Below are 121,896 nucleotides of genomic sequence, written 5' to 3' on the forward strand. Positions count from 1 at the left end.
CCAGAGCCAGACCTCCAAGAGGCTGTCTCTCCTTGAGACCATGGTGGCTCAGCCTACACGGTTTTCCTTTTGCTCTTCCTCCAAATGCCTGGCCAACCAGAAGAAAAGAGCAGCAGGCAGTTGCTGTCGAAGTGCTACCTTCTGACCTGCTTAACTGTTCAGGATCAGTCAAGTCCATATCGCCAGCCAGCTGGGCTTCTCTACATAAACCGGTCTAAAGTTGTAACAAAGGGACACCCGTTAATTCAAAATGCTCAATGCCTGCCATAGCAATGCTTTTCTGAGGAAAGCGGCGCCTTCTTATTTGCTCGTTCTTCTGAGTTTTAAGCAAAGAAAGAAAGAAAAACCATTATCTTTTCCCCCTGGGCCTTAAACCTACAAGGATAAATTTGGGTGTGAATAATGCAGTGAATACACACTCACTCACTCACACACACACACACACACACCAGCTAGAAAGTTAGAGGGCCCTTGAAGCGCAGCCCCCCTTCCGCCACCCCTGCATCTTTCATGTCTGGGTAGCGAAAGGAAAACACAGGGCTTAAACTGCGCACGATGCACCTTCTTGCCTCACTACAGAAGAGTCTGCGAATCCCTGAAAAATACACAGCCCAGGGCGGAAGGGAATTAAAAAGAGAGAGAGGTCGCCAATAAATGTTATGAGTATCTTTAACTTGCTAATGCCTAACTTTCCAAATGGCGGCTGCGGTTGCCAAATTGGCAGCAATCAGATTTACGAGTGCAGAGGGGGAAAAAAAGATGTCTTTGGACTGATGAAAGACAAGCGTTTTCTTCTAAATGTGAGTGCCTCGAGCCAAACAGTATGGCTCTCTGAAGCCCTGCATAAGGATTCCTGCTTTCAGAGGGCTTGTTTACACATAAAATATACAGTTATTGTGACAGAAAGGTGAGTCCAGGACTGGGGTGTGCGTGGGGATGTCTTGGGGGAGGGTGGTGTCACAGCCTGTGAAAACAGGGTGCTGGAGACGAGCAAGCAGAAGAGCATGAGGAAGAGGCCTCCCACAGCCTCGTGTGCAGGTGGGAAGCGGGGTAAGCACGCGTGTGGGGCTGGTTCCTCCCCTGAGTTCCCAAAGCCCCTTCATGAAGATAAACAGTGAAAGGGGGAGACAGCTCCAGCAGGCCTGTGAACCAGAGAAGACCACCGGCCCCAGAAGGAGAATCCATTAGTTACTCAGAGAGGTCCCTCTGGCCCATCCAATTCACTTAATATCCTTGCCAGCTTGATCCCAGCCTGTATTGGGCTTGCGGGGGACAGGCCTGGAAGGAGAGCATTTGCCCTGATTGGAGTGAGCCAGCGAAGGTGGCTGATGGGAGAGGGTTTTCCATGACCCAACAAAGCGCTGGTTTAGCTCTGGGTGTCTTTTGAGGATGCTGGCTACTGGGGGGCAACCTAAGTTGATCATGGAGCAGGTTCTTCATGCAGGATTATCTCACAAGCTTTCAAAGGAGAATACATAAGTTCTGGTGATATTTTGGCCATTTTTAACATCTCAGTACATATCAGAATTTTATATCTGATGCTAAGAAAGTTAGATAGATACTGTAGATAGATGATAGATAGATAGATAGATAGATAGATAGATAGATAGATAGATAGATAGATAGATATAGACATGTTTGTGGGAGAAGACCTCACATGATGGACCCTACTTCCTGGAAAATTGCTGGACCTGGGCTAGAGAGATGGTGCTGAGCTGGCCACTTCCACACCAGCTGTTGTGAAGGCTAGAATGCCACTCATGGCTGAAAACACATCAGCAAAGGATTGCTGTTAGACATTTCCTGGGGGTTTATTGACTGCTGCAAGAAACCACTTTCCTCAAGCTAATTGTGCTCGCTCCCATGGAGATGACAACCAGTGCCTTGCAAACAGATTGCATTTTGATGTCCATGCCCTCCCCTTTCAACCTTGCTGGTGTTTTAATCGGAATGACCTAAGTATGAAATGAGGTTTCTTTGTGGGTGGCTCTCATTTCTCATGACACGTCCGATCAACAAGATGATATTCTGGATCTCACCCCACTCCCCAGTCACAAAAAGAAATTAGAAGAAGGAGGACGACTGTCCCTCAGGAGCTGGCTGGTTGGCTGGCTTCCGTATAAAAGTAAGGGAAAGAATAAGAGTATCCCAATTCCTGCCCCAAAGGACAGCTGTTCCTGTCTACACCATCATGTTCTTCATTGTCCTCCTGCACATGAAAACTTACCCTTCCATTCACTCCTGGTAATACCTCATTGGTTTCAAAACCTTGTGTCAGAATCACCAAAGAACAACCTTGCCCACGGGACTTCTACATGACCCCTGCCAAGCACCTGGGACTTCCTAAATCTCCATGGAGGAGAAAGAAGTCAGTTGGCTGGCAAAGATTCCCTCTGTGAAACATCTTGATTCTCACTTAACTAGTTCAGTCAGGATCCCAGTTGCCAAAGAGTTGCCTTTGTGCCCAACTAGTGCCCTGATCTTTCTCTTCCATGCTGTTATGCAACAAACATTTCCTTCCATGGACATTGCCCAGGAGACTTTCCTCATGTTGTGCCCTCTTTGTTTTCTAAAACACTTCTTAAAATCAAACAAGGCAAGGAAACTGCAGTTGAGGTTTTGGGAAATTGCCAAAATTACAGTTTTGTATTAGATCTGTCTCTGTCAGAAATGTAAGAGCATTCTCAAACAGGTTTGATACAGTTCAGCCCTAAAGTCTACTTTTTCCCCATTGGATCTTAACTCAAACTGTGTTGGTAATTTAGCAGATGTCAGCAGTCAACGTTTCACAAACCTGAGGAAGCTCTGAGCCTTGGGCAGTGCCAGTTTTACCAACTTGGTAGTTGAGATGGTTGCCTCAGGCAGGAAATATTACTTGTCATGAAAAGGTAGCAAAATTATTGGTTAATTAATTGGTTATTATGGAATTGTTATTGTGAGAGACAGAAAAAAGGCACACGTGGAATTTTCTGTCTCACGTGCCAAAATAACTTAACTAAATCTGGTAACATAATTTGAGGAGGTGCCATTTGCTCCCCTCATTCATCAGCAAAATGTCTTGGGCCAGCCCTACTTTTCTCCAGGATGGACTGTTGCCAGCTGATGCTCAAGTCCCCTCCTTCGTCTTCCAAATTTGCTGCCAATATCAAACTACTTCAACAGCTCCAGAAGGTGCAAAACTCAGCACATCTCACAGTTCTAAAATAGAAAGAATTAAACAAATGCTCCCAAATAACAGATGTTCTGAAATGTAATTAACAGCTAATCAGTTCTGGATTTTCCTTGCATTAAGACTTAAAATAGTCACAAGAATCCATGCAGCATTCACAGGCAACTATTTCCTGGCTAAGTAGAGATCATGAAGCCATCAGTTGAGGAAGAGAAATGGAGGCAGTGCTGAGCAACATTGGCTGTCCCTAACGAAGAGGAGAAGAAAAAGAGGAGAGAGTTGATCCTGTTCTCTACTTCCACACTTGTTAAGTTAACCCAACTTGTGTCTGCTTTCATGGCAAAATGTTACATGTTCAAACTGTGATGATTCAGTTCTGCATGGGAAGATGCCTCCCATTTATTTAATTTATTTCTTAGTCATGATTCAGGAACAGAATCTTTCTGAGACCAATGGCAGAGTAACCTTGCACTGAAAAAGAGCAAGCAAGAGTAGATTCATAGGCAGTTTCTCTCTACCCTTTGATAGAGTAGCAAGTTTTATTCTCATTGTCATGAGTCTAGTGTGAGATAATCATACCATTAATTGCCTGGAGCCATGTGAATCTGTAATAGCAATAACAAAATAGAGATCTGTCCCATCCTAAAATCTAACAGATTTCTCATAGCTTAGGTTTGCAGGAACCTAGAGCCATGTTGCTTGAGTTGGATGGCCACATAAATGTTCCAAACAAACAAACAAGCAAACAATCTGGACTCATTTCATTAGAACAAATGAAGGTTTTCAGAAGCCCTTCCAGCTATCAAGTTTCCAAGAACTCTTCATCAGACAAGATGGTTACAAATGAAAGTGGATGGGATTAATTTGAAGTCCACACCAGGTTCCGGACAAAAACGGAATAATGGGAAAATTTAAAGACATACCCATTGGGTGCTTTCTCTTCAGAAGCGTGTTAGGTTCTGCCAAGGGTTTGCCAAACCTTTCTGGGAAAAAGAAACAAGGAAATTATGGCTAGCCTCCCAAAGTTGGAAATTTGGATTGTAGCTGATAATCAAAACTGGTTCCCTCTGATTTGGATTGATGGCTAGTCCACTGAAGTAATATACGGCCCCAATGGCTCCCAACTCCCTTTAGCTGAAAAAATAGGAATGTGACCCAGAGATAAAGCATGCAGGGCTCCCCAGATCTTGGCAGAGCCTGTGTTCACAGAGGCACAGAAGAAGGTGGGTTTGAGAGTAGACGGGAAACTGGCAAAACCAGATGTCAGCTGGTATCAGGTGGTGGTGGTGGCTTCCAGACAGAGAGGTGGCTGGCTAGCTCATCCAACCACACAGGGCAAGTTCCCAGGAAGCCTCGTATTAGCTGCACGCTTCTGTCAATTCCATGTCCTGCTCAGCACATGTTTTGATCATCCTAAAATGCAATGCCACAGCCATCAGTGGCAGCAGAATGCATTCCCCTCCCGGGAGGAAACTTTCTGAGCCTCTTTCCCACAGATCTCACTCACATACCCTGCGCATTGGCAGCATGTTGAAACAAATGCTCCCAGCCAACAGCCACTCTCGCTTTGATTTTAATCCCAGACCAGCTTGTTGGCATGATGGGGGGAGACCCAGAGGCTCCCTTGTTGCCCAAATTGATACTTACCTTCTACCTTTGCTTCTTTTTCTCTCTTTCTGCTTCTCTCAACACGAGCTGCATGTCACACATCAGAAAAGTGTGAGCCAAGAAAAAACAGAAAGACCTAAAGAGTGATTTCTCTCCCCTTTCTCTGCTGTAGAGCTGCAGGATGGAAGAGGAGATCTCTTGACGCAACTGGACAGAAAGCACTTTATCTTTAGCCAAGTGTTGCTACAGGCCTGTTTCCCTGGCCCTGGAGGAGAAACAGATTGAACGGTTCTTTCCCGGGGCCAGCACTTGCTATATCTGGATGGACGCGGTGTGCAGAGCAGAATCTGCTTCTCCATCCCAGGGATAGCAAATATCAACCAGGCCACTGGAGTGAGACATTCAAGGGCAGAGCTAATGAGAATCGGGGAACTGGAAGGGACATTGGAGAACATCTAGCCCACCTCCATGCTGGATGCAGGTCTGCACCAACAGTGTCCCTGAAGGATGGCTGTCTCTCGCTGCTTAAAGCATACCTGCCTCCCACAGGAAACCAAGGCCATGTCTCGGTGAAGCAGATTTCGACTACATTGGAAGAAACGGCTGAACACCAAGAGCTGCTCAATATGACCTGCCAACGGGATGACTATCTCTCTTGCCCTCTCCTCCCAACCCCCTCAGCCCAACCCAGTCCATCTGGCTGGGAAAATGTTTCTCCAACACATTCATGCACTGCCCTAAAAATGCACTCCATCTTGCCAGTAAACTCCCATGGAGGAAACATCTGAAACATCTCAATCAGGGTGTCCTCCACATAGCAGATCTCAACTCCCCAAAGTCTCAGCAATGGCTAGGGAATCTGAGGTGCTGAAAGGCACCCATGCAGAGGTCACCCAGATGAGGAAAGCTGATCTACACGCAGGAGCAGGCACTCATGTTCCTTTGCCATTGTTAGCAAGTGAGTTGACATGCCATTTGATAGCTGAGTTTTTCACAGCCTTGACTGTGGGAAGGAGCCCAACAACCAGGGGAGAAAATCCATTTTGGTGCCCCCCCATAGCTAAGCAATCACTCCCGTCTCCTCCTCCAGAATAACTGTGCTTCTCATGGTGTGCATTTGTGGTCTCCCATCAGGCCCTCAGGTTGGGATGCATCTTTCCTTTGCTAATAGAGATAATAACAAAGTTCCTTGCTTCCCTCCACTTCTCTTCTTCTTTTTCAGGATTTCTTATGAACAGGGAATGTGCTTCTCCACCTCCAGATGAGCAGAACATAATGTGCCTTCTCACAACTTTTGAGGCAGTCCAGACAAGAAGCACCCACCGTGAGTGCCAATGCTACCTTTATTGTAAGGCTACGGTAACAGAATCTTGCAAGCCTGAAAGTACCTCTCCCCTCCCTTACGTTTACCCTCCCGAAAACTAGGGAGGGTCCCTTCTGAAACACTTTTTCCAACCCCACCCCTCTTTCGGATTTCGCGTAACAGACTGTTGTCTAGTCTGCAGCTCTTCCTCCTGTCTCCCAGGGTCATTCCCACAGACCATTACACAACATACAGCACATGCTAAGACTCTTATTTGGGGAAAGTACTGACCTCCTGTCCAGACAAACCCTTATTGCTGAAAATATGGTTTTACTCAAAAGAAAAGTATTCCTGAATTTAAGATTAAAGTTACACAGACAATTCTGTTACGGAATTCCCCAAAAAATGCATTCTTGGAGGGGGGGCATACCAACCTTAGATATTTTTAAGGTGCAGGCACTATTAGTCTAACCTACATCATATATTTCTGATCAAATAACCGTATGTGACTCAGTCTCCAGAAGTTCTACCTGCCATTGGAAAACAACCCATTCATCAAATAGGAGACTGCAATGAGGAAAGAGACCTTGATTAATGGCGGGGGGGGGGGCTCTTTCTTCCCACTTCTGTTTCTGGTTCTACTGCCTCCGACCTCATGCCCACGGTGGAAATCCATGCCGTTCCAAGCGAAAGGCATTCCTGCTGATCAGAGTGAGGTGGGGCAGGTGGATCTCAGCCTTAAGGGCCCCTTCTCGTCAGCAATCAGAAACCTAAAAGGCTTTTAACTCTTCTGCACAATTCTCCCCTCAGTTTCCCACCTCCTCCCACGGAGGCACAGAAAGACACCAATTAAAGGAGATTCCGGCATTCATCTTCAGAGCTGGCATGTTTAGCGTCTGACACATCTTTGGTATTTGACACATATCCTGTTTGCTCTTGTCTGTTGTTCGAAAGAAAAAAAACCACAGAGACATGCACGCTTGCATCTAGAGATGACTCCGCAAGACCTGTCCATCTTGCCACCATGCATAATAGGTTGTGGGTTTTTTTTTAATGAGGACACGCACAATGAAACATGGATTCCCACCCACCTTTTGCCCACCACCCATTTCTTTATGCTATTCAGAGCAATCCTTGAAGGCTTTTTCTCCTCTTGTATTTTTTTCTCCTCTTGCTTGTCCTTGCGGGTCCCTTTCAAGTCATGTTTCAATTAAAATCTTCAATCCAAAAGATCCTTCTTAGATCAGAGCAAAAGCTGATGGAGTCCCTCCCTCCCCCCATTTCTTTTCTGATATTCAGAAATGTCATGTTTTGTCATTCCACATATTCAATGCTGCTCAGTAACTATTACATTTTGCAAAAATTACACCGTAAAGATCTAAACCAGGCAGCCTTGTTTCCCCTCTGAGGATGCTCCACCATCTATCATCGCTTTTGTTCTTGGGTTGTACAGCAAACAGGACTGGGGAGGAGGGAGGAGGGAGGATGTCTGCTTTGGAAAAATCCAGAAGGATAAATTATTTCAGTTTGCTGAAATGTTTGCTTGGTGTGATACAGTTGTGAGGCTCTTGACCTCAGAATTTAATGTGGGAATCAGTTCCTGCTGTGCAAAAAGGAAGGTGAGAAGGTGATCTGTGGGTCCAAAGGGAGCACCTGTAATGCAGTGGCTGTGGAGATGAGACTCCAGCTGCTGTTTTTCCAATCCTCCTCTGAAATCACCTGGCCCAGTCATGTCTTAAGGCCAAGTTCAAGGGACCCTAAGGCCAGGTTCACTCAACACACTTAACCGGGTCAGTTAAAGACAGAGGTGATCCATTTGCTCAACAAGCTAAGCTGGCTTGGTGTTAATCTTGGTTAGTTTCTTCCTGGCTAAGCCTATTGTGGAAACTCTGTCACTTTGGTTGAATGATGGCTTGATGTATGGTGCAAATGCAGAAAAAAAAATTAATAACCAGGTTAAACACAGCTAAAATGGACTTTTACTTCTTAATCTACCCCCCTTTTTTAATTCTACCTGTAGGTCACTTGGAGTTTATTTTTTAAAGGAAGTTTTGGGGGGATGCAAAGCACCTGGACGAGAAAAATCTGGAAAGGGAGAGTTGTGCATCTCATCCTCCAAATGTAGCCTACAAGCTGCATCTTACTTTCAGGACCATGGGCATGTGCCCTTGCATAGCCCAAAGTCCTCTGAATACCAAGAATGGGATTTGCTTTCGTGTCTAACATTTGACAAAGGAGCCCTGAAAAGGGGGAGGGAGGGGGGGAGGCAAGCTGGCCTGCAACCCACCCCCACAGAAGCCTGCTCAGTTGGACTCTTCCCTCTCCACCGGAAAAAGATGGACATTTGCTGTTGGTTTGTTCCGAAATACAGCTGTTTGCATTTCTACCCAGGATTGTTTCTCTTTATCATTTCCTTTTGGAGGATTTTTAGCTTGAAAGATGGGGTAGAATTAAGGTGATCAATAAGCCAGGGAGGGGGTAGGCCAAAAAGAGCAAGCGCAGGTGTGCAAGGAGACAAGGCCTTTCATGGCTGGAGAAGCTCCCTCGCTTCTGCCCATGAGCTGCAGCAGCCAAATCCACTGACGGTGCAGCAGATGAATTCCACAAGTTTTTGACACGCTTCCACATGCTTGAGCTCAACAAAACTAAACATCAAACACAACCACTGTGCATTCCATCAGGCTCTGCATCCCAATGGAATGCAGCCACTCCCCAACTGAGAATGGAGATAAGATTTGTCCAGGCCTTATTTGCACGCTCAAACACAAAATGTTGATATAGGCAGTCAGAGGGGCCCTAGCTGTTAATTAGGCTTATCGCTGCAAATGACTAGAATCCAGCTACAAAACTGGATCGTAGAGAAATAATTTCAATCAACTTAGGAACCTCCTGGATTCAACAGCTCTGCATATTCCCATTTCCCTTCCTCAGAAAATCTCAACAGCCCCCTCCTGTCCATAACTCCAGCAAGCCTCTTCTTCTTTCCTGTCTCCCCCACCAGCCTAAAAGGGGACAACTTCAGGATCTTGCTATCCTGCCCGAAGAGTCACTGCAGTCTCACTCTTAGGATCCAGCTTTGGCTTCCAGGGGCAACCCCTCCTTATCTGAGGTGCACAAGGCCAGGGCCTGGCCTGCTCTCCATGCAGAAAAGAGAGAAAAGCCCGCCTGAAATTCCCTCTCTTGCTTCGTTCTTAAATTTCCAGAAAAGCCTGGCTTTGCTCTCACTCTAGGCTGCGCAATCTGTGGCTTCTGGTCTGGTCTCCAAAGCCCCCTGCAAGCCACCCCTTCAGTAGGCTGCTTCCTGATTGGCAAGCTACTTGGAAGGGGGTGAGAGGGGAAGAAAGGGAGCTGCCTGCACAGGATTCTGTCTGCAGCCCAACACTAGTCCCCACCCTGCAACCTTCCCCCCTTAAGAGCAGCACCACTCCCGGCCTCGTGACTGGGGCACCATCAAGCAAAGGGCAGCACAAATTATGCTGACGTCCTTTTCTGGCAACTCCAGGGTGGAGGGATGCCTGTTCACCTGGTGGTGAGGATGTGCCCTGAGATGGGCCAGAGGGGTCATCCCAGGCTCTCATCTGTGAGCCCTCCTGAAGGCAACAGGGAAGTACTTCAATATGGAAACAGATCTGCAGACCTCCTGCTGGGGAGAGATGTGGCTCCTGGTGGGGGCAGATCCCTTGAGTATTTTCTCTGCTGTTTTCTCCCTTCTGGATCCCCTGAGACTGCATCAAGAGAGCCTCTGGCTTTAGAAACTGGGGAGGGTTTTCTGACTCCTGAGCAACCCTGGGCCTTCAAAGCCCTCTGGCTCTGATGCTTCCCAATCCATCTGCTGGGGAGGTTTCACGAGCAAAAGCAGTGGATGTGGAGCTGGCCTGCTGGGAATTGCTCCGGCGCTTGCCCAGAGTCCATAAAAGCTTTCGGTACTGCCCAGCGCTCTGTAAATCACACCTGTTTACTGTTCTGCAATCCTCATCTTCCAGCCACACCTGCCCATTTTCTCCTGGCCCTTAGCAATTGGCAGGCGGGCTGGAACTGCTCTGCTGATTTACCGACAAGGAGCTCCTCGCTACAGCCTCTAATCTCTGCTCTGAAGGAGCACCTTGCCAGAATTATTGCAAGGCTGGGGTGTCACTGGCAGATAAGAGATCAAAACGCCGATTACACCTAACCAAGCCTGGCCCAGGTGATCCCAGAGGTGGATGTTGGCCTCCAGCTTAGGGCTTTTTCCAGGAACAGGGCAGCAATTACAGCCATGCCAGGGAAGGGGTGAAGGATCAACAGGCCGTCCTTGCACCCAGCTCTTCTCTGATGGAGTTGGAGAGCTTCCTCGCAGCCAAGGGGTGGGATGCCTGCCTGCCTCACACGCTGCTATTTATAGCTTCCGCCTTGATTTTTCGATGATTACCTTTCAAATTTTAAATATGAGATCTGCTTTGTGGAAATAACATGGTGCAAACTAATTATAGGCTTTGTGGTTTTCAACGAAGCGCAGGCCTCCTCCTTCTCCTCCTCCTCCTCTCAACCTGATCATTTGGGGGAGAAGGTTCCAGGATTTCAGGGAGAGAGCGGGTGTTTATGGTCCCAGAGACCTAAAAAAGTGGGACCCCAGAGGCCGATGGGACGGACTTAATGGGCCTCCTTCTCTTGAATGGCGGGGCGGGGGAAGAGAGGGGGAGCCACACTCAGGAAGCAGGAGAAGCTTCTCTCTGGACGGGGCCTAGAGGATCTCCTGGGGCTCAGCAGCCGCACGTCAGAATGGGCTTGACACACTTTCTGCAAGCCTTCCAGAGAAAATGGTCACAAAGCCTTTCCAGAGGCTGCCCATCTTTCACAATGAATCCTAATCAGAATGCAGATGAGCCCAGCCAATTTCCTCTTACCCACCTCTCCATTCTCAGCATAGAAATGTTATCCTAGGCCAGTGTTTCTCAACCGGGGCAACCCGAAGAAGTGTGGACTTAAATTCCCAGAATTGAAGTCCACACTTCTTCGGGTTGCCCAGGTTGAGAAGCACTGGCCTAGATAGTCCAGGGGTTACCCAAAGACCATTTTAGCTGCACATGCAAAAATATCCCAGAAAAGTTTGTGACTTGGGGGAGAAACCACCGAATGAAATCAGACACCTTGGATTTGCTTTGACAGTCGCAGTCCTGCCTCAGACCCGATTACAAAGCCATCTCATCCATCAATTTATCTCCCTGGCAAATACTTAATGGCTGCCTTTGGACCGTGCTGTCTGGGCTGTCATAACACAGGAAAGCTGGAAATGAATTCTGAGGCAGTTTAATTAGCAGCGTTGTTTCCTATTGTTGTTTGTGTCTCATATTATTTAGAGGGAGGTATGTGGTTTCCTCCTCCCTCCTTCCTTGCCACGCTAACATTTGTTTCGTGGGAGAATGGCATTCTCTTTAAGCCTGTGCAAAAGAACAGAAAGAGAGCAGAGTGATTAGCGAGCAAATCTAGCCTTCTGATCAGAGATTAGATATCGAATTGCCATTACCCGCAAACAAATGAATGAATGAATCAAAGGCCACCAGCTTTATTTCTTGCTGGATGGAAGCCGGTAACTGGGAATAATTCAGGAGCCCCTTAAAAAGTGCGCTGTTTCAAGCTGGGGTAGACAGTCCACAAGCTTTATGCTGAGCTCCCAAACTTCCAGATTTGGAGGTGCCACAAAGGTGGGCCCAGTAACTATTTCAAGAAACAGCTCCAGCTGGTCCAAATGTTTTCTTGTGCTTTGTTGCTTGCTTCCACCCAAGATTTTGGGAAGACAATGAGGAGATCCTCCAGTATCTGCTTGGGTAGAAGGAGGGGTGAAGTGTGAACAGAATCGTTGAATAAGGGAAGGGTCCATGAGGTCATTGAATCCAACTCTCCATTCAGTGCTGGAATCCCAACTGAAACATTCCCGCTTGAACACACCCAAGGAGGGGGAGTCCATCAACATGGTGCATCACTGGTTCCACTTTGAACTACTGTTAGCCAAGGTGTGGGTTTTTTCCCCCCTAAAGTTCTGTTGGAATCAACTTTCTTGTGACTTGCACAGAGAACAGAATGGCTTTCTTCCCAGATATTTCATATCCCTTTCTCAGCCTTCTCTTGTCAAGACCAAGTCCTTGTCCTAAGTCTTGCCAAGTCCTTAAAAGTACCGCCCAGAACTGGATTCACTACGTGAAGAGGTCTGTTCAACACATGATAAAGTAAAACTCTGGTTCTGTTAAAAACCTTTGTACACTTCCCAACTTTCAGCATGGCTCCTGCCTTACCCCCTTCCCGCCTCCCCAGGCCTATGACAATGAGCCAAGATACCAGGCATTGGTTGTCCTCTGACCCAAGGAAGGTCAGCATGAACAGCGAAATTATATGGCCCAGTCAGCCACCTGCATGCTTGATACACGGTCTGCAGGAACAGCCTGAGCAGGGCTGAGTTTCAAACTTCCCATGTTTGATCACAGGTGGAAAAGGAGCGGGGATGTGTCCAACCTCATGAAGCCCATGTGGCACGAAGAGCTTTCCTACCCCCAGTCCCAGCAAGTTACATCCCCTCTACAGGCAGAAATCCCATCGCCAGTTATGGGATGCCTACTGGCCTTTGGTTTGCTGAGTAGGCACGATGGAGCAGCAGAAGCAGCAAATCCAGTTCTAATCTCCCTTGAGTTAAGAACTCACTTGCTGGGTTGGGTGAAGCCAAGCCATCCCCCAGCCGCTGAGGCTCAAGAGCCATGTTCTGCTTTACTGGTCTGTGGCATAATTAATTCATTCTGTATTATGTTTTGCTTTTTGTTCACCACCCAGAGTCCCATTGTTATGTGGGCAGCTATATAAATTTGTTAAATAAATAAATGAATGAACGAACGAACGAACAAATGAAAACTGTTCTGGAAGGCAGGCAGGGGAATTTGATACAGGCAGCAGCACTACGATGCAGGCTGGGCATGCGTGCGCGCATGTTGTGTGTATAGGAACAGGTGAAGGGAAGCATTGCTCATGCATTGGTATCCCACCCTGGGTGTTGCGTGTGAGCATCCAACCGAAAGAAATAGCAGCAACGCTGGAATGATGGATGGGGAAGGAGAGATAGATGCACTCTCCTTCAGAGTCCTGCTGATGGACAAGAGGCCGTCATTAACTTCTGCCTTCAGCTGCTCCTCCTCAGGTGCTTGAGACCAGAAAGTGCCATTGATTACAGGCCTGCCCAATTAAACCTGCTTCTAAGTGGCTCATTATTAGCAAACCCACCCACCCACCCAAAAGGCTTTAAATGGATTACTGGCTGGAAGCTCCTTCTGACAGTTTCCTGTTTATTCCTATTTAGAATATCCTGCAAAAGGGCAGGATGGGAGGCTGGTGGCAAGGATGTATCAACATCCAAGAGAAAAGAAGGAAGGAATGTCTTCTGGCTTGCCCCTGCCATGTTTGGCAGCACAGTAACAGGCCTGAAGCTAAATACCTGGCCAACTTGGAGGACACATCAAGAAGACCCTGTTCTTCAGCCGTGAATTGAGGGTAGAATTCCCACTGGCTGGTAAGAGTTCAGCCTCTCCCCCTATTTCATCTATGGCTGCAGATCCTGGGCTGTGGGGTGGGCATCTGTTCTGCGCATGGGTGTCACACCTCAGCCAGCCAGGCCAGAGTATCTGAGGAGGGGTGGCCAGGAGGACAGATATCAACATCCCACGTCAAGGTTGCAGAAAGTTGTTCTTTGCAACTGCTGAGGAGACAATGGAGTCACGCATGGGAGTGGCAGGTGCCCCCCAGATGGCTCCTTCTTTAAGGATCTCCTCTTGTGGGCAAGGGCAGCAATTCAGTTCAGACCTGCACATTGAAAAGATGCCTAAAATGACATAAATCTTAAGCCATTGTTTTCTTGGCAAAATGTGGCTGCTCTTAATAAGAGTTGGATTAGGAACATCTCTCTCCATCTCTTTTAAGAGAGAGAAGTTGTTCCTTTATCGGCGTGAATGAACATTCGTCATATCTGAGGGAAGACGTAAAGTGACAAGAAAAGTCCTGGCTGTCAGTCAAGTCACGTCGTGCTAACAGGAGGCGCATGCACGACCTGCAGTCGCCTGCCTTTGCTGCCTCTTGCTTGTCTGAAACTGTCACCCGCGCAGCGTCAGCCCCGGCCAAGGAGCAGGAGGCCCTTCCGCATTTGAAGGACGTAGCTGAGAGATTGCAGGGAGACATTTCGTTATGTAGAAATAAAATATGAATTTTAATGTGAGCCATTAACATGAACTCTTTTAGGAATAACTACAGGACTTTTATGATGAACGTATTAGAGCTCTGTTCTGCCATCACCACCTGCCACTCTTCATAAATCAGCTCCAACAAGTTAATTCTTCATAAAAGAGGATGAATCTGATTCTCAAGGATGGATGGAGGAACGGGAATGAAGTATTATATCAAAGCCCCCAGCCCAGGCAGTCATGACAAATACACATCCAGGGTGTACCAGCTGAAGGTGTGGGAGCTGAGAAAAGGGGGCTCAGCTTTTGTACTTGGAGGGCATCAACCTCTCTGGACACCAGGAGGGGGCCCTTGAGTTGCTCTCGATTTTCCGGCAGGCTGGACGCTGAGCCACAACAGAACCTGGGATTGTAGGGACATTGAGAAGCCAGATTCTTTGTCCTTCCATGCAACATTGACTATTCTGGTGCAGTTCTCCATTGCCTGTGGGTTCTATTACTGGATTCCCAAGAAATAGGTTGAGACCTCTGTAGATCAAACCAGGAAAACTTTCTTCCACTGAGCTCCTCTGCTTCCCTCCTCAGCTGTTCAGGACCATCGTTCAGAGGTTTTCACTGCCAGAATATAGTAACTACACAAGCACTCCCACACAGCGTGTGACGTCGTGGCTCCCTCACCTACCTTGGGGGCCACTTAAGAGGTACAACATATTTATGCATCCCTCTTCCAGCATTCCTTTCTTCTTATGCTGTGTCTTGAAGATTACGGGATTGAGGGTGGACCCGCCCCACTGGTGATATTGCTGCATCGCTGTGGGCATCTCGTCAGGAAAATGCAAAGGAGGGAGGGAGGGAGGGAGGGAGGGAGACATACACCAGCAGTGACGTCCAAGAGGCGGGGTTGGCCCAGGCCCTCTGTCCAAGAGACCCGGAAGCCAGGCCCGCAACCAGGGTCTGTGTCACCCGGGGCAAACATGGATTCTGCACCCATTTTGGTGTCCCCCCAGCTCAGCGCCTGGGGCACATGCCCCACTTGCCCCCCCCACCCCCGTTGCAGCCCTGCCAGAAGCAATGATGCAGTGGCCAGAGTTGCCGGCCTCTCTGTGCAGCCAGCAAAGAGGGGAAGGCTCAGATGACTCCTGAGAGAGAACATGGCCCAGAAGGAAAGGATCGGGCAGCCCTAATCGCTTCCTTCCTGCCGCCGAGATAATGCTGCTTTCGTTGCTAATTCCATGTCATATGGAGGGGCCTTCTAAAATGAAGAAAGTGCCCCTTGAGAAGAGAGGTCTGCCAACTTGCCCCGCTGCCAGGCATAGGCAGGTCTTCCTCTACCAAGGCTGTCCCTGATGCCCTCTGCTTGGGTCGGAGGGCAGGCACGGGCAACAGACGCACCCTCCCTCCCATGCACTGCCTCGCCCTCCGCCCAAGTGGCTCCTGGCTCCACGCCGCATGCCTTTCTCCAGTGCTGCCTCTTCTCTCTCCCACACCTCTCATCTGCCATTCCTATGTGCAAATGTTTCACAAGGCGGCACAATGCACAGCTCCTGAGCCTCTTCACTAGCAGACATGTCTGGTCAGATAAGTTTCAGCCGGGGTTTTGGTCACGCTGTGGATGGAGGACGGCCGCAGCCAGGCAGCTGGGACTGCGCTGATGAGCTTGTCAGCCCGGAGAGAGGCGCCGCCGGTATCAGCAGCTTTGATCACCTGGGCTTGCTGTGCGGCCCCTCCCGAAGCTGTCAGGATGCCTCCCCCAGGGGCCTCGGCGCCCTGCCTCTCAGCACGGCGGGTGTTGCTTGCCGAGATAACTGGAGCCAGCTCAGGTGGGCCTCTGCAGGAAAAAGGCAGGCTGGGGCCTGGGGAAACGAACAAATGACATTGGCGAAGGCAAAGGGAACGTTCTTCACTTGGAAAATCCAGTTCCCCAGATATGGGCTGGTTCTGAACTGATTTGGGAATAGTCCAGGTGAAAGTACTTGGCGATGTGGTGGATCGTAGCCAGCCGTGTGACAGGGCTGCAGTAATGGGATTGAGAGAAGACAGCGTCCAAATTATAGGAAGTCACTGTTCCTTTCTATCTGGAATGCTTTAATTTGGATTCCATACTGAGCAGGGGTGAGACAATGACCTCAAGGGTCCCATCCAACACTAGTGGTCCTCCGGGTGCCATGGGAACCTACCCAGGCAGGGCCCATATGTCCTGGTATCCTTCCTGAGAGCCTTCTTCTCCACGGATTTGATTAACTCTTTAAAAGCTGCTGTGTGATGGTTGCCCTTATTCCAATAAAGCACAGACTCACTAGCCAGGGCTAAGGATTTCCGGTTTATTGAGAATAGAATGCATACACTGAGAAAGACGGGAATGAGCACATGGCGTGTGAGGTAGCCGGTAAATACCCGCGGTGTGGACCTGATCCTTCCCCACCCCCCATTGTCCCAAAGTCCTGATCCGGAGTCTCGATGGGCGATCAGGGGGGATTAGCGCTGATTGCCTCTGTCCTCTTCCTGTGTCTGGAGCAGGTGTGTCCCCCGTGGTAATGCAGAGATGTCAGGGAGATAGGGTGATGGCTTTTCAGGTCAGGACAAAGGTATGGTTCCTTTGTCCTTTATTTGTATTTGTCTTTCAGTGTTATGAGATGATCACTGATTCCTTCCTCCTTCCTCCCCTTCCCCGGGAAGGCATGTTCCCCATTGTGATGTATGTATGCATCGCAACGGGGGACATGACATGCTGTCCATGACATACTAGAGCAGTGTTTCTCAACCTCCACAACATGACAATGTGTGAACTTCAACTCCCAGAATTCCCCAGCCAGCAATGCTGGCTCAGCAAGTTGCTGTGGTTGAGAAACACTGTACTAGAGGAACAGCAGGATCTGGCTGGTGATTTCTTGGAGACAAAAGGGTTCAGGTCCAGTTTGGGTGACCAGGTGTCTGTGGTATCTTCCTCACTTTCTGGGTGGGAGTCTATCCCTTCCATCCCCTTTTCTGATTTAGGTGCTTGTGAACAAATGCTGCGGAAGCACCATGATGCTCCTCTCTGCTTCCAACTTTGCTGGGTTGAATAAAAAGGCCCAAGGGTTTGGATTCCCTGGAATGTGAGCAGAATTCTTCTCAAAATCTGGATTGTTACTCCATGGGGTTTCCACTGAATGTCATTGAAGCCAGCTTTAGACTGGGAGATTTGGGGCAGTTACAAATGTTGCCTGGCCAGTCAGGCCTAGACTGGGCTAAGTTTTCATACACGGAACCAAGTAATCACCCTTTTGAGTGCTGACCCACATGGGGGGAGAAGAAGCCATTCACAACACACACCCCTGTAAAATGCTCGCCCAACTACAAACCTGGCCTTTTGGAGCCCAGCCCTTGTCTTCTTCAGTCTCCACCTGCCAACATCCCTGAAACACTGTCTAAGAACCCCATGGTAACTTCATCCAGGCCTCCTGTGGCTGCCAGGATGGCCACCGGGCACCAGTGTTCCCAGTTAGTTCCTGGGCAGAGTTCCCCACCAGTGCTGTTTACTTCTATGGCTTCCTTCTGGGTCCAGCCAGCTTTTGTCTTCTTGGATCCCCGGGATGAGGCTTTTGTGCAGCTGGCATGCTGCAGAACAGCTTGAAGTGTTTTGTTGCAGCCACAGCCAGGAGCCAAGCTGTGCTGCTTTTACCGGGGCTGATTTTATTGACGGCCCTGACTTTTTCACAGCAGCACTTTGGGAGCACGGGGTCATGGTGCGCCTGTCCACGTGCCTCCAGAAAGGGCTTTGTATTGTCAAGTGCGCCTCTCCTTCCCAGCCTCTGGAGGAACAGATTTTATTACAGATTTGGCTGTTGCTTTTACTCTGAGGATAAAAATATATTGCACAAGATACTTCACCGCAACCCCTTTTGAAGGGTTGGATTTTCTCTTAACTGAGCTTCTTGAGCAAAGGGGAAATAAAGGTACATCTTTATGTAGTTCCCTTCCTTCGGTGTGACAGTCAGTAAACCAGAAATGCTCAAGCAATGCCGCTGAGACCGCTGGCTTGTATCTTTCGGCCATCCTGGCGCAGCAAAAGAACTTCCTTGCTCTCAACAGGAAGGCTTTTCCGCACACTCTGGATTCAGAGCATGTCGTCTCCTTGGAATGCTCCATTTGGCTACAGGACAGGCGCTATTCCAGAAAGCCAGAACACATGCAGCCTTCGGTGGACAGAGACTTTGCTGGCAACTGGACAAAGAGGTGCACAAGGGATCCATGTTGAAAATATGCAAGGAGTGAAAACCCCAGGGGCTGCCCTGCTGGATCCAACCGTCTCCATTCGCATTCTTCTTTCCAGTACTGACCTTTTAGCTGGAAAGTTAATCAGGCTGGGCCTGAATAATTCTTGAATTGGAGACCTCAGGGAATCCCAGGTTTGTAGGCTAGACTGGGAAATTAAAAAAAAAAACTTCCCAAAGAAATCCATGGCAAGCCACTTCTGTGATGAACATGTCCCTAAAGTGACCAGGAGCAAAGCTTCCCTCAAACCTTCTGAGATGCTTCACCTTGGATGCCCACCACAGAGCCCAGGTTCCATGGATGATGAAAAATGAGGACATTCATCTTTGCATCTATGATCTTCAGAGCACTGAAAATGGTTGTTGTGATTCACAGCACCTCTCCAGCACTGGGGAGAATTTTTTCTCTCTCTCTCTGTCTCTTTCTCTCACGTACGTCTCTTTCTGTAGTTGATGCCATCATTCCTCAGTTTGATAAATGTTCCATATGAACAGAAACAAAATGCAACGGTGCAGCACAACAAATGAAAGAGCTGCTGTGAATGAAAACAATATTGGTAACCGTGGGGAGGCAACACACAGCCTCCCATCATGGCAGGGGCCCCAAGAGAGAGGGGCCTGGAAGCCTGGCACTTTACTGTGAAGACAGGCGGCTGCTGCAGCAGCAGGTAACGGGGCATAGTTACAATTCCAAGAAGCCAGGCCAGTGGGTGATGCCAAGGGCTGTGAATGAAGGCAGATCTAGCCAACACAAGCTGAAGATGACATGCTGTCCCTACAAGCGTTTTCTTTTGACTTCAAGGTTGGGGAAAGGAAGCAACTGGGATGGGTTCCCATCATCAGGACTGTGTGGACTTTCAAAGGAGTGTTTGGATGTGATAAAGCTTTGAAGGGAAGCACTGAATTAAACAGGTGCTCCCCTTCGAAGCACCAGATTGGAACAGCTGCCCTGTTTCCATCTGGATACCAAAAGGGGCTTCCAAACATGCCAACTTCTAGGCTTTGATTCAACTCATTGAGATGGAATGGCTCAATTTTCCAACTTGAGCACTGCCTCCAATTGGATTGATGCAATGGCCTGGACTGCAGCCATGCCTTGAGGTGGAACTGAGCCACTTCGCACAGACCTAATCACCTTCTACGTTCAACTGTTTCTTTTTTCTTTTTTCCATCCTGTGCTGGGAGGAAGCCTTTTCTGAAATTTACCTTCTGGTTTGCTGCATGTATCATTCCAGCAATAAATCAAGTGTAATCTATGTGCAAAAGCTGTTCCCCTCAGGATGTCACAGGGGTCCTGGTTGGCTACAGAAGGGCTCAGAGGAGCACCACTGACCCTGTGATATCCTGAAAATGCCATGGGAAGCATACATAAGATTTCTTGGGGCTGTAAATAAGACCACAGCTCTTGTGTCTATTATATTCAGGAGACTTTTGCTCTGTGTGATTATCCAAAGCAGTTGTCGTGCCATTCTCAGCACGAAGACCATGCAATTGTGCATTAAGACTCACTCCAAGTAAGGCACTGCAGGGCAATTAAAGCACACCTCACATGGTGCAATAAAGACACAAAGGCAAGGGGCTTTTGTGTATCTGGGAGAGAAAATAATTGCCTCTCAGCCATCATGTCTGGGCTGTACCTGTCTCTGCAAGAATGTTGTTCCCACCAGTAGAGTTAAAGAAAAAGAGTCCTCCTATTCTGGAAGGATGGGAAACTGTCCAGAAAGTCAGGGCATGCAAGCAAGAAACTACCTGAACAATTATGGCTATTTGTCCCACAACAACAACAACAAAACGCCGAAGATTCATGGCCTGGATGGCAGGTGGTTTCTAAAGGACATACCAAGAAGGGATTAGAAACAAACAGAAGGAGACCCATGGATCAAGCAAAGGCCTTTTATTAAGTCCAGCATCCTCTCTCTGGGACCAAATAGATGCTCTCAATGGGGAAACCATAAATATAATAAAAGAAAAGCTAAAGAAATGAAAAGAGAGCATCATTCATTCACTCATCGGTGTTTTCCAATGTTTGCCACCCAGCAACTGCTGCCCCGAAACATGAAAATTTGATACATTCATAACTAATTATTCATTGGCTCTTCCTGCATAATTTCTGTTTTTGATTTGAACAGGGCTGGTCCAAAAATCTTCTGTGCCCTGAGGCACCTTGTTTTTTCTATAAAGAAGTCAAGCAGATAGAAAGTCAGCCTTTGCTTCAGCAATAGGGCATCGCCTCCAGGCCAGTCCACTAGCCTAGAGGGCACACGGCTGGGGTTCACACTGCCCTTCCATTGGCTTGCCATCTCTGGGTTGAGACCATTGTCCTAAAGGAGGAAGTTCATCCTACAGTTCTCTGATGAGCCTTGGGTTCCATTCCTTGGTGCATTCTTCAGCCGAACACATGAACTCAGAAAAAGCAATGGAGGAAGCCTGTGTCTCCTCAGTCTTCAAGAGCAGTCCAGCTCAGGCAGGGGAATTTGCTGATGGTGGGTCTTCAACTCACAAGGGAAGAATAACGGCAAATGAACAGCAACGGCAAATAAGGTCAGGCTATTGTCTGACTTTAAAGCTGTGTAGAAGTCCAAAGGGATGGACTTCCATCACCATCAAGTAATCGAAAACTGAAGATCCACCATGGATCCTTGCTGGGTTTCCTGAAGAATGAAGCAGAAACAGTGATCTTCCATCAAGATGTGTCTACAATCATTTTGTGCTGCCTCAGGGGGAACTCGAAAAAGCTCCAAGAGGTACCTCAGAGAGCAGAGCAGAGAGCTGGCAATGGTGCATTCATCTCGGGAAGGCATGAAGACAAACGGTGAGGTGCTGAGAGGTGCCGCACCTTAAATGGATAGCCTCTGCTCTGCTGTTTCTCTTGCTGCCACCTTCCCAGTTTGTCACCTCTGCAAAGGCAGCCAGAGGGAGAGAAGGAAGGAGTTCCCGATAGTCCTGCTGCTGCAAAGCCAGTGTCACATGTTCAGTTGCCACTACCATGCTTTCCCTGGTGGAAAGCTGCCTGCAACAATCTCCTTAATAGCTGTACAGAGATGAGGCATATCTAAACTGGCTTTCATCTCAAGTGAACCTAGATTTTTTTTTTCCATATCAAAACACTGAGGGGAAAAGGGCCAGACTAACCATTTTTAATTATGTGCTCTTTGCTTTTAACGTCATTATCTAAGGAAGCACGTTATGAATTTGTAATTGAATGGTTTTTTTCCATTTTCATCCAGTTTGGGAATTTTGAGAGGTGGAGAAAGCCAAGCTAGAGAATGAAAGATGAAAAGTGAAATTTTTTAAAACTGTCTCCAGCTCTGGGCAAGAAAGTCTGGATGCCCCATTGAGGACAGGATATAAAACCAGGAATTTCCCCCAGAGGTTACATGAGCCGTGTAGACCCTAAGCCTGTTGATAAGAATCAGGAACCCGAGAAAGCTTGGACCAGCCGGAACTCTCAGCCACGATACGTTTTATCCCCTTCCTTGCAGGTAGGACGCAGGAGAGGAGGATGGGGGCCCTGGAATGAGAAACGCAGAAGCTTGTGGAGTGGAGAGCTCAGCTTGCAAAAGCTTGGGAAATCTTCCAGCTGAGGAGGCCACCCTCCAAAACACCCCCACACTCACACCCCTAGCCGGCCAGCCCCTGCAGACCCAGGCCCATCTCTCCTCATTCTTTGCATGCCAAGCTTGTCCTGGTGCTTCCACCGACGGGCAGGTGGATTGTCTGGCAAGCTGATGATCAGTGGGGAGATGTAAGTAGAAGCGAAGAACAGGTCCTGGGAGGTGCTCTATTATATCTACAGCGAGAAATACCTCTCCGTAAACATGTTTCCCATCCATTATTAAGCACCTAGGTCTCATGAAATATTGAAGGCTCATGCATGCAAGGGAAGTAGAGACAGGTAGGTGCAGAACTCTGCCTGGTCTGCCCCAGCCCCCATATGACTGCAGCAGCAGCTTTGATGGCAATCAAACCGCTATCAGCTGTTAGAAGGACTTCCTTAGAATCAGGGAAGATTCAGACCGAGACCCCCAACAGCCCACTAGGCAGAAGCTGTTCCAGGGGCTGAGGTGGAACAAGGGAGGATTTGAAGCCCTTGGACTGGCCCTGCCCACAAAGGTTCAGCATTAGACAGGAGGGGAGATCCCCTGCTTCTTCTGGGGTTAAGCATAATTCATCTGACTCCTCCCCACTCTTTATGCTGAGTCCTGGCTCCTGGGCCCTTAGCCCTCTGATACCCCACCCCTACCGATTCTCCTGGGAAGGTTACAGAATTGGTATCAGAGCCTCTACAGCTCAGATGCTCTCCTGAAGAATGCACACTGGCATCTTCTAAAGTTGAGGGAGCGGCAGCAAAAGGTTGACGTTCTGCTAGACTGTCTTCCAGGCAGCCTCAAGAGGGTGCTCTTCACTCACTCTCGCCTGCCAGGTGGGGGTGGTCTTAGCAGCCCTGCAGCCCACTTTTGACCCTTCATACTTCTCCAGGCTCAACAGCCAGGAATGAATATCCCGCGGGAGAAAAGGGGAACAAATGAGAGCAAGCAAGGAATGGCTTACTCTTCAGTGGAAGGCGGTTGCTATTTCCCGCACCCTGCCATGCTGACTGTTGTCTTCCCCTCCCATTTGCACATAATTTTGAAACTGCTTCAAGGTATGTAGGGGCTCAGGACCTATGCATGCTCACCCTCCCATCACACCTGCAGTTTCCAAGCACGCCACCTTTCAAGCTCCAGCGTGCCATTGCAATAGAGAAGGTTTTAGATTTTCTGCCCTTGCCAAATGGAAACTTCCAATAAAGAACCACCTGTCTTGTGAAGGCACTGCAGGACTGAGCCCTTAAATAAATAAATAAATAAGCAAGCAAGCAAGCAAGCAAACACTATCAACAAGATAATGTATTGGAAGAGTTTTGAGCTCTAACAAAAGCTGTCCCGATGGCTCCTTAGACTTTAGTTTCTTCACCAGCCCGCATGGGCATCTGCAGGTGAGGGTGGGGGACAGGGGCGGCAAGTGGTATCACATGCATCACGCAAATGACAGGGATTCTCTAATCTGCACCAGTTAATTTGCATCTTTTAGGCAACGACATTGTGATGCATGTGACATCACCGTGTCTTATTCTGGATGTTGATGCCAGTCATTAACATTGAAAGAAACTTTTCATGGAATTTCTCTCAATTGGGATCAATGTTATTATTTGTTTGCCGGGTTTACGAGGGCCCAGGGAGATTTGCAGTTAAAAGAATAAAACAGTACAGTAACATTTGAAGGTAAAGCAAAATGAAACACAGAAACAGCAGTATCACATCAATAGAACAACTGAACCATAAAAGAACAATTAACACCAGCTAGTCAACATGCAGGAAATTGGCATGCAGACAAATGCAATTTAAAACAATATATAGATAAAATTTATAAGTAACGGGAGCCCTACCTGTCTGGGGAAAAAGGGAATAACAACTGGTGAGGCAAATACGATGGGGCGGGGGGAAAATCCCTTGGTCTGGCTTTCTCTCAGACCCTGACAAATAGTTTGCTTCCCAATAAACTTTGCTGGGGAAAATGAGGGTTGTGCCCCTACCCCTCTTGCTACCTTCCAGGAGAAGAAATACACAACCAGGCAGTACGGGACTTTCGCTCTTATCCAGCCTGTAGCATCTATGTAGAACCCAGAAGCAGAGAATGGCAGGAACTGAGGGTGCCTGGAATGAAGCCACCCCAAGGCATGCTGGGCCCCAGGAGTCCTGAGAGGCAACTGCAACTTTCTTGGGAGAGATTCAGCATCAAGAGGCATCATTACTCTGGGCCCATGGAGGGGAACCCACTTCCCTTTTTTATATATAATTATTAAATTTTAAAACAAAGAGATGAAATCTAACAGAAACTAATAAAGAAGGAGAAAGAGAACAGAAGTGCAGAAAAAAGAACAGAACAAAAATAGGAAAAGGAATAACTCCCGACTTCTTTTACAATAGATGTAGGTAAAACTTACATTAAACTCTTACTCTAAGGTTACAACCTAACATCCATTTTTTCTATTGTCAGCTAATATTATTACTCATCAAATCCGTATATCCTAATTTCATTCTTTTCTGTTTGGGGCAAAAAAGTCCAAAAGGGACTTTTCCAATTTGCCATACAAATAGTCAATGCCTTTTCTCTAATCAAAGCTGTCAATTTCACCATCTCAGCCAACTCCATCAACGTTACCGTCCACTCTTCCATTGTAGGTAATATTGAGTCTTTCCACCTTTGGGCATATAAAAGTCTCGCTACAGCGATCATATATAAGAACAAAGTTGTGTATGATTTTTCCAATTGTTTACCCATCAGTCCCCAAGGAAACGTGTCTGGTTTTGTTTGGATATCAGTCTTTAAAACCTTCTGAATTAATGTAGGTATTTGAGAGTGTAAAGAGATTTCCAAAGACGGATCAGCTCCAACCAACTATCGGAAGGGCAGAACGAGGGCCAGACTCTCTGTGAAATCAGCTGTGGAAATGAGGGTGCCCAGTTCAGGAAACAAAAGCAGGGCATTCAGGGGAAGCAGGTCAAGGAGGAAAAGTCTCCTGGGGCTCCTTCTGCCATGTGGAGGGTGAGGAAGAGAATTCCACTTTTCCCAGGAGACCCAGCCACACGCTGCTTTCCTAATTTTCACCAGGACCCCGGAAGAGGGAATGAACTCCCTCCCTGGCACTTGGGGTCCTGGGTCTGCTCTCCCACCCACCTGCAGCAGCTGGTTCCGTTTTAAAACCCAGGCCGTTGGTTGTGTTTCCCTAATTGACCCCATCTGCCTTTTGGGCCCCTCCAGCATCACTGCAGATGCCTTGCCAAACCAGAAGATCAGGGATGTTGAGGCAGCCTAACAAGGGAGCAGCAGGTGTTGCCAACCGAGAGTTGGAAAGGAAAGACGAATCTTCCTGCCCCGCAAGGGTTCCAGAGCAGTCTCCCCTCCTTTCTCTTGGCAGGCTGGGGCACAAAAGTATATCCATTTTTTTCTGTGTGGGAACTCCTGAGTCTGATGCCTTTTCAGAAGAAGGATTACACCTGTAAAGATGATGTGTGCCTTAACACCTCCGTTTCTGCACCTGAAAATCCACCAGATAGAAGCCAGTGGAATAAGAGCATCCTCCTTCCGGGCACAACTATTGTGGGGGAAATAGGAGGAGGAAGGAGTACTATGTATGTTTGGCACCTTGAATTATTTATAAAAATAATAAAGGTGGGATAAAAATAAAATAAAATAAAATAATGAAATTAAAAAATAGCCTTCCTCCCTGAAAAATGCCTCCTGCATCATCTCGGCTCCAACCACTCGCTCCATCTCTATTTCAGAGGCCCTGGAGGCCAAGAGGCTTGTCCACAAGGTGAGCAAGCGAGCGAGCAGATGAGCGGGGCAGCCGGGTCCCCCTCACTTGCCCTTGATCAAGGTCTGGGGGTGGGAGGGGACGTGCCCAGACCTCTCGAAAGCTGACCGGGAGGCAGAATGCAAGAAGGAAGGACTTTGGCCACAGCATCTCAGCTTCTGCACCTGCCTGTCCACTGTATCCATGACAACATTCACTTGCAAACGCCTGAAGAGCTGGCACCCCTCCAGGTGCCAAGCATCAGATGCAAATGTCCATCCCGAGGGGTCCCCCTGCTGTGGGCTCTCCATGGGCCCCTTGCTAGGCCCAATTAAAAGAAGCCTTGCTCTTCTGCACAGTGGGCTTTGTCCTTGCGATACATGGAGGTCTAGCCATGGATGTTACATCATTTGAGAGGTCCTTGCCTTCTCCCCTGACCCAAGGCTGCCTCTGTCCTGGACCCTGAGGGATATTTTACTGGCTCCTTGAAAAGGATATTCCATCCCCAAATACATTCTCCCCTCAAGTTGTGTGTTCACACAGTGCATTTATACTGGCTTACTGGCTTTATTTTATTTATTTATTTATTTATCACATTTTTATCACTGCCCATCTCCCCCACCCACAGAGTGGTGCTGCACAGCCTGCTAAGGTAGGGTTAGGACTTACAATCGATCCTGGGGGTGGTTAGCACCCTAAAGAGGCCCCCATATATCTATGAATTTAAATTAAGGACTTTTAACGTTGCCATCCTGAATTTTATATTTTATATTTATATTTAAGAGGTACTTATTTTATTGTATTTTAATCTGTATTTATTTTAGTTTTATTGTAAACCACCCAGATTCCCTCTTTTATAAATAAATAAAATGATTGAGATTAAAAGTAACCAGGCCTTGCACATTGGGCAAATCTAGCCACTAATGTGTAACTCACTAAACCTAACCTAGCTAAATGTGTAACTTCTATTGTAAACTGCCCAGTCACACTTTGAGTGAGATGGGAGGTGATGAAATTTGAAATATAAAAGCAAAACAAATAACCGTGTATTTGAGGAAGTTGTACAAATACAGCCGTAATGTCACAAGAGCAACAATGCACTCCCTCACCTAAATTCAGAAGGTGGAAGATCTGGAGTAACCCCTTAGGAGACGTCTGAGAAACTGTCATCCTTGCTTCTGGAGAGCCCTAACTGGCCCTGGTACAGATGGACATCCAAAATAGAAAGGAAACGCATGGATCCTGTCCAAATGTTTTCGGTTGACTTCCCCGGAAAGGCCATGAGCTGCACACAAGGCTCTGTGGCTGCCCATTACATTCTGCAGGTCTGTGACTAAGAAAATAAAAACACCACTCTAATGCCTATGTGGTTAAATATGTAGCTCACTATCTTCCTGCCTGATGGTTTAAAGCAGCTCTGTGTGTGTGTGTGTGTGTGTGTGTGTGTGTGTGTGTGTGTGTGTGTGTGTGTCTGTGAGAACCCTGCACACAGACAAGGCCATTTTCTTGTGTGCCCAGACTCCCCCTCTTCCGCATTTAAGCCAGAATTGGATCACTGGTTGGTCTATCTCAAATTCCGACCAAGGCTAAAAATGGAGTTAATTCATGGAGGAGGCGTCTGTGTTTTTGTGTTAGTCACAGTGGCTCCTGAAAGCAGACACACACACACACATACACACACCCAGCTGCCAGCTGCTGGGAAAAATCCAGAGGGATTGCGGTTGCCTCCACTTGCATCTCAAATGCTCCCCACAGGTCTTCGGTTGGCCACTAGAGAAGGAGGCGAGTGGGCTGTGTCGCTGGTTCAGCGGGACAACCTGGGGACGTGCGGATCTCATCAAGAGCTGAAATCAGATGTGAAATAGCCATTCCGAAAGGGACCCCTGGAACCCTCCTGGGGCTTTAGCCCAAGGAGGGCCCCTCCCAGAAAGAGAGCTGGAGGACAGAGAAGAGAAGCATAGATTGAGTTGTGTTTCTATCTGTTTTTTTGTGTACGTTGCATGTGTGTGCGTGCAAGTGTGTGTACAATCTACAATGCCATGCCAAGCTATGGTGCTAACTGTAATTTCACACAGTTCTCCAGACAGATATTGAAAGTGCATCTGAAAAAAAGAGAAAGAGAGAGAAGGTATATCAATGGAAGTTGTTTTCAGAGCCCTCTGACATGCTTCTTGCAGAGGATCTCGCAATCTTGGAGCGCCACCTTCAGCATCCAGCTGGGCTGAGAAAATCCGCTCCCCCCAAAGAGTCAGTCTATTCCCCCCAGAGTAGGAACTACATCCCCTAATTTTGCAATGCCAGGAAATGGCTAGTTTTACTCTCAATGCATATTTTGCCACAACGTGTGCATTAAATGCGTGAGAACGTTTTGTAGATTTTTTTTTAAAAAAAACAGCAGATCAATCTGGGGCAGACCGGAACAGGCTGATGCCAACCAACGTGAACCCAGAAAGCCGATCCCTGCAGTTCTCTGCGATCCTCCCATCCGTCATGAAAAGAGCAGAATTCTTTGGGGATGGCTTTTAAAGTTCCTTTTGTAAACTAACCTGAGCTTTGAGAAGTAGGGCAGCATAAAAATGGCGCTATGCATGAACAAATAAACTTCCAGGGAAGTGATAATATAGTTGATTCTGAGATACAATATATTCCGGCTGATTAGAGGGCCCTTTAGGATCACATTTTGGTGAATGTAACTGTGCCTGACTGTGTTTTTGAATGTTTTCCGTGAGACTTTGGTTAAGTGATTCCTTGTTCCCAGCAACGTAGCTGAACTTTTTCTATTAAAAGTTTGCTTGACCCTTGATTCTTCAGCCAGCTGAGGGTCAGCGGATTCCCACACCCCGCCTCGCTCTATACTACTCTCTGACTTGTCCTGCTGGAATCGGGTGAGCCATTTTCTCTCTATTTTGAGGTGAGAAGCACACAAAAACTGTAACGTAAAAATTGCGCCACTTTCCCACCTGCAAGGGCTTCTGGGACGTGTCTGACAGGAGCTACTTTTTAGAGACCAGGCGCGTCTTTCTTTTGAAACGGATGTGCTACCCTCCCAGGATGGCTCACAAACACTTTAAAATCACAGCTTGGGGGGAGGAGCGGGGAGGAGAGCCAAGGTTGCTCCAAGCTCCAGACCATGGTGGTTGTCTCATTTAAAAAATTAGTATCACGAGATGCCTTTCCTTGATGTTGCTGGAAACCTTGCTTGTTCTGTGCCTCAATACTGTTTTATTGGATAGCAAGTTCCTCCTTTCAGAGCCTTTTCCTCCCTACCAGCAAAGCTGCCATTGGCAGCCCTTGTGAATCAAAGTTACTTTTTCCCATGGAAGCTATGAGCACTGGACCATCCAGCAGACTGTGGGGGAAAGTGAAAAAGCAGTTACCTTTTATTTCTCCTCAGGAGAACGCAGAACAACAAAGCTACTGTTCCAGCAAAACCAAAGCCCTTGAGATCCGATGTAGATGTTTAATGGGACCATCCTCAATGCAGAAATGACCGTTCTGGCCAGCCCTGGCGTGCACAGATGCAGTTGAATGTTTGCACAGGGTCCCAAACATGTAATTAGGATGTTGGGGGGGCGGGGGGCTTGCCTCCACACATCCTCCTTTTACACCCAATGAAGAACAGTGTGCCTGGAGGTCCACCAGGGCTTCCATCCATCCAGGCCCTGGATGTGAGGACTGTCGGGGTGGGGGAAGGGGCATATTTATCATTTCTCACACGCAAAACTGTACCTTGGCAGTCGCCAAGCAACCTCTACGTCTGTGTGAATGAGGGATACTGGACAGTAGTCAAGGGCATAGAAATACAGCCTTACATGTGCAAACTGGCCCAAGTTCATATAGAACATGAGCCTCCTTGCTCTCCTGATCAATATTTCTCTTCCTTTGTGCCCCAGTGGCAGCCTCGTCCTCCAGAAAGAGGTGCCCTGTGTCTTGTTGGCTTTGGAACCTGCCTGCCTTTCCCTCCCTGGCGTTGCTTGACACTTGATTGTCACTTGGCACCGTTCACTCCACACGCAGCTTACACCATACACCAAAATGTCCTTCAGTAGAGCAGATAAAACACTACTCTGACACCTGGCAATTTATTCCCATCTCCTCCTGATCTGTCACTCAGAAGCGGCACAGAGGCATGAGGATGCCAAAGTGGGGGAGCCCATGTGCTAGGGCATGGCTGCACCAGAGCCTTGGCCCTCACCTGAGGGGACAACAGCCTTGCAAACAGACCCATGGATGTATTTACCACACTGTGAGCATTTCAAGGACCAGGAATTGGTCAGAAAGTTCCTGGACATCACAGCTGCCTTGCCTAGTTGTGTCTCTCCTGCTCCAAAAGGGCCTGGGAGTCAAATGGCACCCAGGGATGGAAAAATGAAAGGAGACATGGGAGCAGTGATGTTGAGTGGTCCAGGAACAGGATCTTCCCTACGGACAAAGGGGATTATGATGCTGCAGCAGCAGCTGGTCTTCCCAACATCTGCCAATCTTTCCCTTCTATTTCTTTCCCTGCAGAAGGGACAAAGGTGCAGGCAGAGGGCAGCCTGGGGCCCTTTGGGGGGATCCCCTGAAATAAGCCAGCAAACTCCTGAAAATGGAGGCTTCTGACTTTTGGTGGCAAAGGAAACAAAAACAAAAGAGGCATCATCATCATCATCATCATCATCATCATCACTTTAAATGGTGGACCTCTTCTATCAAAGAGTGGTATGTGTTATTGGATAGTTTCTTTCTTTCTTTCTTTCTTTCTTTCTTTCTTTCTTTCTTTCTTTCTTTCTTTCTTTCTTTCTTTCTTTCTTCTCCCTCACTTGTAGCAAATCCAGACTCCGTCTGCTTGGGAACAACTTCCAGTATTCCTTCGAGCATCAGTGTGAACTCCGTATTGCTCGTAATTTGAATCAATATTTTGTTTTTAAATGGTGTTAACGTCCAAATTTTTCAGATGATTAGTTCCATGAAATTGATGTAAGTCCAGTTTCAATGCATATTTTATTTAGCATAATGGAACATGTTGCTCTAAAATGTTCTGATTCATCGTTGCAAAGGAATTTAATTGGTCTCACTATCACAAGGATAATTGAGCCTGTCAGAGAAACACAAATACTGTGATAACAGTGAGACCAATGTGAGCATGCAAACACACACACACAAATTGCAATGTACTTTAAGTGCATCCCGTAATCCCCTTCCAAACCAAAACATGTAGCATCTCTCGGGAATAATTAGTGGTTGCTACAAGAGCATTATGTTGAGTGAGTTCACAAAATGTGATATTCCAATGTGCCCTTTGTGGGGCTTTCCCCCCTTACCCATAACCTTGGCATAAACATACCCTGGAAAGCACTTTTTCCTTCTGTGTCCCCATGAGGTCACCTCACCTGCTCCCAGCTCAGGAGTGAGACAGGCTTAAGCCTTCCTTAGCAGTCCAGGTGGGAAAGTAGGATTAAGCTGACAGCATCCTAGAGCAGCTGAAGGGAGTGTGCAAAATCTGCCACCCATTACGCTGGAGGCAAAATCGGATGGGACGGGCAGTAGCGGGCAGGAACAGGCTTGCGGTTTCTAGCCTTCTAGCAGAGTCACCTGTCTGTCCAGTCTCTTCATAGGTGGGACCCCGCCCCACTGCCGCTGACCCCCAAAACAGAGCGCAGACAAATTGGCATTTGTTACCAATAATTTTTTTTTTTAAAAAGGAAAAGAAGAAGAGAAATCTTAAATAAAAGTGCTCCTGATGACTTCTGTCTCTTAAAGAATTTATGGATTAGGACAGAATGGAGGTGTTAAAGAGGACAGATGAAGGAGACCAGAGTCCTGCAGCCAGGCCACCCCATTCCTGTGGTGGGGCCACCATTGGTGGAAGGTTTTCCTGTCAGCTGACGAGATGCCAAAGAGGGAGGGCAGCAGAGCTGCAGGACTTCACTTATCGCACATTGCAACCCATGATCAGGACGGCACCATTTGGCAGCAGACCGAAACAGAGACAGGCAGGCCTTAGCAAAGGGGCCTTTGAGCCCAACTCAGGAACGTGGGGAGAGAACTTCAACTCAGCAGTAGGGGAAGGCTCTGTATTTCTTGTGACAGGGAAAGGCCGTGTCCTGGGATGATTTGTTAAGATACTGCTTTGGGCCAAGAAACCCAACTTTTGGGTTTCTTGGGGTGACGAGGCTCCTTCCATCTTCCGTCACAGCCCACAGCCAGCCTCCCCCTGCACAATTATCCATGCAAGGACAAAGCACCGAGGGCATTTTTTAATCTCTTCCATTTTAATTGGTGAGAAAAAGCAATACCCATCATCAGGCCTCCAAGTCTTTGGAATTTAATTAGATATAATGACCAGATAAATTGAGGATTTTGAATAAGGACCTTCAGGGAATCTGTTGTGTGAACAAGATCAGTCTGTTCCATTTCCTTCACAAGCTTCTCTAAATAATTTCTAGAGCTGCATTTTGAACAGATGGACGGACGGACGGACGGACGGACGGAGGAGGAGGAGGAGGAGGAGGAATGCTCTAGTGCTTGGGAGAGATGGGAGAAGGATGCACAGCCCCCCCAGTCTAAAAGTCACCTCCAAGCTTGCCTGGACTTTCCACACAACCACGCAGGTGATGCCTTGTCAGGGCTGACAAGACCTTCTGGGGATGGGGCCATAATGCTGGGCCCATCAAGTGGGAGGACAACTTGCCCATCAGCAGCAGGAACCTTAGTCCTTGAGGGGCAGGAACGCTTCTGACAAGCCTGTTGCCTGGCATATGTGCAGGATAATTTTGTATTGTCATTTGGGCCACTTAAAGTGTCACCAAGATTTTGCTACTCTAAAAGCTTATCTGTCAGCCTGGCCAAGTTATTCCAGTGAAAGGGTATCATCACCCACAACAATGGAAAACAAAAGGTGTCTGAAATGTCCAGTTCTACAGTGGTGTGTTCTTCATCCGTTCTGGGCAGAGTCCACCGTTTCTCGAAGGACGGGTGCCTCACCAACGCGTGCCAGCAAGGAGGAGCCGCTCTGGCCTTCTGGCTGGCAAAAGGGTGCGATCCTTGTTGGAAGAAAAATAACCTTCATGTTTTGCTGATGGATACTTGGTCGAGGGATTTCACTCCCCTCTCTGGAAGAACTCCTTCAGCTCTGCTTATTGGAGCATGGAATGTGCACTTGAAATGCTTATCCTGCCACAGGTAAACCGCTAAGTCCTTGGGAGAAATTATTGACAAGGCAGAGGGAAAGTCAGGAAAAAGAGGGGCCATCATTGTCCTGCAGAGGGAGGCAGGCTTGCTCAACCTGCTTGGTCTAAAGCAGCATCCCCCAACCTGGATCCGCAGGATGAGAGCATTTGTTCTTCTAACCCAGGGTTGGCAGTCTGATGCCTTCAAGATGGCTGGGATGACTACCATGCCCTTGCCAATGGCATGTTGGCTGAGACTGAAGGGATCCAAGGTATCTGGGAGACACCTGTTGCTTGGCCTTCCTCTGCTGTAATGGATAGTAACCCACTAGGCATTGGCCAAAGGAGATTTTTTTCATCACTGGACTTGTTCGTTTGGACGGAGAAGAATCATTAAGAAGGGACCTCACCACCCCATAGGAAAAAAAAGATAAAACAGTGATCTGTAGGTTGGGTGGATGAAAGAAGTGGCAGATGTTGGGGGAAAGATTTACAGGATACTAACCCCCACTTTCCCTTAATTGTCGGAAGTCTTCAAAAAACCTGGTCTACTGAAGCAACAGGGTAAGGATTCATTCTGATCAGATTTCAGGGAAAGCATCACATCCTGAAATGCTTTCTTATTTATTTGTTCAGTTTATTTCCCCTGCCAATGCAAGTTTTAAAACTGGAACTTTGAGACTGGGTTATGGCACCCTCGTAAAAAGGTTTCCCTCCCTGTCCCCAGACTGCCACTTCCCCAGAGGGGAACTGATGGGGCTGCTCCCCACCGTCCCTTCTAGTCTCCCGCTGCCAGATGTGCTTTGCTGCCCCAGTTTAAGCACAGGCTTTTTTTCAGGAGGGGGAGGGATACTTGCCACCAAGGCGGCGGGTCATAGCCCCTGCCCCTTCCTTCCTTTCAAAGAAGGCCTGCGCAGCCTTGGGAGCCAACTCCGAAAGGCCGGGGGCTCGCTTCGCAACCTGCTGGCTTCTGAGGTGCTGCATTATTTCTTACTTAAAAGCATGAAGTCAGCAGCCAAAGGAGGGGATCTGCGGCTCCCTTTGACTTCAGAATGCAAAAGCAGAGAGGTGACGAAGCCGTGGCCTTCCTCAGGGAGCAAGTCGCCACGGCTGGAAACTTCATCTTTCCAACTCCCGCTATGCGCTGCTCTACCAGCCCTTTTCAAGAAGAGCAGCGTCACCCCCCACCAGAGCAGTTTGGGTGGAGCCTGGGACACCTTTTTCCTGAAGTGTACCCAAAGAAGCATGAGTCTGCTCTTCTGAAATAAATAGATTGGCGGTTAACAATACTTAGATGGCACTCTGTCCGAGAGGGAGATTTGCATACATCTTAAGTACCTGTCAGCCCATGACAAGACTGCCATGTCATGTTTCATTTACACAAGGAACCTGGTGGTGACTCAGGTCATAAACAAATAAGCAAAATTGTATCAGCAGGCATCAAATATTGGTTACAAGTTCTGGAATGAATAAAACAGCCCAGGCAGGATTGAGAGCCTGAGGGTACAACAATTAGGCCAAACTCAGACGAAGAACCATTCAAGTAGCATTTGTAACTCATAATCAATCGAAATCTATTTCCTTTCTTTCCAAAATACACAGCAGCTGCCTGGTCTCCCTGCTGGCCCCTGTAGTCCCTCTGTCTAAACGGATTTAGGTCTTTTGGATTCAGGAACAGGATTCCAGAAGCCAGGGGGAAGTTGTCCCTTTTGCTTCTAGCCCACCACTTTCTGGATCCACTACCACCCCCTGCTGCCCACGTGCACACAGCTACCACTACCCCGCTTAGCTCTTCAAATGGACCTCCTGGCTCACTGAGCTGCCCAGCTGACCTTCTTGTAGACATGCTTGGTCCATTGCCTCCATAATGTCTACCCTGTGGGACAGCGGGAGCCCATCCATCAGGCATCTCCATGTTCCACCAGCCCTAGTGAAGTCAGGAAGCTCAGCCTTTGGAGGAGTTCAGCTGACACGGACAGTGTCAGGCAAGAGTTAGGAGGCTGCAGTCTGCAGGTTTATAAGGCCACCTGGCATTCTATGGAGTCCTCGTGACATCTGGCTCCTGCTAGGCTTAACAGGCAGGACTCTTCTCTTTTCATGAAGCCTGGGATAAGACAGTAGTATCTTAATTCCCTCATTTCTGTGTTCTCTAAGGCTGTGTTTCTCAACCTTGTCAACTTTAAGATGTGTGGACTTCTACTCCCAGAATTCCCCATGCTGGCTGGGGAATTCTGGGAGTTGAAGTCCACACATCTTAACATTCACAAGGTTGAGAAACACCACTCTAAGGGATTGAATCAAGACGGTGCATGACTAACTTCCTCCTCCTCTTTTCAAAGCTGCCTTCTTGAAGAGAACACTGTGTAGAAGATCAAAAGCAGCCCATGGAAGTCTTCTGACCTTCTGCAGCGGCATTCTGGATGCTGGTCATGAGCGTTTTCTTGAATTGTGGAAATTCAACAGTGCAGCTTGGATTGCTGGCAAAGGATGTGCAGAACAAGAAATGCTTATAAGCCTACACTGCAGGCAACATGATGCAATGTGCAATGTCCCATCATGTCAAAATGCTAGGAACCTATCAGTGACCTGCCAACAAACCTGCTTGTCTCATGGGGTGCCAGGAGGCTTCTTCAAGAATGGAGACTTGGCAATGCCCTGGTGGGCTTTGCACCCTTGGTAACCTCTTGCCACTACAGATCTAGCACGGGGAACATGTTGATTCCAGCCTGCCAGTTGGGCTGTTCTAGTTGTCTTCATGCAGACTCAGTGCCCTGACAAAGAAGTCTCCTGCTGAAGCAGACAGTGTGTTGACCTAGCTTTGCATTGCAAAAAAGCAAGCACAGTTGTGTCCCAGGTCCAGGCAGAGAGGTTCTAAAGGCCAAGAGGAGCCCCCCAATGGTTAAGTGAGACCTTTACCAGGACACTGACTTCTACCCATGCAGTGGAGCCTTCCTTGGTTCACCTGCACACAAAGCCATAACTTAATGCTCTTTATCTGATTTGGGCTCAGCATGCTACATGAATTCACCCCTTGTGGTCTGTACTGTTGTGCAAACCCAGCATTGATTCAATAAACTCTGGTTATACCGTATCAGAGCTTAGCAGGAATGTGGCCTTATGTGGTGATCTAAGCAGGATGAGGTAGAGTGAGTGTATGAAAACCATCAGTGAGCAAAAGAAAGGACTGCGTGGGAGCTAAAGCTGATGCAATGCCACTCTCCGAAACCTATCTCCCCAAAAGGTCCTTTAGTCCCCCTCCCCATCTGTGGTTGAAGGTTTGGGATCCACCTGTCCTCCATCTGAGCAGATCCCATAAGGAATTCTAGTGGGGCCTTGACAGCTGGAAACAGACTGGTGGGGAGCAACAGAGCTTCCCTCCGCTTTGCTGGGGGCAACCTCTGCCCCGCACCCACTTGGGCAGGAACCAGCCCACGCCCCACAAACGCCTCCAGCCAGAGAAGCAAGGGTGCCCAGTTTGGGCTCTTTCACTCCCCAGTGGCCAGGCTGGCTGGGCAAGCCTGATCTCTCCATATCTGCTCCCTCTCTGGAACCATTTATGGGAACTGCAAACAGAGACATCTTTATTGCTAATTCATTAAAAACACATAAAGAAAAATCTAACAGCAGATTAGCTTATGAGGGCAGTTTTTACAAGTGCACTGCAATTAGAGTATATACAAAACAATTACTTTCTAGTAAAACTCTCCACTTAATCTCTCTCCTTGTTTGCCCTGGGTTGCTTCTTCAATCACTCTCTGGCTTTTTATTCCTTGGTGCAACACACAGGCGCGCCTCCACCACCGCGGCGGTGCACTTGCTGGGCCATTCCAATTCTTGCTTCGCGTGGCCACCTCAGCCCCGGGCTTGCCAAGGAGGCCCTGTCACTCGCATGCCAGAGGCCCCTATCACGCCATGGGGCCTCCCGTTGCACAGGGGGTTTTAGACTGGACAGGCTGGTTTCATGCGTTGCCCTGAAGGGTGATTTGGACATAAGCCACTGCTCCTGCTTTAAAGGGTGACGTTCAGGTATCGATCATGATTTAGAAGCTGCAACGTTTGAGTTAATGGACAACACTAAGCCATGGTTTGTAAAACCTGGGCTTACAATCTGTAATGGCTTGATCCCTGGTGATGCAAGACAGTAATAAAAAACCAAATAAATCCCATTATGGTTTGGCAAGTTGTGAGAACCAGGCTGGCAACCTGGCTCAGACATCACAAAGACCTATGGTTTGTTCAGCTGTTTCTTCTGGATAATCTACAACCAGGTATGTTCATACTAAGTCATACAGCCTGGTTTGCAAATCATGGTGGCCAGATTCAGGCAACGCACAGAATCCAAATCCAGTGCACCCCATTCTTATGGGGTTTAGCTCCACGTCTGAATCCAGTCTCTCTGCTAGGAGGCATCTCAGGTTTCCCTGCAGGGCATCAGGCCTGGGGAGGGCAGGCAAGTGGCTTCCCTCGAAGGTAAAAGTGGTCCTCCTTCCTTGGGATGCGCAAAGGCTGGCTGGGATAACTCATCCCCCAGGAGTAAAAGGCACGTTGGGTGAGCTCTGAGTGGATCTAGAACCTTTTCTTTTTAGTATTTAACAGAGGAAATTATCACCCGACCAAGCTGTGTTCCTGTGCTTGTGGTCTTTGTCAACTGAGAAGACCACTGGAAAGAAAGACATGGCTGCTGCCAGGAGCATCTCCAAGACAAGAATAGCTTCACGCCACTTCCAGCAATGTGATCTGGGCAGGAGAACCTGGATTAATTTAGGGGGGGTGAAAGTGACATACAAATTACAGGTAGTCCTCGACTTACAACCACAATTGGGACTGGAACTTCTATCGCTAAGTGATGCAGCCGTTAAGTGAGTTGAACCTGATTTTATGAACTTTTTTGCCATGGTCATTAAGTGAATCATGCAATCATTAAGTGAATCTGGCTTCCCACATTGACTTTGCTTGCCAGAAGCCCCCTGGGAAGGATGCAAATGATGATCACATGAACCCGGGACGTTGCAACAGTCATAAATACAAGCCGGTTGCCAAGTGCCTGAATTCTGATCATGTGACTGTGGGGACACGGTGACAGTGTGAGGACTGGTTGCAAGTCACTTTTTCTAGCACCATCATAACTTTGAATGGTCATTAATCAAATGGTTGTAAGTCGAGGACTACCTGTAAGAGGCTTCAGAGCCCCTTCTTAGGGGGTTGTTAAAGCAGAGACAGGGACTGAGACCAATCCATTTGCTTTCTCTGTGACCAGATGAAAACGATCTGTTGAAAGCAACCTTTCCCAGAAAATGAACAATCCGAGGCCACCAAGCAAAACTGTTACGCCAAGTGTTTGCTGTGTTCTGCAAACCCCTTCTCGCCCTCCGGGATCTGTTAAAATGTGATCCCATGTTTTCTTGGCAAACAACAATATCTTATATTTTGGCAGTTTCTTAGCCGTCCAATGGCCACTGGGGAATGGCAAAGGCTGGGACTGGGCCTATAGGTGGCTCTGAAAGGCCACCATGGGAGATGTGTGCAGGCAGAGATGCTTTGCGGTAGATGAAATTACTTTCCAGACCCCTCAGGTGCTTCAGCCACCCTCAGTCTTTGGGTCTTTCTCCTGAGCAGTTGGGATACCTGTAAGCAATGTTCTGGGTTGCAGCCCCCCATCATTTTTCGTTTCTAAGGATGCCAGTAGGCCTATGTGGGCTCCAGAGATATTCTTGCGAGGAAAGATGATGCTAGGACTTAGCACTTTGGTTACTCATGGCAGCAACCTGTTTATTTATCTTAATTAACAAACCAAGGGACAACATAAAGGGCAGGTGCTGAGGGAAGATCCCTGGGGTACCTCTCAAGATGGATGAATAGGCAAAAACAGAAGACGAGGAGGGCCAGGATTGTCATACCCTTGGGGGATATATGTTGGCCTTCCCGGAAAACTGTTCTGGACCCTGAATTTCCACAGGGTGTTGAACATCTGGAGAAGATGAAGGAGAAAAGGCTCCTCAGATAATCAGGAAATACCTGCCTACAAGAAAAGGCTAAAAGAGAGGGACTTTTTAGTTAGAAAAACGAATAAGGGGAAAGTACTTCTCTCTCCCACCCCCCTTTGGCAAAATTCTTGGGGGACATGGAAAATGTCTCAGTACAGCAGCCAATTAATCATGGAGGAAGCCATGGTGGCCAACACTTGGGATCTGGTCTTTTATAATAATGTGGGTCCTGTTCTACAAATTTCACATAAAATAGAGCATGTACTAAATATACAAATTCATGCAAACATGAATGAGTAAGCACACACATGCACACACACACTTCAACCTCTCCACCTTTTATCCTTTGTCGCTTTGTGATTATATAATTATTACCACTGGCCAAAAATTTTATTTATTTATTTATTTATTTTTAATATATTTATTAAAAAATTATTTTTTAAATAAATTAAAAAAGAATTTATTTTTATTTTTTTTAAAAAGCAATCTCTATACCTGCTGTTTTATTTTCCTCCAAAAACATCATGTTACAAAATCCTGTTGATGCAGCAGAGTAATTTGTAGTCCTGAATTTTTCTTGAACTTCCCAATCAGGAACCTACCGACATCACAAACCTGTATTTTGAGCATAGTGTATCTTAAGAATTATTTTCTTAATTATTTTCTTTTTTCTTTTTTAAAAATTATTTTCTTTTTTTTCTCAGTATTTTCATAACTTTCCAAAGAGGGAAGGAGAGAGAAAAAAAGTCCTATTCAATTAATCCAAGCCTTAATTAAACTTGATACCAAGCCAAGAATCTCAATATCAAGGTTTTGGATCTGTGATTTGTTTGTTCAATTTGCTTATTGTGCAGACCAGAAGGAAATGGGGCAGGAAGTGGTCTTAAAGGTGCAAAGAATCACATATACTTGAGCGACAGAGCAGAAGATGGAATGGTTCTTGTGCTGCCTTCAGAATGCCTGGCTGATGTTGGACCAATGGCTGAATGGTTCCATCCTGACTAGCAAGTGTGCACATCTCCTGAATCTTCAGCATGTTCTTATATTCATGAATAATGGTGGATTTAAGCATGTTAAATCCAAACGTGAAGGAAACAATGGATAGCCTGAGAACCAGATGCCCTTCTCGTAGAAGCCTATTCAGACTTGCACTAAAAAGCTCCCTTCTCCTTTCACATGAGGCAAACCACATGGTGAACTGCCGGATTTGTGGCTGATGGACTTGGGATCATTGGGGAAACTCCAGCAGTGTGAGTTTTATGACAGGCCTGGGAAGCCATGATGAGAACATTCATAAGAAGTGACAAGTATTTGGCACAAGGAGGCAGCGATAATGGACCTGGACAGATGACCGGATGGAGGATTTTGGCAGCCACACAAGCAATTTTGCTGCCCCACCTGCGCCCTAAATAAAGGAATCTGCACTGTTGGCTTTCTGAAAAGCTAGCAGAAATGGCCACTATCTTTTGATAGCAGAGAAGGTCCAGGGGCCAGAGAAATCCCCCAAACACCCAGCTCCTGGACCATTCTACTGATATACCAGAAGGACTCCTTTGGGGTTTCAGCGGCCTGGTGCCATGAAGCTCTGCAGAACCAGCAGATCGCTCCTCTCTCAGCCCCTCTAGCAGCTGTCCTACAGAGGCCCTGAACTGTCTGCTGAATAGATGTCTGGGCTGGCTGGGGGAGAGGGGAGGGTCCCAATCAAGTCCTTTTAATCTGGTGAAGGCTTTTGGCTGCATCAGGGCTGTGGAGGCCCATTTTCTTCTCAGTCACATTTGAGTAACTCTCTTGATCTACTGGGAGGGACTGGAACATTTCTGAAAAAAAGAAATACTGACCTGTTTCAGAGCTAATCTTTGGAAACTAAAAGACACAGGCGAAGTTAGTTCAGTGGTATCATCAAAGAGGAGACTTCCAAGCCAGAGATGATCTTGCACCCGCTAGAAATTTTGCACACGTCGGGCATTCAGCAAACCTTTGCAACACAACATTGGGACCATTTAAACGTGGGCTTTAGAAGCTGAGCATAAGAGCTACGGCCAAGAGGAAGCAAGGAGCTGAACCATTAGTTTCCATAGTTGATTCAAGAGGCTTTGAGCAGATCTTCTTCCCTCGCACTCTTTGGAAGAAACCGTCTCAAAAATTGGAGAATGCTTTCAGAAGCAGTTTGATCTGGGTTGCAAGGCTTCCATTCAGACAGATTTCAACAGTGCGCTGGGCAAAACCCACATATCTTTGGATGCACCCATCCAAAAGCCTAGGATCAAGTTCTCTTGATCCTAGGCTGCACGGCATATGCCCCCAGTATATACTAGTCTATATTATTCCTGCACAAGATTCCAGTATTTTGCATACTGCAGGAAACATTTTGGAGTGTTATAAAAATCAAAACCACTTTTTCTATTTCCCCCTCTTCAACTAGAGGCGTGTGTCCTCTGCTGCTCCTCTGCGTCCCATCCTTCACGTGCACCTCGTTTTTTCAGATGCCGCTCTGGAAAGGTTCTGCAGTTCCCCTTTTGGAAAATCCACTACTGGAGAAGTTGAGAAGCCCACAAAAAGTAGGTTTGCCCAAAGAACCTGTTGGAACTGACCTGGCCTTCTGAGGCAAAATAGTAAATGGAAAGGTTGCCATCTGCTGACAGCGAAAAATGTTTCATGTGAATCTTCAGTTACTTCTATGGTGGTGAGTTTGTTTAGGTTTTATTCAAAAGCTGGTGGATGGGAAGGTGTGACTGTTAGTTGAAATGCAGGCCCTCTCTTATTAACTGCCTCTGTATTACTTAAAACACTTTAGCTGTTCTCTCTCTCCCCATCCCGCCCAGATTTAAATTTTGGTCTAGGGTCTTTCTGTTACCATTTTGGACAAAGTACTGTAGTGCTTAGTTGTCACTGCAAAGTATGGGTTTTGCTTACTGCAATGACCAGCAAAGCACTCAGCCTTGTGGGGTATGCTTGGAGCCACACTCCCAGAATTCACAAGTGGAGCCAGGATAAAGGCAAAGCATGACTGCATTTACAGTCCCATGCACTTAAAATTCAATATTAATAATCTGGCAGCTACTCTGCTGCAGGAGATGAGTCCAGGCAGCTGCCAGGAGTCAGCACTGACTCGAAGGCACACACACATTCACACAAAGCTCCTCTCCAGGCTCAGGCCTGGCACAAAAGCTGCCGTTTGTCTCAAGAGGTGCTCTTCCTAGTGGCGGTGCCCCATTTCTCACCCCTCAAGAGAGCCTCTTCCAGCTACCTGAATAGCCACATGCGGGGCTTGGAGCCCCACAGGGCTGAGCAATGTTTGAAGTCTGCAGATACAAACATTCTGCTTTATGACTTCTTCAGACAAAGAAGTTGTCCACGGAGGCTAGCATCAGCTGGCGGGAACCCAACAGGGCAGCTATTAGAGTTGCTGTGGGTACAGACAGACCCCCCCAACCCCAACATGGCCTTTAACCTAAGACTACCAGGGAAAGTTCCATAGCATGAAGGGAGAAGGATTATTGCCTGCAAAGGCCTGTGAAGTCTGCAAGTGTGACTGCTTATCTGACATTCCCAGTAGCATGAAGCCTAGAGAAAAAACCATGCCTGTAGACTCTGGTTGCTGAGCTTGTCACCCTAATTTCATCTGCGGCTGGTGCTGTTTCAGCTTCATTTAAAAAATGGATGCATCTGGTGTAGCTAAAGGGCGAGAGATTGTGTTGTGGTTGGCAGAATGCCAGTGGAGAGCTGCAGGCCAGTGATAGAGATATCATCTGGGAGGATAGGTAAGAAAGGAGACAGAGGTCCTGACCCCTGGCACCTTGCACGCTCTTCTGAAGGAGCTGCACCTCAGAGATTGGGAAGGGTCAGCAAAGAGAGGGTGAAGCCCAAGTGTTCACCTGGCACTGGCTAAATCATCTGGCAGCCACAGCACCCATCAGAGCCAGAAGGGGTTTAGTTCTTCCTTGTGCTGGTGAAGGAAGCAAATATTAGGTGACCAGGAGTGGCAAAGGCCATTTCTTGCAAAGGGAAGAAACCCCTGCAGGGTGAATGTCCCACTTCTGAGAAGTGACAAACATGGACTATATTTTCCTTTGTTGTTCAAAATGCAAAGAACTGCTAACATTTTTAAAATTAGCTCCTGGGCCCATTGTTCACAGATATCCTTCATGTTACAGTATTTTGCTCCATTCTATATTAGTAAGTCAAATTTAAGTGTTCTTCTCCTTGAATTGTAATGTTTAGTTCCTTCTGGTTCCCTCTAGTGTCCAACCTTCAAAGTCCCATCCTATCATGTTTTTTTCCCAGAATTCAAAACAGCATTTTTCCCATGGGAAGGATTCTTATAATTAATTACAAAATCTTATTTCAAATCCATCTGGACCCTTAGTCCAATTGTAACTTTCCAAAACCAACGTTCTAATCACCATTTTGCTGTTTATTCCAAAAAAGACCAAAAAAAAATGTATTTAAAACTTCTTTTGCGAAGGATTGAAGGAAACTCACCCGGTGCTCTAAACTTGCTGTTGCAAAGGTTCCTAATAGCTAAAAAGCAGTTAAAAAGCAATTTCCAAAAGTGATTAAGAAATGAGCCTCAGTGAATTTTATGTCCATATAGGCTATATTACAGCTGTGAGCTTAGCTGGCATCCCGTGACGCCCAGCTGCTTGACTCACCAGCCCAGGGCTGCAACGGGGGGGGGGGCAAGCAGGGCATGTACCCCGGGCAGTGTGCTGGGGGGGCACCAAAATGAGTGCTGGGGGTGCCAAAATGGGCACGGAATCCATGTTTGCCCGGGTGATACAGACCCTGGTTGCGGGCCTGCACCAGCCGACCGCAAAAACTTCAGCGCCTGCAGTCTACTCATGAGAAGCAGCTGTCTGGAGTACAAGTGGGCAATCTCATTATCTCTCCTTTTTCTGGAGAGATTTTCCAGCCAGAATTCACCGTCTGGCCCCAATCTCACCGCAATGCCATCTCCACTCCTTCAGAGATGTCTACAGTAGATTGCCATGAATCTTCACCGGAAGTCCCACAAAAGGGAAAAAGAAGGGGAAAGCTTCGAGGCTGAAGAACAAAACATTAACCCTTCCGAAAAGACTGTGTTTTACACATTGCTGGATTCAGCAGTCAGGATATTTTAAAAGAATCCTGAATATGCCATTTCTATCAGAAAAAAACCTGTTGTGTGGAGCTGGGAGGGACCCAGCTGTGGACAGCTGTGGGGCTAGTGCTGAAACACACTCTAGCAGACAGATGGGAGGAGCCCCAGGAAGGGTTGTTCTGTCAAGAAAAAAACCACAGTTTTGCTTCTCTATTAGCCAGAATACAGTCATTTTCTTCAAATACTTAAAGAAACAAAAGGAAGCTTAAATCTAAATCTGCCAGAAAACTGGAAGAGTTGCAACAGAGGTCCTGGCAAGTGGAAGAGAGTTGGCTTCCCTCCCCCCCTCGGGGCAGCTGGCGAAGGTGATGCTCAAATGCACTGCATCCCTCCTGAGCGAAGGCCATCCCCATCCCCTCCCCTCTCCTGTGGGCGGTCATGGCTCCTGGCCAAGGACCTGTTGCCTGTTGCCAAGTGCGTGTTTTGCTGCAGAAGTGGCTGAAGATTCCTTTGAGCAAAGCCACACCACCCCAGTGACGTGATGTCTGGTCAGAGGACAGCCCTTTTCTCTGCACGGCTTTTGAACAGATCTTTCACCAGCTCTTCCACCATTTCTTTCCCTCTCTCAAGTACAAAAATTGACTTGCATAGGAATCCAGGCTTCTTGGTTCTGCCTGTACACTGTTGTTGTTGTTGTTGTTGTTGTTGTTCTTGTTTGGCCATAATGCTGTTTTCAGTCCGTGTGATCAGGAGAATATTTGTGATGTTGGTGTTAGCCAGCCTACTCATCCTCAGCTACCTCCTGCATGAGAAGCTCCTCAAGGTAAGGAGGACTGTACATGGTGGGCAGGGGGCACGCTGGGCACAGTGCATGCAACATCCCATCTTCCATCCTGATATTGTAGCTGGGAAGGGACTTTGGGTCATCTGCCTGTTGGAGAAGGCCAGTGTTAGACACCATCGGTGCTGAGATGGAAGAGAAATGTTGAGGCCTCTTGCCATTGTCAGTGATTTGTCTTCCAATTCTGAAATTCGGCTTTCTAAAGAGAGAGCTGTACGTAGGTCAGGGACAAAGCACCTACTCTGCAAATGGAACATCTCCTCTTTAGCCTCTGACAGCATCTTCCCTCTGAAACACGGCTGACAATACTGAGTTAGCGGGCCTAGCGGGAGGCAACTCCCCATGCCCCAAGATCCAGAGTGGACCATTTTGCCCCACCCTGTCCCTGGACTCTGGCAGCAGCGGCCAACTTTCCTTTAAGGTGTGTGGACCGGTTCAGTCACTGGCTTCTTTTGGGCTAATCATGAACATAGGCAAGTTTGGTTGTTCAGCATCTGCCCTGTTCTTAAGAACCAGAATTTAGAATGTGCTTTTTGTTGATTGAACTGCCTTTTCATCCATCATTTGCTCTAAAATGGCACAGCTGATTAATCCTAATCAACCTCAGAAGGGGCGGGGGGTGAAAGTTGCAGCCTGCCTGGAAATGCCTTAAACTGCTCCAGAAGTGCCATCCTCTGGTCTCAGCTCCAGGGGAGTGGGCTGGGCTGGGCTGGGCTGGGAGACATTAGGAGAGAGAAGAGGAGATTCCTGACCCACCGCAGCCTCTTTTTCTTACTGGCTGTTCTCACATGCTCCATCTTAGAGGCTTGGCACAATCAACAGGGTTTGTGACTCACTACTGATGACTTTCATCTTTGGTGTGTGATGGCATGATGGCAATTAGTTGTTGGCACACATTCCCGATTAATTAACTCAGAAAAGCTGCTTTCTTTGGAGGCTGCCAGTAACAACGACCGCATTTGATGCCCAATGTTTGTGTGACAAGCCAGTGCTATCAATCCCAAGGCTGGGAGGGTGCAAGCAGTCTGTGGGAGTGCTCCACCTGTGGAGAATCCCCGCCTAATTCGTCAGCGTTGCTGTCATGAGTGCCATTGAGCTGAAGACATCAGCGCAATGGCACACATGACAATAACGAGGAAACAGGGGAAGGGGCTCAAGATAAGCAGCCATCAACTCACAAAGACGAAAGAAGAAGATACAATGGCTAAGCGGATCACGAGGCACACCCAAGCTGTTAGCGCTAGCACAACGGAGATCGCCCAGCTGACAGCAATCACCGGATGAATAGGGAAACCGATGATGGGCGATCCCGGAGTGCCAGCGGGGCCTCGCAACCCCTCACCTACCGGCAAGACAGCATGTTGGACAAAGTAGGGGTGACGTAACCTCGAGTGAGGGGGCGCTGACCGGCGGGGGGTATTTAAACCCCGCACCGGTGCGCTCCTGTCACTCTCAGCTTTTTTCTACAACTGTAACTACGCTATGAATAAACCAGAGCCTGCTTCATCTGAACCAGTGTCTGTGTGTTACTCGGCGGTAGGCAGTGCATGACAGTTGCCCAGTTAAAAGGCCATGTGGAACTGAAAAGTTCAGCCCAGCCTAAGATCAAGGGGAAGCTGCTGCCCTTAGAGCAAATTGAGCTGGTTTCCATAGCCATAGAGAACCATGTAGTTTAAAGACATGTGCCCCAACATGGTGCTCTTCAGATATCTGGAACAACAGCCTCCCAGAGGCAATCACACAGGGTCACTTGGGAGCTGACAGAAAGCTTATACCTAGAGGACAAGGTAGAAATACCCAGGAAGAAAGACTGAGCTGACACCAGCTCAGTATCCAAGATTCTTCTATTTCCACTGCCGAGGCATCTGTGGTACATACGTCCCAAAGGTTATTTTCTGCGGCTGTACCCACATTGGAGACCCCATTTGTATTCTTTTGTCCTGGATATTCTCCCCTTTGTCATTAATTCTTAGCAGTTCTAGAATCCATAAGGGGAAAAATCAGCTGAAGAGATCAACATTCTTCAACTTGGAGGTCTAAAACACAGGGTAGCTCCTGCAAGGCTTAGGTAGATGCCTCCAACCAGGAGAAGCAAAAGCATTTGGGGTACCCATCATATTCAAGAAGGGCAGCAGCTGACATTCATTTAACTGAGACAAAATTTACCATTTTTGATGAGAGATGGTGGACAGAGTTCCTGCATGGCTCTTCTGGATGGAAAAAATGGTCCTCTAAAAATCCAGAATTGCTATAAGGCAAGTTGAAATGAAAATAATGATTTAGATTTTTGATAAATGGTCCAATGATTTGAAAACCTAGAAAGCCTACTGTTAAGACAGAATTCACCAGGCAAATCCTAGACAATGGAATTTGTTGTTGAGATTTAACACCCTAGAAGAATTTTGCCTTTTCCTTAGTGAAAATAGCATTGCCTTGGAAAAGGACATATATGGATAAGAATAAAATGTTTCCCTTTTTTGGTAGGACTCATGTAGTAAACAATAAATTACCCTCTGCTTTGTACAAGTCTACAATCCATGGGAAAGGGGTAGTCTTGATAACTCTTAGATTCTTTGCATTTCTCTTTTCAAAGTTGGAGAAGAAGCTCTCAGCCTCTTCTGATGCCATCCAGCCTCAGGAGGTTGGAAATCCCCAGCTTTTTGTAAGATCTTACTTGATGAAGAGTTCTGGGGAAGTTTTCAGCTTCCACAATTTTTTGTACCACTTTTGTTAATCCTAATAAAAAACTATGGATTTGAGATCTGATCCTGAAGAGCCAAACTTGGGATTAGTCAAGGACCATACTGGCAATTAATCTGCTGGATTTAAACTCCCCCACTGCATCAAAACTATCCTGGCCTTGGTGTAGATTTACTCCATCCCATTATTTTCTCCAGGGACAAGAAGCAGAGCCACAGCTCTATTCCTTCTTCACTTCCCTTCTGTTGGTGGAAGTCCAACAGGTGTCTGGTGAGAGAGCATTCTGTTTCAAGAAGATTGCTGTACTCACCTTATTTGGGGAGATCTGCATCGCTTGTTTTTCTCATGTCTCTTTCTTCTTGTATTTTCAAGACTACTATCTTCTGTAGCCCCCCCAAAAGTTCCATAAAACAGACAGAAGAAGTTTATGATCAAGACTTCTGCCTTAAGTTCATGGAAGACAAATTTTGTGAGAAAGGCAAGACACATCCATGCAGGTCTAATGTGCAGAAGAAAAAGAAGGAGGTGGAAGTAAATAACATCCTTGCCAGATTAGACCAGCAGATGCCCAATGTTACTTTTACTGATATAAAATCTACTACAAGTGCCGAGAACAGCAAGGCCACTCTGTTGAACCAGAAGGACTCCTACTGTGTTGGAGAGCACTTGCTGGTTCAACTGGATTTGTACAACTACTTGGGGAAGAAGAAGGAATATGGGGGAGACTTCTTAAGAGTGAGGATCTTCTCACCAAATCTCAAGGCTGGAGCTTCTGGACACATCAAGGACTACAGGAATGGAACCTACTTGGTGAATTTCACCTTATTTTGGGAGGGTAAAGTCAGAGTTTCTATCTTACTCATACATCCCAGTGAAGCAGTTTCTGCCCTGTGGGCTGCAAGAAAAAAAGGCTATGACAAAATAGCATTCATAGGCAGATTTTTAAATGGAACTTCATATATTTCTACCGAATGTGGTTTCCACATATCCACAAAGACAGAACTCTGTGAATATGGAAATGAACGAGATCAAGAAGCCTTCTATTGTGTGAAACCAAAGAACATACCTTGTGAAGCTTTTGTTCACCTGATGACTAGCAACAGGCCAATATCCTACCTCACGGTCCAGGAACAGAGCCTTTTGACCAGGTATTTGTACTATTTCCTAACAGATCCACAGTTACTTCATACATGTTGAACAGCATTATCCCTTTGTTAGGCTTTGAACATCACTGATATAAATATTCAAGCTGTGCAAGTTCCTTGCAAAAGCTATGAATCTGAGACAAATATTCTTATATTGAAGTCCAAAATTATCTTGGGTGAAATGAACTAGTTGGTATTCTTCAGTCTTGAGGGTGTGGGAGGGGACAGTGTTATGTCCCAATCTGAAAGAATTGTGCCCTTCCCTCAGGAAATGCAGGACAGCAGCAGAAGAAAGTATAACTGTGTGATCAAAAACTCCAGTTTTAAATTAGGGAAGGTCTATCCGAGCTCTCCACTCATATGTTCTGGCATCTGTTGGTTGTCTCACCCAACTGTGATGGCAATCAGAAGCCTTGCTTTATGGCCCTGTTTTGACAATGTTCATGTTTGTTATTATTCAGGCAATAAGCTGTTTCTGGACTTAAGATATTAAATCAAAGAACCATAAGGAAAATTCTCAGGAAGATCAACTATACTCTGTTGGCGAATATTACTTTAACAGTCAGGATATCGACTGTTATTTAAGATATTCATCATAAATCAATAGAGGATAGGTAACTGAAAAGTCTCTTTCATGTATTTTCCCCCTTTTCAACTGAATTTTGTATTACAATCAAGCTTAAATTAAAATGTAGAAGTACACTCCATAGTCAATCAATATATGAAGGATCTGTCTACTAAAATGAAGTGTCAAACAAAGTAAGTCAAAGCAAAATAGCATACGCTATAACTTTCTGAATAACCTTTTCTTACAGCTTTAATTAATTCCTACATCTTAACAACTACACCTTCAGTTCTATTTATTTCATTTTTACATATGTACTCTTTGCCAGATTTTCAGCAAGATCATTATTAAATTATGTCTCGGGGCACCAGCAGTCAGCGAATACATGGAAAGCAACATATTCCTAACATTTTAGCATTTTTTTTGTCCCTGCACTATATTTATTTATATGTTATATACATTTTATTCATTTGTTTGATTTATATCCAGACTTTCCACCAGCAGCTCAGGGTGTTTACATAATATTCCCTCCTTCCATTTATATTTACAAAAATACTCCTTCAAGTAGATTGGGCTGAGAGAGAGCAACTGACCCAAAGTCACCCCGTGAGCTTCTGGGGCTGAACCTGGGACTTCCTGGTTCTGGTCCAGCATCTTTACCACTACTCACACTGGCTTGCTTTTCATAAAATGTAAAGGAGACCCAGGAAAATCCTCGACTCATTCCACATTTTCAAGGAGTTCCAAGAAATGCCTTATTCTATACTGTTTATTTCATAACTGCTTTTACAATACGCTAGCCTAAATACTGTATACTTTGATCGTAAACCAGCTTTACTCAACAGGGTGCCTTCTAAGATGTTGGGACAACAACCTCCACAATCCCAGCCAACATAAGTGGCTTCCCTTTAAAGTGCCCCATGTGCCCCTTTGACCTTGCTGTGATCAGCCCCTCTTCTCAGATTCTTCTGGCCCGTATCAGGCAAGTCCTAAGGAGCATCACCATAGCACTAAGGTGTCAGTGCCATCAAAAAGGTCCCCACCAGCCTCCTCCTTTCTACCCACCAGGTGGAGCGATATCTTCACATTCTGAAAGTTAGGCATTGTTTTCTGTATAGAAAGTGGGCTGCTCGTCAGGAGCAACAGCTATGCAGGAGCCACAGAATGAGTGTTTTGCCACATTACAGTTGAGTTGTTAGAATAAAGCATTTCCTGGAACTCCTTGAAAATGCGGAATGAGTCGAGGATTCCCACCTGGTTATATCACTTCAATCGCTTTCCCATCATTATCTGAATCCACCTGTCAGTGACCTGCAGAGAAGAAGACCTGATAGCTCATCTTCTCCATGAACTATCTGGGTGTCTTCGCAACTCTGGCAGGCACATCATTAGGTGAGCATACCTGAAGACTGACAGCAAGAAAACCAAAGAATGTTGGGGGGGACCCACCCCGTGGATTTTTCTCCTGCTTGCTAAAGCTACCTGCAGGTATATTTGTTCAGCCAAGTAAAGATAGTCTCATTCAATATTCACTTAAACCCCTGTCCCTATTGTCTCACCTTCCCCAAAGCAGCAATCAGTTCACACCCTCCAAATTAATCAGTTAAGGAAAAGATGTCCTGCCAACAGCAAAGTTTCCAAATGTGCTGTTTGAACCACAACAGCCACTCCATATACATACTGTACTTCCACTCCATCACTTGTCTTGCAGTAAAGACTTTCTTGAAATGTTTCAAATGAAGGCTGTAGTTTTGAATGTGTGGGCAAAAAATAATCAGTTGCAGTGCGTTTTAAATGTTCAATCAATAAAGCTATATTTAGTTTTGGGGGAGAGGGGGGACAATAAGGGCCTTTCTGCCTAGACTTGAAACAATCCAGCTGACTTTAACACTGTGATCCATCATTTTTTAATCGTATCATATGATTTTAAAAGTGTCAGGGATGGTATTACGAATGAGGTATTAGCAGTTTTGTTGACAGTTTTAAGGCAATGAAGTTAAAAAAAGAATTGCTGAGCCCTTTTGTTCATCCTGGTCCAGCCAATAAAACAGACCTTCTAAGTGGCAGTTTTTCATGTTAAGTGGACCAACCACAGTTTTCTAAGGCAGAGGTGCAGAACCTGAGGCCCAGAACTTGGGTGCAGCTCCCAAGTACACCAAAAGTTATTACCAAATTGTAATTATTATGGTGAAAGGCAGAAGAAGAAAAGTTTAAATGCATGACTGGAGAGAAATAATTAGATTTAAATGTAAAGAACATTAAAATCTTTTTTTTCCCTGACCCACGGTGCAGCCCATTGCAGATTTTCATCCTCAGTGAGACCTCCTATCAGCCCCATATCTCTTGGTTGGCCAAGACAGCCCTTTTGTGCATGATCAGTGCTGTTTTCCCTGTTTTTAAGGAACAAGATTGGAGTTGAAATCCCTCAGAAGTTTGGGGAGATCCAGGTTTTATCTTGCAACAGTAAGTTATCTTTACTTTTTTTAAAACATTACGAATTGATTACATGATGCCGCTTGACACTGATGGCTTTGGATCTTGGCTAAAATTCTGTTCTAAGAGTCACTTTTTTTTCACATGCTACAGAAGACATTATAGAGCTTGTAGTATTTGATCTGTATAGTCCAATTATCTTTGTGGAAGAATAGTGAGGATATCATGTCCCAAGAGTCTAAATTTAACTGACACTTCACTCTATTAAAACTTTCCCCAATCTGGGAATAAAATCCTGAATAACTTACTTTGATTTGTAAACCTCCCCCTAACCAAGGCAGTTTCAAGAATCTTGCATATTCCAAAAATATAGTCAGAGTTAGAACTAACTCTTTGGCCGTAATTAAGTCTAAGTTTAATCTGTTTGCCTTTATCTCTGTTACTCACTATACTTCCAATTGTAAGCTCCTAGGAGCAGAAATCCTCTACTTTGTAGAGTGTCAGACACAATTATTCTACACACACTTGAGTATCTAACAAAGGAGGAAAACTAAAATTCTACAATAAAGCGTATCGGGATTCACCTTTCCAACAGCTGGAATAGGAATAAAAAAGGTACAGAGGGGTATTCTACATGCAGGGCAGTTTAACTTCCCCCAAGAGAATTGAGGCGTCAGGAGTTCAGCTCTCTCCCCCACATTCACCTGCAAATATTCTTCATTTGTTTTTGTTAGGAAGTGCCAGGATAGCAAGAGGAAAATGCAGAACTGGGATGGGCTCGCCCATCCCCAGCGGCTACGCCTTGCACAATGCTTGGTACCCACAGTTTTGCTCCGTGTCCGATTTTAGCACTCTGGATAAAATCCATGCATGCCTGAAGAGGAAAATGATTTACCTCATGGGGGATTCAACATTGCGACAGTGGATTTATTCTCTTACTGAGAAGGTGGCAAGTATGTTCTTGAGAGATGTGGGTCTGCAGCTGTGCTTGAGAGCTTCTGCCCCATTCTCCCTTGCCTTGACATCGCTCCCCCACTCCAGAATCCTGTTTTCTTGGCTCCGTCTCCTGATCTTCTGCCTTTCCTAGCAGCCCATTCTTTTGTTTTGGGGGTCACAATTAAATAACGAGCATCCAACTGAGCAAAGTGACCCTTGATCAAAAGAGTGACCGCTTAGGTGAGGTTTTCGATGCCCCAGGCAAAGCCATGGCTAGTCTGGGTGTGCAGAGAAGCTAACTTTGAAATTTGAATGAATTAGCTCAGCTGAATGATGCCCATGCTTCTTCTCCCTCCCATAATTTGATATAGTGGCGCCACCTCTTCAAAATCAGCCATTATGTGCCTGCTGGTTTCTTTCTTATTTGCTCTTCATTGGGCCACAGGATGAAAAAGTGATCTTCCTTTTCACAGCAAGCAACGCAGCTGATCTTAAATTCCCCTTGCCTAGTTTGTAAGTGGTTTGGGAAGGGTGATTCTTCTTTCAAATCCCTCCAGTTCCCAGATTGCCCTCTTTCACGTGGCTGCCGCAAGCAAGGAGCAGCTCAAGCCCTTCAAGGGAGCTCCAGATGCTGGACAGCCGCAGGCCCAGTTGATGTGCAGACCGTACTTCTCCTGAAGTTTTGAAGCAGGGCGGCAGCTCAGTTTGGGTGGGTCTTGTTGTTTTGATTTGTGACCTGGTGGATAGCAGCTGGTGGACAGGCCCGTTCTTCACTTTCCTTAAGACCTCATCTCTGTAGATCAGGAATGGACCCTGATGAAATACAAAATATGTTACAGCTGGATAAGGTACTGTAGGCTAGATTTTAGCATGGGACACAGGAGAACTCTCCCCAGTAGGAACAGCTCCTGTAATCAGCCATATGATAGGAGGGGCAGGATAGGAACCAAACAACAGAGTTCAAGCTATGTGCTCAGTGGTGACTATGCATGGCCAGGGGAATCTTCCAAGTTAGGGTGACTCAAGAGAGGTCAGCCTTATCCTCTTCCAGGCCCTTTGTATGCTTACCCCCTTTTATTATTTCACGAATGCAAATAGTTGTGGCCAAATGTCAATCCAAGGATTGTAACTTGCAACTCTGCTGCCAGCCAGGAGGGGCCGCATTCTTCTCGGAGTTGAATTGCAGAATCCACGTTCCTGTTACTGAGGGAACACTGATTTGTACTTAAGCAAGAGTTGAACTGCTGTGCCCATGCAGGATCCCATCCTGCAGTCCTCCTGAGCCACACTCATACTGAACAGCCCCCATGTTCAATTCCCCCTTGCTTAGGCTCTGGCTTCCTTTCAAACACTCTGTTCCTTTATTCTTTGCTAGCACTAAAGTTTTTTGATTACCATGGTGCTGGAGTGTTCAAGACACACGTGGCTATGGATTTGGAGAGAAACACGTTCATCCAATGGAAAAAGCACGGGCACCCCTTCGTGACAAAGAAGTTCTTCTCCATAAAAGACAACAACTACATTAGCAGTGAAATCGCCAGGCTAGCTGGGGATGAAGACACAGCCATTGTTATCACTCTGGGGCAGCATTTCCGGCCTTTCCCCATGCATATTTTTGTAAGACAATTGCTAGATGTTCGTAGGGCTGTCTGCCACCTACTTCTGAGGAGCCCAGAAACACGTGTCCTCATCAGAGCGGAAAACACCAGAGAACTGAACGTAGAGACTGAACGCTTTGGTGATATCAATGGCTTCCCCCAGAATCTTGTCATAAGAGACGTCTTTCAGGGCCTTGATGTCGGTTTTATTGATGCTTGGGATATGAGCATTGCTTATGCTGTTAACAATGTCCACCCACCAAACCATGTGGTCTGGAATCAAATCATTATGTTTTTAACTTATATCTGTTAGATTATACACACACACACCCCTTTAAAGGTTGGTGGCAATACAACTCCAGTTCATAGAGTGCTTCGGAAGGAAGGAAGGAAGGAAGGAAGGAAGGAGGGAAGGAAGGAAGGAGGGAAGGAAGGAAGGAGGGAAGCAAGGGAAGGGAAGGGAAGGGAAGGAAAGGGAAGGGAAGGAAAGGGAAGGAAAGGAAAGGAAAGGAAAGGGACTCCTGTTGGAACAGCAATAGATGCCTTTGGTCTCTCCTTTTTTGGTACCTGACAGCTCCCAGAAGGTATGGGAGTGGACATACCAGCCTAAAAACAAACATACTGTAGCAAGCAGCTGTGGATGGAGAACTACCTTAATCTTTCTTCATCCCTCATGTCTTTTTTCCCTACACAATACATTCTGGGGAGACATGGGCTGGGAGCAATGAGGCTGAAGCTGATGTGTTAGAGCCTCCTTCCCATTGACACTGACACTCATTTATTTTGCCTCACATGAAAAAGCGGGGCTTGGAGGTCCACTTTCACAAGCTGTCATGCGCGTGCGCGCACACGCACACGCACACACCCAATTATTTCATCAACGCAATGTGGTCAGATTTCAAAGGATGGGGCCCAGCAACCTTCTTGCCAAGTCTATTCCACACTCTGGATGACATGTCCATGTGGGCTCCCAACTAGACTGACCAAAGTGGGCTGAGAATGCAACCCACTTGCCTTCTGAAACCTTGTTTTCCCCAGCTTTGTAGGAAACAAGCTGAGTCCCTGTGACTTTCCCCTGGCTGACTACATCGCTTAAGGGAACCTGTTGGAAGCCCGCTTAGATTTGCTTCCATCTCTTTACAACGCTGGAGAATCGATGCAGCGTCTTGAACGGTGTTATTCATAGAAGATCCCCCCCCCTTAGGGCTGATTATCCAAAATCAAGCTGAAATAATTCTTCATGGTTTTGCGTTGTTAATGCTTCAATATACAGCAGCACAGAGGTAGAGGAAACAGTTCCAGGATATGGCCCTGGAATTCCATTCGCCCTGTGACTTATCTATGATCTCTCCTTAATATATGCTGCAAAAACTTTGTATTCAGGCTCAGTTTTGATTAAGCTGGGGATTCCATACATGTGTGTGTGTGAGAGAGAGAGAGGTTAGTTGGCTTCTGTGACCTGTTCTTCTAAAACAAGGTCGGTACGAGTGTCTTTTGACATCAGCAAGAGATCAGGAATTCAACTTCTCTCCTGCAGTCAAAATGGCCATTGCTGGACAAAGGAACGTTTGAGGGAGACCGCAGCATGCACTGCCGTTTAGCCAAAGGCTGAGTTCTCCTACTGTGGTCAGAACTGGTCCAAGGGGTATCCTACTGCCACTTTATGTGGAAAGTAGCTCACCGGTGCAAGAGCACTGGTATTTTCCTCAACATTTCACTGTGACTGGCCTATGCCAGTCTTGGCTTAACCGTCAGTCTGTTCTTCGCATCTTATTTCTCAGTGACTTTGCTGCCTACACCTCTCTCTCTCTATACACATTCAGAGGGATGTATCTACTGTATGTATGACAACTTAAGATGAATCTATTCCACAAAAGTAGTGATCTATTTTTTATAAAGAATTGGCTATAATTAAAGATAAAATTACTGTTGGCCTTTGAGGTGACTCTCTGGTGTTCCTACTGCAAGAAATGAACCCAGTTTTCCTTTGGAAATTGCATGTTTTCCCATTCTATGTTCTAAGCATCTAGGCAGTCTATAACTTACAAGCCATGCATAGGACCAGTCCTAAATTAGCTAAGGCAAAAACCATATAGACAGACTCAGGTTCTGTTGCATACTTTTAGTAAGCTTTTCATAAATCCCTGGGTAAAAAAATGCCAAATTAAATATGCAAAAAAAAAGGAAAACACTATTGGGCAAAGATGCAAATTGTTGTGGCTGTTTGAAAAAAATGACAGCTAATTTGTGGATTTGTGACAACCGTGTGGATTCAGCCAGTTCCCCTGAGATAGTCGTAAGGACCTTTACATGCCTGTCTCCTTCTCTAATCCCAGCAACCCACTCAAGCTGGAAGACAACATGCGTTGAGCCCAACAAGACCCACTCTTGAAAAGATATTGTGCTGCTGCCGTTAATGAATTGACCATGAATATAACAAGGAAGAAAGTGACTTCTGCTCATTTGCCAGATATCTCTGCCACAGCAGATCTCCTTGCACTTTAGTCCATGCGCACCTGGGCACCTTTAGCAGTGCTGTCATTTGGCATCTTGGGTGAGGCAGCTCTGGATGTTAAAACAGAAGCTAGAGCTTGAGAAAGAATAGCTTTAGATGACAAAAGTAAAGCTTGGGGGGGCATTTTCTGTTTAAACCAGAGGAAGGCAATTTATGGGGGACACACCCTCCCAGACCTTTCTGCAACAGCTGCGGATCGGCTGCCATAAAGAAGGGAGACAGGCAGACAGTCATTATGGCCAGAGAGCGGGGCAGCTAGAGTGGCGCACCTCTTGCGCCATGGCATTCATGCTACTGCCTTCTGGGGTTGAGGCCTGGCTGCATTCGGAAGTGGATAATGAATTAAACCATTTTCTCTGTCTGCACCATATGCTGAACTATAAACCAACAAAATGGGCTGGCTTTTTCCACTAAGGCTGACCTCGGTTAGCCCTCACATTTATCAGACTTGTAACTGACATAGTTAAGGCTGCTGTGAGAACACGGCTTCTGAGCCTGTGCCAGTACCCTGCGGCCTTCGGGTCTTTTGCTTGCTGCTTTGCCTTCTCCCGGGCATCTCCTTCTTCTGGTTCTTCACCTGAGTGGACACCAGTCAGACCGAGAGAAGGGAGGGAGGAGGAGAAGCAAAGGGGCAGGTCGTAAGCACGGATGGCGGAACGGGGATGGAAGTGACTCACTTGCTCCTGCCGCAGCCACGGGCTTCTTGTCCTACCCCACAGGTGTCCCTCGGGAGAGAAGGAAAAACCAGCAGAAGGAAGGACATTTCTGGAGAAAGCCACACCAGCAAGCCGTGTTCTTCTGCTCTGGAAGGAGCTGTTGGGCAGCGCTGAGGCTTCTTCCTCTGATTCTTTGCCAGGTTACTTTGGCAACCTGGGAAGACAGGTGTGCTGACCAGGAGGAACCGTGTCACTGTGCAGTGAGACGAAAACGAGAAAAAGAGGGGAGCTCCCGAAGGAAAGAGAATCAAGGCCAAAGACTTTCAGGAACATGAGTTTGTTTGTGCCTATTTGAAAAAAGAAGCAAAGTTTTCTGAAACAGAATATATAAACGAGGTTTCCCATAACCTGGTTTGGATCTGCAGAATAATGGCAGGGCACGGTAGCGACTGGAGGGCAGAGAGAGGGAGAGAAGGGGGTCTAGCATTGAACATTTAAAACTGTGTGGCTGCACAAGTTAAAGAATATTTGAAAGTGGACGTTCATTTTAAAAATGAGAGGTAGGAGGCCTTTAGGAACAAAGACTGAGGGACAAGATCCTTTGCAGCAGAAACACAGATTAACTTCTTTCAGTGATCATAGTTGCCCATTCAAAGTAGCTGCTGAGCGTTTATCTCACTTCAAGCTAATCCTGAGCTCTTAGCTGCTGCGGCTGCTTCTCCTCCTCCTCCTTCCTCTTCTTCCATCAAAAGTTAAAACGTTTTTAAATGTTAAGGAACAACTTGTACGAAACAGAAGTAGCTGGTTTAAATTGATCTGGGAAAGTAGAATTCTATAGAAACCTGCATTCCTGATGATTAGGAGTAAGATCCAAGGACAGCACTGTCCTCTCTCTCTCTCTAGATTTCCTTTGAAAGTCACTGGAGTCCAACCTGAGGTCATGAATCAGTTTAACGATGCACTAGGGGAAGACATACAAGGGTGGCTGTGAGTGCTGTTAACGCCAAATGATTTTTTTTTAAAACAAAAAATTATTTATTTGGTTTCTTATGTGATTCCCCAGCAATTCACATTTTCCACATCACTTTTGTCCAGCCCCCCTCAGTTGCAACAGTTGGACTCTCCATGTGTTGCTTTCCTTTCTTTCACCAGGCAGACAGACATCAAGCAAGAAGTGTGTGGCTGGGATGGGTTCTCCGTTGCCCAGTGGCTTCATCTGGCGGAACCAGTGGAACCCTGCCTTCTGCAGTTTGGCCAATTTTGGGACCTTGGATCAGATTTACACATGCTTAAGAGGAAAACTGATTTATTTCTTGGGAGACTCAACAGTGCGGCAATGGCTGGAGCATCTCACAAACACAGTGAGCAGTAGGTTGCCTTGAGGCCATGGAGCCCCATCATGCTGCTTCCAGACAGGGTTGCTCTGTTGCTCATGTTGCGCGGCTCCTGCACAAGATTTGGTATCCTTCCTCAGGGTACTTCCTATCAGCAGCCAAACGGCTCTAAAACGATGTTCTTCCTTCAAACTCTGAGTTGTATATAACCAGAAGCTCTGTGCTTTCTCAGCACAATCACAGCTACTCGGGCTGATGTGAGGGAGAAACTCCATACCCAAAATGGCTGATTCACAACTGACACAAAGGGTGGCCACAGTTGAAAAAACCACTGCTGTTGGCACTATATCCTGGCTCCGTGTGGGTCTGAATTCAGAACTGTACATGCACATAACCTGCCGAGGTAAAAATTAAGAAATGAATCTTCTAAGAATCACAGCTTACTTTCAAACAATTCTCTACCTCTCAAAGAGATGTCTGCACTCTTAAGTTTTATGTAAGTTCTTTTCTCTGGCATTGTATTAATCATTTGCTTTGCTTTTCTCATTAGCCCTAAAATATTTTGACACCCATGGAACTGGGAAGCTTCGGAATTTGCTTGCCGTGGACATGGCTAGGAACATTCAGGTCAGCTGGAAGAAACACGGCCACCCCATCATCACTGCTCATGATTATTCAGTCAAAGATCACAGCTACGTTGCTTGGGAGATTGACAGCGTGGCAGGAGACAACGACACAGTGATTGTCGTTTCCCTGGGCCAGCATTTCCGCCCATTTCCCATCGAGCTCTTCATCCGAAGGGCAATTAATGTGCGGGAAGCCATCCAGCGCCTCCTCTGGAGAAGCCCAGGTACAACGGTCATCATCAAAGCAGAGAACCTCCGGGAGATGCATACAGATCCAGAACGGTTCAGTAACTTCCATGGCTATGCCCAGTATCTTGCCGCAAAAGACATTTTCCAGGATCTCAAAATTGGCATTGTTGATGCCTGGGACATGGCTATTGCTTATGAGACCATGGATGTTCATCCACCATCTTATGTGGTAGGGAATCAAATTAATATGTTCTTAACTTATGTCTGTTAAAGAGGTTCAATAAACGTGGTTTGAAAATGCAGTGTGATTAAATGGATGATTTTCATCCGCAATCTTCACACGATGCGAGGGCCCTGGGAGCTCCAGCTGAGGCCCCACTCCAGATAACTGTGCCACTAGATCTCTACATCCGAGAAGATGCACATTTCTCCAGCAGAAGTGTTTCTCCCTCCCACCATAGGCTACAAGGCAACACCAAACCAGAGGATGCCTCTAAAGTGGTTTCTAAGAAGACAGAGCTACTGTCAAGGGGAATTAGGGCACCATGCCCACATCCTGGGCATTCCTAAAAGACTGCACCAGATTGCCTACACCAAGATGACTGAAGCTTGGTAGATTCAGCATCATGCTGGGCAGTGAAGGATGCATAACATTTAGGGGGCAAACTGTATTCTCTTGCCAGAGATCGTTCAGTTGATCTTTCAATCCACAGTCCATCTGCCTCCACATTCCTCTTCTAAAACAAGATTAGAGTATTAACCTGCCTCATCAAGTAGCTGTTACAGTAACGATGGTACAAGGCAACATAAACAAGATCCTGCTAATGCACACACATCCTTCTCCTCCTGGAGACCCAAATCGGAGCCACAGAAGACCAGGAAAAGGCAACCATCGTTCAGCGAGGCTGATTTTATTCTGTAACGAAAGAGGGTGTCTGACCAGATGAAGCAAACTGTCCAATTACAAAAGATACTCTGCACTTCTGAACTGAACCACCATCGGATGTCAAAGGCGCCTGCCCCCAACCCAGGCCTTGAACGCCTGTCGCATCTCGTGTTCAGTCATGCTACCGTTTTGAGAAAGCAAAGGAACTGAAGGGAGACTGTTCTTCAGCAGGAGATTCCCCCGGACTCCTGAGTTCTTTCTAAAGCATCAGGATGCAGGATCAACTAACAGACTTTTCACTTTCGCCGTTTTCCACCAGTTTTCTTTTCTTTTCGTCTGTTTTCCTTTTAAAGATGCTATTCCTGTAGAACTGGAGTTCTTTGATGCTCTCCCGGATGTCATCAAGGGCTCTAAAAATAATTCAGGAAAATCAGTATACTCGAAAGAGAAGGAAACACCTGTTATGTACACCTATGCCTCAGATGAAAAACTCGGTATAGAAACGGTTATATTTTTGCACAATTCCTTCAACTGGATGCTCCGGGGCTGAACATTCGTACCAGCATCGCTTACTATCAAAGCTCACGTGCTACCTGGCCACGTATCACAACCTCTTGCGTGCCTCCCACTTGCTAATAATCCGTTGTCTGCTCTCAGGGCACAGACAACCTTTCTCTCTTTTTAAAAAGATGCTTTTACGTTCTCCTCTGCGTGTCTGCCCATCCCCACCAGCAGACAATTCCCCATACCCTTCTCTTCCTGGCCCAGCCCTCTTCCCTTTTCAAAGGGGCTCTTTCTTCCTCCGTTTCCTGCCCTGCAGCAAAGTAACTTGCATCAGTCAAGCCGCAGTTGTACAGGGGCAGCTTGATTTCAAAAGCTCCCAGCCAAAGCAAGGCGGTAAGAGGCAAAGTACAAAGGTAGACAGAACCCACGGAAAGAGAGAAGCCGAGCTAAATGGAAAAACGCCAAAAATGTTCCTGTTACTGAAACAGACTCACTTTCTTCCAGCAACGTTTAGCAATATGCTAATTGTTAAATTATACCACACACATTACTGTGTTAATATTCACCTTAGGCTAGAGAACTTGTAGGTAAAGTAGAGGCATTTTTATTAACAATATAAACTCCAAGAGGAACATTTCTGCAAAGGAACAAAAACTGAAAAGGGCCCGAATCACACAGCAGGTAACAAGGAATGAACTGGAACTAGTGAGCAGTGTAATACACACACACACACACACACTTATTTATTAAACAGATTTATACATAGCCACCCATCTCACCAAAAGTGACTCTGGGCAGCGTACAGCGATCAGATGAAATGACAAAAATGAAAACAACAGATAAAAATATAAAAACCACATTAATGAATACCATAAAAACTAAAGATACAAAGCATTGGTGGAGGGAGGATAAATATGGCCCCCTCAACACTGGAGCCATCTAAGCATGTCTCCTGATCCCCAGGGGCCCCAGGCCTGGTGACAGAACCAGGTCTTGATGTCAGGAAAACAGGGAGGAACCACGCTGAGCCAAAGTTGAACTCTAGTTTATTACTCCTATCCGATACAGGATCTTGCCAGACTAAATGTACTCTAAATGCTCTAAAGGAAAAATACTCCTGGGACTCTAAGGCAGGGCCAGCCTAACTTTCTTGGCCGGCCTCCCAATGCTCCCCAAGCTGTGAGAACGTTTATCTCCCTGGAATGCGCTCTCCCCTCCCTCAGCTCTGAGATCCATCACACTTGAGGGCCTTCTGGAACGTCAAAAGGACGGAGCCAATCTAATCTCGGGGGGAAGGATATTCCATGGGGCGGGCACCATGGCAAAGAAGGCGCGTCTCCTGGGATCCACCAAATGCAGGTCCCTAGCCAATAGTACACACAGCATGCCTTCTCTCTGAAGGGCAGGCTGATATCCAAAGGGAAAGCTGAAATCCAAAGGGACCTAAGCAAATGAGGCAACGGGGTACTCAGGGGAACCGGTGTGCTTGCAGATACCTCCTTCAGGACCCGCTAGGATTCCTGCCCCAACTGATGCTTTTTAAAAGCAACGGAACATAAAGAAGGAAGCACCCCACTAGCAACATGCCACCAAAGCATCCCTCGGCCGGAACTGGAGCCTGACATTTGAGAACCATATTGACTTCCACAGTGTCTTTGTTACTTTACCTTCTGGTTCTTCTTGTTCTAAGCAGAGTCTGCTTGAAGACTTTAAAAGCCCGAAGCAACATTAGATGAATAATGAGCAGTCTAAATTCAGCTCAACTCAATTGTAGCCTGAAATCAGTAGCTACTCACCTACATTACTTGTGTGTGCTAATCCACAACTCAAACAGTAAATAATGCAAACACAAGTTTGTGCTATCAGTAGGGAGAAAAAAAATCCACGGAAATTCATCTTCTTATAATGCATGAGAATGAAAGAATTCTAAGAAAGCAAGAATATTCACCACCAATTAAAAGCACCTCCTGCAATTCTGCTGCCTCACCACATGTGAGTGCATTCATACAGACAAGCTACTATCTAAAAATTAAGGTCAGAAAAATTGGCCTGTTTCTACCAATTCCAGCTGTATGTGACTTCTTCAAAATCCACACACAGTTGCAGAGTTCAGCTTGCATTTCAAAATGCCCCACCATGCCCATTTCTAACTGGATCGTGTCTCAAAGCCTTTGGATCTGTGTTCCAAGCAAAGCCCTTTGCTAGAAGGTCCAGGAACCGGGCCACCCGGGGGTCAGTTTCATCCTCCCAGATCAGGTCAGCTTAGAGGAGATACCAGCTTAAACCACGTAGTACTGTAGCAGCTTTTCAAATGGTTCCATGCAAACTCACTATTCCAAGGCAGAAGGACCACGTTAACTCAGCTGTGGCCTTGCCAACTCACAATGGCTGGCTGTAAATTCTGAAGGGAACAGAACGTGACGACATAACCCAGCCTGTTGCCTGGGGAGGCGCTGCAACTAATGTGCCCATCAGCTGGGAATTACGCCAAAGAGTCCTTCTTACCTGTGAGATGCAGACTTCTTCGGAGCAATCTCATACTCCTCAGGGTACCAGCGCCTGGAAGGAAAGAAGGAATTATCATCTCCACGTGGTAAAATCTAAAGAAACTCTCAAACGCAGAAGCAACACCAGAGAGTGGGCTGCAGAAGCTTGGAGGGGCTGTGACAAAAAGATTCAAATATTTGTGGCAGTAATCAGCTTTACTGAAAAAAAGCTTACCACAGTCTTTAAAACACTTTCACTTAAAAATGTGTATTATTTGTCAACGTCAACTCCTCAAAAAGGTTATGACAAATTAAACATTTAAATTTAAATTAAAAAAAGGAGAGTCCCCTTTTTGGGAGAGATGGGCGGTGATAGAAATTTGAAAAATAAAATAAAATAAAATAAAAACACATTTTCAGGGAAGTGTAAACCATGAATTTTCCAAAGCTGCACTTAATTCTGACTACAGGCAGTACAACCTTGACATATTACCTAAAATGCCAGATAATTTCCTAAAAGGAGCTCTCCGCCTTGCTGAGCCCCCTTCCCAACCTCTGCTCATGCCACATGAGCCTCCCGCTTCCCACCCTTCCATCTTTCCACCAGCTGGAACCCTCCAGCTGGGAATTCCGCAGGCCCGGCATCTCTGGAGGGCGCCAGCTTGAAGAAGAGCGCCCCCTTCCAAGGCTGCGCAGCCATTAACCTGCAGAGTTCCTTCACAGTGCTGACATCGATGATCCGATAGTGGAGATGCTTCATGAACTGCGGCATGTGCTTGTCGAGAAACTTCTTGTCGGCATGAACAGAGTTTCCTATAGAAAAGGCAAAAGCACTGAGTCAAAACAGGATTCTCAGCTGCCAGAGGGAGAAAAACATTAAGGTCAACATTCCATCCCTATCAAGTACAGCCCACCCTTCATTTAACAGATGAAATGCCCATTAAAGCCAAACGTCCCTTTAATAGAGGGTTTTCCTGAATACCGAAGCAGCAAGTTAGGGCAAGGCTAGTCCTTGTTGCCCCCTCAGCAGCTCCCACTGGGCTGCCTCCTCCTGCCCCCATCTTCCCAGCACACCCCACCTTCGGCTACCAGTGCCAATGTGCCAGCACAACAGAACTCTCTCCCAAGGATCTTCTCCGTTAATTCTGAAGTCCATTAAGCCAACCACCAATAAATTGAGGGCTTACTGCATGGCCACAGTACCCTACACAAAGATTCATGGGTTTGGCAAAACATTCAAAGGAAGTCTGTGGCTGCCAGGTAGCAGGAAAATGGGAGAGGAGTGTCCTTTTCCTCTCCCATGGTTTTGTTTATTTTTAAGGTAAGGAGCTACCTTGGACCAAGATTTGAAGGCCCCGTTCATCTCAGGCAGAACCTCTACCTAACCCTACTAGGTAGAGATAATGGGCTTCTACAGGACTCAAATCTGAATGGGAAGGATATAAATAATTGTAATAAATTCAAGTAAAGTGTTGTGGGCTAAATCTTAGGAGCTTCTGGCTAATAAAAATATTTGCTTGTGAACTCACTGGAGGAATTTGGGAACTAATTCTCCAGCAGGTTCACGCGTGTAAAGCTTTCATTCACCTTGCTTTCAAATGCAGGGGAGGAGAACTTCTGAAAAAAAAAAGAGGCCTTCATGGTTCTTCTCATCCATCTTTTCTCAGAAAGTGAGAAAAAATGGCAATTCCATCACCTTCAGAGAGTATGGGATGGCCAGCTTGGCTGGGGGTGATGAGAGAGGAAATCGAGAGGGTAACAGGCTGCATGGTCTGTTAACATTTCTCCAATTACTTCTGCTTAACTGGGTTATAACTGATTAATTTAACTGACTGCTAATCTACTGGCTTTTGGAGACGGTTTGCATTTTCATGGTCAGCTGCCTCGGATCCCCATCGAAGCAAAGATGGAAGTCAAACGTCCTTCTTTCAAGACCATTCTTCCAACCTGCAAGAGGGCAGAGCCCTGGTGGAGTCTGTTGTCGGATGAAAGACAGAAACTCATATTCTGCCTGGCGCAGGGAAATTGTGCTCTCTTTCACTGCCTTGGTAAGACCGGACTGTAAGAAAAGAAATCACATGTGTGATGCTGCTTGCGCATCAAGAGAGTAGCCCACGTTCCTCAAGGAACCGATTTCTGAGTGCTGTTGCCCAATGGAGCAAGGGGAGGGGGAACCAGAGCAACAAAGCGCGGCCAGGGAGGGGGAGAGTTTTGAAATAAACGCATCCCCAAAGATGCCAGAAGGCAGCTAAGAAGGGCTATCAAGAGTATCTGGAGGATCTGGCCCTAGGAAGATAAACTGATCTGAGACCCCCACCTCCAGGGGAACCAGTGAAAGAAGGCCAACAGAGCCCACCAACTTCCTGAGAAAGTTGGGGACATACAGAAGATCATAGTGAAATCTGACTGGAGAAAACCACTTTGGGCTAGAAACCAGGAGGCTGTGAGTTCTAGTCCCGCCTGAGGCAGGAAAGCCGGCTGGGCGACCTCGGGCCAGTCCCTCTCCCTCAGCCCAACCCACCTCACAAGGTCGTTGTTGTGGGGAAAAGAGGAGGAGGAAGGAGGATTAGGGATGTTGGCCACCTTATTTATAAAAGGAATAAAGGTGGGATAAAAATAAAATAAATCCCAGGGAGCAACTTTCCCCCCGTAAGGGAGAGATGGGCAGTGAATAAATTTATAAAATAAATAATAAATAAACTGTCCCGTTGGTGCTCCTCAACATCTGCCTCTGTAGCTCCCATGACTGTGGCCAAAGACAGGGCTCCCCTCCAATCCTCATGGCCAGGAGAGGACCCCGGCCCCATTGCTGGGGTGAGCGTTGCAACACAAGCGTCAACTGCCTTCACGTACATGAGCTCCTATTAAAATTCCCTAATTTTATAATTCCTCTAATAAAGAATGGGAGGACTGAAAGATTTTAATTCAAATATCAGGCTCAAGCAGGCATGGGCAACTCCCCACGTCCGTAGGCACCGGTTATGCTGACTGCAGCTTTAGTCCCAACATCAGGGAGGCACCGGGTTGCCCACCCCTGTGCTACAAAGCCATTGAACTGGTCCCCAATGCAAAGGCTCTCCTTCTTAGGAGGGACAGAAGGAAATCCAGGGAATGAGGAGGGACAGTGAAACTGGAAAGGCGAAACTTTTTTTCTTACTTGGGCACAAAATACCTGGAAACTGGAGGCCTTACCTTCCCGTGATGCTGTTTGCACCATTCTGACATGCCGTCAAGCAATTCATCAGGCTGGTTAATGATCAGGTTAGGACCCTATCAGCAAGAGGAAAGAAGCCAAAGAAAGTCAGATCCCGCCACTGCAATATTTGAACTTGCGAGGCCATAGTAGAAAGGTGGGATGGGGGACCTCCTGTAATGGCCCCCAATCTCAGGATATCAGCCACACCCTACGTGGGTTTCCCTGAGATGCCTGGCTGATTTCTGGGCAACCACCCTCTGAACCCAGCGGGCTTTTCCAACAATTGAGCAGGATTCTTTTTATGTTCAGGCACAATGTTCACTCCCACCAAGGTCCACCTCCCTTACATCTAATACAAAAGAACACAATTTTTTCCAGAAGAGATATTCATGGGCTGGCCAAGAAAACAAATTCTCATTTGAGCTTTCAGGAATCCTGTACTCTCTGAGAGCCTGCCCAGGAAAAAAGACAGTTCCAGAACTCGAAAGGCTTAGAAAAGGGCTCCTGCATCTCTGCAAGGCATGGTCCTGCTCTATCATTGCCAACAGCTCTCTTCACTACAAAGCAGCAGGTCAAGTGTGATGCAGAGGTCAATCAGCTTTTCTTCATCCATCCAAAATGTTGTGCTAACTAGAAGAATCCACCTAGTCTAGTGTTCTTCCCATAGAGGCCAACTAAATTAAATTATTTTTAACACTGGTGGCCCAATTTATTATTTATTGCTTATCTAAAGTCATCCATGTGGGCAATCCTTTACAAAGCAAGAGGCAAAGAAAATATAATCTAACGCTGACTAAAAAGAAAAGCTGGAATAAAAGAGGGGAGAAAGAAGAAACTTAAAAATATAAAGGTCATAAGCCCAACCACACTTTCCATTGGATGTTCCTTAACTCCTCTGTCCACAATAAATCTGTCTTATCAAGAGAAGTAATACAAAGCGCATCAGTGAGTGGCTATGTACATTTGCAATGCAGTGGGATTCATGCTTTCTCAGAAGCCACAGGGAGAGAAAACAGCTGTAAGCCAACCAGTTTTCCAGTTTATCTTGCCTTGCCCGGTTGGCAACCATTTCCTAGGCTGAAAACATCTGGACGCTGCAGGCAGGCAGGCAAAGAGGATTTCATCAGCCAGAGGCCTGCAAAGTCATTCTCACCAGGGCTGACCAGTCAGGGGAACGAGGGGCACGACTTACTTCAGCCAAGATGTTCAAGCCTGAATCTGTGACAAGGCAGGCCATCTCAAGGATCTGATCCTTCTCGATGTCGAGTCCGGTCATCTGTGCCCAAGAAGCAAAGTCATTCATCCACTGCCAGCCAGCCAAAGATCACCGGAACAGCTCTTAACTTCAGGCTGGCGTTCACAACGGGGAAGAGGAAGAGGCTTTCCACGCGCGCGCGGAGGGAGCGTGCTGGCTCCGTAAAGGAGCGGGGGAGGAAGTCAGCGAGAGAAAAACCCCGCAAGAGAAGGCGGCAGCGGGATGCCATTCCGCGCGGAGAACGTCCCGGCGCCACCCGCTCAGGGATCCAGGCCCGCGGGCGTCGAGGACATCCTGGGGTGGGGTGGGGTGGGGTGGGGTGGGCAGCGCCGCCGCCCCGCCTGCGACCGGCCGGGCCTCGGGGGCGGCAAGGGCTCCCGGCCAGGGTCACGCAGGACCGCCTGGGCCGCCGTCTGGCCCGGCTCGCTGGCCGCCGCTGCCTGCCGCGTCGGGGCAAGCCTCCGCGGGGCCTTCCGCAAAGGGGCCGAAGCCCGAGAGAGGCGCGCCGCCGCCGGGCGCGCGGGAAAGGCCGCGGAGCGCGCAAGGGGCCGCCCGCGCCCGCGCCCGCCCTTCCGTTGGGAGCGGGGAGGCCCGGAAACGCCCCCCGCCCCGCTTCCGCCGGTCCGGCAAAGTGCGGGGGGGGGTCTTGGCCGGCCCCCGTTACTCCGGCAGGGGACCCAGGGGACGCGGCGGCGCCCACGATCCAAGGGGAGGGAGCGGCTGGGTCCGTATCGCCTGCTTTTGGATTGGGGCGAGGGGTGGACTTTGGGGGGCCGCTCGGAGGAACCCCCCGCCCCGCCCTGCCCCTGATGGGGTGGGGGGCTCGCGCCCCTCCACCGCCCCCCACGGAAGGGGGGCGTGAGGGAGCCCGGCAGGGACGGGCCCCGCCCCGCGCTCCTGGGGTGGGGGCGCCTCACCTCCAGGTCCACCCAGACGATCCTCTGGCCCATCGGGCCGGCCGCCTCGGCCATGGCTCGCCTCCCGCCGCGCCCCGGGCCGCCTCCGCACGGCCACAGCCACAGCCGCGCGCTTCGGCCGACGCCACGCATCGCCGCCGAAATCGCCGGGGACTACGGCTCCCGGCACGCCGTGCGCCTCCGCGGCCCGCTCGCCACCGCCTGCGGGCCTGCCGCGCGGGCTGCCGGGAGGTGGAGTCCTGAGCGAGGCCCGGCGCCGGGCGGCGTCGCCGCGCCTTGCATGCTGGGAGGCGTAGTCCTCTCCCGAAAGAGACGGCGGAGGACGGTCCCCCGGCAGAGCCCCGGCGTCGGAGGCCCCCAGACCGGCCCCGGGGCGGCCCGCGAGCTGCTGCTCCGGCTCTGCGGGAAAGAGAGCAGGAAAGGGGCAGCTGGCCCCGCGCCCCCCGGGCCGGGCGGGCGCCGACGCCTGCCCGCCGTCGATCAGCTCTTTCGGAAAGCCGCTGGCCGGTCCGCCGCGGCGGGGCGCTTTCCCGTGCCGAGGGGGCGGAGGAGCCGAGCGGGGAGACGGCCGGCGCGCGGGCGGGAGAGGGGAAGGGGCCCTTCGGCTTCCTCGGCGGGCTCCGCGGAGTCTTTCTCCGCCTCGGTTCCAGGGAGGGGAGGCTGCTCCGAAGGCGCGGGCCTTTCGCCCAGCTCGAGCTGTAAGAGAGGCTCTGCGGGGCAGTCCGGCTGCCCAAACCCAGAACGCGCCCGCTCCCAAGGAACTTCCTGAAACGGAATTAAATTACCCCGGGTGAAGAAACAACGGCACTAAGAGAAGATAAAGTGATGCATCGCTGAAGAGGAAGGGCACGCTGGGAGATAAGACCCACACAATGCAAGATTTGGACATCCAGAGCATAGAGCCCAGAGTCGCTCTTTGAGAGAGATGGGTGGTGATGACAACTGAAATTAGTAACGAGGAGGAGGGAGGGAAGGAAGGAGCCCCTCTTGGGTGCAGATCAATGCTGCCAGATCTTCTCCAGGAATTTAGCTTTTGGGGGAAGAGGGAGACTAAAGGCATACAACTGCACAGGCATTTTCACACTGTTGCACATAGCTGATTCCCTGTGCAAGAAAATGGGATGCAAATACATTTGGAAAAGGATTTGAAAAGAACCCCTAGCTGTGAATTTAAGTCTTAGGAAATTTTCTTTGCACGCACAAAATGGTTTTACAAGGAAAGAGTTTATTTTTTTTGCCATTATACACATATACATAAGCCTACAGAAGGGCATGTTTAATACTCTTAACTATATTGCTTGGAAAAATGTTAGAAATGAATTTCAGGGGCTTTTTTTTTAATTTAGGGCATCATCAAAAACATTGTCAGTGAAACACTAATAGAAAATGTTTTTTATGTATGGGCAATGTTGTCAAAATTAATACAACGAAAAACCACCCCTTTAGACATGCAGTTCAACCAAGGCTCAAAAACTTCCTCTCTTCTCAAAAAAAGAAAAAACAGCCTCAAAAACACTACTACGGTCTTCAGAAATTCTGGAGCATTTGGTAGAAAAATAATAGCTCGGTACTGTAGAAGTGGGAAAGAGATGGGGATGAATCACATTTTACAGCTGCTGCTACCGCCCTAAACTGATTTGGCTTGAAGTGAAACGCACGCAGAGTGAACAAAATACTCTTGCCTATTGCAAATGCAGGCTCGGTACTAATTTCACTGAAAGCAGCAATTTGAGACGCAATCTACGTCTCTTGTGTGCCCAGGAAGCACAAACACCAACTGTCACTCAAACTGCTAATGTTAAAGGAAGCACTGGAGATGCTCGCTGAAGCCAGGTGAAGGCTTGGCCTGCTAGTTTCTTAACAGACATTTTTAAAAGGGCTCCCAGCCTAAAGGCACTTTCCCCTAAGTGCTACGTCAAGATGTTTCAGAGTACAAAGAATTACAGTTACATGTAGTGACGGCATTTTAAACCCAAAAGCCAGGGAGAGGGTGGAGAGCATCAACATCGCAACCAACCCAGGCCTACCGAAAAGCCAGATTTCGCTCTCCAATTACTGAGAGTTTTGAGATCAGGTCTGGAACCAAACAGCCATTTTATAATGAAATGTTTTCATTACAAACCTGTACGGGTGCATATTCTCATCAATACTTACCTCTCTTTCTCCTTTAATTAAATATTGGTTTTCTAACTTTGCCATCTAAGCAGTCTGATTTTTTCTAAATGGCTAGTATGGGCAGAGGCATGCAATGATTTCCTGAGAAGCTGTAATCACTCAACGGTTAAACAAGTCTTCATGATACTGCAGGCTCTCCTCCTTAATACAAAAATCACGAGATCAGCTGAAAAAATTAATGCTCCTGTCAATATGAGTAACTCCTCCTGCGTTACTGATTATCAAATTCTCCAGCAAATTTGCTCTGTTCTTAGATGTGCCAAGGCAAAACATTTAATGCAACAAATGTTCAATAACTTCATTCCAGTAACAAAACACTGTTACCCAAATTATCAACAGCCGCTAAACTTTCTACCCCCGGCTCTTTTCTGAGCAGCACCAGAACCGCCTCAGGGGCTCTCGCTATAAAAATACCAACGTTCATTTTAAAATACAACCAAAGCAGCAGAACGTCTTTCCTGATAAAACAAACACAATGTCTTTTGTTTACCTGCTTAAAAGTGTGGCACTTTTTTTTTTTTTTTTTGCCTAAACCCTGAGGGGAAAAGTTAATACAATTCAAAAATTAACTTCTCTCAAAATACATACTGCGGGTGATTTTTATAAAATATATATATTCTTTTTAAAAAGGTAACTTGTGAAGTTACTGTCTACAAGCTCTCTGTAAAGAAAAAAAAAGCCTTAAAAAGGGAAATAACCACCTAATTTTCAAGAGGAAAGTGTCATAAAACCCACTTTGAACACTTGCTAGTGACGGGTGGGGCGCCAACTACCATCTCGGTAGCTCCGGCTGTCGTAATTCTGACTCCAGCCCGCATAGTTTCTGTCATCCTGGCAATATTCCTCCCGGTTCCCCCGGAAGTGATGGTCTGAGCCGTAGTCCACAAGCCGCTTCTGCTCCTGGCTGTGGTGCCTGTGGCCAGACTGGTACGGGTGGGAGCCCACCCTGCCCTTGCGCGGAGCTGCTCCTGTCTCTGAGCGCCACTGCGCCGGTGGGGCTGAGGACTGTGGGGAGGAGTAGCTCTGCTGGCACCCTGGCACAGACTCGGGAGGTGAAGAGCTGTGCCTTCTGCTGTATGGCGAGAGCTGCTGCCACGTGAACGCCATCTGGCAGAGAAGGAACAGGCTTCGGTTACGAGGCATCACAGGCGTCGGCAACAGGGCTCTGCTGCCAAGAGGAATTCCCGGGGCAGGGCCAGGCTCGGCTGAGCCCCCATGTCTGCCCCTTCACCCCAGCTGAGAGCGGCAGGAGGGTTTCTCGGCCTACAACTCCAACCCCGCAGAAAGCACAGAGGTAGAAATATTCTCTCCTAAGCCAAAGGGTAGCTGGAGAGGGCAGGAGAAAATGTCTCTCCCATTCTGAGCTGCCCAGAGATCGCAACTTCTACAGGGAACCAACAAGGAGGATGCCTGAGAAAGACCAAGTTGCAGCAACACTCTGGGGAGACAATATGGGGCACCGATGTGTACTTTCATTTTTTACTTAGTCCACATATAAAAGCATGCAAAGAACTCCACTGGAGCCATTCGTAACATATTTTGGGGGCAGTTATCATGCAGGGAAGGGAAGGAAGAAAATAATGCTTAGCCGTGAAAAGAGAGGGCAAACACTTAGAAAAGCTCGTGGACCAGTGAACTGTCAAGTGCTACTAGTGCTGCTACTTGATAAAACCGCAGTGCAAAATAAACATGACCAATTTTGCGTAAATTCTGCATAGAAGAAAAGAAGGCTGCCCTAAGTGGAAAGCACAGGCTCACATCTCACAGGTGACCAAGGTGTGCTGCTCTCTTCCAAACAACATTGGGGAGAATACTCACCACCGCTTTTTTTTGAAGGTTATCTAGAGATGAGAAGGATCTCTGACCAGCTGACAACACATTCTCTGTGTTCCTCTCATACCTGTTAAGCCAGGCCAGAAATTAGCTGTGCTAATCTTAATACACTTCACATTCAATCTTACCCTTTTCCAAGCAAGCAACCACATTCAATATTACACTAATTTTCATACACAAGACCTCTTACAATTCAGTCCTATTAATGTCATGTCTCTAAAGCAGTGTTTCTCAACCTTGGCAAGTTTAAGATGGGTGGACTTCAACTCCCAGAACTCCCCAGCCAGTTAGGGTTAGAGTTGGCTGGGGAGTTCTGGGAGTTGAAGTCCACCCATCTTAAACTTGCCAAGGTTGAGAAACACTGCTCTAAAGCTTTTACAGCAATCTCCATTTATCAAACTGAGAAAACCTGTTGGTGCTTGTTGCCTCTGCGGATTATCTCCTCCTGGAGCCGTGTGGGAACTGAACCTCTACTTTGTTCTTCTACTTACAAATTCGTTTTTAATTTCCAATTTCCAGCTTTGCTTGTGGAGCGATAAGCCAGGAATTCCAAGTCACACAAAATGCTAAGCAAACCTTTGAGTGAGACTTCTGGCTGAAAGGCAACAGGCAGGAGTGAACGAACAACATTCACCAGCCTGCTTGTTTGTACACAGAACAAGCTTGTTATTAGCCAATTTGTAAACTACACATATATAAACCAATATTTTAAAGAAAAAATGATAAACTGGCTTTAAGTTCATAACTGACACATTTGTCAAATTCCTCAGAAGGAAACCTAATAATTGTTTCAAATCCTGGGTCATAATTCAGTATTCTGAAAAGTATTCAGAACATTTAGAAATCATCTTTTTAAGAAGTGGTTTTGAAATATTTTTAAATAAAATGCAGCTGTTATTCCTTCTCCCGTTTAGTGCTATCATTTCATGAATTTCATTTTCTGCCCCTACTAGACTACTCAGATTATGCCAATTTAGAAACCAGCAGAGCAGTCCCCACGAACCTACCTGTTGCTGGATGCTGCTGCTAGCAGCTGTGAACTGAAGGGGTTTCCATTTGCAAACCCGTGCTGGGCGCAGGGTGAAGTGACCTCCTGAGATGCGTGGCTGCTCCCTGGAAGACATTTTGGAAGACAGACTGAAGCAAGGCTCTTGAGGGAGACAAACTGCGAGATGCTAGCATCCAGAAACCAAGGCAGAGCAATTAACAGGCTCTGAAGTATCACACCAGAGGACGACGACAGCACACAAACAGATTTCCAAAACCAATGCTGCAGCCTCCTGGAATACCCAGTGGGTGACATGCAATCACAGTGCAACACTAAAGACACTAAAGCCCAAGTTAATTGCAATCCCACGTCACACGAAAGCCAGCCGTCCCGAGCTGAAAAGCTGAGAGCATTCTTTCTAACTAATACTTCAGCCCAATTCAGCAAAAGTAAGAGTGGTTTCATACGCTTTGTTTAAACCAGAAGTGAAAGGTTTAAAATGTATCAGCAGACTGAAACCAAGCCAAGATTAAACTCCAGAACTCGCTTCAGCGCTGGGGTTGAATTGGGAACAAATTTGTTTGAAGTACAATGTTTTGTGGTATGAGCAGATTGCATTTCTCTCTGCAAAACTCAAAATGTGTATGGACTTCAGTGAAACAGAAGAGAACGGCCCTGTGCAAAGCAATGGCTGAGGCCAATCGGTCGAAGCTTTTTAGGGGTTGTCTTAGGATCTTCATCTACCATACTGAGACGCATCATGTATTTAGACATAAAATTAACCATGTTTTAGAAGATCTCAGCAGATGGTTCTTCAACACTGACGGATTATACTCTTCTCAAAAGAATTAGTTCACGTTAATACACAGTGTCACTATCATCACATGCTCTACTCAGAGATTTGGCAACTGTTTAATTCAGCATGGTTACCCCCAGCACTTTGCTCTAATAGTTTACACACCAGAAAAATAAGGGAAGTGACAAAGTCCTTCTACTTTGCCAAGACCATCTAGGCTGCTTGAAACATTTCATGGATACCTGATCGGAACTGAATTTTGAGTGGTCTCCCAAAAAGTTTGATCCCATTAAGCAGACTCATGCCATAGGGGACAGATTCTTCATGTTTGAAATTCACAAATGCAAACTGTTTTGGTTTCCCATCCCTGTCCTTCGGGATCTTTACTTTAATGACTGGGCCTGCCTGCAAACCAAGAAACAAAACAAAACGTTAAATAAAAAATGGACCATCTCTTTCCTGACATGTATATAGTTTAACACACCTATGTTTCAAATAAAAATTTGAACACGGGCGGCATTTGCCAATCAAACAGAGGGTATTGTTATAGTGGTTTTGTAATCACTTCCTCAACTTTAGAAGGCCATATGCTTAGACTTTAAAAGCTTTCTCCCCTGAAAACTGAGGAGCAGGACAAAGTCTTTCATACCCTCACAAATGGATGGAAAGAAGTGCCATTAGGTAAGTGCCAGATCGCTCAAGTGAGGAGAAGGAAGCCCAACATCATCACCTAAAAGTCCCATCAGGGGGATGCTAGAGCTATTCTCATGGAAAGAAAAGCTTCTCCGCCACGTACCCAGCAACGCAGCATTGAAGAACACGCAAGAACACAATGGTAACAACACACACTCCAAAAAAACAAAAAAGAGCAGGGGGAAGTGAAATCAAGTTTTTAATGGCTTTCAACTTGATTCCGAGTTTAAAAAAAAAAGCACCGGCACATCCAGTCCACCCGCCCAGCTTTGCCACCGGCCCGCCGCGGTGAGGGCAGAGGCACCCCTGGCAGCAGGAAGGCTCACGGACTTCCCCACCGCCTCGGGGCCAGGCACGAAGAGGGGGCGCGCAGGGCTGCCAGGGCAGAAGAGCCGCGCAGCCTCGCCTCGTCGCCAGCGCACCCGGGCCACGAGGAGCCGCGCGGCGCTCGTCAGCTTCCCCGCGAGCCGCCCACCGCAGCCCCCGGCCCCGCCCCCGCTCCAGCCCTGGGGGCTGCCAGCCTGAGTCCCCGGAAGGGGCGGGCGGGGCGGGGCGTGCTGTACCCGGGGGGGCCCTTCCCAGAGGCAGCGACCCCGCCCCCTTGCTCGGGGACGTTTCGCAGCCCCTCGCCCCCCGCCCGGGCCCAGCTGCCCCCTCCCCTCCCCCCCTGCGCAGAGCCGCCTCCCTCAACAGGCCCCCCCCACCGCCCCCGCGGGGCTGGGGGCCCGGAAGCCGTCCAGCGGCCTCTGGGGACGGGCCGGCCAGGAGGCGCGCGGGCCGGGGACGGCGGACGGGACGCAGCGGGCTAAAGCCCCCCGCAAAGCCCGGGCCCCCTCCTCCCCAGCCAGCCTACCTCACAGGGGTGTTGGTGGGCGGGGGAGGGCCTCCATGAAGCGCATCCTCGCCCCGCGGCCCTCCGTCCCCCAGCGCGGCCCAGCTCGGCCGCAGGCCGGGGAGGAGGAGCAGGAGAGACCCCCGGCGCGCCCCTCCCCCGCGCTCCGGCCCGGTACCTGGTGGAAGAGCTCGAAGACCAGCTCCTCGGTGACGCGGGGGTCGAGGTTGCCCACGAAGAGCGTCCGGTCCGCCTCCGCCGCCGCCGCTCCCATCGCCTCAGCGCGCCGGCGGCTGGGGAGTGCATGCGCGCGGAGGGGGGCGGGGCCTCGAAGTCAAGCGCGGCCCCTGTCGCCCTGCGCAGGCGCCCTAACGACCCGCGCGGCCTCGGCCCTGCTGGAACGCCCAACGGCGCAGGCGCGGGGCCCGTTCCTTTTCCGGGCAGCTGGAGGGAAAGGCGAGCGACGAGAGTCAAAACGCGAGGGCTGCGCGCGGCGGAAGCCCCGCCCAAAGGGTGCCTGGTTCAATGAGCATCGCCTGATTAAAATGCGTATCTCCGCCCTCTTAGAGAAGAGAGCCTTGCTGTGTCTCTGCGGGAGTTCCAGGTCTGACTGTAAAGGGAGCCAAGTTCAATAAAAGGGAGGACTTTGCACTAAACACAACCCAATCTGAAACTATTTTCTTTTTTAAAAAAAAATCTATTAAATATTTCACCAATCATTTTAATCATTGGCACATAATCAATCAATTCTTAATTCTATAAATCACCACATATATTTAAATAGCCATAAGTTTTTCAAAGCTGTCATCTGTTACCCAGTAAAGAAATAAATGTTATTCTGTCATGGAATACAATAAATTGTTAAGCCAAAGCAAAAGAAAGGAAATCTGCAAAATTCAAAATTCAGCCTATTTCTGTGCTGCTTTCTTGCTTTTTTCTTTTCTTTTTTTAACCTATTTGATTTTTTAAACTCTGCTTTATCATCATGGTTTGGAAGCAGAGAAAACAACAGCTGTGTGATTTCAGAACACGGAGCAGGTCCCACATGAAATGCCCCAAGTTGCGTCCGGCCAGCCCACTTCTTCTGGGAATCACCCATTTCTGTAGCTCCTTCCCAGGGGTTGCCTGCTGGCAGATGGCTCCCCCATCCTTTGCTTTTCGAAGGCTGGCGTGCAGGCTTAGTCCTCCTCTCCCGCTCCCCTTCACTTTGTTTCGATGCCAGTCTGACTCTTCCTTGGCACTGATGACTGGGGAAAGCAACACCCTTTCCATTTTGGGACTGGATGCCAGCACAGGGCTCCCTGGCATGCAGCTTTGCAGCGGGCGGCGAACTCACCTTCCGTGTCTCCCAGTGACAGCCATGGCATCCTGCCCAGTCCAACCAGAGAGATCCCAGAGGCTCTAGGGCAGAGGGAAATGTCAGAGGGCATTTGGGGCTGCCACCCTGGCTCCTGTGCTCGAGGGAGGCTAAAATGGGAAGCCATAATGCGGAGCCCCAATGTAAAAGAAAGGCATTTCTCAGTTCCCTGGGAATAAATAGTCAATTCCCACTACTTTCCTATGGGTATTAAATAAATATCTAGCCCTGCCTTAGGGCTGATCCTGTTTCTCTGTTTTGCTTTTCAGCAGAAGAATGTGGACCAGGGGTGTCCACAGGGCGTGGTCAAAAAAGCCAAGGTGGTGCCATGGAAGCTCTGTGTCTTGTTTTGTGTGTGTTGCGAAATGCAATGGAGCAGATCCCTGGCTATGTACTGTATAGTGGCAATGGCCCTCGAGGTATTTTCCACAGTTATTTCTGCATGCAGACAATAATGGGGAGTGCACGTGCAGTAGACTCCCTGAACGACATTTATGCCATGGGTTCATACATGACACACCACCAAACAGAAAGGGGGAACACAAAAAAATGAAACATCTGCCTGAACCTCTCCCCTCTGACCTTTCAGCTGCACTTTAAATAAATGTATATGTGTATGTGTATGTGTATGTGGCAAATAAATAAATAGAGTAAGACAATGCATACATTGGTGTGGGTTTGTACTGAAATTTCAGCCTTAGGAATTATAGATCGGTATCAAAGCCTTCTAATTACTACATTGTGCAACATTTCCTTGTTTTACTTTCTGGGTGTACTTATGACTCTCTTTGTTACTTTCCACTTCCTGCTGAATTTTCTCTCCCGCCTCTTTCTCAACCGTCTCCTTTGTTAACATCCAGTATTAATAAACAAGGAAAGTGGCCGTGCACTTCTGATCTCTGCTGAATTCTCTTCCCCTTAAACACCATACTCTCAGGCAGCGTCTCTCAACCTGAGCCACTCTGAGAGGGGTGGACCTCAACTAGGAGCTCCCGGGAGGCCTTCTGAAGTCACAAAGAGCAGCTGGGTCACTGGGCAGGGCCCTGGGGCTGCCTGGGGTCCAGAGGGTGTGGCTGCACCCTGGGAGGCACCCAGGAAGGCTTTGCCACTTGGGCAGGAAGCAGAACTCCTGCCTCACTCGTCAGCTGGGGGGCAAAAGCCGCTTGGTAGGCGGTTGCGCTAACTGGAGCCTCTCTGATGGAAGGAACCCTCTGCTCTGCACCAGCCCATCATGACTCCCACGTGGAACCGAAGCGCCCGCAGACCCACTGCCTGTTCTGGGCATGAGTGCAGAAAGGTAGCCTTGCCCCTCTCTTGTTCTCCCTCTTTGCCAGCTGTGCTTTGTCCCAACTTGCTCCCCGATTTCTGGTTCTGCAAGTTGGAGCATCTTGAGAAAACGGGGCACTCCATACTACAAGCAGTGCCCAGAAGCACGGGACCTGTCCTAAGGACGGAGGAGAGTTGGGGTTGACTCATTCATTGCCCTGAAGTGATGTTTCTCAACCTCAGCCATTTTATGAAGCATGGACTTCAACTCCCAGAATTCCCCAGCCAGCAGGTGTGGGCTTCAGCTCCCAGAATTCAGTGTTGAGAAATGCTGCCCTAAATCATTGGTTTGTTAATCCAGGAGTTACTGAAGAACCTGCCATTGTCTTGGTTTGCCCAGTGCCCAAACCAAGGTTAAGCGAGCCTTATTATCACAGAGTAAGCGAGAGGGAGATGTGGGTGAGGTAACAGGGGACCCCTTGCTAAAAGACCAGGGACTGAAAGAGTTGTGGGCAAAGCTGGAGGGGGGAGGACGGGGCAGGGAAGACAGCAGCAAGGGGGTTGAGGCAGCTGGATAACCCCTCTTCCACCATCCCCAGGCCCAGGAAGGGGGAGGCTTTTACAGGGGGCCCCTCTGGCCTGGAGGACCTCCCCAGGACCATTTCAAGGCTCCCATTCAGAACCCAGGAAAGCCAGCCTGGAGCAAAGCCCGCACCGTCCAGAGGCTGCAGGAAAACCTGCTGGCAGCGTTTGTTCATTCCGGAGCCGTTTTGCCCCAGGCACCTCCAAAGCTAGGCTGGCTGGACCCCAATGCCCTTCAGGGCACCCCTCCTGCTGCTTCTTTGTCCAAATGCTGCAAAGGCCACTGCAGATCCAAGGTAGTTCTTTTTTTTTTAATGGGTTCTCGCTCTGGCCCTGGCGCCTTGGCTGCGGGGCAGGCAGAACAAAGAGGGTCCCCTTTCCTGGTGCCCGCTGACCCTTGCCTTTGCAAGGAGCAGAGCTGAAACCAAGCCTTGCTGGGATTCCCCTCCTCCCCAGAGCCCTCCCCGCCAGGCAGCCGAGAGGACCCCTTGGCCCGAACACGCAGGTAGCCGATGTCCCTTCGCACCTCCCGCTGTCGCTCTTCAACATGCTGTGCTGCTGCTTCCCTCTGGGCATCGGGGCGCTGATCTGCTCTCTGCAAGTGAGTCGAGGGGCACTTGGCACCATCGGACCCACCTCCGTGCTCAGAAGTGATATGTGTCTGGATGCGGGTGGACTTATTTTAATGGTCAGATGGGTATCCCGTCTCGGGTGGAGGGGCTCAAAGCGGGAGATGCAGCACTCTTTCCCCCCCGTTTTCCCCACTACAACCTTGCAAGGTAGTCTGGCTTAAATTGGCCCAGGGAGGTCCCAGGGCTGGGGACGGACTTGAACCGGGGCTAAGGGCCATGCAGCCAATCGGCGCCTCGCTCTCCCTCTGCTCCCACCCAACACGCGTCACTCTCCGCTCTCCCCACCCGCCGCAGGTGAAGGGCGCCCTCCGTGCAGGAGACACCGCCCACGCCTCCCGATGCTCGAGCGTGGCGCACACGGCGAACCTCCTCGGGATTTTTCTTGGAATCCTCCTCCTGATCACGGTGGCGGCAGTTTATGCGCTCCATGTCAATAAGAACAAATGATGGACGGCTTCCCGGCGCCATCTTACACCGCCAGACTGGGCTTTCGGAACTCCGAGGGATTGTTTTGGCCCTGATCCTCGGGCAACAGTCCAGCCTCAAGATCGCCAGTTCGAGGCTGCAGCCACCGGATGCAGGCAGCCTCTTTTGTAAGATCACAAACCACTTTCATGGCTATATATATATATATATATATATATATATATATATATATACATACATACACACACATACATACATACATACACACACACATGTACACACACACATACACAGACGCACAGTGTGTGCTTAAGAACACAACGTACTCAATAGAAATAAAATGCCAGTGATGTTTATGGACTGTATTCCATTCTGTCCCTAGATTACTTGGAAAGTCAAGCATACTTGGTTTATTCCTTTATTTATTAAATTTATAGACTGCCCGTCTCACTATAAAAGTGGCTCTGGGCGGCTTACAAATAAAAGTTATAAAAACCATTATAAAAATACAAAAACCAGAGGGAAACTAAAAGGCAGAGGGAGCCTCCTTAAGCCACCAACCATCCCCCAGGGCTGCCCATCACTCTTGGACCCCCATGCTGGGTGGCAGAGCCAGGTCTTGACGCCCTTCTCGTAGGCCAGAAGAGTGGGGGCCCACCTCACCTCAGGGGGCAAGATGTGCCAAGGGCAAGGGCAGAAAAGGCTCTCTTGGCATTTTTATTAGGACCATCACCTCCATGCAAGGAACAGGGGAAGGCCAAAGAGAGCAGTACAGGGTCGGGAAGAGCAGAACCAACTCTGCTGGCCCATCTGCGTTTTGGATGCTCAGAAGGGCCCTGTGACCATAGCAGCGCTGTCCCATTCAGGCGTGTCCACAAGCCAGGGTAACAGGACATCCTAGTTTCTGCCTCTTTCCAAGGCGAACGAGAAGAAGCCAACGGCATTCCTTTCTGTCAGCGGGAAAACCTCCCAAAAGAATTCCAATCAATAGGTTCGATGATGCAGAGAAAAGAGTTTATTTGTAACGCGTTTGCAAAGGCGGGTCCCTTCGTGCAAGAAGGAACCAAGAACAAAATTAACACAAAACTTTTATACCCTAGCTGCCCTCCCCCTCATAGGAGGGCTCAGCTCACAATCTTTCTATCTATTCCAAAACATTTTATGACCTAATTGCCATATTCATATGTTAGCAGGATGTTCCTGCAACTCTTATCACCTACTTGTTTCAGGGTCTCATCCTAATGCAAACATATCTCTGCCGGCGCCAGCCAGCAGTTTATACACCATTGACTACAAATTCTTGTCCTACTGACTGTATTTGACATTCATATATCTTTCATCCCCCTCCCTCCAGCTCAGGGTCCGGAGGCATACTTCCCCTTTGTTTTGGGCACATTACCTTGCCCCATCACCAATTTTACAATAGATAAGCTGTCACTTCCCTGTTCCTTTTGATGCATATGCAAAATGTTTTAAAGGTCAAATTTTTTATCCTTGTTCCTCATGAAATCGAGACACTTTTTATTTTACTTTTAACCCCCAGCTCACATTTCTTAGGCTAAAACTAAATGTACTTTACTGTCCTGAACTTAGCCGCCATGGATTGTAGATGCTGCTCCAGGACTTAGCGCCACGGGCATCTAGCTGAGAGCACTTTATTCACTGCGCCGTCACCGAGCAATCCATCGCCTCGCTGCAGGGCAAGAGCAGCGGCCGGAGGCAGCCAAGAAGAAGAGAGGGCAGCTCTCGGGGTGGGCAGGGCCGAGGGAGCGCAGGGCACTGCACCAGCAGGACTCAGGGGCTGTAACACTGCACCCCCCCTGCGGCTGCTGCTGCTGCGGCACGCTTCTCCCAGGAGGCGGCCTGCAGACAGATCGCAGGACAATCCCCACCGGGGCCCCAAGAATCCCACACAGGGAAAGGCCAGAGGGACGATGGGAATTGTGGAACCCATCCAGGGAGATCAGGAATAGCTGCTTAGCCTGAGGACAGAATGTGTGCTGCTCTTATTGGGGGGGGAGGGGCACTCCTATTGCGTAAGTGCTTCATCAGAACTTTCCTAAAGGAGCCCCCAGGCTTGTTCTTTCCACCCCAATGGAATCTTGGAAAGCGATCAAGATCCACCAGGCAAGATCAGATCAGGTCCACCAGGATGCACTCCCCCAGCGCATCCTGGTGGGAGAGGCAGCTGGGCAGCGGCTCAGAGTGCCACGGACCACTCTCTGCCGAGCCCTCTCCCTCCCTTTCCCGGAAGCAAGACCCACGGAGGAGCAGAGGCAGCCCGCTTGGTGCTGCCCAGAGGATCCACCTGCACAAACACAGAGACCCAACACAAGGGGAGCAGGAACCCACACACACACACCCAGATGCAAGATGCTACTTTATTACACAGAAGAATGTACAGACTTCTCCTATGCGCATGCTAGGAAAGGGGTGGGAAGGATTCCAGAAGCCATGCGCCCTCTTTCTTCCCTAACTTGTATCACCCAATCTTAACAATGGTTGGAGAAGCCTCTAATGGTTATGACAACAGCTGCGTCATTTTCATGGGCTACATTTCTGGGCAAGAAGTATGCACAGCCCCTTCTCATCAGCTACAGACAAGGGGAAGTTGATCCTGGTTTCTTCAAGCCATTTAATGACAAAGCCAGCCTGTCTTGCTGCCTCTTCCACCACCTCCTTCTCTAAGTAGAGGGCTGAGAACTTGCGTTGGCCAATCATGTAATAGTGCCCCTCAAGGGTTGTATGAAAGAGAAGGTGCCCCCCTGGTTTCACCAGGGAACTGATGTTCCTGAAGGCCATTCGGTAGGTGGGGATGTCTTTGCAAGCCCCATCCAAGCACAAAGTGGAGAGCAAACAATCCGCAGGAGGAAGAACGAGCGGAGCCAAAGGGTTGGGTTGGGTCACATCGCATTTCAGGAACTGCCTGACAGCTCTTCGCACTTTCTCTTCCTTCTCTGGCCACTTTTCCCTGGGGGGAAGAGACAGGATGAATCTGACCTGCACGCCTCCACACCTGCGTCATCTCCACTGACCTGGGATTGCCCCTCTTTCCCTGGATTACGATAGGGCAGGCTTCCCCGGTCTGCTGCCTTTCAGAAACAGGACAGCCCTTCTGTGTGCAAGAAGTCTTTCTTGCCTGGATTCCAATATAGCCTGGGACTTGGGAGGCCCCAGGCAGTGTGTCTCAACCTTGGCAACTCTAAGATGTGTGGACTTCAGTTCCCAAAATTCCCCAGCCAACATGAGAAACACTGGTCTAAGGTTGTGTCCCCATGCAGCTGGGATGGCTCTGTCACCAACCTCTGTGTCTTGGCACTACCTCCCTCACAGATTGGGAGGGGGGGGGCTATAAATCATTTCAATAAATTAATAATGAGCCATGTGTGATATGTCCTCGTGCAAATTCCACAACTGCTGTCCTTGTGTCAAAGGTCAGGATGCAAATGCATGATGGCAGCCTCTGTGTAATGACGTCTCCACTCTGGCATCCTAGGATTGCTGTGGAAACAGTCAACTGACACGTTCAGTTAATTCACTCCTGAGCAGAAAATGGATTCCCACTGCCTTTCTCCAGTAGGAACTGGCAGGAGAAGGGCCACTCTCTTCCTCGATCAGGTAAGGGGTGAGACTCAGTCCACAGGCAGTGGACCAAGGGAGGAGGACGTGAAGGCACAGAGGGTTGAGTCGGCTGCAAACGTTCCTGAACATTGGCTACACATCTTTCTGAATCTGAACCAAGAAGAAACAGAGATGGAAGCCAATGGAGGGCTTTGGTTAGAGCAGTGTTTCTCAACCTTGGCAAATTTCAGATGAGGGGTCTTCAACCCCCTTGCTGGCTGGGAAATTCTGGGAGTTGAATCCACATCAGGAGAGAGAGCTTGGCAAGGGGAGGCCCAAAACAACATGGACCACTGAGAAGTGGATGACTCTGCAGATCCTGCTGGAGCACTGCAGAAGAATTAAAAACAGGGACAGTGTCTGGAACATCTGGCTCACAGCCTCCCATCTGCCCAAAAGAGGCAGTGGACTTGTTGCCACTTCATCCTTTGCTAGCAGAATGAGCCCAAGAGCCCTTTCTCCATCTTGGCAGCTGGCCATGCTTTCTGAAAGAGAGTCACCTATTTTTGTTCAGTATGGACTCTTCTGGTTTGCATAATAATTTTCCTGTTAGGCACATGATTACAAAATCTCTCCTGCTGCCTTTTAAGCAATGGATAGATTAGCCAAAGAGGGCGTCAAAGGAAAAGGGAGGCTCTTCCTCAGCGTACCTGTCTCCCTCCAGCTCACAGACGTATTTCACAGTGGGGCTCCAGTCGAAAGCCCCCGGTTCCTTTTTCAGCCATCGCTGCATCTCCTCCCGGTTCTGGTCAGCGTAGTCGGTGGCTACGATCTCTCGGAAGGATTCACAGGCGGACAGGAACTGGTGGATGGTTGGGCCGCTGCCGATGTCAATCAGGGTGTCTCCCTTGATGCCATCTGGAGCCCATAAACCCAACCACAGAGTTTTTCAAGCTCAGCCTCCTTTGGGTCCTTAACATCAGCTGGACTGCATGTCCGGAAGGCAGCCCGTGCATGTTTTCCCCATCTCAGTGCCATCCCTTGCTGGACCGCCTCAGAAGCATGAGCCCTTCCAAGAGCAGGACCGGAGACGCCCTGGCAGAGTGGCAAGTCCTTCTCTTCTTAGCCTTCCCATGAACCTATTTCAGACCAACCAGCTTGCCCCTCTCTCAGGGAGAAATAAACACATTTGTGGGAGGCTGGGGAAACTTTGTTCCTCAAACACATTGCTTGCGCCTTATTTCCACATCAGACTGCAGAAAAGGTCACGTAATGGTTGTGAAGATTTTGGCAGGTGACTTGTGTAAGCTACTTCTGCTCAGTGGCGGATTGTACACCGAGGCGGACCCCTAAGCAGTACACGTTATAATCGGCAGAGTTGTGAAAATGAACGGATGAGCTGGGGGTGTGCCAGTCGGTTCATACTGGTGGTCTGAGTTAAACAAGCCTCCCTCACATTGAGGTTAAAGTTGGGAGAATCAAGACTTACCTAAGATGAATGCCCTGTGGGCACCTTTCAGGAAGAAGGTTAGAAGAAGGCCCACTCCTTCATCCAGAGAGCTGACTTTGTAGTATGTTTCCAGATAGTCTTTGGGATCCAGATGCTCGGCATAGAAATCCTTCTCCGTGAAAGGCTCTTCCATCGTCCCAGGAACACCTCGACCGGCTGCCGGTTCCTCCTTCCGCGGCCCGAGCATCAGGCTCTCCCTTTCGGGGGCTCCCCCTCCTCCGTCCGATTCCTGCTGTGTTCCTCGGCACGCCCAGCCTTGCGTGTTCCGGCGTGAGCTTCTCGCCTCTCCCGGCAACGTTTCTTGGCCGAGGACTCGCTCCGAAGCACGGGCCGGGCCGGGCCGGGCCGGGCCTGACCTCCCCGTCTTAGGCAGTCCGACTGTCGCCCTTGGAAGAGCGGCGGCAGAAGACCCTGCTCCTCCCTTGGCAAGAAAAGCCGTGGGGGAAGGGGGGGTCCTCTTGCCCGGGGGAGGGCGGGAGGGGCAGGACTCCTGGGGGGCCTGGTGTCGAACGCGCCCCTCCCCCTCCCCTTTCTGACCCCCCCGCCTCCGGGGCGGGGAACGTCTCCTTGCTCCCCTGACAGAGGAGAAGGCGCAGGGCGGTCGGTGCGGCCTGAAGCAGACCCCGCTTTTCCTCCCAGCTGCTGGCCTGGAGAGCAGCGCGATAGTTCTGCCAGGCGCGTCTAACTTTTGGCCTCCTCTCCAGCCCTCTCCCTTTCTCTCCGGTTGCAGAGAGGGACACAGAGGGGGACGCGCGCACACACACAAACACACGCACGCATGCATACACACCGCTTTTCTTCTTATTCTCCTGCCCCCCCCTTTTAAACTCTTTCTCTGAAGCTTCCTTTTTCTCCCCTCCCCGGGACCCTTTGTCTTCAGCTTAGTGCCAACATCTCTCCCCTTTCTTTTCTGAATTCTAACTCTGTTTGTTAAGTTTCCCCCTCCCCCCTAGTGCTGACTGTCCTCCATTCACCTCTTACTTCCTGCTTATTCTGCCCTGTCTCCAAAGGGCATCTCTTTCGGCTCCTTGTGCATTGCTCCCCTCCAGCGGACTCAGTCTCCGAGCACAGGTCGCCCAGGACAGAGAGGGCGTTTTGGAGTCCTGAGTTGCTGGGCGCACGGCTTACCTTCTGGCTGGGTAAGCATCACAATGCCAGGTACAGACCCCAGCACTTCATGCCCGCATCAGGCAATGTCTGCTAGGACTGGCTGAACTTAATTTTTTTACAGTTTTTTAAATAAGAATTTTGGTTACTTCAGACAGGGCCCTAACATACACACAGCACTGTATCAATACTAAACCGAAGGTCAGTGGAAGGAACAACGTTCTCAGGAAACTAACGAGCTCTACTTGGGGTGCCAAACCAAGGGTCCTTAAAATGACAGCGGTAGCCCTTTGCTGCTCAGCGAATACGCCTGCCCAGGTTGGTATAAATCAGCACACACTGGGAAAGTAGAGGTTGCTTTGAAAGAAACTAGCAGAAGTATTACCGGATGTCTGAAACCTACCTCTCTAGGTAAGATCTACCACCTTGCTGTCCGTAGAGAAGCAGCAGCATATAGAGGGAGGCTTAAATCACCAATATCCAAGCGACACCCTCTGTATGGCCTACAACCAGCTCCTCAGAGACTAAAATCCAGGAAAATTTCCTTAGGTCGACAGAAGATTTCGCTGAATTTAAAAGTAGAGTGGACCTATGGATAGCTACAAAGAACCAACACTGGATGGAACCAGCAGAGGAACTGGCACCTGGGTCTGGAGAAAGTTGGGAAGTATGGAAGTCACTGAACAGACTGCACACGGGCATAACAAGATCCAGAGATACTCTGAACAAATGGGGCCTCTGCCCTTTGGGACTGTGGAGACATGCAGACAACCACACATCTGTACACTTGTCCTCTGTGCCCTGATCAATGCTCATTTGAGGACCTCGTGACAGCTTGACAGAACACAATTAATGTTGCCAGTTTCTGGGCAAGATCTGTTTAACTTTTATATATTTTAACTTTTATAACTTATATTTTAAATTCTATGTTTTACAGTATGCCTTATTTTAATTGTGATGCTTCTGACATGAATAAATAAAATAAATAAGAATTTTATTAAGTTTATTAAGTCACTGCACTTTTTGGTGAGCTGCCAGATGCCAATCAGAAAATAGATGAACTTAAGGCTATAATGGAAAAGCATGCAACTAAACCTTTTACCGAGTCCGCCACCAACTCGATTGCTCCAGAACGTACCCAAATCCATATGCTGCTCAAGACCCCAGTCGTACGGAAAATGCCAGGGATGAGCTAGTTCTGCAGCGACTCCGGATTCTGCTCCAGATTGCAATTAATCCTCTTAATGAGGGCAGGTGGCCCAACAGGCAAGCAGTGAGACACTCCCCCTCACAACACCTTTGCCGTAGAGCAGGGTTTCTCAACCCGGTTTCCGCGGAATCCCGGGGTTCCACAAGAGGTCGCTCGGGGTTCCCTGGGAGATCAAGACCGATTTAAAAAATTATTTCAAATCCAGGCCACTTCACATTAAAGAGGTACGTTTTGTTCTTTATTTTTAGTTTAAGAACACTGCTGATGCATATATATACATTCTGTGAAATGAATGTAACAGTTTTGTAACTTCTGGACTGTATTTGAGCCGGAATGTGCAGGGGTTCCCCGAGGCCCGAAAAATATTTCAGGGGTTCCTCCAGGGTCAAAACCTTGAGAAAGGCTGCCGCTGAGTATATTCCAGCAAGCTTACTGAAATCTCCTGGCTTCCCAGATGGCATGGACTTGAGAAAATATCATTGACTTCCAGCCATTTCTCACCCCCTACAGCAAGTTTTACTCTTAAACATTTTCTAAGGGGATTTCAAATTACGCCTGCACGTGTCTTCCACAGTAGTAGCGCACGGCCTCTTCTAAGTCCTGGGTGGAGAGCCGAGCCCACGCGGGAGAACCGCTTAAGCCCCGGAGTTCGTAATCTCAGCCAGCAGCTCCCCACACAGCAGAGCGTTGCACCCACTGCAAGGCCTGGACCAGGCAGGCACAGGAGGCTTTGCACTCAACTTAATTAAAGGGAAGGTCCAGACATCCGTCGACCCTACGGAGGATGAGGGAGGACTAGCTCAGTTGCTCGGCACACTCTCGACAGAAGGGCAACAAACTACTGTGCGCAAACCGGAGCCAGGCGAATTCTCTCCATAGGAGCCCAGAACATAATTGACCTTCAGACTTGGAGCCCCAGCCTGGCCTTGTTGGCTCTGCCCATGAAGCTCCTCCTCCTGCAGAATTGCCCCCGGTGCCAGACACCCTCCGCCTGGTTGGCAACAGCAGACCGGTTCTCTGCCTTCTCCTCCGGGCAGCAGTTCATTCCACCCAGGCGTTGCTCCTTCTGGACAACGGTCCGGAGGCAGCACCCCGAGAGGACCAGTGGAGTGACCGCTGCGTCCTGCTGACCATCCCACCATCCTCTCTTGGAACAGAGCCAGATGGGCCCCCAGATAAGCAGAGCCAGATTTCCTTGGATGTCCGGCCCAGTTTGATATATTTGTTTTTGCAGGAGACATGGATGCCGGGGGAATTTTCAATGCCCAACCACTTTCCTCGGCTAGCCCCCGCACAGCCCAGCCTCAGAGTTGGCAGACCCGGTGGGGGGTGGGCTTGGTCTATGTGTAGCCTCTAACTTAGGGGTCCAACTTGTAAAACCACCCTCCCCCCCAGCTGGAGAATGCCGTATCAGCTTTGTCAGTCTTTGACCAATTTTCCTTACTACGTATTAATCCCCATCTTCCTCCTCAGCAGCTCCACCCACAGGTCACCCAAACCTGGAACCAGGTTGATCCTGTCCTCACTCTTTGCCTGAATAATCCTTCCCTTTTCTGGCATACTGTAACAAATTGTTCCCATAACAACATTACACAATTGAGTGGTAGCATCCCTTCAGGTACCTGGGTACCTCATTTCCAAGCCCTCTGCTGTGATCTGCATGCTAACACCTATGCGATGGATGTTCCTTTATCCTCACCTCTGCAGTGGCCCCCAGTCACACGCAAGGAAGTTAGGAAGCTTAGTAGCCAGCTTCAGGGTGCGACAGCCCCCAGGAGTGACCATATCCCCCCTGAGCTAATTAAGTCCAAGCCAGAATGGAGGGCCCTGTATTGGCCTCCTTCTTTTCCTATACCAACCACACAGCTAAGATTGCAGAGGACTGGGGGAAGCCATCATTTTTCCCTCATATAAAAAGGGCGATAGAAATGACCCACCTAGTTATGGGCCAGTTAGTTTATTGAACGTCATTAGCAAACTATGTGCCAGATACCTATTCACCAAACTCCAAACCTGGGCAACAGATGAGGGAATAGTCAACCCAGAGCAAGCAGGGTTGCATCTGGGACAATCTACTGTAGACCATTGCTTAGTGCTTCAACACCTGGCAGACAAATATACAAACCCCTCTGGCCTGAATCGATCTGCAGCCTTTATTGATTCCAAGGCAGTTTTTGATAATATCTCAAGGGTCAGACTCTGGGACATCCTGAGCAGATCCTCTATAGACAAAGGACTCTTGCTCCTAATTCACAACTTACTGTACAGGAGATGATAAAACCAGCCATAGAGTAAGATGTAACCGGGGAAGGGACCTTCCGATTTTACTCCGACTGTCAAGGGGGTGAAAGAAGGATGTATTTTAGCACTCTTGCAACATTTTAGCTCTTTCTTAAGGAGCATACCCCTGATCTACTGAGCTAATAACTCTATCACAGGAGGAGATAAGCTTGGTCCGGATGATTTCTCCATGGCAGAGGAGGCAGAGAGGAAAGTGTGGAGGTGGGCGGGAGGTCTCAGTCTCAGCTCTCCATTCTTCCCATCTGCTCGAAACTGATGCTGGACAGAGAATCAAGTCTCCAGACAGTCTCCACCATTAGGGAAGTCTCTTGGAAGAGGGGAAAGCCAGGAAGAGGGAATTCGATGTGATTCGATTTGATATTTAATGGGCCAAATTCCTGGGGGAAGGGAGTGGAGACCATCACCCCCTGATGGCTTCTCAGCTTTTTGCAGGAACTACTCCTGTGGGACTGCTGCACCACAACTAGGACATCTTTTATGCCAATGCTGACAGCTTTCTTAATTATGATTGGGGGGGGTGCCCTTGGTCAAGCACATCCCTGAATCTTACCCCCAACTGCTTAATCGGGCCTGTTATCTTCAAGTGTGTTTTGAAAAAGAAGCCCCAGGAGAGAGACATAAAGCTGACGGAACATCCACCGGGAGCACAAAGGATGCTCTCGGAATCCTGCTGGCCCAGAATGCCACAGAGATCCTGCAGTTTATAAGTAAATCGGTTGTGCCTCTATTGCTTCATCAGAACTTTCCTAAAGTAGCTGCCACGTTTATTCTTTCCAGACCAGCGGCATCTTGGAATGCGATCGAACCAAGGGGCCTGGGAAGGGTCTGCTCTTGGCCAGCAGGATAACTCCCCCAAACTGAGCAGGATGGGGAAAAAATTAACGTGTGGGGAGAAGCCAGCAAAAACGAGACTGGCTTCAACAAATGGGGTGCATGCGGCTGGGGGCTGCAGAGAAAAATATTCCTGGCAATTCCCCCAGCGCATCCTGGTGGGAGAGGCAGCTGGGCAGCGGCTCAGAGTGCCACGGACCGCTCTCTGCCGAGCCCTCTCCCTCCCTTTCCCGGAAGCAGGACCCACGGAGGAGCAGAGGCGGCCCGCTTGGTGCTGCCCAGAGGATCCACCTGCACAAACACAGAGATCCAACACAAGGGGAGCAGGAACCCACACACACACACCCAGATGCAAGATGCTACTTTATTACACAGAAGAATGTACAGACTTCTCCTATGCGCATGCTAGGAAAGGGGTGGGAAGGATTCCAGAAGCCATGCGCCCTCTTTCTTCCCTAACTTGCATCACCCAATCTTAACAATGGTTGGAGAAGCCTCTAATCGTTATGACAACAGCTGCGTCATTTTCACAGGCTACATTTCTGGGCAAAAAGCAGGAACCGTCCCTTCCCATCAGTTATGGACAAGGGGAAGTCAATCCTGATTTCTTCAAACCGTTTAATGACAAAGCCAGCCTGTCTTGCTGCCTCTTCCACCACCTTCTTATCCAGGTAGAGGACAGGAAACTGGTGTTGGCCAACCATGTAATAGTGCTCTTCAAGGGCTGAATAGAAGAAAACGTGCCCCCCTGGTTTCACCAGGGAACTGATGTTCCTGAAGGCCGCCTGGTAGGTGGGGATGTCTTTGCAAGCCACTTCCAAGCAGAAAGTGGAGAGCAAACAATCCGCAGGAGGAAGAACGAGCGGAGCCAAAGGGTTGGGTTGGGTCACATCGCATTTCAGGACCTGCCTGACAGCTCTTCGCACCTTCTCTTCCTTCTCTGGCCACTTTTCCCTGGGGGGAAGAGACAGGATGAATCTGACCTGCACGCCTCCACACCTGCGTCATCTCCACTGACCTGGGATTGCCCCTCTTTCCCTGGATTACGATAGGGCAGGCTTCCCCGTCTGCTGCCGTTCAGAAACAGGACAGCCGTTCTCCCTGCCACCACTGCCACCACCACCCTGCTCCTCGCCCTGCTTCCTGCTAGAAGCACAGTGGCAGAATGACTCCAAGGAGCCTCTGGCAAAGGGATGGCGGGCAACCTCCTGCAGGTCCATGTCTCCTATCCATTTATCCTAAAGAAAGTTTTAGGCCTTCCCAACCTGGCATGTTGCTAGTGATGCCACCCTTCCCTCCTTCCGAAGACACCATTTTGTAGAAGGCTATTTCACGCTCTGAATGCGAGCAGGTGCCCTTTGGGCATGCCTTCCGAACAGTGAGAGGTGGCCTGCCAATTTCATTCAGGAATAGCGCCAAGAGGCAGAAGCAAATATCTGTTTGCTTCTGTCTCTCGGCAGACACGTGGACACCCCTGCCCCGCACCCCCACTTGCAAACTCCCTGCCTGTGCTGGCTTGCTCCTTTGAGGAATTGCTCCCAGAGCAGACTGGGGGGCCTCCTTCTGATGCAGCGAATCCTGGCTGGTCCAGAACAGTAACACAGGCTCTTTGGGCACCTCCGAAAACAGCCTCCCTGGGAGTTATTTCTCAACCCATAATTTCTGATGCTCTCTACGGAGGGCCAGAAGGAGAGGGCCTTTTCCAGAACAGAAGGGGAGCCCTCTGCCGACCCTTCTTCCCCATCGCTGCAAGATTAGCTGTCCTTGTTTCTGAGGAGGGGTTCTTGCTCTGCCAGCTAACATGTCTCAGAGGTTCCGCGTCTCTGGGCCAAATCTCTGCTACCCCCGAGAGTGCCCTCGGCAGGCCCTCCAGTCTCTGGAAACGAAGGGACGGCTTTGGCTGAGAGGCCACCTGTCTGGAGATGGACAGAATGCGGCAACGTTCCTGTTCTTTGGCCCCATTTGGCTGCAGAAATGCTCTTTTGAGTAGGGGACTGACTTTCTAAAGCAGTTCTCTTTCTCAACCCTGCCAACTTGAAGATTAATTCCCCAGACGGAATTCTGGGAGTGGAAGTCCGCACATCTTAAGGCTGCCAAGGCTGAGAAACGCTCTTCTAAAGGGAGGGAAAGAGATTTCTCTTTAACTAAATATCTTGGGTCAGTCTTGCCTAAAACCCCTTCAGTTAGATTGATGTCTCTGGTTTAACCAGAAATAAAGGGCGTGCTGTTTGCCATTTTTCTTTTATGTTTGTCTTTTTCCAACCCACAAAATATCCTTGAATTCCCCCAAACCCTGCCATCTCAGCACTCTCAGCTGAGGACCACATCTCTTCATCCAGTGCAGCCCGCTGTTTCCCAGAGAACTGGTAACAAGGCCTTCATCCTACGGCCAGAGATCTCAGCTGAACTAGCTCCACCCTGTCCTGGAGCTCCTATCATCTTTCTCAGTCATGCTTCTCTCTGTCTGTCTGTCTGTCTGTCTGTCTGTCTGTCTGTCTCGGTGTCTGTGTGCGTGTGTTTGTCTCTTCCTGTACACTTGCGCAATAGCATCTGCAATTTGAGTTCCAACTTGGCGACTTTGCAGATGTGTTGGAATGTAGCCTTCACTGTCTGCAGGAAACTGGTAGAGACATTTGGGGAATTTAGCCTAACATCTGGGAAAGCCCAGACAGGGAGATCTGAGACCAAATGTGTACCTGTGCTTCTCTCGGCGCAGCAGAATGGATTCGGAGCACCTTCCCATAATACTTTCAATTTTTAATAGCTAAACATAATAATAACTACACTCTCAGTAGCTCCTAGCTGCAATTTCATCTATAGCCTACCTTTCAGATACTGTCTTTCTGAGCAAGAAATATGCACATCCCCTTAGCATCAGACAGTGAGAAGGGGAAGTTGATCCTGATTCCTTCATTGGAAGAAGTGGCTTGAGAAAAAACACCCGTCATTACACTCGGTTAATGAGATCTTCCCGAAGGAGGTGCACTCGGGATGTGTTTGGTCAACCTTGGTCTGGGACGGGACAAGCAGCCAGCTGACTGTTTTAGGAGCCTCCTGTGCTCTCCACAGGAGATACAGTTAGCTTATCTTGTGCTCCTCTGGTTTATGCATGAGCTGTACTGTTTTATTCAGTCAGTAAAAGTATAAATATGGGCTTCTCTTTCCTTCAGCCTACATGTTCTATGAGCCTCCCAGAAAGCAAGATGGAGCAAAAAAGTGAAGGAGTCTTTAAATGAAGGGTAGCTAGATGGCCCATGTGGCTTCTGTCTCCGTACCTGTCTCCCTCCAGCTCACAGACGTATTTCACCACCGGACTCCAGTCGAAAGCCCCCGGTTCCTTCTTCAGCCATCGCTGCATCTCCTCCCGGTTCTGGTCAGCGTAGTCGGTGGCTATGATCTCTCGGAAGGATTCACAGGCGGACAGGAAATGGTGGATGCTTGGGCCACTGCCGATGTCAATCAGGGTGTCTCCCTTGATGCCATCTGTAGCCCATCACCCCAAACACAGTTTTTCAAGTCTCAGCCAAGATCCTTGGGCACCATCTCCTTGACCGTTTGCCCTTCATGTGGCTAACCTCCTTGCATGTCTTGGAGTGCACTGTGTTCTGCTCAGTTGCTGGAGGTGTGGGCATGGTTAAGAACCCCGCCAGAGAAGGGAGATGTTGGCGACTCTGTGCTTCACCAACAGAAGCACGATTCGCATTGGAGATTGCTCATGTCAGGCAACCGAATTCTGCAACACCTCTGGAATGAGAATTGCCACTTCAAGAAATAGATACAACCCTCCTTTGGACATTCTTCAGCAGGATGTTGTGTTCCACTTCAGTTTTCAAGTGCCTAACCCTTCTTCATTCTATGCATTCTATGCATTTTGATAGACACAGCCATTTGTACCCGCCTCGTCTGCATATTTTGTCAATAAATGAATTTGGGCAAACGTGTCATCCTACGCAGATTTTTGTACATGTCAGATAATCTGAGCAAGATATCCACTCACAGATAGCCTTAACGTTTATGTTAAGCCAAGCATTTGCATCATTCACAGAATCGCAAGAAGCTCATTGCCTTTGTGTTCTAGTCTGCACATTAGTCTGAGAGCGCAAATTACGCTGATCCCACTAAGAACCGGAGCCAACATCCCCCAGTTGCAAACACTTACCTGAAGTGAAAAGCCTGTGGAGATTTTTCAGATAAAATCGTAAAGAGGCATTGTTTGCATCATTCCCAGGCCTTAAGGTATAATATGATTCCAAATAATCTTTTGGAACAAAATACTTATCGTAGCATTCTTTTCCCGTGAAAGTTGGCTCCATTTCCACCAAAACCTTGCAAAAGGCTCAACCTCGACTTTTTGGCTTGCTTTGCTTTAGGGTTTTAAGGAGTCCGCCTGGCGCCTCCGGATCTTTATGCCTGCAATTTCCCAATCAGAAGGTCTGTCCCGTCCCCTGTTCCCGCCTATCTCACTCTCTGATCCTCTTCAAAGGGGGAGGCAGAACATTCCTCTGGGGAAGAATGTTTGATCGGGTGGTTTGCATGGAGAACAAACTTTGGGTAGCAGCTTCTGATAGGAGGCTGGAGGACTGTCCCCGTGCTGAAGTCCTCTCCGCCCACTCATGACTGGGCAGGAAAGTAACTTGCCACCGCCACCAAGGCTAGTAGCCATCGGACCCATGGTCCTGTGCTCACAGAGAAGATCATCGTGGCTTGAGAAAGGTGCAGCTTCCCCGGTCCTAACGGTCTCTATTTTTCTTGCCCCAATGTTCCCCGTGGTTGAACGGGCACGCAGGTTCTTGCAGCAAGGCAAGACTGTGAGGCTTGTTTCTGGGAAGCAAAAGTCATACTGAGATCAGGAGCAACCCCCTGGGTTGAGGCAACCTAGCAGCTGGATTTATCGATGTTTGCTGTTTATCACGGGGTACCTTTTGGTTGCACATGGCTGTATTGTCTAAGTTCTCCTGGGAGAACATTTGCCCTTCCAAAGGCCTAGGAATGTGCCAATCAGCAGAAACATTTATGGGCAGCAGCCAGCCGGTGTAATGATTGCCTATTCTAAAATGCATCAGACTCATAAGCAGGAATTCAAAGATATCGGATTTATTAAGGAACAGCATGCAGGATCACAAAGAAAGCTGAGAATGGTAAAAGTGCGGGCAATTCAAAACTAAAAACCCTCGGTGAAAACGAAATCCCTCCCCCCGTAGAATCTTCTCAAGTCCACAACCACAGGTGCTCCGAACGGTCTTGGATGGTCTGCGGGAAAAGTCCTTGAGCAGAGAAAACAACCCCAACACATTCCATTCTCCTGATTCCACATACAGAGCTTGGCACAAGGTCTCACAGCAGCTCCCTCCCAAGCAGAAAGACGCGTCAGCGCCATGGCATGGGAAACGTTACGATGTGTGAAATACATTGAAACAGTGCACATGACAGCCAGATGGGCAGGCTCTAAGAAAAGCCACTGAAAACCCCTCAGGAATGCTGTCCTTACTACACTCTACATGGGAACCCCCCTACAATCACCTTCTTTTGAAATGCCTCATGGCTTTGCCTCTCGTCTCCACCGATCGGTTTCCTTAGTTTATAATTCAGTGCGGTTTGCGAACTCAGAAAATGAGCTACTTTGGTCTAAGGGTGAAGGTGCTGGACTCGAAACTCGGCATCCCAGTGGGTGGGGGTGGGGCGGAGGGACACGGCCAAGAGTGACAGCATTTTTCGTGAGCTCTTAACTCTTCTATTTTAGTTCCTCCTTTATTTAGTTTTCAGATCGTTTACTTAGATGGGGACTTGGTTGCTGAGAATGGCCTTTTAGCTGCTAAAAAGGTCACTGCACTTTTTGGTGAGCTGCCAGATGCCAATCAGAAAATAGATGAACTTAAGGCTATAATGGAAAAGCATGCAACTAAACCTTTTACGGAGTCCGCCACCAACTCGGTTGCTCTGGAACGTACCCAAATCCGTATGCTGCCCAAGACCCCAGTCGTACGGAAAATGCCAGGGATGAGCTAGTTCTGCAGCGACTCCGGATTCTGCTCCAGATTGCAATTAATCCTCTTAATGAGGGCAGGTGGCCCAACAGGCAAGCAGTGAGACACTCCCCCTCACAACACCTTTGCCGTAGAGCAGGGTTTCTCAACCCGGTTTCCGCGGAATCCCGGGGTTCCACAAGAGGTCGCTCGGGGTTCCCTGGGAGATCAAGACCGATTTAAAAAATTATTTCAAATCCAGGCCACTTCACATTAAAGAGGTACGTTTTGTTCTTTATTTTTAGTTTAAGAACACTGCTGATGCATATATATACATTCTGTGAAATGAATGTAACAGTTTTGTAACTTCTGAACTGTATTTGAGCCGGAATGTGCAGGGGTTCCCCGAGGCCCGAAAAATATTTCAGGGGTTCCTCCAGGGTCAAAACCTTGAGAAAGGCTGCCGCTGAGTATATTCCAGCAAGCTTACTGAAATCTCCTGGCTTCCCAGATGGCATGGACTTGAGAAAATATCATTGACTTCCAGCCATTTCTCACCCCCTACAGCAAGTTTTACTCTTAAACATTTTCTAAGGGGATTTCAAATTACGCCTGCACGTGTCTTCCACAGTAGTAGCGCACGGCCTCTTCTAAGTCCTGGGTGGAGAGCCGAGCCCACGCGGGAGAACCGCTTAAGCCCCGGAGTTCGTAATCTCAGCCAGCAGCTCCCCACACAGCAGAGCGTTGCACCCACTGCAAGGCCTGGACCAGGCAGGCACAGGAGGCTTTGCACTCAACTTAATTAAAGGGAAGGTCCAGACATCCGTCGACCCTACGGAGGATGAGGGAGGACTAGCTCAGTTGCTCGGCACACTCTCGACAGAAGGGCAACAAACTACTGTGCGCAAACCGGAGCCAGGCGAATTCTCTCCATAGGAGCCCAGAACATAATTGACCTTCAGACTTGGAGCCCCAGCCTGGCCTTGTTGGCTCTGCCCATGAAGCTCCTCCTCCTGCAGAATTGCCCCCGGTGCCAGACACCCTCCGCCTGGTTGGCAACAGCAGACCGGTTCTCTGCCTTCTCCTCCGGGCAGCAGTTCATTCCACCCAGGCGTTGCTCCTTCTGGACAACGGTCCGGAGGCAGCACCCCGAGAGGACCAGTGGAGTGACCGCTGCGTCCTGCTGACCATCCCACCATCCTCTCTTGGAACAGAGCCAGATGGGCCCCCAGATAAGCAGAGCCAGATTTCCTTGGATGTCCGGCCCAGTTTGATATATTTGTTTTTGCAGGAGACATGGATGCCGGGGGAATTTTCAATGCCCAACCACTTTCCTCGGCTAGCCCCCGCACAGCCCAGCCTCAGAGTTGGCAGACCCGGTGGGGGGTGGGCTTGGTCTATGTGTAGCCTCTAACTTAGGGGTCCAACTTGTAAAACCACCCTCCCCCCCAGCTGGAGAATGCCGTATCAGCTTTGTCAGTCTTTGACCAATTTTCCTTACTATGTATTAATCCCCATCTTCCTCCTCAGCAGCTCCACCCACAGGTCACCCAAACCTGGAACCAGGTTGATCCTGTCCTCACTCTTTGCCTGAATAATCCTTCCCTTTTCTGGCATACTGTAACAAATTGTTCCCATAACAACATTACACAATTGAGTGGTAGCATCCCTTCAGGTACCTGGGTACCTCATTTCCAAGCCCTCTGCTGTGATCTGCATGCTAACACCTATGCGATGGATGTTCCTTTATCCTCACCTCTGCAGTGGCCCCCAGTCACACGCAAGGAAGTTAGGAAGCTTAGTAGCCAGCTTCAGGGTGCGACAGCCCCCAGGAGTGACCATATCCCCCCTGAGCTAATTAAGTCCAAGCCAGAATGGAGGGCCCTGTATTGGCCTCCTTCTTTTCCTATACCAACCACACAGCTAAGATTGCAGAGGACTGGGGGAAGCCATCATTTTTCCCTCATATAAAAAGGGCGATAGAAATGACCCACCTAGTTATGGGCCAGTTAGTTTATTGAACGTCATTAGCAAACTATGTGCCAGATACCTATTCACCAAACTCCAAACCTGGGCAACAGATGAGGGAATAGTCAACCCAGAGCAAGCAGGGTTGCATCTGGGACAATCTACTGTAGACCATTGCTTAGTGCTTCAACACCTGGCAGACAAATATACAAACCCCTCTGGCCTGAATCGATCTGCAGCCTTTATTGATTCCAAGGCAGTTTTTGATAATATCTCAAGGGTCAGACTCTGGGACATCCTGAGCAGATCCTCTATAGACAAAGGACTCTTGCTCCTAATTCACAACTTACTGTACAGGAGATGATAAAACCAGCCATAGAGTAAGATGTAACCGGGGAAGGGACCTTCCGATTTTACTCCGACTGTCAAGGGGGTGAAAGAAGGATGTATTTTAGCACTCTTGCAACATTTTAGCTCTTTCTTAAGGAGCATACCCCTGATCTACTGAGCTAATAACTCTATCACAGGAGGAGATAAGCTTGGTCCGGATGATTTCTCCATGGCAGAGGAGGCAGAGAGGAAAGTGTGGAGGTGGGCGGGAGGTCTCAGTCTCAGCTCTCCATTCTTCCCATCTGCTCGAAACTGATGCTGGACAGAGAATCAAGTCTCCAGACAGTCTCCACCATTAGGGAAGTCTCTTGGAAGAGGGGAAAGCCAGGAAGAGGGAATTCGATGTGATTCGATTTGATATTTAATGGGCCAAATTCCTGGGGGAAGGGAGTGGAGACCATCACCCCCTGATGGCTTCTCAGCTTTTTGCAGGAACTACTCCTGTGGGACTGCTGCACCACAACTAGGACATCTTTTATGCCAATGCTGACAGCTTTCTTAATTATGATTGGGGGGGGTGCCCTTGGTCAAGCACATCCCTGAATCTTACCCCCAACTGCTTAATCGGGCCTGTTATCTTCAAGTGTGTTTTGAAAAAGAAGCCCCAGGAGAGAGACATAAAGCTGACGGAACATCCACCGGGAGCACAAAGGATGCTCTCGGAATCCTGCTGGCCCAGAATGCCACAGAGATCCTGCAGTTTATAAGTAAATCGGTTGTGCCTCTATTGCTTCATCAGAACTTTCCTAAAGTAGCTGCCACGTTTATTCTTTCCAGACCAGCGGCATCTTGGAATGCGATCGAACCAACGGGCCTGGGAAGGGTCTGCTCTTGGCCAGCAGGATAACTCCCCCAAACTGAGCAGGATGGGGAAAAATTTAACGTGTGGGGAGAAGCCAGCAAAAACGAGACTGGCTTCAACAAATGGGGTGCATGCGGCTGGGGGCTGCAGAGAAAAATATTCCTGGCAATTCCCCCAGCGCATCCTGGTGGGAGAGGCAGCTGGGCAGCGGCTCAGAGTGCCACGGACCGCTCTCTACCGAGCCCTCTCCCTCCCTTTCCCGGAAGCAGGACCCACGGAGGAGCAGAGGCGGCCCGCTTGGTGCTGCCCAGAGGATCCACCTGCACACACAGAGACCCAACACAAGGGGAGCAGGAACCCCCCCCCCCAGATGCAAGATGCTACTTTATTACACAGAAGAATGTACAGACTTCTCCTATGCGCATGCTAGGAAAGGGGTGGGAAGGATTCCAGAAGCCATGCGCCCTCTTTCTTCCCTAACTTGCATCACCCAATCTTAACAATGGTTGGAGAAACCTCTAATGGTTATGACAACAGCTGCGTCATTTTCACAGGCTACATTTCTGGGCAAGAAGCAGGGACCGTCCCTTCCCATCAGTTATGGACAAGGGGAAGTCAATCCTGATTTCTTCAAGCCATTTAATGGCAAAGCCAGCCTGTCTTGCTGCCTCTACTACCATCTCTTTCTCCAAGTAGACATCATTGAACTCGCGTTGGCCAACCATGTAATAGCGCCCTTGAAGGCTTGTATACATCACAAGATGCCCCCCTGGTTTCACCAGGGAACTGATGTTCCTGAAGGCCATTCGGTAGGTGGGGATGTCTTTGCAAGCCGCTTCCAAACAGAAAGTGGAGAGCAAACAATCCGCAGGAGGAAGAACGAGCGGAGCCAAAGGGTTGGGTTGGGTCACATCGCATTTCAGGACCTGCCTGACAGCTCTTCGCACCTTCTCTTCCTTCTCTGGCCACTTTTCCCTGGGGGGAAGAGACAGGATGAATCTGACCTGCACGCCTCCACACCTGCGTCATCTCCACTGACCTGGGATTGCCCCTCTTTCCCTGGATTACGATAGGGCAGGCTTCCCCGTCTGCTGCCGTTCAGAAACAGGACAGCCGTTCTCCCTGCCACCACTGCCACCACCACCCTGCTCCTCGCCCTGCTTCCTGCTAGAAGCACAGTGGCAGAATGACTCCAAGGAGCCTCTGGCAAAGGGATGGCGGGCAACCTCCTGCAGGTCCATGTCTCCTATCCATTTATCCTAAAGAAAGTTTTAGGCCTTCCCAACCTGGCATGTTGCTAGTGATGCCACCCTTCCCTCCTTCCGAAGACACCATTTTGTAGAAGGCTATTTCACGCTCTGAATGCGAGCAGGTGCCCTTTGGGCATGCCTTCCGAACAGTGAGAGGTGGCCTGCCAATTTCATTCAGGAATAGCGCCAAGAGGCAGAAGCAAATATCTGTTTGCTTCTGTCTCTCGGCAGACGCGTGGACACCCCTGCCCCGCACCCCCACTTGCAAACTCCCTGCCTGTGCTGGCTTGCTCCTTTGAGGAATTGCTCCCAGAGCAGACTGGGGGGCCTCCTTCTGATGCAGCGAATCCTGGCTGGTCCAGAACAGTAACACAGGCTCTTTGGGCACCTCCGAAAACAGCCTCCCTGGGAGTTATTTCTCAACCCATAATTTCTGATGCTCTCTACGGAGGGCCAGAAGGAGAGGGCCTTTTCCAGAACAGAAGGGGAGCCCTCTGCCGACCCTTCTTCCCCATCGCTGCAAGATTAGCTGTCCTTGTTTCTGAGGAGGGGTTCTTGCTCTGCCAGCTAACATGTCTCAGAGGTTCCGCGTCTCTGGGCCAAATCTCTGCTACCCCCGAGAGTGCCCTCGGCAGGCCCTCCAGTCTCTGGAAACGAAGGGACGGCTTTGGCTGAGAGGCCACCTGTCTGGAGATGGACAGAATGCGGCAACGTTCCTGTTCTTTGGCCCCATTTGGCTGCAGAAATGCTCTTTTGAGTAGGGGACTGACTTTCTAAAGCAGTTCTCTTTCTCAACCCTGCCAACTTGAAGATTAATTCCCCAGACGGAATTCTGGGAGTGGAAGTCCGCACATCTTAAGGCTGCCAAGGCTGAGAAACGCTCTTCTAAAGGGAGGGAAAGAGATTTCTCTTTAACTAAATATCTTGGGTCAGTCTTGCCTAAAACCCCTTCAGTTAGATTGATGTCTCTGGTTTAACCAGAAATAAAGGGCGTGCTGTTTGCCATTTTTCTTTTATGTTTGTCTTTTTCCAACCCACAAAATATCCTTGAATTCCCCCAAACCCTGCCATCTCAGCACTCTCAGCTGAGGACCACATCTCTTCATCCAGTGCAGCCCGCTGTTTCCCAGAGAACTGGTAACAAGGCCTTCATCCTACGGCCAGAGATCTCAGCTGAACTAGCTCCACCCTGTCCTGGAGCTCCTATCATCTTTCTCAGTCATGCTTCTCTCTGTCTGTCTGTCTGTCTGTCTGTCTGTCTGTCTCGGTGTCTGTGTGCGTGTGTTTGTCTCTTCCTGTACACTTGCGCAATAGCATCTGCAATTTGAGTTCCAACTTGGCGACTTTGCAGATGTGTTGGAATGTAGCCTTCACTGTCTGCAGGAAACTGGTAGAGACATTTGGGGAATTTAGCCTAACATCTGGGAAAGCCCAGACAGGGAGATCTGAGACCAAATGTGTACCTGTGCTTCTCTCGGCGCAGCAGAATGGATTCGGAGCACCTTCCCATAATACTTTCAATTTTTAATAGCTAAACATAATAATAACTACACTCTCAGTAGCTCCTAGCTGCAATTTCATCTATAGCCTACCTTTCAGATACTGTCTTTCTGAGCAAGAAATATGCACATCCCCTTAGCATCAGACAGTGAGAAGGGGAAGTTGATCCTGATTCCTTCATTGGAAGAAGTGGCTTGAGAAAAAACACCCGTCATTACACTCGGTTAATGAGATCTTCCCGAAGGAGGTGCACTCGGGATGTGTTTGGTCAACCTTGGTCTGGGACGGGACAAGCAGCCAGCTGACTGTTTTAGGAGCCTCCTGTGCTCTCCACAGGAGATACAGTTAGCTTATCTTGTGCTCCTCTGGTTTATGCATGAGCTGTACTGTTTTATTCAGTCAGTAAAAGTATAAATATGGGCTTCTCTTTCCTTCAGCCTACATGTTCTATGAGCCTCCCAGAAAGCAAGATGGAGCAAAAAAGTGAAGGAGTCTTTAAATGAAGGGTAGCTAGATGGCCCATGTGGCTTCTGTCTCCGTACCTGTCTCCCTCCAGCTCACAGACGTATTTCACCACCGGACTCCAGTCGAAAGCCCCCGGTTCCTTCTTCAGCCATCGCTGCATCTCCTCCCGGTTCTGGTCAGCGTAGTCGGTGGCTATGATCTCTCGGAAGGATTCACAGGCGGACAGGAAATGGTGGATGCTTGGGCCACTGCCGATGTCAATCAGGGTGTCTCCCTTGATGCCATCTGTAGCCCATCACCCCAAACACAGTTTTTCAAGTCTCAGCCAAGATCCTTGGGCACCATCTCCTTGACCGTTTGCCCTTCATGTGGCTAACCTCCTTGCATGTCTTGGAGTGCACTGTGTTCTGCTCAGTTGCTGGAGGTGTGGGCATGGTTAAGAACCCCGCCAGAGAAGGGAGATGTTGGCGACTCTGTGCTTCACCAACAGAAGCACGATTCGCATTGGAGATTGCTCATGTCAGGCAACCGAATTCTGCAACACCTCTGGAATGAGAATTGCCACTTCAAGAAATAGATACAACCCTCCTTTGGACATTCTTCAGCAGGATGTTGTGTTCCACTTCAGTTTTCAAGTGCCTAACCCTTCTTCATTCTATGCATTCTATGCATTTTGATAGACACAGCCATTTGTACCCGCCTCGTCTGCATATTTTGTCAATAAATGAATTTGGGCAAACGTGTCATCCTACGCAGATTTTTGTACATGTCAGATAATCTGAGCAAGATATCCACTCACAGATAGCCTTAACGTTTATGTTAAGCCAAGCATTTGCATCATTCACAGAATCGCAAGAAGCTCATTGCCTTTGTGTTCTAGTCTGCACATTAGTCTGAGAGCGCAAATTACGCTGATCCCACTAAGAACCGGAGCCAACATCCCCCAGTTGCAAACACTTACCTGAAGTGAAAAGCCTGTGGAGATTTTTCAGATAAAATCGTAAAGAGGCATTGTTTGCATCATTCCCAGGCCTTAAGGTATAATATGATTCCAAATAATCTTTTGGAACAAAATACTTATCGTAGCATTCTTTTCCCGTGAAAGTTGGCTCCATTTCCACCAAAACCTTGCAAAAGGCTCAACCTCGACTTTTTGGCTTGCTTTGCTTTAGGGTTTTAAGGAGTCCGCCTGGCGCCTCCGGATCTTTATGCCTGCAATTTCCCAATCAGAAGGTCTGTCCCGTCCCCTGTTCCCGCCTATCTCACTCTCTGATCCTCTTCAAAGGGGGAGGCAGAACATTCCTCTGGGGAAGAATGTTTGATCGGGTGGTTTGCATGGAGAACAAACTTTGGGTAGCAGCTTCTGATAGGAGGCTGGAGGACTGTCCCCATGCTGAAGTCCTCTCCGCCCACTCATGACTGGGCAGGAAAGTAACTTGCCACCGCCACCAAGGCTAGTAGCCATCGGACCCATGGTCCTGTGCTCACAGAGAAGATCATCGTGGCTTGAGAAAGGTGCAGCTTCCCCGGTCCTAACGGTCTCTATTTTTCTTGCCCCAATGTTCCCCGTGGTTGAACGGGCACGCAGGTTCTTGCAGCAAGGCAAGACTGTGAGGCTTGTTTCTGGGAAGCAAAAGTCATACTGAGATCAGGAGCAACCCCCTGGGTTGAGGCAACCTAGCAGCTGGATTTATCGATGTTTGCTGTTTATCACGGGGTACCTTTTGGTTGCACATGGCTGTATTGTCTAAGTTCTCCTGGGAGAACATTTGCCCTTCCAAAGGCCTAGGAATGTGCCAATCAGCAGAAACATTTATGGGCAGCAGCCAGCCGGTGTAATGATTGCCTATTCTAAAATGCATCAGACTCATAAGCAGGAATTCAAAGATATCGGATTTATTAAGGAACAGCATGCAGGATCACAAAGAAAGCTGAGAATGGTAAAAGTGCGGGCAATTCAAAACTAAAAACCCTCGGTGAAAACGAAATCCCTCCCCCCGTAGAATCTTCTCAAGTCCACAACCACAGGTGCTCCGAACGGTCTTGGATGGTCTGCGGGAAAAGTCCTTGAGCAGAGAAAACAACCCCAACACATTCCATTCTCCTGATTCCACATACAGAGCTTGGCACAAGGTCTCACAGCAGCTCCCTCCCAAGCAGAAAGACGCGTCAGCGCCATGGCATGGGAAACGTTACGATGTGTGAAATACATTGAAACAGTGCACATGACAGCCAGATGGGCAGGCTCTAAGAAAAGCCACTGAAAACCCCTCAGGAATGCTGTCCTTACTACACTCTACATGGGAACCTCCCTACAATCACCTTCTTTTGAAATGCCTCATGGCTTTGCCTCTCGTCTCCACCGATCGGTTTCCTTAGTTTATAATTCAGTGCGGTTTGCGAACTCAGAAAATGAGCTACTTTGGTCTAAGGGTGAAGGTGCTGGACTCGAAACTCGGCATCCCAGTGGGTGGGGGTGGGGCGGAGGGACACGGCCAAGAGTGACAGCATTTTTCGTGAGCTCTTAACTCTTCTATTTTAGTTCCTCCTTTATTTAGTTTTCAGATCGTTTACTTAGATGGGGACTTGGTTGCTGAGAATGGCCTTTTAGCTGCTAAAAAGGTCACTGCACTTTTTGGTGAGCTGCCAGATGCCAATCAGAAAATAGATGAACTTAAGGCTATAATGGAAAAGCATGCAACTAAACCTTTTACGGAGTCCGCCACCAACTCGGTTGCTCCGGAACGTACCCAAATCCGTATGCTGCCCAAGACCCCAGTCGTACGGAAAATGCCAGGGATGAGCTAGTTCTGCAGCGACTCCGGATTCTGCTCCAGATTGCAATTAATCCTCTTAATGAGGGCAGGTGGCCCAACAGGCAAGCAGTGAGACACTCCCCCTCACAACACCTTTGCCGTAGAGCAGGGTTTCTCAACCCGGTTTCCGCGGAATCCCGGGGTTCCACAAGAGGTCGCTCGGGGTTCCCTGGGAGATCAAGACCGATTTAAAAAATTATTTCAAATCCAGGCCACTTCACATTAAAGAGGTACGTTTTGTTCTTTATTTTTAGTTTAAGAACACTGCTGATGCATATATATACATTCTGTGAAATGAATGTAACAGTTTTGTAACTTCTGGACTGTATTTGAGCCGGAATGTGCAGGGGTTCCCCGAGGCCCGAAAAATATTTCAGGGGTTCCTCCAGGGTCAAAACCTTGAGAAAGGCTGCCGCTGAGTATATTCCAGCAAGCTTACTGAAATCTCCTGGCTTCCCAGATGGCATGGACTTGAGAAAATATCATTGACTTCCAGCCATTTCTCACCCCCTACAGCAAGTTTTACTCTTAAACATTTTCTAAGGGGATTTCAAATTACGCCTGCACGTGTCTTCCACAGTAGTAGCGCACGGCCTCTTCTAAGTCCTGGGTGGAGAGCCGAGCCCACGCGGGAGAACCGCTTAAGCCCCGGAGTTCGTAATCTCAGCCAGCAGCTCCCCACACAGCAGAGCGTTGCACCCACTGCAAGGCCTGGACCAGGCAGGCACAGGAGGCTTTGCACTCAACTTAATTAAAGGGAAGGTCCAGACATCCGTCGACCCTACGGAGGATGAGGGAGGACTAGCTCAGTTGCTCGGCACACTCTCGACAGAAGGGCAACAAACTACTGTGCGCAAACCGGAGCCAGGCGAATTCTCTCCATAGGAGCCCAGAACATAATTGACCTTCAGACTTGGAGCCCCAGCCTGGCCTTGTTGGCTCTGCCCATGAAGCTCCTCCTCCTGCAGAATTGCCCCCGGTGCCAGACACCCTCCGCCTGGTTGGCAACAGCAGACCGGTTCTCTGCCTTCTCCTCCGGGCAGCAGTTCATTCCACCCAGGCGTTGCTCCTTCTGGACAACGGTCCGGAGGCAGCACCCCGAGAGGACCAGTGGAGTGACCGCTGCGTCCTGCTGACCATCCCACCATCCTCTCTTGGAACAGAGCCAGATGGGCCCCCAGATAAGCAGAGCCAGATTTCCTTGGATGTCCGGCCCAGTTTGATATATTTGTTTTTGCAGGAGACATGGATGCCGGGGGAATTTTCAATGCCCAACCACTTTCCTCGGCTAGCCCCCGCACAGCCCAGCCTCAGAGTTGGCAGACCCGGTGGGGGGTGGGCTTGGTCTATGTGTAGCCTCTAACTTAGGGGTCCAACTTGTAAAACCACCCTCCCCCCCAGCTGGAGAATGCCGTATCAGCTTTGTCAGTCTTTGACCAATTTTCCTTACTACGTATTAATCCCCATCTTCCTCCTCAGCAGCTCCACCCACAGGTCACCCAAACCTGGAACCAGGTTGATCCTGTCCTCACTCTTTGCCTGAATAATCCTTCCCTTTTCTGGCATACTGTAACAAATTGTTCCCATAACAACATTACACAATTGAGTGGTAGCATCCCTTCAGGTACCTGGGTACCTCATTTCCAAGCCCTCTGCTGTGATCTGCATGCTAACACCTATGCGATGGATGTTCCTTTATCCTCACCTCTGCAGTGGCCCCCAGTCACACGCAAGGAAGTTAGGAAGCTTAGTAGCCAGCTTCAGGGTGCGACAGCCCCCAGGAGTGACCATATCCCCCCTGAGCTAATTAAGTCCAAGCCAGAATGGAGGGCCCTGTATTGGCCTCCTTCTTTTCCTATACCAACCACACAGCTAAGATTGCAGAGGACTGGGGGAAGCCATCATTTTTCCCTCATATAAAAAGGGCGATAGAAATGACCCACCTAGTTATGGGCCAGTTAGTTTATTGAACGTCATTAGCAAACTATGTGCCAGATACCTATTCACCAAACTCCAAACCTGGGCAACAGATGAGGGAATAGTCAACCCAGAGCAAGCAGGGTTGCATCTGGGACAATCTACTGTAGACCATTGCTTAGTGCTTCAACACCTGGCAGACAAATATACAAACCCCTCTGGCCTGAATCGATCTGCAGCCTTTATTGATTCCAAGGCAGTTTTTGATAATATCTCAAGGGTCAGACTCTGGGACATCCTGAGCAGATCCTCTATAGACAAAGGACTCTTGCTCCTAATTCACAACTTACTGTACAGGAGATGATAAAACCAGCCATAGAGTAAGATGTAACCGGGGAAGGGACCTTCCGATTTTACTCCGACTGTCAAGGGGGTGAAAGAAGGATGTATTTTAGCACTCTTGCAACATTTTAGCTCTTTCTTAAGGAGCATACCCCTGATCTACTGAGCTAATAACTCTATCACAGGAGGAGATAAGCTTGGTCCGGATGATTTCTCCATGGCAGAGGAGGCAGAGAGGAAAGTGTGGAGGTGGGCGGGAGGTCTCAGTCTCAGCTCTCCATTCTTCCCATCTGCTCGAAACTGATGCTGGACAGAGAATCAAGTCTCCAGACAGTCTCCACCATTAGGGAAGTCTCTTGGAAGAGGGGAAAGCCAGGAAGAGGGAATTCGATGTGATTCGATTTGATATTTAATGGGCCAAATTCCTGGGGGAAGGGAGTGGAGACCATCACCCCCTGATGGCTTCTCAGCTTTTTGCAGGAACTACTCCTGTGGGACTGCTGCACCACAACTAGGACATCTTTTATGCCAATGCTGACAGCTTTCTTAATTATGATTGGGGGGGGTGCCCTTGGTCAAGCACATCCCTGAATCTTACCCCCAACTGCTTAATCGGGCCTGTTATCTTCAAGTGTGTTTTGAAAAAGAAGCCCCAGGAGAGAGACATAAAGCTGACGGAACATCCACCGGGAGCACAAAGGATGCTCTCGGAATCCTGCTGGCCCAGAATGCCACAGAGATCCTGCAGTTTATAAGTAAATCGGTTGTGCCTCTATTGCTTCATCAGAACTTTCCTAAAGTAGCTGCCACGTTTATTCTTTCCAGACCAGCGGCATCTTGGAATGCGATCGAACCAACGGGCCTGGGAAGGGTCTGCTCTTGGCCAGCAGGATAACTCCCCCAAACTGAGCAGGATGGGGAAAAATTTAACGTGTGGGGAGAAGCCAGCAAAAACGAGACTGGCTTCAACAAATGGGGTGCATGCGGCTGGGGGCTGCAGAGAAAAATATTCCTGGCAATTCCCCCAGCGCATCCTGGTGGGAGAGGCAGCTGGGCAGCGGCTCAGAGTGCCACGGACCGCTCTCTGCCGAGCCCTCTTCCTCCCTTTCCCGGAAGCAGGACCCACAGAGGAGCAGAGGCAGCCCGCTTGGTGCTGCCCAGAGGATCCACCTGCACAAACACAGAGACCCAACACAAGGGGAGCAGGAACCCACACACACACACCCAGATGCAAGATGCTACTTTATTACACAGAAGAATGTACAGACTTCTCCTATGCGCATGCTAGGAAAGGGGTGGGAAGGATTCCAGAAGCCATGCACCCTCTTTCTTCCCTAACTTGCATCACCCAATCTTAACAATGGTTGGAGAAGCCTCTAATGGTTATGACAACAGCTGCGTCATTTTTACAGGCTACATTTCTGGGCAAGAAGCAGGGACCGTCCCTTCCCATCAGTTACGGACAAGGGGAAGTCAATCCTGATTTCTTCAAGCAATTTAATGGCAAAGCCAGCCTGTCTTGCTGCCTCTTCCACCACCTCCTTCTCTAAGTAGAGGGCTGAGAACTCACGTTGGCCAACCATGTAATAGCGCCCTTGAAGGCTTGTATACATCACAAGATGCCCCCCTGGTTTCACCAGGGAACTGATGTTCCTGAAGGCCATTCGGTAGGTGGGGATGTCTTTGCAAGTTGCTTCCAAACAGAAAGTGGAGAGCAAACAATCCGCAGGAGGAAGAACGAGCGGAGCCAAAGGGTTGGGTTGGGTCACATCGCATTTCAGGACCTGCCTGACAGCTCTTCGCACCTTCTCTTCCTTCTCTGGCCACTTTTCCCTGGGGGGAAGAGACAGGATGAATCTGACCTGCACGCCTCCACACCTGCATCAATACTTTCAATTTTTAATAGCTAAACATAATAATAACTACACTCTCAGTAGCTCCTAGCTGCAATTTCATCTATAGCCTACCTTTCAGATACTGTCTTTCTGAGCAAGAAATATGCACATCCCCTTAGCATCAGACAGTGAGAAGGGGAAGTTGATCCTGATTCCTTCATTGGAAGAAGTGGCTTGAGAAAAAACACCCGTCATTACACTCGGTTAATGAGATCTTCCCGAAAGAGGTGCACTCGGGATGTGTTTGGTCAACCTTGGTCTGGGACGGGACAAGCAGCCAGCTGACTGTTTTAGGAGCCTCCTGTGCTCTCCACAGGAGATACAGTTAGCTTATCTTGTGCTCCTCTGGTTTATGCATGAGCTGTACTGTTTTATTCAGTCAGTAAAAGTATAAATATGGGCTTCTCTTTCCTTCAGCCTACATGTTCTATGAGCCTCCCAGAAAGCAAGATGGAGCAAAAAAGTGAAGGAGTCTTTAAATGAAGGGTAGCTAGATGGCCCGTGTGGCTTCTGTCTCCATACCTGTCTCCCTCCAGCTCACAGACGTATTTCACCACCGGACTCCAGTCGAAAGCCCCCGGTTCCTTCTTCAGCCATCGCTGCATCTCCTCCCGGTTCTGGTCAGCGTAGTCGGTGGGTATGATCTCTCGGAAGGATTCACAGGCGGACAGGAAATGGTGGATGCTTGGGCCACTGCCGATGTCAATCAGGGTGTCTCCCTTGATGCCATCTGTAGCCCATCACCCCAAACACAGTTTTTCAAGTCTCAGTCAAGATCCTTGGGCACCATCTCCTTGACCGTTTGCCCTTCATGTGGCTAACCTCCTTGCATGTCTTGGAGTGTACTGTGTTCTGCTCAGTTGCTGGAGACGTGGGCATGGTTAAGAACCCCGCCAGAGAAGGGAGATGTTGGCGACTCTGTGCTTCACCAACAGAAGCACGATTCGCATTGGAGATTGCTCATGTCAGGCAACCGAATTCTGCAACACCTCTGGAATGAGAATTGCCACTTCAAGAAATAGATACAACCCTCCTTTGGACATTCTTCAGCAGGATGTTGTGTTCCATTTCAGTTTTCAAGTGCCTAACCCTTCTTCATTCTATGCATTCTATGCATTTTGATAGACACAACCATTTGTACCCGCCTCGTCTGCATATTTTGTCAATAAATGAATTTGGGCAAACGTGTCATCCTACGCAGATTTTTGTACATGTCAGATAATCTGAGCAAGATATCCACTCACAGATAGCCTTAACGTTTATGTTAAGCCAAGCATTTGCATCATTCACAGAATCGCAAGAAACTCATTGCCTTTGTGTTCTAGTCTGCACATTAGTCTGAGATCACAAATTACGCTGATCCCACTAAGAACCAGAGCCAACATCCCCCAGTTGCAAACACTTACCTGAAGTGAATACCCTGTGGAGATTTTTCAGATAAAATCTTAAAGAGGCATTGTTTGCATCATTCCCAGGCCTTAAGGTATAATATGATTCCAAATAATCTTTTGGAACAAAATACTTATCGTAGTATTCTTTTCCTGTGAAAGTTGGCTCCATTTCCACCAAAACCTTGCAAAAGGCTCAACCTCGACTTTTTGGCTTGCTTTGCTTTAGGGTTTTAAGGAGTCCGCCTGGCGCCTCCGGATCTTTATGCCTGCAATTTCCCAATCAGAAGGTCTGTCCCGTCCCCTGTTCCCGCCTATCTCACTCTCTGATCCTCTTCAAAGGGGGAGGCAGAACATTCCTCTGGGGAAGAATGTTTGATCGGGTGGTTTGCATGGAGAACAAACTTTGGGTAGCAGCTTCTGATACGAGGCTGGAGGACTGTTCCCGTGCTGAAGTCCTCTCCGCCCACTCATGACTGGGCAGGAAAGTAACTTGCCACCGCCATCAAGGCTAATAGCCATCGGACCCATGGTCCTGTGCTCACAGAGAAGATCATCGTGGCTTGAGAAAGGTGCAGCTTCCCCGGTCCTAACGGTCTCTATTTTTCTTGCCCCAATGTTCCCCGTGGTTGAACGGGCACGCAGGTTCTTGCAGCAAGGCAAGACTGTGAGGCTTGTTTCTGGGAAGCAAAAGTCATACTGAGATCAGGAGCAACCCCCTGGGTTGAGGCAACCTAGCAGCTGATTTATCGATGTTTGCTGTTTATCACGGGGTACCTTTTGGTTGCACATGGCTGTATTGTCTAAGTTCTCCTGGGAGAACATTTGCCCTTCCAAAGGCCTAGGAATGTGCCAATCAGCAGAAACATTTATGGGCAGCAGCCAGCCGGTGTAATGATTGCCTATTCTAAAATGCATCAGACTCATAAGCAGGAATTCAAAGATATCGGATTTATTAAGGAACAGCATGCAGGATCACAAAGAAAGCTGAGAATGGTAAAAGTGCGGGCAATTCAAAACTAAAAACCCTCGGTGAAAACGAAATCCCTCCCCCCGTAGAATCTTCTCAAGTCCACAACCACAGATGCTCCGAACGGTCTTGGATGGTCTGCGGGAAAAGTCCTTGAGCAGAGAAAACAACCCCAACACATTCCATTCTCCTGATTCCACATACAGAGCTTGGCACAAGGTCTCACAGCAGCTCCCTCCCAAGCAGAAAGACGCGTCAGCGCCATGGCCTATTATAGCCTTCATTTGAGAGTTAGGAAGCCCAGGCTGAGACGAGGCCGTGGCAGAGACAGGCTTAAAATGAGGACCCCCCAGATCCACAGTGAGGCTGTGGCTTTAAGGATACAATAAATCCACTGGGTTTATACTTCCTTCTCCTTGCGGGCAAGAATGACATACTTTCCGGAGAAATCACAGTCATCCATATTGGTTTTGGCAATTCTGGGCTCCGTGTTGAACTCTACAATGGCAAACCCAGCTGCGCTAAGGCCATCTTTCAGGATTTCCTCAGTAAAGCAGAAACTGAAGAACTTACGTGGGCCCACCCTGTAGAAAGTGCACCCTAAAACCCCACCAAGTACCAAGTATCCCCCGAGTTTCAGCAGAGAGCTGATATTCTTCAAGGCAGCCTGGAAACTCCCCTGGTCTTTGCACGCAGACTCCAGGCACTCTGTGGAAAGAAGGCAGTCAGCCTGGGCCAAAGAGAAGGGAGCCACTGGGTTGCTTTGATGGACATCACATCTGAGAACCTGCTTGATGCTTCTTCGTAGCTTTGCCTCCTTCTCTGCACACGTCTCCCTACAGGGACAGTGAAAAGTCAATAGATTATTCACTGTGGAACTGGGACATATCTGGAATGCCCTGAACGTCTAAAACGAAATCCCTGCCACTTGCAATAAGGGGGCTCAGAAAAGATATGGACTTTTGAGGGGGAAATGTGCTAGATATACAGCAGGGTTGCTAATTCTGAAGGCTGCTATAACAGCAGGACCTTCCATGCATCTTCATATGAACAGTTTAGGAATGGGCAAATTTTACCCCCAGGCTCTGAAATGTTCCCAGCTTTCTGTGCACAAAACTGCTCCTAATGGCACAAGCGGAGGCCAAGCTGGACAGCCAGGATAAGCAACTTGGTGTTCTCCAGATATCTGCAACATCACCATGGGTCAGTGCCATCGGTATCCCAAAGAGTGAGGGCTGATGTGAGGTGCAGACCAGCCATCTGAAGGGCACTTGGTTGTTTGCGTTGCTTTTATTAGCTGGCAATCTTGACATTTGCATAATATTAGTAGTGCCCTAGATCAGCCTTTACCAACCCAAAATGTTCGGGGATACAACATCGGATGGAAGGCCACTCTGACCAAAGTTAATATCTATGCTTAACCAATGAGCTGGTTTGGCAGCTCTATCCTCAACTCAGACTAAATATTCCCTCCCACCACTCCTGTTTTGGCCTTGCTCTATTTTTCTTGACCTATGTGGCCCCCTGCCCTCCAGAAGTGGGCCTCTGTCCCCTTTGTCTCTAATCAAGATGACCTTTTACTTCCTATACAGAGAGTTTCCATGGTCAGCGTTCGATCACTAGCATTTCTCCATTCCTGCCATTAGCCAATATTGAACGTTCTGTGGTGGACTTCGTCCTAATCAGCCATAAATAAGGTGAACCCTGTTTTTTTTTCTTTTTACGTGCAGATCCTTGCACTCCCATACCTGTCTCCCTCCAGCTTGCACACATACTTCACCACCGGGGACCAGTCAAAAGCATCGGGTGCATTCTTCAGCCATTTTGTAATTTCCTGGCAGTTCTGATCCAGATAATCTGTGGCAATGATGTTCTCAAAGGACCCACAGGCTGGGAGGCACTGATAGATGGTGGGGCCACAGCCAATATCGATTAGGGTGCCGCCTTTTGGGACCCCTGGCATAAAAAGGGGAGGGTTTGGAAGGGGGAGGAGAGAGGAAAAAAATCAGGTTTATCTCCTCCAGCCTCAGAGCACTTTTTGCCAAGGAGAGTCATTCTGTGAGTTCCCTGTTGACACTGAACTGGATGTGATGCCTTTCCAAGACCAAATATGGTACCAAGAAACCATTTAACTTTCCTAAACAAAAGAATGGAGATTCTAGATGTAGCAGTAAAAAAAAACAACCATCCTTGGAAACACTGAAACCATTTTTACAGCCCAAATGTTAAAAGCACAGAGAATGCCTGATAACATGTGGAAAGTACCAGCAGACCTCTGGTTTTAACCCCCTCTTAAAGTTCCATCCTGCACTGAAGCCTTCAGTGAACCCTGTACTTGAATATGTCTTCCCCCCTTTTCCCCCCACTCAGCATTTATGTGGCATGCTTTCAATTCATGGTAATTTTATTTGCTGCAGTCTTATTTCCTCCCCATGGTATTGTATCAGGCTTCATGTTCACCACTTTCAGATGTTTGAATGCAGAAAAGCAGCAAATACCTACATTAAATAAATCTAGCATAAGAAGTTGATAGAACCTTTAAAAGAGCAAGAACGCGAGCTTAACAGCTTGAAGAAACTGGGGCATAAAAAGCTGCTTAAGATCAAGTCAGCCCCTTGGTTCAGGGTTTCCAGCGGAGGGCCCACTGAGAGAAGTGGGAAACTTTCCAGGACCCTTTCGCTGGAGCGAGTGTCTGCCTCTGTTCAGGAACCTCCTCCCCCTTCAAAGTTACAGCAGTGAATGGATCACCTACCTGAAGCAAAGATTTTGCAAAAGCATTTCAAAATAAACTCAATGAATTCATCTTCTACGGAACCTTCCCCAAAATGGAAATATTCCAGGTAAGCTTTGGGATCAAATTCATTCTGGTAAGTGTCTCCTCCAGTGAATTCCATCACGCTGTGGTCTCTGTGTTTGCAGGTAGCAAAAGTGAACTCTTCTTGCCAGGAGCCTCTGATTTAACCCAGAAGAGAAGATTCTGTGCCAACTGGCCTTTGCCAGCAGTTCTCCTCAGCCTATCAGCAGTAGATGCAGCTGGACATTTGGACTGAGAAATTAAAATCCTTCCGCGCACACGCCCTAATGGACAGAAACATTTGCAGACTATTTGAAAATAATGTCAGTAAAAATGTGTCACTAAAAAGGGGCCATTAATAGCAGGGATGCTTCCCTATTAAGTCTTTGGCTCCCTCTGCTGATGTTGCTCTGCCTAATCCATGAGAGATTCATAGAGAGAAGAAGCTAAGAAAGACTTGGCTGGCATGCCAATGGAAGAAACAACGTTTCCTTGGTTGACCTCAGGATCAAGGCTTGGTTGGCTATCAGGTGCATGTTAAAAACATTGCCGTCATGTTCCAAATGCTATGGTATTGTGTTGTGGTGTGGGTGTTGTTGGTATCAAAGGCCAAAGTCACAACCCAGGCATTGCTGATGCTGACTTGCAATCCTGAACAATGAATGTCCCTTGTGGCTAACAACTGGGAACAACCATGGATGTCCCCAGATAGCTCCACATCTAATTGCAGTTCTCAAGTATCTTCTCCTCTGATGGGGCTTTTGCATCTAGGCTCCTCAGGAGAAGGCACACAATGGTGCTGTGGATCTCCATCAACCTTCTGAGAAAGCTCCATGTGGAACAGCCAGAAATGCTGGCCCAGAAATATAATCATGGCTCTTCCCTGACATTTGGGCAATAGGACAGACAACATAGTCCAAGTCTTTGACAGAAAAGGATTTCAACACCACAATGGGATGGCCACGTTCCTTCCACTGGATGAAAGTGTTCCTCTCCAGGTCAAGGGCCACCTGTGTCTCAAACACCAGGACACTGCTGTGATGAAAGAACCACAGTGCTAATCCAAAAAGGAAGACCTGAGCTTTGAAAAAGAAATAGAAGACCTCTTGAATAGTTGAATGGCCCACTGCTTATCATGGCAAGAAAGCTCTAAGGTAAAATAATTGGGAACAAGGTGTCAATGGCCCAGCAAATGGCAGCTCTCATTCTTCAGAGCATTTGAACTCCTGCCTAACGTCAAAGCATTTAAGGAGGACCCAGAGCTTAACAAAAGCCGTGATTCTGTTTTGCAGTTGTATACTGACACAGTACACAATTACCTCACAACAGAACAATGTTTGTACAATCCGCTTTTTCACTAAGTCCATGCATGCTGTTTGTTCATTTCAAATTCTTTAAGAAAGTGTTGAGGGATCTGAGGTGAGGTAATGTGCAACAGTGTGTGACATAAATTATACAGCTAGTTACAAAATCACAAGTCTCACAGTCTTACTGGATCACAGTTCATATTAGTGATGATCCTGGATTCTGCCTGCAATTCCTTCTGATGTTTGGCAGTGATTTCACTGGATTTCTATTCCATGGACCTCTGGCTTCAGGCCCGCTGAGGTAAAACGTGAAGTTGGAGAAAAATAATTAGGATAATTCTCTGGTTCAGATGCATTGCATGATCTTCATTGTTGAATAGACCACAGTTGGCTAGGCTTACATGCCAAGGTGATGCCATAGTTCACAAACCACAACAGCTAAGCTTCCACAACAGAAACTAGATGGGAAGGCATACTAATTGCTCAAAGAAAGCATGGAAACAAATAAATACAAATAGGCGGGGTTCCAACACAGCATTAATCAGAATTCCGCACCTTTTGGAGGCAGTAGGCACATTTGAAATACCGAGGGCATATTGCCAAGGCCGTGACTCCCATGGACCCAGGGGGTTCCCAGGGAGAAGAGGACACAAAAGTGAAAAGTTGGGTGGGCGATAAACCTGGTATGTGGGGTGTGCACATCGGTATCCATAAGCATCCGTAAGCACTAAGCCACCATTTGGCCTACCACAGCTTATTTAAACACAGCAACTGATGGTTAAACAATGTGTGCTGTATGGCTGAAAAGAGGAAACCGTCTCCTATTATTCCATTCTTGGCATCTGGTAACCAGAGGCAGATTTCTTCTTTCCACAGAGATCCTACTTGGGAGTGATCACTCTTAGGGATATCCCTGGCTTCTTCTTCCCTCAGTGTCTCTGCAGATCTTTATTCAGAGCTTTAATTAAAAGGCAATTGATCAAATCTCCAAGCTGAATTGGGCTTTTGACCAAAAGCAGCAATTCAGTTCAAGTCATCAAGTTGGACACCTCCAGCAACTTTGCGCAGAAGGGTACAACCCACATCAGCGAGTCAAAAGGATTTAAAATACTGCAGTAAATTACTGCTGCCAGCCAAGAAGCTCCAAGTCCTCAGTCCCAAATTTCTGGCATCTGCAAGAAGAGAACCATTTGTAACCCCCCTTTCGAAGGGAGTGTTTTTCCCAGAAGTGAAAGCAAAGCTGTGCAGCAGCTCCAGGCGCTTCTCGCTAGATGGCAGAGAAGGCCTGAGAATAAGGCAGTGCCCAGCGGAGAGCAGAGCTCTGAAGAAGCAGGGAGGGACCCAGGCAAGCGGGCAGGAAAGGGGAAGGGGAAGGAGAAGGAGAAGGAGAAGGAGAAGGAGAAGGAGAAGGAGAAGGAGAAGGAGAAGGAGAAGGAGAAGGAGAAGGAGAAGGAGGAGAAGTGGACCTGACAGTGATGCCCCCTTCCCAGTAACTGATCTCCTGGCAGAGGGCAGGCAGGAGGTCCCCGGGTAGAGAGCTGCTGAGTGCTCCAGGGGAAGAGAGCTGCCCGCACTGTGTAAGAACCTGCTCCTGGGGAGGGTCTTGGCCAGGAGAAGGCCCCAGCTGAGCCTTCAGTGGGGCTGAAACCGCTCAGGCTGAAAAGCTCACAGGTCAAACTGCATTTGGGGAGCCTGGCGGTGGTTGCCCCGCACAGAGAACTGGGTGCCAGCTGGACATGTTTCCCCCTTATGTGTGGTGCCTACTGGGCCCTGGCACTCCCACAGGGTGTGTGAATCCCAGCATGGCTCTGCCAACCCACAGCCCGGTTAAAGTCCCCAGGTGGGTTTGTCTGGGGCTGAAACTGATGCTGAACCACAACTTCTCTTGGTGTTTGGATTACTGTGGGGTGTTTTGCAGTGGGTTTTTAATCTTGTTTAAGTCCTTGGGATTGTTTCTGTACTGTATTAGAAGCTGCATGTTTGGCTTGTGAATTTATTGGGTTTATTATTTATTTATTTATTTATTTATTATTCAGATTTAATTACCGCCCATCTCCCCCAAAAGGGGGACTCTGGGAGGTTAGTTTATGTTATCCCTTGAAGAACTAATATATATTGCCCTTCGATACTCTGCCTTTTGTCAATGAGCTCAAGATGCTGTATTTGGGAAGACCCTCCAGTTTCACACTCACAACAACTCTCTGACTTTGGCTGGGATTCAGGTGCTGGCATGGCCCTGATCCTGATCTGGAGGTGCCCAGAGGCAAGGTTTGTGTGAGGTGCTGGATCTTGGCTGCTAGTCCAGTGGGTTGCAGGCATATGGCCAGGCTAGGTTGACCTGATGGAGTTGACCCCTGCAAGCAGGAGAGGAGCTCTTTCATGGCTGTGGACATGGACCCAGTTCTCAGGGAAGGAGCTTTCAAGGCTAAGAGGCCCTCATGGCCAAATGGACAGCCTTTTTGGCTTTGTGGGCAAGAGGGCTTAATCTAGACTGAGATGGTCTAGGTGGGTTAGGGTTAGGTGGCCTCTGAGGTCTCCTTCCACTCAGCAATGAGCTATCAGGGTGAACAGTGTATGCTAGATAGTAACCAAACACAGTAATAATAATAATTTTGATTTATCTCTGACCTTCCCCCCCCAGGGGACACTCAAACAGTGCCAACTCAGTGCTCTAAATAAATAGTTTTTTTAATCATCCCAGAACTATTGTGCTATACTGTTTACTGCATTTTCCAACCTCTCCCATTTGAAGCAGGTATACAGGTACAAACCGGAGCCAGATTGCACGCAAACAACTTCACAGGCAAAGTGAATGTGAAAGAGGTCAAGTGTTAGTAACACTAAGTACAGCTAACTGTTCCATAAAACCCCAAATTCTTATTAATTGTGCTTTGCCGGAGAGAGAAGATCAAACAGCTTGAGCACTCAGGACTTGGCACATCCTTGTTTAAACGAGAAAGAAACAACAGAGCTTTTAAGGGATAACATCCACTTTATCTTCTCAAGCGCCATTCTCAAATTACTCTTCTGGGATTGAGCAAAAGCTTCTGGGCATCTCATAATATGATGGGGCTAAGAAACGCCCCAGACCCCCTTTCTATTCCCAGTTCAATGGAGAAGTGCATTTCTGGGGGACAATTTGCACAAGCTTGGAGAGCAGTATTGAACTGTGTCAATTAAGTGTGCTACCTATGGCGTGTGCTTAAGGAGGGAGAATTAAAATCAAGATTTGGGGTGTGTGGGTGTGTGTTTGGAGTTCTCAGTAAAAATGTCAAAGATAGATGTGAATTTTAAATCTCCCTTTTCTCTTTAACATTTAAATTCTTCATTTTTCACTTTAGGGCACTGAAGTTGTTCAGTCTTATGTTGCATCACGATTCAGTTGCCAGATGTGCAGCACCACTGCATATCAGAGATGCAAGGGCCTTTTATAATTAATTGGTTAATTTATTTATTAAATTTCTCTGCCACCCATCTCCTGTACGACAACTCTGGGCAGCTAATTATTATTATAATAACTGATTATCTGGCAGGCCAAACTGCATTCTGCTCTGCTGTGCACCATGCTTCCTGCTTGATCTTCCAGAGATGGCTGTGAATTTGGGGATTTGGGAGTTTGGGGCTTATTGTAATAATAAGTTGTCTTATATCTTTGCAAACTTCTTCAAAACTCAGGGAGAATGAGCTGCCAGTCGAATGTAGGAGAAAGTCCGCCTGACCGTTCTGCTTTGTTGTTCCTCACCTCCGCTGCCTCCCGCAAGGTGGTTTCTCAGAATTTCTTAGGGCTAAGATTCCGACTTGCCTGTGCAGTCAGTTGCAAGAAACCAGCATTTACCGCCCTCCAATGGCTTTACAATATGCGCACAAGACTCCTCTTATCCTCTTTGTTTAAAACTGTTCTGTCTTTTATTTCTTGCTTTCAGGAATATAAAACTTGATGGTGTTTGTTGCAAACCTTCCACTTTGCTCTGCCATTTATGGCTCCCTCTGCAGAGATACCTCGCTCGTAAATGAGGCTTTCATCTCCCCCACCCTTGCTTAGGCAGCTTCAGGGGCTGAGCACGCTTCTGCTAACTGATCTTGGCCCATCACTCATCTTAGCGGAGGCACCACCCGATTGGGGACTGGATGGGGAAGGATCAGGGGCTCCGCATCCCCAGGAATCCGTTGCAGCTCAAGGCCAGGTTAAGCTTTTATGGATTAGGACACTTTCTCCCAGCCTATGCCCTCAACTGGGTAGGACTATAACTCCCATAATCCACAGGAAGAGGAGCACCAAAAGAGATGGGCATTCCTGCATTCCTCTCCAACTCTTCCATCGTTGCCTCCTTTGGGGAGATGGGCAATGTCCCCTTATCTGTTTTTTGCACCATGCTAAAAGTAGCTCCAGGCTGGTTTCAAAATCCTCTTACTATATGTTATACCTTTATAATAGAGACTATATTTCATATGCATAAATATTTTGCATTGTTATGTTTATACTATAAACATGATGGCATATTTACAAAAGAACTAATTTTACAAGGAGGCAATAAAGCAATATTTACTGCAAAGCCCACTAGGGCTCAAAGATGCCTACCCTCACTTTGGGGATGGCTTTCCGTAGAAACCTTACTAAAACCGTCTGCAACACCTGGGAGCTGCAGCTCTGAGCAAGCAAAATAGTCTTAGGGGTCCCGTTGACTTGGGGTGCTCTTTCCGGGGCCGAGGGGGCAGCTCAGAATTTCCAAATAGGGCTGACTCTTGATGAACACTGCATGTGTGGACAATGTTTCTGAGAGTTCAAGGCATTTCCTTGGCATTATCCAGCTGAGATCCATGTGATCACCCTATAAAACCAGCATTGCTTTACCTCTATTACAGACAGGTGCCAAAGACCAGGTCATGGGAGTTCAAGAGCCAAATGGTGGAACCCTTAATTTCCAGATGGAAATTTGCACAACATATTTCACCAGCATTATAGTTTGAATCCTGGCTTGGGATCCACAGGGAGGACATGGGATATTGTGCAAATGACTAGAATTGTGCAGCTTGCCCCTGGAAATAACCTAATTGTGTCATTTTTGGGGGTGCATGTGATATCAGTGTGGTTTGTGCCAGTCCTGCAATTGCTGGACTTTTGTGACTGTGCAAAGTTCTGCCCAGCCTCTTTACCAAGGTTACCATGA

The 121,896-nt window shown here is 48.2% G+C and overlaps 9 protein-coding genes across 9 annotated transcripts; 2 read left to right on the forward strand and 7 right to left on the reverse strand.

The window, feature by feature from the left end:
* The first annotated feature begins 44,803 nt into the window (after positions 1-44,803).
* Positions 44,804-54,610, forward strand: LOC134502832 (NXPE family member 1-like). The gene is made up of 6 exons (XM_063311343.1): positions 44,804-44,902; positions 47,514-47,582; positions 47,993-48,768; positions 51,732-51,793; positions 52,498-52,716; positions 54,075-54,610. Exons 1-6 carry the CDS (start codon positions 44,804-44,806, stop codon positions 54,608-54,610), a joined length of 1,761 nt encoding a protein of 586 aa, XP_063167413.1.
* A 3,287-nt stretch (positions 54,611-57,897) lies between these two features.
* Positions 57,898-59,888, forward strand: LOC134502833 (NXPE family member 4-like). Its single transcript, XM_063311344.1, has 3 exons — positions 57,898-57,910; positions 58,621-58,836; positions 59,353-59,888. The coding sequence occupies exons 1-3, from the start codon at positions 57,898-57,900 to the stop codon at positions 59,886-59,888; spliced, it is 765 nt and encodes a 254-aa protein (XP_063167414.1).
* Positions 59,889-60,508: 620 nt separating this feature from the next.
* On the reverse strand, positions 60,509-69,008 carry REXO2 (RNA exonuclease 2). The gene is made up of 7 exons (XM_063311071.1): positions 68,862-69,008; positions 67,882-67,965; positions 66,686-66,763; positions 65,441-65,552; positions 64,198-64,306; positions 63,513-63,566; positions 60,509-60,913 (listed from the first exon to the last, which is right to left on the reverse strand). Exons 1-7 carry the CDS (start codon positions 68,991-68,993, stop codon positions 60,784-60,786), a joined length of 699 nt encoding a protein of 232 aa, XP_063167141.1. The 5' UTR covers positions 68,994-69,008; the 3' UTR covers positions 60,509-60,783.
* Positions 69,009-70,069: 1,061 nt separating this feature from the next.
* On the reverse strand, positions 70,070-76,496 carry RBM7 (RNA binding motif protein 7). The gene is made up of 5 exons (XM_063311065.1): positions 76,357-76,496; positions 74,896-75,058; positions 73,877-73,982; positions 72,855-72,936; positions 70,070-72,143 (listed from the first exon to the last, which is right to left on the reverse strand). Exons 1-5 carry the CDS (start codon positions 76,450-76,452, stop codon positions 71,784-71,786), a joined length of 807 nt encoding a protein of 268 aa, XP_063167135.1. The 5' UTR covers positions 76,453-76,496; the 3' UTR covers positions 70,070-71,783.
* A 6,308-nt stretch (positions 76,497-82,804) lies between these two features.
* Positions 82,805-85,707, reverse strand: LOC134502699 (nicotinamide N-methyltransferase-like). The gene is made up of 3 exons (XM_063311164.1): positions 85,492-85,707; positions 84,713-84,920; positions 82,805-83,412 (listed from the first exon to the last, which is right to left on the reverse strand). The coding sequence occupies exons 1-3, from the start codon at positions 85,697-85,699 to the stop codon at positions 82,986-82,988; spliced, it is 843 nt and encodes a 280-aa protein (XP_063167234.1). The 5' UTR covers positions 85,700-85,707; the 3' UTR covers positions 82,805-82,985.
* A 5,600-nt stretch (positions 85,708-91,307) lies between these two features.
* On the reverse strand, positions 91,308-95,427 carry LOC134502725 (nicotinamide N-methyltransferase-like). Its single transcript, XM_063311197.1, has 3 exons — positions 95,121-95,427; positions 94,237-94,444; positions 91,308-91,915 (listed from the first exon to the last, which is right to left on the reverse strand). Exons 1-3 carry the CDS (start codon positions 95,272-95,274, stop codon positions 91,489-91,491), a joined length of 789 nt encoding a protein of 262 aa, XP_063167267.1. The 5' UTR covers positions 95,275-95,427; the 3' UTR covers positions 91,308-91,488.
* A 5,024-nt stretch (positions 95,428-100,451) lies between these two features.
* On the reverse strand, positions 100,452-104,567 carry LOC134502733 (nicotinamide N-methyltransferase-like). The gene is made up of 3 exons (XM_063311204.1): positions 104,261-104,567; positions 103,377-103,584; positions 100,452-101,059 (listed from the first exon to the last, which is right to left on the reverse strand). Exons 1-3 carry the CDS (start codon positions 104,412-104,414, stop codon positions 100,633-100,635), a joined length of 789 nt encoding a protein of 262 aa, XP_063167274.1. The 5' UTR covers positions 104,415-104,567; the 3' UTR covers positions 100,452-100,632.
* Positions 104,568-109,600: 5,033 nt separating this feature from the next.
* Positions 109,601-112,031, reverse strand: LOC134502625 (nicotinamide N-methyltransferase-like). Its single transcript, XM_063311067.1, has 3 exons — positions 111,676-112,031; positions 110,792-110,999; positions 109,601-110,207 (listed from the first exon to the last, which is right to left on the reverse strand). The coding sequence occupies exons 1-3, from the start codon at positions 111,827-111,829 to the stop codon at positions 109,781-109,783; spliced, it is 789 nt and encodes a 262-aa protein (XP_063167137.1). The 5' UTR covers positions 111,830-112,031; the 3' UTR covers positions 109,601-109,780.
* A 562-nt stretch (positions 112,032-112,593) lies between these two features.
* LOC134502626 (nicotinamide N-methyltransferase-like) lies at positions 112,594-115,556 on the reverse strand. Its single transcript, XM_063311068.1, has 3 exons — positions 115,380-115,556; positions 114,376-114,583; positions 112,594-113,463 (listed from the first exon to the last, which is right to left on the reverse strand). The coding sequence occupies exons 1-3, from the start codon at positions 115,519-115,521 to the stop codon at positions 113,028-113,030; spliced, it is 786 nt and encodes a 261-aa protein (XP_063167138.1). The 5' UTR covers positions 115,522-115,556; the 3' UTR covers positions 112,594-113,027.
* Positions 115,557-121,896: the final 6,340 nt, after the last annotated feature.

The sequence above is a fragment of the Candoia aspera genome, chromosome 9 (genome assembly GCF_035149785.1).
Source record: "Candoia aspera isolate rCanAsp1 chromosome 9, rCanAsp1.hap2, whole genome shotgun sequence".
NCBI classification, from domain to species: Eukaryota; Metazoa; Chordata; class Lepidosauria; order Squamata; family Boidae; genus Candoia; species Candoia aspera.

Coding starts and splice junctions, on each gene's coding strand:
- LOC134502832 (XM_063311343.1), top strand. CDS start 44,804: ATGCTGTTTTCAGTCCGTGTGATCAGGAGAATATTTGTGATGTTGGTG. Junction 51,794..52,497: donor CCAGGTTTTATCTTGCAACA/GTAAGTTATCTT, acceptor TGTTTTTGTTAG/GAAGTGCCAGGATAGCAAGA. Junction 52,717..54,074: donor TCTTACTGAGAAGGTGGCAA/GTATGTTCTTGA, acceptor ATTCTTTGCTAG/CACTAAAGTTTTTTGATTAC.
- LOC134502833 (XM_063311344.1), top strand. Junction 58,837..59,352: donor TCTCACAAACACAGTGAGCA/GTAGGTTGCCTT, acceptor TTTTCTCATTAG/CCCTAAAATATTTTGACACC.
- REXO2 (XM_063311071.1), bottom strand. CDS start 68,993: ATGCGTGGCGTCGGCCGAAGCGCGCGGCTGTGGCTGTGGCCGTGCGGA. Junction 64,307..65,440: donor AGGGCTCTGCCCTCTTGCAG/GTTGGAAGAATG, acceptor CCTTTTCTATAG/GAAACTCTGTTCATGCCGAC. Junction 60,914..63,512: donor AAGAAGTCTGCATCTCACAG/GTAAGAAGGACT, acceptor AATTATTTTTAG/AGCCCTTGATGACATCCGGG.
- RBM7 (XM_063311065.1), bottom strand. CDS start 76,452: ATGGGAGCGGCGGCGGCGGAGGCGGACCGGACGCTCTTCGTGGGCAAC. Junction 73,983..74,895: donor CAAAATTCAGTTCCGATCAG/GTATCCATGAAA, acceptor AATGTCTTCCAG/GGAGCAGCCACGCATCTCAG. Junction 72,937..73,876: donor GCAGCAGCATCCAGCAACAG/GTAGGTTCGTGG, acceptor CTGGCTTAACAG/GTATGAGAGGAACACAGAGA.
- LOC134502699 (XM_063311164.1), bottom strand. CDS start 85,699: ATGCTCGGGCCGCGGAAGGAGGAACCGGCAGCCGGTCGAGGTGTTCCT. Junction 84,921..85,491: donor CCACAGGGCATTCATCTTAG/GTAAGTCTTGAT, acceptor TATGGGCTCCAG/ATGGCATCAAGGGAGACACC. Junction 83,413..84,712: donor TGTGAGCTGGAGGGAGACAG/GTACGCTGAGGA, acceptor TCTTCCCCCCAG/GGAAAAGTGGCCAGAGAAGG.
- LOC134502725 (XM_063311197.1), bottom strand. CDS start 95,274: ATGGAGCCAACTTTCACGGGAAAAGAATGCTACGATAAGTATTTTGTT. Junction 94,445..95,120: donor CCACAGGCTTTTCACTTCAG/GTAAGTGTTTGC, acceptor GATGGGCTACAG/ATGGCATCAAGGGAGACACC. Junction 91,916..94,236: donor TGTGAGCTGGAGGGAGACAG/GTACGGAGACAG, acceptor TCTTCCCCCCAG/GGAAAAGTGGCCAGAGAAGG.
- LOC134502733 (XM_063311204.1), bottom strand. CDS start 104,414: ATGGAGCCAACTTTCACGGGAAAAGAATGCTACGATAAGTATTTTGTT. Junction 103,585..104,260: donor CCACAGGCTTTTCACTTCAG/GTAAGTGTTTGC, acceptor GATGGGCTACAG/ATGGCATCAAGGGAGACACC. Junction 101,060..103,376: donor TGTGAGCTGGAGGGAGACAG/GTACGGAGACAG, acceptor TCTTCCCCCCAG/GGAAAAGTGGCCAGAGAAGG.
- LOC134502625 (XM_063311067.1), bottom strand. CDS start 111,829: ATGGAGCCAACTTTCACAGGAAAAGAATACTACGATAAGTATTTTGTT. Junction 111,000..111,675: donor CCACAGGGTATTCACTTCAG/GTAAGTGTTTGC, acceptor GATGGGCTACAG/ATGGCATCAAGGGAGACACC. Junction 110,208..110,791: donor TGTGAGCTGGAGGGAGACAG/GTATGGAGACAG, acceptor TCTTCCCCCCAG/GGAAAAGTGGCCAGAGAAGG.
- LOC134502626 (XM_063311068.1), bottom strand. CDS start 115,521: ATGGAATTCACTGGAGGAGACACTTACCAGAATGAATTTGATCCCAAA. Junction 114,584..115,379: donor TTGCAAAATCTTTGCTTCAG/GTAGGTGATCCA, acceptor TTTTTATGCCAG/GGGTCCCAAAAGGCGGCACC. Junction 113,464..114,375: donor TGCAAGCTGGAGGGAGACAG/GTATGGGAGTGC, acceptor CTGTCCCTGTAG/GGAGACGTGTGCAGAGAAGG.